This window comes from Onychomys torridus, chromosome 9, assembly GCF_903995425.1.
Source record: "Onychomys torridus chromosome 9, mOncTor1.1, whole genome shotgun sequence".
Classification (NCBI taxonomy): Eukaryota; Metazoa; Chordata; class Mammalia; order Rodentia; family Cricetidae; genus Onychomys; species Onychomys torridus.
In genome coordinates, this window is record NC_050451.1 from 39311084 (window position 1) to 39455262 (window position 144179).

At 39.0% G+C, this 144179-nt stretch overlaps 2 protein-coding genes and 1 pseudogene across 4 annotated transcripts; 1 reads left to right on the forward strand and 2 right to left on the reverse strand.

Moving 5' to 3' along the window:
• Window positions 1-3980: 3980 nt before the first annotated feature.
• On the reverse strand, window positions 3981-4105 carry LOC118591693 (annotated as a pseudogene).
• A 7464-nt stretch (window positions 4106-11569) lies between these two features.
• Exoc5 (exocyst complex component 5) lies at window positions 11570-66057 on the reverse strand. The gene is made up of 18 exons (XM_036199448.1): window positions 65515-66057; window positions 52006-52100; window positions 50806-50953; window positions 48099-48293; window positions 42698-42762; window positions 37588-37616; window positions 36205-36314; window positions 35520-35564; window positions 35277-35417; window positions 34492-34574; window positions 33414-33623; window positions 31592-31739; window positions 23789-23897; window positions 20179-20299; window positions 18419-18505; window positions 17067-17175; window positions 16674-16889; window positions 11570-15846 (listed from the first exon to the last, which is right to left on the reverse strand). Exons 1-18 carry the CDS (start codon window positions 65539-65541, stop codon window positions 15658-15660), a joined length of 2127 nt encoding a protein of 708 aa, XP_036055341.1. The 5' UTR covers window positions 65542-66057; the 3' UTR covers window positions 11570-15657.
• Ap5m1 (adaptor related protein complex 5 subunit mu 1) lies at window positions 65858-86794 on the forward strand. 3 transcript variants are annotated; one of them, XM_036199451.1, is made up of 8 exons: window positions 65858-66214; window positions 72196-72841; window positions 77297-77524; window positions 78615-78754; window positions 79451-79536; window positions 79630-79742; window positions 83251-83347; window positions 86014-86794. In XM_036199451.1, exons 1-8 carry the CDS (start codon window positions 66141-66143, stop codon window positions 86094-86096), a joined length of 1467 nt encoding a protein of 488 aa, XP_036055344.1. In that variant the 5' UTR covers window positions 65858-66140; the 3' UTR covers window positions 86097-86794. The 3 variants fall into 3 exon arrangements, with proteins under 3 accessions (XP_036055344.1, XP_036055345.1, XP_036055343.1); XM_036199450.1 differs by having other exon boundaries at window positions 65859-66214; window positions 79630-79748; XM_036199452.1 differs by lacking the exon at window positions 83251-83347 and having other exon boundaries at window positions 79630-79748; window positions 86014-86092.
• Window positions 86795-144179: the final 57385 nt, after the last annotated feature.

Consider the following 144179-nt stretch of genomic DNA (forward strand, 5'->3'; position numbering starts at 1 on the left):
GACATACCTCAACATAATAAAGGCAGTTTACAGTAAGCCCATAGTCAATATCAAGTTAAATGGAGAAAAACTAAAAGCAATTCCACTAAAATCAGGAACAGGACAATGTTGTCAACTCTCTCCATATCTATTCAACGTAATGTCTTAGCTAGAGCAATAAGACAACTGAAGGAAATGAAGGGGATACAAATTGGAAAGGAAGAAATCAAAATACCTTTATTTGCAGATGATATAATAGTTTACTTAAGTGGCCCTGAAATTTCCATTGGGAAACTTCTAAAGCTGATAAACAGTTTCAGCAAAGTAGCTGGATACAAAATTAACTCATAAAAACAATAGCCTCCCTATATAAAAATAACAGACAGACTGAGAAAAAAATCACGGGAATGACACTTGTCACAATAGCCTCAAATAATATAAAATATCTTGAGGTAACTCTAAGCAAGTGGAAGGCCTATATGATAAAAACTTTAAGACATTGAAGAAAGAAATTGAAGAAGATATCAGAAGATGGATCTCTCAGGCTTGTGGATAAATACAGTAAAAATAACCATCCTACCGAAAACAATCTATAGATTCAATGCAATCCTCACTAAAATGCTAACACAATTCTTCACAGATTTTGAAAGGACAATTCTCAGCTTCACATGGAAACACAAAACACCCTATGATAGGTAAAACAACCCTGAATATTAAAAGAACTGCTGGAGGTATCATCATCTCTGACCTCAAATTGTACTACAGAGCTATTGTAATAAAAACAGCATGGTATTGGCACAGAAAGATACATTGATCATTGTAAATGAATTGAAGACCTGTATATAAATCCCTACACTCATAGACATTTTTGATAAAGAAACCAGAAATACACACTGGAAAAAAAAACCAGCACCTTCAACAAATGGTGATGGCCTAACTGGATGTCTGTATGTAGAAAAATCCAAATAGATTCATACATATCACCCTGCACAAAATTCAACTCCAAATGGATCAAAGATCTCAATATAAATTCAGATACACTGAACCTCATAGAAGGGAAAATAGGGAATAGCCTTCAACTCATTGGCACAGGAGGAGACCTTCTGAATAGAACACTGTTAGTGCAGGCTCTGAGATCAACAACTAATAAATGGGATCTCACAAAATTGAAAAGCTGTAAGGTAAAGGACACCAGCATTCAGATGAAGTAGTAACTTACAGAATGGGAAAAGTGTGTGTATGTGTGTGTGTGTGTGTGTGTGTGTGTGTGTGTGTGTTAGACAGAAGGCTGATACTGAAAGTTTATAAAGAACTAAATGAAACTGGATACCAAGAAAACAAATAACCTAAGGTATATGTGAAGCTTTAGACTCACAAATATAGAATAGATAGAATGTTTTCTTTAATTTTACAAAATATAAAGAGACTAGATATTGTAAACTTTAATTCTTGTTTGTTATATGTAATTTTACTATGTTAAAGTTAATACCTTCCTTTTAAATTAAACAGAAAAAAGGGAAATGCTGTGGGATAATGCGTTTGTACATTAGTTCAATAAAAATGCTTATTGGCCAGTAGCCAGGCAGGAAGTATAGGCAGGACAAGCAGACAAGAAGAATTCTGAGAAGAGAAAGGCTGAGTTAGGAGATGCCAGCTGGCAGTCAAGGGAGCAGCATGTAATGGCACACAGGTAAAGCCACAGAAAAATTGGTGGTTTATAGATTAACAGAATGTACTGAGTGTAAGTGTAGGAGCTAGTCAATGGTAGGCCTGAGCTAATGGCTGAGCAGTTTTAATTTAAAAAAAAAGTGGGGTACAGATCTAAACAAAGAATTCTCAGAAGAGGAAACTCAAATGACTGAGAAACACATAAAGAATGGGAAATGCAAATCAAAACTCCTTTGAGATTTCATCTTATATTTGTCAAAATGGCTAAGATACACAAAACAAGTTGACAGCTCATGCTGGCAAGGATGTGGAGTAAAAGAACACTCGCTAATGTTGGGAGTGAAAATTTGTACAATCACTAAGACTGGGATAGGAATTGATCTACGTCAAGATGTAGCTATATCACCCTTGGGCACATAACCCAAGAATGCTTCATCCTACCATAGAATCACTTGCTTAACCAAGTTCATTGCTGCTCTACTCATAATTGCCAGAAATTAGAAAGAACCTAGACTCCTTCAACAGATGAATGGATAAAGAAAATGTGGGACATTTACACAATGGAGTATTACTCAGCCTTTAAAAAAAGAAAATCATGAAATTTGTGGGTAAATATGAATGGAACTAGAAAAAATCATCTTGAGTGACCCAGAGAGACAAATATGGTATGTATTCATTTATATGTGATATTAGCTGCTAAGTCTTTGATAATAAAGCTACAATCTGTAAAACCATAGAAGTCCTACTGGGGGTGGAGGCAGATAGGTCTTCCTAGGAAAGGGAAATGAATAGATAGCTATGAATTGACAAGGTGGCTGGGGACTAGAATGGGAGGATCAAGCAAGGAGGAGGAGGGAATATGGGGAGAGAGAGCTAAAATTAAGGGCCATTTGAGAGGTAGTATGAAAACCTAATATAGTAGAAGCTTCCTAAAGTACATTACATGTATGAAGATGATCTAAATAAAATTACCAAATAATGGGGGAGACAGAGCCCCAACTGGTCATATCTTGTCACCATATGTACCTTTTAGTGCTGGGTTTGGGTGACATCTAATTGAGTTATTGGCTCAAGGAGCCCCATAGGAATCCCCAAACAACTGAGGCTGTTGCCAAAACTATAGGTTGCTTTTCACAAATGAGGGTAAGGCACTATTCCTGAAGACAACACCTACACAACTCATGGAACATGGAGCAAACTGCTGTTTGACAAACTACAGCCTTCACCCCTATGGATTAGTGTTCTTGGTACTCAAAGATACTCTGCACAGTACCAAGGTAGAAATGTAAACACCAGCTCAGCTACAAATCTTCTGATCTACAAGGGTGTTCCACCGGCAAGACATGCTCGTGCAATAGTGGCACAACTTGCGGAGTAACCAACCACTAACTGATTTGACTAAAGGCCCACTCCATGAGATGGGACCCACACCTGATGCTTTTTGGGGTGACCAAAAACCTGAGACTACAAAGCCCTAGGACCTAGGGTAAAGCCAAATAATATGTTCTACTAAAGGAACTAGCAGTAAAATGACTCCTAATGACATTCTGCTATACTCACAGATCAGAGTTTGCTCAGCTATCATCAGAGAAGTTTCTCCTGCAGCAGATGAGAACAAATACAGAGACCCACAGCCAGACATTACATAAAAAAAAAAGTGAGAGACATTGGAACACTTGTCCTAAATGGGATGTCTCCATCAAATCCCTCCCCCCAGGGCTCAGAGAGCACTGAGGAAGAGGAGACAGAAAGAGTGTAAGAGCCATAGGGCCTTCTAAACACTACAGGATTGGCACACATATGAACTTACAGAGACTGAGGCAGCATGCACAGGGTCTGCAGGGACCTGCACCAATTGGGGTCCTGGAGCTGAAAGAAGTGGACACAAGCCTACATCTCTAACCCAGAAGCTACCTCCAATTGATAACCATTTGCAAATGAAAATTTAGTTTTTCCAAGGGAGTCTTACTGGGGAAACAAAGTACTCTTAAGTGTAGGCTGTATGCTCAGTAGTAGATAGCCAACAGAAAATGAACTCAACAACATTTTTGGAAGGTCCTTGTTTCATAATATCATGTCAGGGCCTCTTTTTTAAAGAATGTTTTTTTAAGTTTTAAAATGTCTCATTTTTTACCCTATAGGTCCTTTGAATATATATTATGGCTTCTAGTTTTGTGTTTTTAATGGGGATTCTTGAGTATGCAAATAAGTGGGTCTCAGAGTCCATATCTGTTTCTTGTGCTCTTTCTTGGGCTCTTTTTCTTCCATGTTTGTTTTGTCCTATTCCACTGTTTTTGGTTTTTTATCTTACTGTATTTTATTACTATTCCTTAGGTGCCTTTATTTTCTCTTGGGGTTTGGGGGTCACAGGGGTTAGCACATCCAGAGTGCAATGGATAAGCCTCACCTTGGGAAAACCACCTTCGTGATCGTGGTGTCCTCCTTGCCAGATAAGTATGCCTGTTTGTTTTCTAATGAGACAGAAAGGAGGTAGACTGAGATGGAAGGAGAGGTGGGAAAGAATGGGAGGATTAGAGGATGGGGAAACTGTTAGGCAGGATATATTGTATGAAAAAAAAAAAACCCTCTATTTCCAATAAAGTAAAAAAATTTCAAAAAAGAAATGCACTCATGTTAACTGTGCCCAGATGCCCCCTCACATTCTTCTTGAACATTAATTTGCCTCTTTAAAGGCAAGAATGGAATTTTCCTGTATGTATATGAAACTGAAAAAATAAAGTAACCCAAATCGTGATATGCCTACCCCATCAGAAAAGTGTGCTTTCCACTTGGTTCACATGGCTATATGATGGGAGTTGTCTGGTCTTCTTAATGCTAACTGTTCTGTGGTATGTGGATTCTCACAGGGTAAGTATCTGGTGAGCAGGAAGTTTGAACACTTCATGTTATTTCTATCAGTTGTTAAATGTGTGTGGCTATCTCAAATGGTTCTGTCTGTTTTCTATTTGAATCTTTCTTAAGGATATGTATATTTTGTAGATACAATTATATTAACTATTGCAGGTATTTTCCCCTATTCTTTGTCTGCACAGAAAATGAATGGATTTCGGATTTCTGAGTGGTGACTGGAGACTCTTGCTCTTAGAAGCCAGGTAGTTGGAGGACTGGATTTGGAGATATGGAGAGCACTGGAAAGCTCTTTTAGGATTTGAGATAATGAAAAAGCAAAATGAATTTGGAAATATTTCCTTCCTTCCAGATGAAAGGCTCTGTCCTACCTGCATAATGAACTAATTCCCACATTCCAGAAAGCGGAATTCCGGGATTCTATCACAGTAGAATGGATTTCTCAAAGCTCAAGTACCTCAGTTAAGATTCTGTTAAATGTAGAGACCACTTTATAACCTTGAGCCCTTTGACCCACGATGGCCTTGTATTCTACCTTTCCTCAAGAATGTTTTAAAGTCCTAGGCACAGCTTCTCTCACTTCTGTTACTCTTAGGTAGCTAGTGCTTGTGCAACTGGTATTGTCTCAAGATCTTTATCTTCAAATGGCTATTGCTAGTGTAAAGAAAAATCCATTTCTCATATATTGGTTTTGTGACCAATAATCTTGCTAGATTCTTACAGAGTTTCTACAAATACAATCACATTCCCAAACAATGCAATTTTATTTCTTGCCTTATTATGTTGGCAAGGAGCTCTAGTATATTAAACAGAAATGATAGTATATTTCCTTGTCTCACTGCTGATTTCAGAAATCAGAATTTTAACTCTTTAATAAGTCTTGCTACTTTTTGTACCTACTGTAAGAAATTCTTTTATTCCTAATTTGCTTTAAAAAACAATGAATACTGAACTTCATTAACAATTTTTTTGCACCTTAGTTCAATAAACATGCTAGATTTTGATTTTAAACAATCTATTGTTGAAATGAACCTTATTTGGATATAATGCAGTTTAGTTTTTAGCTATTGCTGGGATTAGGTTGTTAGTACTTGGGGATTTTTGCTCTACATGCCTGAGAGATTCTGTGATTTCCCTTTGTCCTGTTAGTTTTCAGCATGGAGGTTATACTGGCTATATGTTAGGTGTTCTACTCCTTGGGAAGTCTGTGCAAAACTGGTATCATTTCTCCTTTTAATAGTTGTAGGAACTTTTCAAGTATGTCACCAGAGCCTAAGTTTTGTTTTGTTTTGTTGTTTAGACATCTCACTCTTTAACCCAGGCTAGCTTTGAGATGTATAGACTTTGAATCTGGTTAATTTGAGTGAATGGCGGGTCTTATTTGCAAGGTTTTGTTTTTAATAATAAAGTTTATCAAATTACAAATTCATTTGTAGGTATGCATATGTGTGTATGGGGGTACACATGACATTGCACACATGTAGGTCAGAGGACAAGCTGCAGGAGTCAGATGTCTCTTTACAGCACATAGGATCTGAGGATCGAACTTAGGCTGTCAGGGTTGGTGGCAAGACTTCTTACCTGCTGAGCCATCTTATCAGTACATATCCCACATTTAGATAAGATGAATTTTTAACAGTTAGTTCTTTCATTGTAAGCTTTTTGACCCTTGGGTCATTTAAAACTACACTATTTTTTTAAAGCCTAAATTATTTTTGATAAACATTCTATTTAATTCTATTGTATTAACAAAGCACATTTTGAGTACTTTCATGTATTTGAAAACTTTGTGACATGGTTTAGCACATGTTGATTTTGTTAGTTTCCATGTGTACTTGAAATAGATGTGACTTTTTGGTTGTTATGTTTGACGTTTAGTACTTTACAATCTCCTTCATGGGAAAAAACTCAAAATTTAAATATCTTAAAGTCACTAGTGAAAATTATATATGCACTAAGTTACTTACTAAAAATAATTTCATAATGTTAATAAAAAGGTATTTATACTTTCCTGAATTATTTAAATATTGAATATTCTGCACACATGCTTTTGGTCCAAGCATTAGAAATCCAAATGAAACCTATTTCATTTCATTGTGTCAATAACGCTCTCACAGCAGATTAGAAAGTACCTGTACTCTGAGATAACTCATCCTTCGGTGAACTGGCAGTTACTCATCACATCAAACTTCCAAATGGTCACAAAACATGCTTTCAAAACACTGTCTGAAAAGCATCAAGGGCAATTAACTGTTTAATTACACTTCCACACACTATTGCCAAAGGGTCATTTTGGTAGCTTTACTCAGATAAACACGCAACTGTTTGGGATTATAGTTAAAATACAGTGGGTGAGATTTGTGTTACAAATCCGGAGTATTTTTCCAGATACCCTTGGAAAAGTGAAAGATTGAGGCTTAGCATTAGGAATCAGGATGTAAAACCTCCTAAGGATATGAGCAGTTACTTCAATACAGAGACAGCCAGAATTTCCAGTTTATACTCTCTATAGGTGGCAACTGTGTTACCCTCAGTCTCCTTGCTGCAGCTAGCACTGGGATATGGAGACACCAGGGCTCTTATTTTCCTTTTTAAGCAAAGGAAATTTTGAAGACATATACAGCTATCAAATGAAATTTCAAAATTTCATTCCCTTATCAAAGCCACAAAAGGAATACATTTCTTTTTCCAACCTTGTTTGTCTAAAGAGTGAAAATTTAAAAGTTTAAATTCTTCACAAAATCTAAGCCAAATTCTGGTGACAGGTGTGCTGAGCTTTCGGCACACAGGGACATTCCTCCTAAGTCTACTTTCCGAATATACATAAACAAGCCAACAGTTTGGTCCTGTAGTGCTAAGTTCAGGCCTTCCCCACCCCCACTAATGCAGGAGCCAGGCTCCTGCTCTCTCTTCTCTTTCACTGCATGTTTATACTGCATTGTCTAAAACAAACTCCATCTTAAATGATCTGTTGTTTCTCTAAGAAATCAACTGACCTATCACTGAAGACTTAATCGGCTAACCCAAACCATCCCAGCTTTGCCTTCAAACACACACTCACTCACACTGAACTCTACCCTCAAAGCCATCTTTCCCTCTGGTGACCACAGCAGTGGTGCAGATTCTACCCATCTGTAAGCAGTCATTCTGCCTTGTCTCCTGCCTCATTTTGTAAAGTGCTGCTTGCATAAGCCCAGATGAAACATGGCCACCTTTGTGAACTCTTTCTATGAATAACACAAACAAGTGCTTAAAACGCTGGTCTCAGAGCCAGAGGAAAGTCTGAATCCTGTTTGATCTTTTAGAAATATAACTTGGTTGATGTCTGTGTCCCAGTCTATCATTTCATGCCAAGTTGACCTCATTATGTATGAGATCTAGCGTTGATAGACTCCTGTCTCACATGAAGTCCATCTGAACACATATATTTTTTAAGGGCCTATAAAAACAACAATTCTATATTTATTTTTCCTTTGAAATTTATTAGCAAAATCATCTTATCCAGTATTTAACAGCTAAAATTTCATTCACAGTACCTATGATGTACTCTATCATTAAATAAGCAATTACAGCAGTAAAGAGATATAGAAAAACATGCTATGCATTTTAAATTTGCCTCCTAATTTTAACTTTTTAGTGTAACCTTTTATAAACAATTCAGCTTTACTATTTTTCTCACTACAGTATACCCCCCATATAGATGCTTGAGTGATAAAGTTATGAGTAATTTATTTAGAATTTAAAAATCTTTACATGATTTTTCTTTTTTCTTTTTGAGACAGGGTTTATTTGTTGTAGCCCTGACTATCCTAGAACTCATTTTATAGATCAGGCTGGCCTCCAACTCAGAGATCCCCCTGCCTCTGCCTCCTGAGTGCTGGGATTAAAGGTATGCACCACCAATACTTGACTTACATGATTTCTAACATGACTATTCTTGTTCTTGGTCCTAATGTCAATACTTCAGTAGCTGAGCAGGATGAGGATGCCCTCCCTCTTCTGCATGGAATTGGGGAACCCAGTATGGGGCACTGAATCTCATGGGGTTGTGTGTGATAAAGGGGGGAGAGGGCACAGGAGTGTATGCCCACAGATATTTGTTTTAAGAATGAGTATATGTATAATCACACAAAGCTCCCCAGCACTACACACTAGAAGCAGCAGCATCTCCATTTAATGAGTATAACCAGTGCACAAACCTTGGCTTTCAAGTACCAATTTCCACTAAAGAGTAGGGTGACTGATTTGAGAGCTGCAGCAAACCTCCAGCCACGCTACCCTGAAGGACCAATCTTACCTCATCCTGGAAGCGAAGCACAGTTGGGCCTGGTTAGTACTTGGATGGGAGGGCGAGGGTAGACAAGTACAAAATGAACTTAGAAAAGCCTGCTGTACTGAGTGCAAGCCAGTGCCTTCAAAGTGTTGGGAATGCCAAAGGAGCACAGAGCCAACCTGAAGAGGCTCCCACTGACTCAACTAGAGACAATCCTCGTGAGTCCCTTGAACAGAAAACTGGCAATAACTGGAATTGTGTTTAGTCTATGATACATACAAAGCAACCCCCCACATCATTTTCAAGGGGAAAGAGCACTCTACACAGTGCAGGCCTGATCCCTAAACATAGGTTAAAGAGCGCTGCACAAGTGGCTGAGGCAGCGCTGTGAAGACCCACGAGGGTGCAGAGAGTGCAGCAGAACAACTGTGACGGTCCCACAAGTATGACTGGGAGCCAACCATGAGCAAACAGGAACCCAACTCAGGGACACAGTAACTACCTATCATCCACTCAGTGGGGGTGGGGGTGAGGGGGTGCGGGGGGGGTGGTGAAAAGTCAGAAGCAACAGGTGTTCAAGCAAATGAACTGCAGGTCATCTGGAGCCTCACATGGTTTTCATCTGGATCCCAGAGTGAAACATTGAGACAAACCAGTAAAACTGAAGTGGGGTCTGAGGACTAGATGTCACTTACATGTCAAAGCAGATTCCTGACTCTGACAGTTGTATTATGGTCAGACAGAATTCTTCTGGAAAATGCTAAGGAATTGCAAGATAACATCACAGGAGTAATTTACCATCAAAGGGGAGTTTTGTACATCCTTAAAATTCTTTCTTTATACTTCAGTTTCATTTCAAAAGTTTCCCCATTAAAAAGTGAATGCAGACAATGAATATCCTTATTTTTAAAAAGCAGACAAAGAATTCAATGTAACATACAAAACTCTAAAAACACAATTTTAGTTGTGGTGAATTTGGTTCAAGTTGTCCATCTCTGTGTACAAACATGTTTTGGATTTTGTGCTCTTAATTTTCTTAGACTTTTCCTCATTGATGACTTTCTGAATTACACACACACACACACACACACACACACACACACACACACACCTGCAGTGTATGACAGTAGTGTTCATAGATGTTCAGTAAAGTTACATGAATTCTATTTTTTAAATAAAAGTAAGTTATCACTATAAAAATAACATCACCCCCTTGTGGTAAAAATTGAAAATACGTTCTACTGGTGAATCCTAATAGGCACTTAGGAAAATACTTATAAAGTATTGTCACATATTTTCATGTGTGTCCCCTATAGTATTTACAAACAATATATGCAGAGGTAGCCTCAGTCTAGGTTCATGCTGTGTCTGGATTTCTAGTTGGATAGCTCTGTAGGAAAAGCCACACATTCGACAAAGTGCTACAACCAAAGGCTAGAGTTTAAGGGAAACTGGAAACCGGGATCCCCACAGAACGAAGATAAAGATGACGGTCAGGCACAGGAGCAGCCTCACTGAAGGGCACTTGCCTATTTAGGATTACAGGAGTATCAAGGTTTCCCACTTCGTCAAGTTTAAACTACAATTTGGAAGTCTTCCTTAGGAGATCAGTTCTACAGAACAGGTTCTACCCAATCTTCACCTAGCTTACTAATATAAAGATACTATGGAAGGGGTCTTTTCTTCATTTAAGATTGCCGTAGTGATAAAAGTTATGATTATAAATGAGTCTTTGGCTTTCTCATTCTAGATTCCTACTTCCAATCTCAACCCTCTGTATTTCCTCTTCGTAAGTAAGTAGCAGGCATGGGAAGTCTGTTTTACTGATCGTTTGTTTATAAAGTAAGTTAAGCGCTTTCTGGAATGTAAACATAATTCTGGTCTCAATTTTTTTAATTAAAAGTGGCTCAATTGGATACTGCCTCTTAAACACAGTAATATAAATATTAGTATCCTAATGAATTATTGACACCTTTAACACGTTGCACAGTACATATTAATAGAAAAATACATGTCTGCAAAAATAATGTTGACCATATTCTAATCCATTCCATCTGCTCAAATATTAGTGCAAATAATTATACATTTGTAGTGCCTCACTGCTCTCCAACACAAAAATGCCTTCCTAATGCCTTTCTTCTGAGGTTGTTTGCTATTTGGAGTATGATACGATATATTCCTATTTAAATTGGCCTTGTACATTAAGACAGATGACAACCCTCTAAGCCATTGAGAAAATGAGCAACTGTGTTTAACTGCTGGTCCTTTTTGCTCCACATGTATATTTAGTCATAAGAGTGAACATTTATTGATACTACATCAAATAACATCACCAAATAGCAGTGATAAAATATGCAGTGCCTAGTTTAAAACTACGTACTTAGTTAAGTCCAGGGTTACTAGCTCCATTCACCAATGAAAATTCTAATGATTATAAATTATTAATAAATTACTTTTTGTCCTACATTTTCACTCTAGAATTAGCCATTTCAAGATGTATTAAACAGCTGACAGAATCAGCAAGCCCATGACATTCAAAGTAGTCTATTTTTGAATGTAAAAATACTGCTTTCTTTGTATCCCCTAAGGGGGAGTTATTATTTTCTGCTATGCTATAAGAAAACTGTATGAGCATATGCATGTATGTGTATATACATATTCCTAATACATAATTATAACCCACTCAGTCTATATAATGTTATTTGTTACGTGTGTTTTCTAGGCTGACTAGAGTTTGAAAAAGAGCAAGGAAGGGTAAATGGGAAAGTTTGGAGGAAAGGGAAGAAGGAAATTATGTAATTATTATAATCTCAGAAAATAAAAATTCAAAAACTTTTATGAAATAACCTAGACTCTTTCTATTGTTAAAATTATTAAGCAGAAAAAATATGAAATGATTGTATAATATATTCACTAAGGGAAACCTCTGTGATGGGTAGGTTTCCATTAAATACAAACTTAATATAGAATTAAAATTTCATGACTACTTATATAACTTTAAACACCAACTGAGATAGCATGATTGTACACTAAAACATTTTTAAAAATCCAACAGTAGCTTGATATAGATCCTGTATTCCAACCTCATTATCTAAACTTTGCAATGAGAATCAAATACTGGATCAAAAGAAAATTAAGTAAAACTAATGAGGCTATCAAAATAAGCAATATACATAATGTCACACAAATAAGAAAAATGCAATATAAATGATAAAAAAAGACATCATTCACTCCCATTATACGAGATTTGTCTGAGCCTGTTTCAGCCTATAGACCTTAAAGGTCTCCTTACCTGTTCTGTGCCTTAGGTTTTTCACCTGCCAAACAGAAATAATAGTACCCAAATGATAGTTACTCTGGAATCTACAATAAATGTAAAGGACTTAGCCCAGCACATGAGACTTAAGTCCAATAAATGTAGATATAATTACCTTTACTGTGTGTTAAAATTTTAAATTGCTATTTTTAACATCATGAAAAATTATTTTGGCATAATGATATGCACTGGTCTTCTTTCCCAAAATATGTAGTAAATTGTAGGATAAGCCTTCTCAAGTAGAGTAGTAAAGGAACTGAACATAATTCAATGAACTGGATAAATCAGAGTACTTTGTATACCAAAGTCTCTGTTAGAAATCAAGTAAGTCCACGGGGCTTCTGGAAAATATCTCACACTCCTGAAAAAGCAATGGACAGTGTGTGGGCAATGACAGAATATTTTTGTAAGAACACCATGTTAATCAGGAGATATAATCTTTTCTGGTCACAAGGCATAAATCTGAGTGCCCCTTACTCTTGCACCAACAATTCAAGCATGTCTTAGCTATCTATGACCATTCTGAGGTTCAGGGGCATTTTAGGAGCCAATATCTCTTCATCTGGATGTGTACTATGTAGGCAGAAACGTCTCAAGGAAGCAGTAAATTCTCTACTTTGAATCAATCCATTGGCTGATTACTTCACTGTGTGTAAGGAGCTAGTATTCAGAAAGTAAAATATTTAGGCATAAAAGGAAAGAAAAATGGAAAGAGCAAAGGAAATATACCACAAATTACCTGCTTTAAATTTTAACTTCACCTCCTTTAACCTATCTTAACAGCACTTTTTAAAACATGGAAAGCCCTAGAGATTCACAGCAATGACATTCCTAAAGGAGGCCAGTAACTGTCTTGGAATGGTTACATTGTCATATTTTAAAAATCGATCCACCCAACTATTATCTAATAATTCTTAATAAGGGCTCATAGTGTAGTCTATCATTTTCAATTAATTCAGGGGGTATTCTAAACCTATGTATAAGGGCTTGTGTGCTCTATCATTTCCAGTAATTCAGAAGCTAGCCTTCCTTCTTAAGTCTGTGTTCTGCATCCCAAATTAAGACACTTAAGTTTAGACAAACACTTTTTAGTGTTTTGGAGCACATTTTAAATGAAATATTTATACCTAAATGTTATGTGTAGTTCACACAGAGAACTGTGTGATATTATAAAGATTCTTATTTAAATTTTGGTAAAATTTATTAAGCTCCATTATGTCTAGCTAAAAATTTCCCATGTATGTATAAAAGTATTTTATCTATTGACAATCTTTTTTGAGTTATACATTTTGAACTAAATTTTATGATACCCATATATGTAAATACTTTAAGAGTGAAATGCAAAGAATGTATACTTGTTTATACAACACATATTTTTATTTCTTTAGAGAAACACCCTACTCTAGTTAGATTTTTAAATCTTGATTATGTAGTCATGTTCCTTTCTGCTAAAAAAGGGAGAAATCTAAACTATGAAAAATAAGGAATACTTTTAGTAAAAAAATCAAATATAGAATTCATTATAGATGTTCTTAAGATGTAAAAATTGGGTGAAATAAAAAAAACAATTGCAGGGAATTTGTTTATTGAGCATGAAAGTTAACACTTCTAAATAAGGTATTCACTTTGAATTTTCTTTGTCCTGTCAGTGGACATAATGGAAAATATTGCACAGAATTCAAGCATGGAAATGAAATAATAATTAACAAAATATCTAAACAAGTAACTGCTTTACAATTTTAAAAATTAATTCAAACAAAATAATTTGAAGTGCTTCTCTGATTTGGAAGTCTTAAAATGTTATCTCATGTTTTGATTTTTTTTCTTTTTTTTTCTTTCTTTCTTTTTTTTTTTTTTTACAAATTGACACTGTACAAAGAGTTCAAATGGCCAGTAAAACTACTGTCTGAAAACTGTTGGCTTGAAGTAACAGAGGTATAATTTGAATCCCATCAGTGCTTTCTGAAGTGGCAACAGTACAAGTATAGAGCTTTTCTAGTATCCACACCTGTTCTGGTTCTCCCTGGTCTGAGGATTGCTGTCTGGAAAGCCTCGAAAACTGCCACAATGTCTTATAAAAGTGACAAAAGTTGGCATGCTCATTGCCCTTGCTTACCTTTGTAACACTGGGCTAAACAGAAAATGGAAATACAGTCAACAGTAACTTGTACAGTAGCTAGCTCTGCATTAGACAGCTTGGTAATGTTGGAAACTATTCAGAGTGAGGTTCTCAGAAGAAATAAACAATTCACCCCAAATTAGGCCAAACCCTAAGAGAAAACAATGCTCTGAATGAGCTGAATATTACAGCTTACCTAGGTCCTAGAAGACCATGAACAATCTAATGGACTATATATATATATAACTTAGAATGTATTCTCACAGAGTAAGTTAATAGGGTTTACAGAGCAATGACCTTTCTAAATTTTTATGTGATGTTTAAACTTTTGTGAGTGCTTTATTATTGTACCATATTAAGCCAATTCAATCAATAATATCCAAGTAGGAATAACTTCAGAAATGCCTTGAAAATGGACAATGAAAGAATCTTCAGAACTGAAAAGCAGGCTTTTGCTGTGAGCTTGCCTCCAAACTTGGAATACGTAATATTTATTACCTGAAATTCTCAATTCCTCTTATAATAGAAGACTACTGCATGTTTAGCCATCCCATTTCATTCAAGGTTGGTCTTAAGGGACTGACTGCATTGTTGCTAAACATGTTGCTATTTCTCTTAAATATCATTTACACTATATGTCACTTTTTTACTCAGAGTATTAAAATAACAAACATGGTCCTTTAAAGTATTCCACCTTAAGCTAAATGTAAAATAAGGTAGTTTCATTAATTTCTTACTAATTAATTGGCTTAAATCTATTTATCAAATAAGAAATAGTAAACTTGACCTTTTACCCAGAAAGCAGATATATTCTGATTTGTTCCTACCATCTACTTAGAACAGTTCATCATTTTAGTTTAGTTCATAACATTTTCTCTGTACTAGTATTGCTGTACCTCAGGAAAAGCCCCCCATCCACCTATAGAAATGATGCTCAACTGTGGTCTTTTTGAGTTGTTACAAGTTCTTTCGGAAAACCTAATAACTTAATTAACAATCACCGGTACTAAAAAGTTAACTGAAGAACTGATAAATAAGAAGTATAGTTTTACTGCACTTCACCTACTTTAATCAAAACAGGAATGGTAGGGTTTCCAGAGAGAATGCATTAGAGATCAAGAACCCAAACACTGGTGAAACTCATTCATCTTCTCACACCAACGTTTTTCAGGATTATAACAGTCACATATAGGTTTATAGAATTTGAAATTTATAAATTAAAGTATGGAATTCAATGTAATAGGGAAAAGTAAAAAGCAAAATATAGCTAATGGTGTCCAACTTTCAATGAAATTCCTGGGTAAGTATGGCTGCTGCTTTCTTCCAATCATTTTTTCACATAAAACATTGGCTGTGTCATAAGGAATCTATCTTCTGTGCTTTCTATCACTCGAGGCCTTCTGAAATACAACACATTTCCTTTGTAACTTCAACTCAGCTGAAGTGTCGAGCTAGGCGGGCAGATCTATAGTCAGCACGAAGTTGTACGAAGGAGTGAAGGATGTTCTTGTCCAGACTGGCAAGTTGTTCTCCTGAGCAGACTTGCTTTAAGTTATCCGGAGCAACGACCAGGAGATTGCAAAGTGCATGCAGAGTGTCAAAAAGATGTAATACCATTGGAATCTGAATTGAGAAAGGAAAAGAAAAGCATTGAACCAGAACAACTTACTTCCTAGTAAGTTCTGTAAATTCTTCTCACATACTGGTTGTATGGGAGACGTTCTATATGTTAGAATTTTTAAAGCTTCTGAAGAGCTAAATCTCAAAGGTTTCCATAGTTAAAACTCTTAATAATCTTTGAAAAGATCCATATTATTCAATTTTCTCAATAATCTGTAATTTGATACACTAGAACTAATTATCATTAGTATAGCACCTTTAAAAATAACTTAAATATGAAGGAAAACTGATTTTAGAGAAACACACATGAAAAAACGAATATTTTCCTAATGTGTGACATAACCATAGTTTTTCATGAATGTTAAAAGGCACCTGGATGGAATGTACTGAAATATGACCTTAACTAAAATAAACCCCTAGGAGGAAATGCTAATATTGAAATATAATTGGAATAACTGCCTTTAGGTAAACTGTATTAGAGCTCTCCTTATGATGCCAATGAAATCATATACTTCTTTTTCTTTTTTAGAGAGAGAGAGAGAGAGAGAGAGAGAGAGAGAGAGAGAGAAGCATCTTTTTTTTAAAGTGTTCTTTTTTTTTTTTAAAGTTTTAGTTATTTATTATTCACACAGAAGAGGGCGCCAGATCTCATTACAGATGGTTGTGAGCCACCATGTGGTTGCTGGGAATTGAACTCAAGACCTCTGGAAGAGTAGTCGATGCTCTTAACCTCTGAGCCATCTCTCCAACTCCAAATCATACACTTCTTAACAAGTCAGTATAGGTTTTTAATGGTATGGCTTGCAAGCTCGATATTTGTTTAAACGTACCTTGAAGTCTTTGGCACATTTTCTATATTCAGCTACATCGCAAATTGCTAACATGCCACCCATACAACTATAGGAATATTGTTGAAGATGCTCATAAATGAGCCGATGAAAACGTACTCCAAGTTCCATCAGAACTGTGTCCACATTCTTCCCATCCATGGAATTTTTAATCTTCTCAACTTGTTTTCTTACATAAACACAGACTTTTGCACATGCCTGTAAAAGTTTTTCTACACTTATTATACAGATATGTGTACCAGCTTAGCCAAGAAAAATAGTTTTTCAATTTCTAAGTATAAGAAAAAAAACTTAGAGCATAATTATGCACACTAATGATTGTTCAAGCTTTAACAAAGGACATAATATATTAGCAAACTGAATAGTTCCACTCACATTAGTATACTGAATCAAAACATTGTTTTCATCTTCTGGCTTAAAATCTGTTTTCTTTTGTTCTGCAGCCAAGATATGCTTCATCTGTCCAATCATACAATTTAATGTCCTAAAGATTGAGAACACAAAATATATGACTCATTTAACTTACTAAATTTTACCTTTGTAGTATACTAAATAAAGTTAAATTATTTAATTTCTACCATTACAAAACACGTTGGTATTGGCAAACTAGAATTTAGAAAAAAAAAAAAAAAGTCATGTTATGACTTGGTATCAAAGAGCTCCTGGTTTTATCATCTTTCTCCCATGAAAAGATCTTTGAAATCTACCAACAGTTACTTCCTAACTAAGGCTCTTCTAAGGCAAAGCCATCCTAGAGAATCTTAAGGCTTCAAAAGAATGGCTATGGTAGTAGGCCCATTGAGTCCCATAGTCAAAGGCAATCAGGAAGAGAACAAGTGCACTAAATCCCAGCTGAGAAATACAGGCACTGATTAGAAGGCACCAATAATATCTAACCTGTGTGATATTCTCCAACAGTAAGCTTATGGGAATAAAACAGACTACACTAATTTAGAGTTTAGTGTCTGCAAGCAGACTGGTCAAAATTATAAGTTTTAGGTTAAATTTAAGAGACAGACCACATAATTAAGCACAACAATAATGAGGTCAAGTTCCAAAATGACAGTTGACCAACATAAGATGGTGAGATTAAAGGATACAGATCATGGTCCTTATACTGTGCCTGATATATGGCAAATACTTGATAACAGGGAGCTATACTAATTTTCAATCAATATAAGAAGACCATCATCTGAAAACAGAAACCTGGAAAGTAATAGTATTTATAGTCTTCAGGAAATATTATAAAAAGTTTTAAAATTCACTCAACAGAAGTTACATGTACAAAACCAGAACACACTAAATAGAAATATAACAATAAACACTGCATACCTTTGTTGTTTTAGCAGCACTAAGGATTGAATCAAGGACTTCTCACACACTAAAGTACTCTACCCCTGAACTACATCCCAGCCCCGCATCTCTCATTTTTCAAAGGAATTTGTAGCTTGTACAAGTGTGATACAGAGGAATGGGGTTTAAAAAGTATTTCTAACTGTTTTGATTTGAAAGTATATCTAAGCACACTGACTTTCAAAACAAAACAAAACAAAAAACACCATGGGGATTAATAAAAATAACATTTTCCTAAAAATAAAAACATTATGTTAAAGTATCAACTTTACAGCCAGAAGAGTAAAAATAAACAATGTTCATGTTGCAATGCAAATGCACTTCTACAATTTTTAAAATGCAGGGGAAAAAAGAGAGAAAAACAGTTAACTTGCCTATCAATGCCAGTATCCAATTTCATCTCCATCTGCTCAATTATCTCTTTTTTCTTCTGAAGGCATTCAGATAATTTAGGAGAAGAGCTATTGTTTATTAAAGAGGAAAACAAACTCCAGTTAATAGCCTACTTTCTAAGTTTCTAATCTGTACATCATGGATACATATTTGTAAATACATTCTAACACCTATTATTTTCATTTGTTCATACCCAATAATTACAAAATAAATCATTACATACAATTATGTACATTAGCCTACCCAATTCATTCACACTAGAAAAATTAACCCATTAAGAACAAAGCAAAGAGACTTGTTATTCTGATCTTTGAGGAGATAGCACTTAACATCACCATGTATAGCTTTGAAATTTTGAAACCAGTTTCCTCTGTATCTAAATATCTAGTATAATAGTAAGAAAAGCCACAGATATCACCAAACTCTTAAGAATATAATTAATCCTACCAATAAAAATGGACAGTAGTAAGTAAATCCAGTTTCATTTAGCTTTTTTAACTAAAAAGACACAAAACCTAATAATAATTGTCAGCTTCTCAATACTATTAAAATATTAAGGAATACACAACACTACAACACCTGTGAATTCTCTGCTATGTGACATATCAGCTCTTTGCAAAGCAATCAAGAAAATGTCCTAAGCTGGGCTTGGTGGCTCATGTCTGTAATACCTGCCTGGGTTACACAGCAAAAGAGTACATTTCCTTTCCAAGTATGATTCAGGAATCACAAATGATCTATCAGCTTGTTTCTAGTCTAGACATGTCATAGCACTGTTTAAGAAAAAAAAAAACAAACTATCAAACTCTATCATTTATCTGAATGTTTCCTGCAGATACTAGTGCTAATGAGACTTTAGCAACATGTAACATTATATATTGCTCCATTTAATTTTCAAGTGCTTTAGAAGTCCATATAAATTGATATGAAGATATGAATCAAATCTTGATGCTTTATTTAAATTTGTTCATTCACATTTCTTGTATGTCTTTATAACAAGAGTATTATGTCTATTGGTGTGTGTGTGTGTATGTGTGTGTGTATGTGTGTGTGTGTGTGTGTGTGTGTGTGTGTATGTGTGTGTGTTACTTGGGAGTGAGCCCAGGACCTTGCAGATACTAAAGCAAGATCTACCACTGAGCTACATCCTTAACTTTAAAAAAGAACTTTTTAATTTTCTTTTTGATAGTATAACATAATTACATAATTTCTCTATTCCCTTTATTCCCTGAAACACCCCTCCCCCCCATACCCCTTGTATCTTCATCCCTTAGGGAAAAAAGAGAAAAGAGAAAAAAGAAAAAAGAAAAAAAAAACAAAACCAAAACCAACCAACCAAACAAACAAACAAAAAAACATCTTTGAGAGTGGGTCTTGGTTGTCCAAGCTGACTTTGAAATCATTATGTAGACTAGACTGCCTCAAACTTGAGATCCTCCTGCCTCAGCCTCCTGAGTAGCTAAGATTACAGGTGTGCACACCATGCCTGGAACCTAGCTGCTCTAGGCTGGAAGGCCTTTTTCACGTTAAGATTTCCAATTTTGGTAATGATAGTTAAAAACTTTTCAAATATATCAAAATTAACAGCATAGTGGGAAGAGAAAACAAGAATTCAAGGAATTCAAGGAAAGAAAAGACTTATTTCAAACCTCCTGTCCTATTTGATGTTTTCATGAACATGTATTATTTAAAAATATAATACTTGTTGAAATACCAATGAAAATATGACAATGCAACTAACCTTATTAGTGGCATAAGGTGGTCATTAAACTGTTTGTCAAAAAGATGAAAAATAGTATTGGCCTGTTGTACAACATCCAAAAAATAGAGATTTGCATTCCTAGAATCTGATGATGGAATTCCTAAAATTGGAAGGCACAGATAAGTGAGAAGCAACCTTGAAAAACACTGGGCAAAAGAATGATTTTATATATACCACACAAATAAAAGTAACTGACATTTAATAAATCAGCAATGGTTCTACAGAGATTTTGTTAAACAGCTTAACAAAATTCATCCAAAGCTATTTTTACAACCCAAAGTTAATCATCCTCATGGTTCATTTAGATAAACGGAAAATGAATCTCTACCTTCTTCTTTCCCCAAACCTCCGACCATGTCTCATGAACACATGCACCCATCTTCCTTCTGACAGGCCTCCCTCCCTCCAACAGCTAAGTGTTTCCCTTGTGGTCTTCTACTTCAGTTTTTACCCTCTACTCTACATAGACTCCTGTCAATGACACACTGCCCTCATCATGGTCTCTACTCTGTCCTAAAATATACCCAACATCTCATCACCTCAAAGACGTGTTTCTTCAACCTCTCCTACTATTCTGTGTGGTCATCAACCACATTCTGACACCAAAAGGTGGAACTGAAACCCCTCTGGATCTGTCTCCTCCTTTCATAAAGAGTAACTCACAGACTCAAGGTTCCTTGTTCTTTTTAGCTCTAGATGCCTGTGTTTCTATCCACTTACGACTAGATTAAGAAAAACACCCACAGCTAATGATAATATATAACCTTATAAACTAGAGTTCTTTATATGATGATTCTTCAGCTTTACAATTAGAAAACAAAGGTGTTATTTTGTACAAAAGAAACAATCAGTTGGTAGGAAAATTAAAGGTATCAACACAAACATAATAAACTGAAGCGCATGTAGCAAACACTAATCACAATAAAACATGGAAATTAAGACAGTACTCATGAATGTTTTTAACCAATAAAATATGAAAAATTTGAAGAATATTTAGTAGCATATATAAAAACTGATATATACATATAAGCTAGAAGCAGCAGAAATTGTAGGGAACAAGCCTCTCAGGAAAAAACAGTAAATTAATTTAAAATAAATAATAAATAATTTAAAATAAGTTTTAAATTAAAGATTTAAGTAATGAAAATTATTTTAAAATATTATTTAATTTTTTTAAAATTTTATTTGTCTTGGGATTTTACCTAAAAAGAGTAATCTCTACAATGCTACTCCAGCATTATTTCTTATTACCTGGCTGAATTTTATGTAATCATTAAAAACAATGACCAAGAATATTAACTATATGAGGAATATTTCCCATCCAAATGCAATTTTCCTAAACATTTCCAAGTTCAGAATACTGCTATTAAAATGAATAGTAGGAAAGTTTCCATACTAGATAAACAATAAATCCTTCATACCAGATTTAAATTCACATTACTTTATCATCTTTTTTTAATGAACAATTTATTTGAGTGTGTGTGTGTGAGACGTGTGTATTAGTCAGAGGACGACACTCAGGAGTCAGTTATCTCCTTCCACCGTGTTACTGAACTCAGGTTGTCAGGCTTGGCAGCAAGCAATTTTACTGCTGGTCCTTACTCTTATTTAATGTCTTCTGTAGTCACCACATCTTTGAAGATTTAAATCATTTCAATACAAATGACCATACTAAGTCATTTACTGCCAGTATGGGTTAAAGATTTGATGTCAATAGTTTGCTATAATTAAGTTAAAATTCACTGTTACATTGTTGCTTATGAAGGTAATAAACTGGAGTTATGCCAAAGTGACTGATTTAAATTTGGTTCATTACTAAAGGTTTCTAGGATGGTGTTCTACACAGGCAAAAAGAGACCTTTTGAACTGTAAATGCTTTCCACATGCCAGAGTATAATGCTGGGGATAGGGATACTGAACAAATTGAGATTCCAACCTTTAAAAACTTATAAGCTGTTGTCTCTACTTACAATAGTTTTACTCCAAATATTTAGTTTACTCACCACTTTAATGAGCTCTCTGATTCATGTGTCTTCTCAGAGGCCTTCTCTGACTACCCTTTCATAAAAAGCTTTTGGGGGGGCTGGCGAGATGGCTCAGTGGGTAAAGGTACTTGCTGCCAAGCCTGACCACATGAGTTCGATCCCTGGAACAAATATGGTGGAAAGAGAGAACCAACTCCTGCAAGTTGTCCTCTGACTTCTACATGTGTGAACACACACAAAATAAATAATAAATAATGTAAAAGAAAAAGAATTTCTGCTTGTAAATCTTTCACTCTGCTTCCCCAATAGTATTCTCTACCTCTTATCCAGTTTTGATTTTTACCATACTTCCTAATAAGTTGTCTATCATTTTTACAAGAATATGAATCCATGATTAGGCACGTAAAAAATGTGCTAAATGAATGAATACTGACAGGAGACAGACATTAACAAATCGAAATGTCATTGTGGTATTATTATAGAAAGTAAAGTCAATAATGAATCATGGATAACTACACTGAAACAGGAGCAGTACTTCAAGTGAGGTGATCAGCACAAGTGTCTCTGAAAAGGTGACATCTTAGTTGAGGTCAGGTTAAAGACAAGTGTAAAGAGCCAAGGAAAATGAAGCTCAGTGGGGAACACATGAAAGCACACCACAGAACGCGTTGTTCTAAGCAGTTTGTTTTTATTCCCCTCAAGAGTAATAATCACTAAGGAGTCTTCAACAAGAAAATAAGAATTAAGCTGGCTATTATACAGTAACGTAGGAAGGCAAGAATGGACACAGGAACCAGTTCAGAGACGACAATGTTTAAGGTGGGATTACATCAGCAGATGAAACAAAGTAGATAAACAAGCTATATTTGGATGTATACTGACAGGATTTGCTGATGAACTAGCTATCAGCAAAGAAAACAGGAAGGTTAAGCACTTTCTGGGTTTGATAAATAACTACTTCCTTAAAATCTTGGGAGAACAGTGTTGGAGGAAGACAATTTGTTTGCTTTGTTATTTTAGGTTATTCAGAAATCATTATATAGTCTAGGCTGACCTCAAACTCAGTGACCTCTGCTTTGGCCTACTGCATGCTGGGATTGCAGGCGTGAACCACCATGCCTAGCTAAAGAGTTTCATTTCTGAAATGTTAAATCTGAGATACTCACCTAAAAGGTCACAGGGTCAGGTAGTAAACCCAAAAGAATGAGGCCAAAAAATTTAATATAAATTTATTCCTTTCCAGATTTATTTTTGAATATTTTCTCTCTAAATTTCATTACTTAATTCCTAAGCAGAATTATTCTTATCTCTGTGTATGCTTCTTGACATTTTATAGCATACAGCATTTTTATAAATTCTGCCAATATATGGTGCTGAGTTTTGTAGTCCATGGCCTTACTCCATTGGATGTAAACAATATGAGAGAATCATGCCTATGTTTAGTTTCCAGCACCTCATACAACCTAGTATTATATAAGCTCTAAATACATTGTATTGAACTGAATTTATCACATAGAAGTCATATACAAAACAGCATTAAGAGTACTAGTCAACCAAACAGGACCGAAGGCATTTAACAGAAAGTGTAGTATAAGTATACTTACCAGCAAGCCCCGTTTCTAAAGCATAATCAATATGCTCAATACATAAAAATTCCACAAGAATGGTAAAAATTCTAAAGGCATTCCTTGGTAAATCAGAAGGATCAGAAAGCTTTAAAAACAAGCAAAAACAGTATTACTCTTCAAATCTATATTTTTAAAAAGTCAACTCTTAATAAAGCAATCCTTTTTGCATAGAACACTATTTCAGGTAACAAAATGTCAGTGTTCCCCTTCTCACTGTCCACAAAACAGTTATAATGCTCTGGACTGGTATGTAACTCTCCTGATCTAGAGCAGTGTTTTTTCAAATCTAGATTGTAATCCATGAGTGAAATCCAATTATACTTTGAAGAGACACAGACAGACAGACAGACAGACAGACAGACAGACAGACACACACACACACACACACACACACACACAGCTTCCAGGTGAGGTGCATTTTTAACTATGGTGATCACAAAGAAGTTTGAGAGCCACTAACAAAGAGGGTTGTTCTAGTAAAACAAAACAAAACTGTAAGATTCTCATGGAATCAGGGTATGAAATCAATTAATATACATAGTAAATTATAACAAATCAAATTTTAACGCATCACATTCTGGTGGAGCAAGTCTTTTAGAATGTTACTGTGCTTCCCTAAGTCTCATTTTCTTCATTTATAAGATGGTCTAACATTGACAGTATTTCACTTTAGTCTTAAGGTTCGAATAAAATAGGAAAATTGCAAAGTGCCTGTAACACAGAACTTGATTTGCACTAAGCTCACAATTTTCACTTTGATGTTGCTGCTGCTAGACTAAAGAATTATTAGTAGTTACACCGAGAAAAATGAATTCTTCTTCTTCTTTTTTTTTTTTTTTTTTTTTTGGTTTTTCGAGACAGGGTTTCTCTGTGTATCTTTGCGCCTTTTTCTTCCTGGAACTCACTTGGTAGCCCAGGCTGGCCTCGAACTCACAGAGATCCGCCTGGCTCTGCCTCCCCAGTGTTGGGATTAAAGGCGTGCGCCACCACCGCCCGGCAATTGAATTCTTCTTAAAAGGAAATTATTCTCAACTTCTTTGAACTGCTTTCTATATTAATTATAAATTGCTCTCTGCCTCTGTCAAAGCTACTTACTGTATCTATTCACATGACTTTCAGGGTAATGCTACAGGTGAGAATTCCTTATGCAAAAGAGTTGGGCCTAGAACTGCTTCACATTTTGGACTTCCTGGATTTTGAAATATTTTGAAATAATGAGGTACCTTGAGAGACTCAAGTCTAATAATAAAATTCATTGTTTTATAAATACCTTATAAGAAAAAAATCAAAGAGAAATTAAAGAGTATTTTGAAATGAATTAAAACATACTAAAAAACTGAGTTTCAGCTAATGCAGTACTTGAGAGTAAGATAAGTAAATGCACACACTGGAAACGGTCAACAAACCCAGCTTTTACATAAAAAACAAAAAAACAAAGCAAGACAAAAAAAAAACAAAACAACTAGGAAAGGAGCATACAGCGCCTACGTTGAAGGAAGGAAACAATAAACAACAGAAATCAGAGCGGTGGTGGTACACACTTTTAATCCCAGCACTTGGGAGGCAGAGGCAGGTGATCTCTGAGTTTGAGGCCAGCCTGGTCTGCAGAGCGAGTTCTAGGACACGCAGGGCTACACAGAGAAGGTTTGTCTTGAAACAAACAAACAAACAAACAAACAAAACAAGAACAGAAATCAGAGATATTTAAGGAGAGAGATTAATGAAACCAAAAAGAGGTTCTTGGGGGAAAAAAAAATCAGTAAAATTAATTTACCTTTATCAAGATTTCTTTGGAAAAATTTTGTTTGGGAAACAAATTACTGACGTTGGGAATAAAATAAGCAATTATTGGGTTGGGGATTTAGCTCAGTGGTAGAGCGCTTGCCTAGCAAGTGCAAGGCCCTGGGTTTGAGCCTCAGTTCAAAAAAAAAGGCAATTATTACAACAGTTTCTACAAAAAGTTATAAGACAGTCAGAAAAAATGTCATGAATAACTTTATCCTAATAATACAATTTTGGTGATAAATGAAAGTCTTTAAAAGATACAAATAAGCTGATGTATTGATGTAGTACACCTTTAATCCCAGTAACTGAGAGGGAGAAGCAGATGGATGAATTTCTGTGAGTTGAGTTCGGCCTGGTCTACATAGTAAGACCCTGTCTTAAAAACAAACTGCCAAAACACACTTAAAATTACATTACCTGAGTATTTCTGCATACATTAAGTAGGCTGAATTTTGAGTTAAAAATCCTTACAAAGAAAACCACGGCCCAAAGTAACTTTCCTTGTGAGTTATGGCAAACGTTTAAGACAGAAAGACCATCATCTAAACCCACAAACAATTGGAAGGGGAGGCAGAAGTACTTAGCATATCATCCTATGGGTATAGCATTACCTTCATTATTAAAACAAGACAAAGACATTAAGGGCCAATATCCTTCATAAACACCGATGCAAAAATTCTTGACAAAATTTAGTGCATACGGGCCAGCAAGATGGCTCAGGGAGTACTTTGCTGCCAAGCCTGATAACATGAATTCAATTCCTGGGACCTACTTTGTAGACAGAGAACCCACTTCCTCAAGTTTTCCTCTGACCTCTGAAATGTGTGCCCTGACACAATAAACAAAGGCAGTTAAAAACAAACAAAAAAAGTTTTGTTTCTGTGTTGTTGTTTTTTAATTTAATTTAATCTGTGTGATACAGTCTCCGTGGCCAAGGCTGGCTTCAGTCAAACTCATCATGCAGCCAACGAGAACCCTGATCTCCTACCTCTACTTCCCAAGTACTAGGATCTAATAATACTTAAACTTAGTATGTCACTTTAATAAACTAGTATACATATCTTGTTGGAGAAATGGTTCAGCACTTAAGAATGTGGGCTGCTTTTCCAGAGGACTCAAGTTCAATTCATAGCCCCCAGACAGCAGCTTACAACTGTCTATAACTCTAGTTCCAGAGGATCTGACATCCTCACATAGATATACATGAAGGCAAACACCAATCAATGCTCATACAATAAAAATAAATACATGGGAAAAAAAAACTTTCCTCAAGTTAAAAGATAGTATTCATGAAAAACCTACAGTCACCATCACACTTAGTGGTCAAAGACTAAATGCTGTACTCCAATTGCCAGGTGTAGTAACAAGTGTTTGTTCTCTGCACTATTTCCATTCTACACTGTACTACAAGTCTAGCCAGAGCAACAAGGCACAAGAACAACAACAACAAAAGGCATCTACATGGAACGGATCAGTAAAGCTTTCTTAATGGTAAAATAACATAACAGTCTATGTAGAAGGTCTAACAAATTATACAAAAAAAGATTACAGAATAGTAAACTTAACATGTAAAGACCCAACTACACACGTCTACATACCAGGTTAAACTTGAAATTAAATAAATTTAAAAATTACATTTAATTTTTTGTTTTTTTTTTTGAGACAAGGTTTCACTTTGTAGTCCAAGGTAGCCTATAACTAACAATGTAGCCTGATTGGCCTTGAAGTCACAGAATCCTTCAGCCTCAGTCTCCCTTGTGCTGGATTATAGGCCTGCCAAATTGAAAATGCTTTTTATATTATAGTAATAAAAATATATCAATTCTTCCCAAATAGAATCAAAGATTCACTGTCATTCCAATCAAAACCAGACTTTTCCATGATAGAAACTAATAAGCTATTAGACATATATGAAATACAAAATGGTCTATATGGAAATGTCAAAGGACATACTCCCTGACTCAAGGCCTCCTGTGTTACTACAGTTAAAACAGCATGATATTGGCATGAAAAATATATGGTACAGAACAGAGATTAAAACAAACCATAAATAAGCAGTTAAATGATTTTAACCAAAGTAGAAAGTAATTTTTTCGGGAAAGAAGTCTTCAATAAATGTTGGCAAAAATAAATGGAAACCTAATTGTAAAAAATATAAACTTCAATCCATACATGATTATATGAGATTCCTAAATTAATTCAGAGCTGACTATAGGCTTGATAAGCAAAACTGCAGATTATAAAAATACTAGAAAATCTAAAAGGTAATTCCTGTAACTCTTAGTTCAACAAAGATGTACCTGCAACACAAAAAAGTACCATCCACAACAGATGTGTTAAAATGCATTTTATCTAAATTAAGAACTTCTATACTTTGAAATATTAAACTGTAAAATCATATATCTGATTAACAAACTATAGCCAGATTACAGAACTTAAGTGTTCAAAAGATAACCTGACATTAAAAATGCACTAAAGATATGAATAAAACACTTCATTAAAGAGGATGTCCAGGTGACAAACACATGAAAAGATGCCCAGTGTAAAGCTGATGCCGGGCAGTGGTGCACGCCTTTAATCCCAGCTCTCGGGAGGCAGAGCCAGTCAGGTCTCTGTGAGTTTGAGGCTAGCCTAGCCTGGGCTACAGAGTGAGATGCAGGACAGGCACCAAAACTACACAGAGAAACCCTGTCACAAAAAAAAAAAAAAAAAAAAAAAAGACAGAAAAAAAAGCCTAAGCTAGCACTGCACACTCTACTAGTCTAGTCGTTTTTAAGAAGAAATAGCCGATGACCACATCATTGCCAAGTATTTTTGAGATTAATTCATGCTGATTGCTGTAATTCTAGCTGATTTGTTTAAATTGGTATAGTTTTCTAGTGTGTGAACAATGCTATTAGTTCTCTCTTTTTCTTGTGTTTATTTCTAGTTTTTTTTTTTTTGTCAAAGTAAAGAATGCTGTAATTAGATTAACACATACAAATAAGAATTTTTAAAAACTTGACAAATTATTCTTCCAAGTAACTGCTGCAATTCCCCCAACCCTCGGCATTACTGAGGATTGAACCTAGAGTCTCACATGCTAGACTCTAAAACTGAGTTACAGTCCCAGTCCTCACTGTAACAATTTTCAAAGTCATTGGTAGTATATGAAAGGGTCTTTTACCTCACTCTGTGACCGACACATGACAACATCATAGTTCTTAATTTATGCCACCTTAATAAAAATTAAATGGCATTATTCCTATTTTATTTTCCTATTAATATATAATTTATACTTTGTTATATATGTATATTCTTTGAATATCCCTACCAATTTGCATATTAATTTATTGACATTCAAAATGCATAGATGATATATATGCATATAAGTAAAATACTAAGTTTCCCTCAGTTCTTAATTCCAGTATTTAAGAGCTATGGTTCTTCACTATAAAAGTGTAAGAATCATCTCAATGGGTCTTTATGATGATTAAATGAATTAAGATATAACACCTGAAGTGTTTAGATTAGTGACTAAAACATGTTATAGAATACAGTACCAGGCAAAGTATCAGTACAACTGCCCCAAGCCAGTGTCTATGGATGGAGCCTCTGGACTAGCCTCAGTGCTAAGCAGAAATGTGTAACGAGACAGACTTGTGCTAAGGCCACACCACTATCAGCTGCAGCTTGGGCCTTGAGTAAACCTCTAGGACAATCCCAGGTCCTCCAGCCACAAGTCTCAGGCACAGGCCAGCTTAGGATAAGTCATGGCAACCAAGGGATCGTTTTTACCATGCCACTCAAGACCTGAACAACACAATGTGTAAGACTTCATCTGCTAAAGGAAGGCAGGAAACTAAGCACACAGTTTTCCTCAGAACTGAATGCCAGGCCTTCCATGGTAAAAGTTAACACAAGATAGAACACAAGAGCCCCTCTCTTGAGCCTTGCCCACAGGTAGAACCTTTAAACCTGCCCTAGTACTAGGTGGAAACTACAGTCTGAGTGGGCCAGCCACAGCACCTCCAGACCTGTAGAGGTCTCAGGCCACAAACAGGCCATCGTTCTGGGCAGACCACAACAGTGTGGGCATTTGTCCTATCTCTGTGCTGCACTCTTTCTGATGGACTATGCTCTGGGTAAGACCAATTATTACGGTATCAGTGACAGCAAAGACAGAGTAACTTCATTTGGAAAAAGAAGACAGATGGATGGAAATCATTTCTCCGGAGGTATTAACCAGACTTCCCATAGCAAGGATGTGGAGTGCTGGGCAAGAACCCTGAAGTGCTGAACACAGGTCAACAACTGTAGAAAAAGCTTTTGGGCCTACCCTGGTTCTCAGAAGAAAGATTATCTACCTTTCTACAGAACTCCTAATGTCTATGTCTTTTCTGCTATCAAGTCAATGTCAGCTTTATAGGATGACTGTGGATTTGTGACAGACTCAGGCTGAAGACACTCTCTAGTGTTGAAATAATGACAGCAAGAAAACCACAGAGTTGGCAAAAACCTAGATTTAGGGTGCCATCTAGTGCTAAAACAAGAACAGTGACCAAAGTTTTGGTGAAAATAATAAACAGATTATTGTGGAACAATGAGTATAAAACAAAACAAGGGCAGGTTACTATGATGGTAATAAACATCTAAACATCCACTATGCAGACACTGCTGCAGGCCAACAAGCACCCAGAGGTTTCAGGGTCCCAACAATGAACAAAATAAGGCACCAGAACCACGCAAAGTGTGTGACCTCTCAAGACAAAAAACTCAAAGTAAATGTTTTTAAAGAAATTCTAGGAACCTCAAGAAAATATATGCAAATAATTCTGCAATTTGCCAAAGAAAATTGAAATAATTTATAAAGCCAAAACATCCTGGAGCTAAAAGCATGGTAGGTAGAATGAAAAATGTAACAGAAGCATCAATAGCAGAAATAAGAAGAATCAGCTATCTCCCAAACCAGACTATTTTAAGTATACATATAAGGAAAAGGAAAAAGGAGCAGGAATATCTAAAGATTGTAGGAACTACAGGAAAGCATTAAAGGAGAAAATTTTGGGGCTACTAGGATTCAAGAAGGACAGGAAAGCAAGAATGGGGAGTTTATACTTCAAGATCCATTATAACCAAGTCAAAGGTTAAAGATAAGATTCTGAAAGAAACAAGAAAAAAAGGGAACAAACAGCATGTACACCTGTCCTTAGAGTTGAAATTTGGCTTTTTTGTTGCCTTCCAGTAGTATATATGTAAGTCTGGTTTTGTTTTGTTTTGTTTTTTTAAATTCCACTCAGTCACTCATCACTCGACTGGAGAATTGCAGAACTTTAACATCAGAAGAGACTGAGATGAGATATTCACATATTGAAGAAGGAAGAAAGAAAATAAACAAAGCAAAACAAAAACCTAAAAACAAAAGCCTGCCAACAGGAATATTACACCCAGCAAAGCTAACCAACAGGAATACTATATCCAACAAAACTAGTCTGGAGACATGATAAGAGGTAAGAGACATTTCTAAACAAACACTAAGAATATTTACCACTACCAAATACTGCCTGATCTCACCCATAGGCCAAAATCAAACAAGGGGATTTCATAGACATTAAGAGTTGACTATGGTCACTAGCACCTACGGCGAGACTGGAAAGGGGCACGGAGTGATGAGAGAAGGCTGGTCAGTAGGGAAGAGAGATAATTGACAACAGATTAACAATGTACTCCATATTTTTAAATACTAGACTAGATTTTGAATGCCTTTCCACAAAGAAATGATGAATATTTGAGGATACACATGCTCATCCTGATTTGAATATTACTTAATGTATACTTTTATCAAAACTTCACATAGTACCTACAAGTACATGCAATTTGTATAAACTGTCAATTAAAAATTAATATTAAAAAATTAATTGGTCCTAATGAGGAAGTACATTTATATCTTTCTATAAATGAGGCAAAACTTGAAATACACAACTACAGCTTAAAAAATCAATTTATTATTCTTACCCTATGACATCTTTCAAAGGCTTGTTTGGTTTCTTGTAAAAGATTAACTACCACTTCTTGAGATAGGAAAGTTTCCCCATGCGTATCAATACTTGGCCCCAGTGGTAAGTTGGTACGTTGTCTAATCCTTTCTTTCAAATCTTGAATACTAGTACATCATAAAGACAAATGAAAAAAGAATTTTACTATATTTAGGTTTTAACCGCAAATACTCTCAACTTTAATGCATATCAGCAAAAAAGAAAAAACAAAACCCCAAATAAGCCAATAAACAAGAGATTGAAATGCTAATTACAAAAACTTGTTTTTAATCACTTTCATCAAAAAAGGATAACTTTGGAGTGTATGTGCACAAATGTGTCTGGGTGCATGCACCTGTTTGCTCACAAAGAAGCCAGATGAAGATGGCAGAAGTGCAACCTTGATCATTGTTCACCTTAATCCCTTAAGAAGGGGTCTCTTGTTGCATCTGGAGCTGGGCTAACAATCAGTAAACCCTAAGGATCCTCCTGCCTGCTTGCTCCACTCAGTGCTGACAATACAGCTGTGTATATGGCTACATCTGGCTTTTTATATAGGTGCTAAGGATTTGAACTCATGTCATTATGACTGAATAGCAAATACTCTGACTCACTGAGCCATGTCTCCAGTCTCTAAAGTTATGCTCTTTAAAGACATTTTGCAGCTTTGGAATTTCAACTCAAGAAGCTATTCTAAATAACAAATAACTAAAAAGTAGTCTTGCACACAAAGAAAACTTAAGAATTTTAGTGCTTCTTTTTAAAACACAACCATTTAAATACATGGCTCATGTCTTCACTATATTGAACTAGATCTATTAAGTACACTGAGCTTTTCTTAGTGACTAAGGATCACCTAGAGCATTTATTATGTTGACATCTCTAGTTTGCTACTAGAACATATAGCTTAGGCTACTATGAACTCATTTTTTGAAGTCTTATGATTACTCTTTAGATTTTTATTTTTTGAAATATAAAGATTTTGATTTAGCATGAAAACATCTCAAGACCTTTTCTTTTTAAAATTTATTAGGTATGTGTGTATGCATTTGTACAGGTGCACACAGGTCAGAAGGCAGTTTCCAGGAGCCAGTTTTCCTACCGTGGATTCTGAGGATGGAACTTGCCCCAGAAGCACTTTTACCAGCTGAGCCATGTTGCCAGGCCAAGATTTTCACTCCCTTACTAAAGCCATTCAGATACTATCTTTATTTATTATTAAACCTCCAATCATAACAAGAGCAGCCTTGGGTGTCCAAGTCTGCAAGATGCCAAATAGAGGTTAGACCTCCTTGCAGTATCTGCTAGGTCCCATCTGGGATGGTCTGAGCAACTAAATGTCATCAACTTTACAGCAAATTCTTCTCTTCCCATATGCAAATCATCTCAGACTTTAAACAAATCTAATAGTTTTATGTACAAATGATCAAAAAAGTTCATCAATTCAAGGCTGCCTGAAATGTAAAATATTTGCTCTGTTCTTTACAGCTTCAATAGTGAATGATATGATTCATAGTTAATAACCAGAATAATTAACTCTGGAAAGAAAGCTACAAAATTCGTTATATTACTAGTATTATCTTTATATTATTTTGATTGAGAAGTATTTGATTTACATTTCAATCATGTTAGTTTAGGTCATTTCAGTGTGTCATTCGAGAGCAGGATTAGGTCAATAGCACATACAGTATGAAGAGCTGTTCACAGAAAATCTTAATGACAGTTAATATTTACTAACTTAGCCTAAACTTAATGTTCTTAATGTTGTTAATGTTAGCTATATTTAATTTTTAGAAACCTACCCTCCTGTGCCAATGGATCTCTTTTGGTGGTTTTTTGAATCATAATAGCGCTGGAGGATCATAGCACTTCTGCTTTTCAGATATCCAATCTCTACTTCAATATAGTTTTCCAAGTAGGAAATGAAAATGGACTTGATAAGCTTAGACAAGAAAGTCTGTTTATCAGTACCTAAGTTAAACTCCATCAATTTGCTGGAAAGATTGGTGGTTCTTTGCATGCAAAAGAGAGAAAAAGATTAATATATATTTTAGATACAGCAGCAACATTAAAGATCCTATAAATTCATAATGGGACTTTAATGATTTATATCAAACAATCATTTCTTAAGTGTTGGGAGACTACTTAGGATATAGAGAGCAACTTATAAAGTTATATATGGAACAGTATAAAATATTACAAACAATATTATAATTTTGAAAATTGACATAAAGTGGTAGAGATAACCTAGAAAAAAGGTTGTGAAGCAATAACTAACATAGAAATAGTAAAAATGGAGAGCAGCCTGAGGTATGTTCTAAAGCTTTCCCACCATAAGGGACCCAGATGATTCTGAGAGTTTTACTGTCTGTTCACCAACTCTGCCTCTGTCCATGGGGACTGACCTCTAAGTTCTTATTTCACACTGTTGAAGAGTGTTGCTGCCATTATTAGGATGAATTTTCTCCCAAAACAAAAGGACTTCAGATAACTGTAACTGCACTGATTCTTAAGAACAACAAAACACAGAAACTGGCTCACAATTAACAAATAAAATTCTTAAGTCAGTTAAAACAAGGTCTTTTGCTAGTATAGTAAGAATTCTGCTCTTGTGTAACTCCAGTCTATACAGGCAAGAATTTAATGCAAAACAGGACATTGCTATCTGATAAAGAACCTGAATATATCCCATTTTCTATTAAAGAGAGAGAGAATATGAAATGTATTGTTTTTGTCTCGTAAGTGACAGCAGACCTCAGCAAGGCATGGCCACACATGCCATGAAAGCTAGCATTCACAAGGAGAGGCAGCTAGACCTTGGTGAACTTGAGGTCAGCCTGGTCTTCACAGTGAGTTGAGGCTAGCCCTGTCTCCACATACCTGGTATACAGATCATAGAGACTTTTGAGATACTGCTCAGCATCCGATTTCCTACATTCTTCTAACTGATCTTTCACAAAACTCTAAAAATTAAAGTAACATTCTGTTAAGGAAAAATTAAATTGTATAACTTCTCAAGATCATTATGTTAAATAAATAAGCAAAACATAAAAACATAAATACCACATTCTTTCTTGTCTTTGAAATCTAGATTTACAATTCTACAAGTATGTCGAGGTAAACCAGAAGGGGCTAGAGGGTAGGAAGAGGTCTTAAGGAAGCAGGAGGTGATAAGAGGGTGAGAGCAGAAGGGGACTTCCTCGAGGAAACAAAGGGACTTCCTGGAGGAGGAGGGGACAGGGCAGGAAAGCAGCAAAGAACAAAGAAGAACATGCAAAGTTACTATAATGACACCCATTTCTCGAAACGATAACCAAAAAATTAAATAAATAAATAATTTGAAAAAATCTTTCAAAGGTCCTGAGTTCAATTCCCAGCACCCACATCAGGTGGCTCATAACCACCAATAACTCCAGCTCTAAGGGGAATCTAACACCTCTAGCTTCTGTGGGTACCTGCACTCATATGCATGAATACACACACACACACACACACACACACACACACACACACATGTGCATGCACACGCACATACACTCACACATTCACACGTGCACACATAATTAAAATTAATAAAAATAAATTTAAAAAATCTTGTAGAAAAAAAAAACAACCAATAACACATTGCTCTAAGAACTATTTAATTCATTACTGTTTGAAGTTACCTGTAGTTTGATTTCAAACACATTCTGAATAAGTTTAGCCAGTACAGCTTCTGGATTACTAAAGATATCTCCAACTTGCTTGTTCACTCGCTGACAGAGTATTGCTGCATCTTCAAATATATCATTTCTCAAGTAAGCACCCTAAATGCCAGAGGTATTTTATATTGTTAATATATTACTTATAAATGGCTTCAAAATACAAATTAGTATAAAATAAAATTCAAAAGTATACTGTAAAGTTACCTCCTGGCACTGCTTTATATAAACATCAATACAATGGGAATAACCCTATAAAGAAGAAACAATGTTATTGTCTGGTTCTAATTATAGTAACAATCTCAACAAAAGTATTACATGTAATAAAACTATATCTTGAATCCCAGTGAATGATCAACAGTCATCAGACTTAAATAAAATTAGAGGTATCAAACCATCCAGTAACTTAACATGGCTATCTTATCCTATCTTTTTTGATTAAATTAATAGGATTTTTCAAATGAGGTTTTTCTCTCCAGCTCAGGTTCCAGGAAGATAGCTCCATAATCCACACATTCGTCTTCAGCACCTGAGATCTCTCAGGTCCCTATTTCTAGCTACAGTGAATCTACTTTTCGGTTCATATCTTCCACCAGATATTTACATTCAGGTTTTCCTACTTTTTACTTATTTACAAATATTTTTGATTGAAAATAATGTACTATAAGCAAGAAGGCTGATGACATGATTTTCTTTCTCTAACTATATAAATTGCTTGTTACAGCATTAATATTACCAGAAAAATCACTGAATATTAAGTAACAATTAACAAAAATAAATCCAAATTATTTTGTCATATAGTTATACAACAGTTAGGGGAAATCAAGAGAAATAAAATGTAAAATTTTCAGAAACTTGAAGACCGATCCTGAGTTAAAATCTTACCATTTACCTTAAAATGAAGTAAAACTGCTGCTACTTCCCTCATCCTGGAGATCTCCCCTCTTCTTTGGGCACTAGTAAACTCCTGAATCAGTTGGCATTCTAAATCATGGTATTTACCTGAAAACAGGAAATCATCCAACTGTATACAACTTACATACAGCCATCTCAATCTACAAATATTGCAAAATTTATAGTGGCTATGGGTCTGTCTTCTTGGGAGAATTACAAAAACATGAGATTACAAACAGTGACACTAACTAGCTCACACAATATACTGACATACACAAACCTGTATTTCAAGACACAAAAACTTACACACTGGTAAAAGAGTTGAGCTCTTCAGAGTAAAACAGCCATTTATAATTATTACTTAAACCAAAAGATGACTATATATTTAAGTGAAAGAAAAAGGAGGGGAAAAAGAAAGAACGAAAGCCCTTCAGATGTCAACTTTGATGGCAAAATATAGAAAATATCCTTAATCTTTAATCTAAAGCTAGGAAGTATGAGAACTAGAATGCCTTTACCAATGCTGATACTTCTACTGAGAATAAGTTGATTAAATATCAAATTTTATCCTAAGATAGTATGTGGTCCTTGATGTAATACCATATTCTCAAGGCTATTACTTACTTAATTACTACTAGGACCTTAGACTAGTTTATAGTGGTCAAAAATATTCCTAGGGAATCCAAATATCTATACATGTCCTTATTCTAAGACTTGGAAAAACAGGCTTTCTGAGAAATAGCTTACCAAACGGTGAACATAGGTAAAGCCTGCTAAAAAATACAAGGATTTTTTTTTCCTCCAGAAGCATGGGTATGGCTTAAAAGACAACCCAAAGACTGGCATAAGCAAGGTGTGGTGGTTCACACCTTTATTCCCACCAGCACTCAGGAGGCAGAAGCAGACATATAGATCTCTGTGAGTTCAAGGCCAACCTGTTCTATATAGTGAATTCCAGGATAGCCAGTGAGACCTTATCTCAAGAAAACAAAATAAAACACCCCCCAAAAAACAAACTATAATCATCTAAGGAACCAAACAGCTAAATAGGAATTGAAGTGCTCATGTCTTCCCAATACAATAGAAAAACCCCTATTCAGAGATATGTAAATGAACACAATTTCTAAACATACATAGTTAAGCTAAATATAGAAACTCTAAAGCTACATGCTCCCAATTATTTTAAAATATAGAAAGATACATCAAAGTACACACAGGTACTACTAGAATATCCCAGAAATATTTTGAGGAAAGAGGCCTCAAACTCTACAATGGGATAGATCAATGGTATCATTCCCACTTTCTCACCTGTTGCTATATTTTTTTAATGAGATTTTTTTTTCCCTTTTAAAGACATGCTAAATACATAGATTGCACTTACTTGCAATTTTGGATTTTACTTCTGAAAACCTGAAGAACAGAAAGTCAATGGTGAGGTTCACTAGTCATGACAAATCTGACATACTATAAGACAACACGAAGTGGGAGAGTGGGTACAGTAATGATGGGGACCCTCTACATTATCTAACTTTCTTAAATATAAAACTACAATAAAAGTAAAATGTCACTATAAAAAAGAAATAAAACTGTGGAAGAGAATACTGAAAGAAAACATGCCAGGCAACAAAAATAAACGTAGGCAATTCAGATGAGATTGCTATTTCTCATTTAGGAAATGTACGTGGACTCATCGATTCCTTTGTTAAAGGAAAAGTTCCACCTGAGGCACTAACAACCCTACCAATCTCAAAGTTAGGTTACTGTCCTTACTTGTTCAGTTGGCCACTGTGAAGAAGAACCACAATGTAAAGCTTTACTTTTTAAAAAATGATCACATATGATGATACAAAAACCACAAATGAATTATTCTAAAACAAGGAAAATGAAAGAGACCATAAAAGAATTTAAAGATGTATAGGGGTGGTTGTCTGTTCTTTATCCCTGCACCACCCCTAGTAGGCAGCAAGTAACTGCTAAGTACCTGCTGCTCCCCCCTCCTCACCGCCCTATGGCCAACGGCAGGGGGTGGGGTGGGAGGGTGGGGAGTGGGAACCACTTAAGACCTGGAATGCATAAGTGCTCACTCTCTTGGCTACCTTGTGGTCTTGGATGCTGGATGCTGGTACTATGGACCAAGGCAGAGTTCTCCAGAGAGTTGCGTTGGACCATGTCCCACCCCTCCTGGATTCTGTGACCTTATACATATTGTGAGTTAACTCAAAATAAATCCCTTTTGACTATCAGACAGACTCCGTGGAATTGCCACTTTATCTGGTGCCCAGTGTGGGGCACAAACCCATGACCCTGGATTAAGAGTCTCATGGTCTACCGAAAATTCAATTCAAACAGGAGAAACCCGTTAATGAAGAGAAATAAAGGCTCAACCACCGATGTGACATCTCTACAAGTTGTAAGAAAAATTTAACAAACAAGATTTGGGGCAGGGTTCTGTTTTCTGTAGATATACTCTACAGGGTAATATCTCACTGCCCAACATCAATATCTCCTTAACTCGAGGATAGTTTGTGGTCCCGATTCAATATAAATCAAGCTGACTTTGGAGTTGGAATTTGGCTCCCTCCTTCTCTAAACCCAAGCATATTACTAAAAGAAAAACTAGGAGAATCTGTCTCATATCAGAAGAGCCAACTGGTGTGAAACAGAAGAAAACCAATAATTTAGGGACCATTGTTATTTAGACTCCATTTCTTTCTAGGCTTTCCTTGCCTTTGAAAAATCCCTTCTCTATCCAATATAAATCCAAAATTTTCCATCTTGATATTGAAAATGTTCAAGTTTTTCCACAGTAAAAAAAATAAGTCTTTTCTAATAGCAATTTCTGAAGTCTCCAGAAGAAAGATGGGGCCCCACAACAACAACTCTACCCAGTCTAGAATGATGCCATAGTATCCATGAACAAAATACTCAGTGATCAACCTTGGACTGAAAACTCTCCAAATTAGTTCCATGATAAGAAGGTCCATGATATCACACTTTTAGCCAGAATCTCAGACAACCTTACCCATTACTCTGAGACTGGCTGCAGAATCTACAGTTAGTCCAACTGAGACCTGACTATCTGAGCTTTCTTCCAGGACCCCACAGAGATACCATTGCCAAAACAGCAGGAAGCAATTCTAAGAAAATGATGATCCTTTTCCCAAAAGTTTCATGTTTCTCTGGGTTATGGATAATGGTTATAGGGCTAGGGGTGGAAGAAAATATTGGACTCAGTATTCTCCTTAGGAAAAGAAAAAAGGGAATGGATAGGTATAGGATATTAAGGTATTGTATATACTAGTAAACTAATTTAGCAAAATATCAGCCTTAGATAAATTGCACTCTTATGGATACTTGTATATTGATACAAATGTAAGCTATTTTTATATTCCTATTTAAGATGATTTGTATTCTGATACAAATACAGAACTATATTTGTTGTAACATACATATATTTCTACTCATATCTGAAGTGTTTATATATTGATACAAATGTAAAATTATTTCATACTGTATGTATGTTCTACCTTTGTTTAGGATATTTACATATTGATGCATATTTAGAATTACTGTCATATTGCATACATTCTTACCTCTGCTTAAGCTGTTTTGTGTGTTGTCATAATTTTGAGGTGACTGTCTTTTTATTATACATTTGCTTACAGACTGTCTACCTTGTTCACAGAAAGCCGTAGCCCTTAGGTTATTTAGGTAGAAAAGACAGATTTATAGTCACCTATGCTTGTCATCTCTACAGTTATGTTAGTTAGGTTATCCAGATTTATAGATATATAGGTCAGATGGACAGGTAATCTTTAAACACTTTAATAGACCTAGAGAATATGGCACTTAAATAACTTAGAATTCTATTGACATGAGATATGATTGCTCCTGGCAGCACTGATTTGATCCTGAGAGAATGTTGGGCTTCTAAGACATTTCCGTTTGGAGGTTTGTCTTCTTTTTGGCACAAAATGGCCTACTGGGCAAAGAACTGCCCTTACCTCGACTGCTGACAGTACAAATGCTGTCCTTTCTGAATGAGCGAGACACAAGGAAAAGTGACTACTGAACGCTACCAAGACAGGGTAAGATGGTCTTTCAAAAATCCTGCTTCTGAAAATTGTCTGTCAGATATTCTAGACCTGTAGCCAATTTGAATGCACCAACAATGCTAAGAAACTTTAGGTGACTCTCCAGACTGCCAGCTGTCTCTGTCTACTCTCACAAGACTCCCAAAAGGTACTTGCATCCATCTCCCAGTTTCTCAGATATTATTATATTTCTTCTCAGGTCTCTGATGGAATTGAAGACTAATAGTTACAGTTACAATCTTCTTGTATCTTAGCTAGAACATATTAAATACTAGATTCAGGTTCTTCAGAACAGGACACCGTTTGGAATGATCTCTGTAACGTGCCATCTACCCATGCTCCAGACTTCTCTGGATGTTAGTATGTGTCTCTTCTTTGATGCTGCTCTTGTTGGTTGTAGATCCATTTGTCTATGTCAATACGCGTTATTTCTCCTTGATAATCATTCCTATTGTATATAGTTTTGTGTTAGGTTAGAACTTTCTTCCTTAGACAAAAGGGGGAGAGGAAAGGGTGGCTGTCTATGCTTTACCCCTGAAGCACTACCCTGAGTAAGGAGCAGGTAACTGCTAGGTACCTTCTCCCCCACCCCCCTTAAGACCTGGAATGTGTAAGTACTCACTCAATTGGCTACCTTGTGGTCTTGGATGCTGGTACTGCGGATCAAGGCAGAGTTCTCTAGAGAACTGTGTTGGACAGTGCCCCACCCATCCTGGATCCTGTGACCAACTCCCTTATACATATTGTGAGTTAGCTCAGAATAAATCACTTTTGACTATCAGAGAGACTCCATGAAATTGCCACTTTAGAGATGAGTCTAGGAGAATAACCATCAATTTTTACAAAATGAAAACCATAAAATACTGTTGTGGGATGTTCTGTATGCTAAGTATATTGCTCTGATTGCTTAATAAACAGAACACTGATTGACTAGTAGTCAGGCAGGAAGTATAGGTGGGACAAGGAGAGAGGAGAATTCTGGGAAGTGGAAAGCTGAGTCAGAGAGACACTGCCAGCCACCGCCATGAGCAGATGTTAAGATACCGGTAAACCACGAGCCATGTGGCAACTTATAGATTAATAGAAATGGGTTGACTTAAGTTATAAGAACAGTTAGCAAGAAGCCTGCCATGGCCATACAGTTTATAAGTAATATAAGTCTCTGTGTTTACTTGGTTGGGTTTGAGCAGCTGTGGGACTGGCAGGTGAGAGATTTGTCCTGACCATGGGCCAGGCAGGACCAGGAAAACTCATACACTAAAAACTTTTCAAGTACTAAGCATCAAGGGAAAAGGATTTTTAGAGATCCTACACAACTGATCATTTGAAGAAAGAAGATGCTAAAAGCAGGTGAGGAAAGATTAAACATTTAAAGCACTATATAAAAATAATGAAGTCCACAACAAAATGGCTATATTGATCTATGTGAATGCTTTAGATCTGATTAGGATATATATTCATCTCCAGGCCTCGCTAAAGGCATGTCAAATGTATAAGAGCTTGGGTTCACTCCCTAGCATTCTAAACCCTCAACCCCCACAAGTAATAGAAAAGATAAATATAGGCATGAACAGTAACAGTCTGGTGGAGAAAAATCAGAATGGAAAGCAGGATACAGAATGTAGCCAACTATTAACATCTACCTAATCTTGACCTAACATTTTATCCATTTAAGTAAGGGTCCAACTTTTGGGTGACTAAGAAAACTATTACTGGTCATCCTTTATGATGGTACAGGGTTGAGAGTGAAAACATTTATTAGGGGTGGTTAACTGTATGCTAGGAAAATAACAGTCAAGCTTTAAGTAACTATATAACTATATCCACATTCTATCTGCATCTTAAGATCTTCAAGTATCAACAGATGAAAACCATGTTCTGTATTATGTATTATGCAGAAAGTTGTATTTCTTTCAGATAGTTACCTGAAGGAACTGTTTCTTATGAGAGATCATAAAGAGCATTTCTTTCTCAGTGGACAGTTTATTTTAAAGTAGAAACTAGTTAATGAAGGCCCCAGGACCCTGCATTACATAGGTGCTCTTAACTTAAATTCTCTAGGATAGGTTCCATGGGTAGTATAAAATTCCATACAATTACATACAACAATCTGTATACATCTTAATTTTTTGAAGAAACTATATAGCTTTTACCAGCTTTTCAAAGGTGACCAGAATCCCCCAAATTTAATCCTGGTCTATTAATACAAAAAGAGTTGAATAGCCAAAAAACAATGAAGTTATTACTTCAAGGTATATCATTATATTAGACTGTATCTTATACAAATGAGGTGCTCAACAAATTCTTGCTGCCTTAATGAGCAAGAAAAATACAGGAAAAATGAAAATTTATCCCATAAATTATATTTACTAATAAGTTCTTGAGGTATAAACTTGCCTATCGAAAGGTAACTCCTGGGCAATCAGATGCAACTTCTGAATGACGTCTGCTGCTTCCTTTATCTATTAGAAATAAGCAAAGGCAACAATTAAAAAGAACTCTTAGATTACAAAAATTAATAGTATAGCTGAAAAGAGTAATACTGTCCTATACACAGCCATAACGCCTGTCCCAAACAATTTTCTTTAAAGCCTTAGGGGCAACACCATAACAACTCAAAACCAACCATGTATCTTTCTGGTGCTTAAAAGTGTGATTTTTTTTTTTTTTTTTTTTGATGCCACAATTCTTCCCCCAACAAAGTCTGCAATTCAATTGTACTCTCTGAGAAAATTAAAAATCCTTGTTTGTCAAAAGCAAAGTGGAAATTTCTTCTAAGTTTATGAGGTCAAACAAAACAGACAAAACTTAAGGAGATTTAGAGTACACAGCTGCACATATTAAGCTGATTTAATAACATGTACAAAAAAAAGGATACAATTTAATATAGTATCTTAAATGAAATATGTATATACTTTCAAGTATTTATTTTCAAGTTGAATAAAGGAATTTAGGCAAGGTTTCTAAAACCCTTTAAGTACAGACATTTATGCTTATTTATGAAAAGTGTAAGGAAGTCATACAGGGGCCACTTCTTCCTTTGAATTTCAATTCAGTCCTTTCATTTTCACACAGTTTTAGTAGTTGACTTCGTGATGATCCATACTGTTTTACAGAAAATGTAACCATGATGGGAGGACGAAGAACATTAGTATAGACACTTCTAAGAGCTTATATGATCCCTGGCAAGGGATAGGAGCAGGACTTGTTCTTGCTTGTTCCTCGCAATAGTCAACAGTAGGACTGCTGCTTTAGACCTCTCCCTGTCTGACTCAGCAAGCCACTCACTCTCGGCTGCCGTGTGCTCTCTCCACACTGACACATGTGAGTGTAAGTGTTACTGCAGCCTCTCTGCTGGCCATGCCACTCGCTAGCACAGCCCATCACTTCTCCTCATTAATATCCTCTTCAGATCACAGCTAACAGTCAGCCAGCTCTGCTTCCATCAGGATTTTGTTCTTATTCCTTTTAGGAAGCATGCTGTTTGTAAATTTTGCTTGATGCAGTAGAAGTACCACAGTTCTGTTTCTGAAAAGCTGTTTTTACTGAATCCTCAGGGCTAATTGGTTAGTAAGAATTGTTTACAATATTACTTAAAATATTCATCAATAAATACAAAAGGTATCAACACCACCTAATAAATTGCTTGCATTTGAACTGTTTAAAGCAGTCATCAGGTCTTACACACAAAAAGCACTGAACTACTACTCTAAGAAAAAGGTGTAGCTTAGTTTGTACAGTGCTTGCCTAGCACACACAAGCCCCGAGTTCCATTCCCATCATCCTATATTAACCAGTGTGGTGATATACAACTGTACACAGGACTTAGGAGATGAAGGAAGGTCAGAAATTCAAAATCATCTTTGGTGATGTACAGAGTTTGAGGACAGCCTGGTATACACAAGAACTCATCTTAAAAAACAGAAAGAAAGGAAAACAAACACATATGTAAGGACAGAAATAAATATAAAACAGATTTTTTTTTAAAGCAAAAAGGATAAGATCCCTAAAAGACTGCAAACTTTGTTTAATGTATGTAGTAAGAATAAGCAAGTAGAGTTTGCTTTTTTTGTTTGTTTGTTTGTTTGTTTTTCGAGACAGGGTTTCTCTGTATAGCTTTGCGCTTTCCTGGATCTTGCTCTGTAGCCCAGGCTGGCCTCGAACTCACAAAGATCCGCCTGCCTCTGCCTCCCGAGTGCTGGGATTAAAGGCATGTGTACCACTGCCCGGCCGAGTTTGCTTTTTAAAATACACATATATCACACTATCACACGAGAGAGAGAGAGAGAGAGAGAGAGAGAGAGAGAGAGAGAGGAAGGAGATGGGAAAAAGAAAAAGTAATATGATGTGTTTGGCATTTTATTTAATTCTAATTCCTCCTACAGTCACATTTCTTTAGAGCTAGCTATGTGGGTGATTTTCCTATTTTCTTTTTCTTTCCATTTGGAAAGTAAATGTCAAAAATTCAGAAACTAAGATAGCCAGAAGTTTATTTGATAATTGTCAATCTAATGACATATGAATTTAATTTTTTTATTTAAAATTATGTGTATGGCTTTTGCCTACATACATGTACGTGTACCACGCACATGCCTAGTGCCTACAAAGGTCAGAAGAGGGTGTTGGATCCCCTGCAACTGGAAATATGAATGGTTGTCAGCCACCCTTGTGGATGCTGAGAACTGAACCAGTGTCTTCTAGAACAAACAACTCTCAAGGCCCCATATTTGCAATTGTAACAATATGGCTAGCTGTTAAAGTGCCGGGCCAAAAACTGATGACTCCTAATTATTAAACAGTAACCAAGTGACAAGAACAAACAAACCAAGTGGGGAAAGCAGAATAAAGTATACAGAGCACAGGAGACAAAGGAAAACAGGGATACAAGTCAAAGTGAAGCAAAGGAGAGAAACTAACTTAAATACTGTGAGTCTCCAATTATGATGACTCAGTAACCAAGAAAGGTACTAACAATGTAAAGATGGTTTTCTTTCAATTAAAACCTAAAGGGGTTAAGAGTCAACAGTAACATCAAGAAATATGTGATTAGTCGAGGGTAACTTTAAAATTTTAAGGATTAATGAGTAAACATTCAAGTAAATATAAATCAAGCTTTAAAAAAATATCAGTCAGTCTAAATATACTTTTCACTCCTTCTATCCAGAGTTTCAAAAGGAATGTAGCAGTAAAATGACGTCTAATGACGTTCTGCTCTATCTATTGATCAGTGTCTCACTCAGTCATCAGCAGAGATGCTCCCTCCTGCACTAGAAGGGAAATAATAGACAAACCACAACTGGACACTGCAAAGAGTGAGACTTCAGAGCAATCAGTCCTAAATGGGATATCTCTAGCTTTTCTCTCCCCTTTTCAAGGCTCAGGGAAGCCTGCAGAAGAGGCGGAAAGACTGTAAGGGCTGGAGAAAACAGCAAGAAAACAAGACCTTCTAAACATGGCATTTCTGGCACATGCTTGAACTCACAAAAACTATGACAGCATGCACAGTGCCTACACAAGTCTGGGCCTGACGGGGTCCCAGTGCAGAGGGGGAGGGGACACAAGCCCACATCCCAAACCAGAAACTCTCTCCATTGATAACCACTCATAAGAATGAAAAGTCAGGTTTATCTGTGTCTCGCTTGGTATACAAACCACTCTTAAGGCCAGGCCCCATGTCCATCAGCAGATAGCCAACACAGAATGAACACAATGGCATTTTGGAGGCTCTTTGTCTTATAACACTTTGTAAGGTTTTTTTGTTTTGTTTTTAAACTTTGTCTCATAATGCTTTGTAAGGGCTTTTTGTTGTTTTAACTTTATAGGTCCTCTGTATATATTATGGTTCCCTGTTTTATATTTTTATGGGATTTCTGTATGTATGAATCTGAATCTGTATGTTCCTTGAACTTTTTCTTTGGCTTGTTTTTTCTCTCTTTTCTTTTTTGAGCTGAGGATCGAACCCAGGGCGCTCTACCACTGAGCTAAATCCCCAACCCCAAGATTTATTTATTTATTATGTATACAGAAGAGAGCGTCAGGTCTCATTGCAGATAGTTGTGAGCCACCATGTGGGTGCTGGGAATTGAACTCAGGACCTCTAGAAGAGCAGCCAGTGCTCTTAACCTCTGAGCCATCTCTCCAGCCCCTTGTTTTGTTTATTGTCTTATGCTGGTTTGCTTTTATTTTGTATAATAATAATAACTTTGATGATAACAATAATAATTTCTGAGCCTCCACTTCATGCTATCTAGGTGTGTTTACTCCTTCCAACTGGTCTCCAAGGTGACACACTTTGCTGGCTACATAGCTGATGTGCTCATCTAGTTAACAGAAATGGTGGAAGGCAACCTAGGACCATGAGCACACAGAATGTACAATCAGAATTGTTTATTAATAATTTTTGTATGATCACAATAATTATTTTAGATACCTGCTTGTAAGTGAGAAAAAAGGGAGTCGACTTGGGAAGGTGAGAAAGTGGGGAGGATCCAGGAGGAGTTGGGGGAGGAAAAACCATAATCATAATATATTATATTAAAAACAATCTATTTAAAAAAACAAACAAACCGGGTTGGGGTTTAGCTCAGTAGTAGGGCGCTTACCAAGCAAGCACAAGGCCCTGGTTTCGATCCTTAGCTCAAAAAAAAAAAAAAAAAAAAAAAACCAAAATGGGCTAACATATTGGGTAAGATAGTTGTATTTTGCTTAGAGCATACAATCTAACGGGTACAACTAAAAGTAATCTAAGGAATCAGTTACTATATCCAATTCATTCAATAGAAAACAGAATTTTCACATTTTAAATAGGTACTTTCATAATATATTTATTAAGATTTAGAAAAAAAAGCTTAAAAATTCCATAACCATCCTGAAATGCAATTTGCTGTTCAAGTCTCATATACATTCCTGTATATAAACCACATAAATATAAAATGATACTATGATATTTATCAGAACTACTTCATACTATAATTCTCGAAACTCAAACTTTAAAACGCTGTCTTTCTTTAGAGGGATTATCCACTGACATGTAACCATTTTTATATATAAATATTATAAATCTTTTAGCTTTACAGAGTTCTACTCATAAGAATATATTGCTTAATTCAAAACAAACGTCATTAATATTTCGTTTTTAACATCTTGAAATCTGATGTTCTACACAGTAAATTTGGAACAAATCACTAAAACTGTATTCAACAGATGAGTGGGTAACAATACAACAAGCATATGATTCATGAGACTATCGTTTTTCTCATAAATTGTTATTTTTCCCTAAGAGCGAGGAAAGCAAGCTAAATTGCTTCCTCTTAATTGGTAGAACAACCAATAACATACACCTTTAGATGAAGATTAAGTGACTATGTTATAAAAAAATAACAACACTAACTCAAGAGTTTTCAATGACCACGGTCTGATTTGCTTTTGAGTTTTCAATGACCCACAGTCTGATTTGCTTCAATCCTTTGTAAGGACCTTTACTCAAGTGAATGGAAACTAGGCCTGTGGATTCCTTTACAAAGAGTTCAACTCCTCAACACTCAGGTCAGGTCTACTACCCTATAGTACATAACTATTAAAGACTATGTAAATTTCATTAATGTTAAAAGTCAAAGGAGAAGGAAAGACTTAAAAATAGCTATCTCAGCATTTACAATGAATTATAATTCCATACATAAAAATGCAAGGCAACTGTGCACAGGTGTATGAAGTTCCCACACAAGCAAATAAATCTTTTTTAAAATACAATGCAAACCAATTAAAATTTGATTATTGCTTTTATTCTGACAATGCTTACCTTTTCAGAATTTGTAAAAACATCAGATTTCAATTCTCCATCTAGAAACTCATTAAAATATTTCATCAATTTCTGAGCCTCCACTGCACGCTGTCTAGGTGTGTTTACCCCTTCCAACTGGTCTCCAAGGTGACACACTTTGGTGGCTACATAGCTAATGTGCTCATCCAGTTCTTGGAAATGTTGGAAGGCAACCTAGGAATATGTGCACACAAAAAATATAATCAGAGAGTTAAGCTTATACGTTAATACTTCTCAAAACTAAACTACCAGCTCCGGGTATTAATGGTAGATCACTTGCCTATCATGAACAAGTCCCTGGGTTTGTCCCCTACCATAGTGAAAAACATATTTACTATACCAACCTCACTACTATTCTCTAACAATAACACAGAGCACATATATGAGGTCCACAAAACAATTCATACTCCTCAGCATGGCATGATCTGAAAACTCTTAACCAAGTTTCCAACTTTTACACCATAGGCACCCAAGATCCCTAAATAATGATTGTGAAAACAGTCGAGTATCACAGGGACTAGACCAGGGGAGGGGAGAGTACGCATGTGGGGAGGTATGCTTGCAATGCAGTTTAGAGATCAGAGGTCAACACCAGGTGCCTTCCTCTACTGCACTCCACTTTACTGTGTAAGACAGGGTCTCACTGAACTTGGAGCTTACTGTCATTGCAACCAGCAAGCTCAAGGGCTCCTCTGTCTCTATTTTCGCCATCCCTTCACCACCTCCCTGTGCTGGGGCTACAGATGAATGTCACCAAACTTCATGATTGCAGAGCAAGCATTTTACACACAGTCCCCTCCCCAGCTCCATGGGACTGGACCTTTGAAAAACACTTCTGCTACTAAACTGAAAAGATTAGGAAAAATGTATTAGAAATTGAATGGTATTGATTAAAAAGAAAATATTAACATTAACAATATTTAAAAAGCAATGCTAAGCTGGGTGTGGTGGTACATGCCTGTGATTTCAGCACATGAGACACTGAGATAGGAAGAAAACTGCACGTGAGTGGCCAATCTGCACCACATATCGAGACTTGGCCTTAACACTTCCACCCAAAACTCAAGGGACTCTAGTAAATCTGTGATAAATTAGTTCTTTGCAAGTTTTGAAAACAGGACACACTACAGAATTATTCTACTAAAGCAAAGATAATATGTTCTGCATTTTCTTTTCCTTGTCCTACAATACAAAAAAACTGAACGCAATCAATTCCTTAAATTTGCCAATAGCAGGACAATTGATAACTGCTGATAATTCAGTAGGATACTTTCGTTCTAATCTTTAGAGGGGGAAAAGCTGACACATTTATTGAAGACTTGCTTTGCATTAGATAGTATTCTAAATATATCACTTATCAATTATATATTACTATCAATATGTTTACTTAGTTATCATAACCCATTTTACACATAAAAGAATGAAGCTCAGAGATGTTTAATTGCTTGAGATTACACAATCAGCTTAGTGGTCAGGCTACAATATAAACTCTGACAGACTGGCTCCAGTTTGTTACATTAACTATTAATATTATTTTTATTAATCAAGACAAAACTCTGTTAGAAGTATATGGAAACTGTCACCATGATTATTCAAAAACATACTTAAATTATTGACTTCTTTAATAAATACTTTACCATAGCCATGTACGCTTAAATAAAAGGACGTGAATGAGCTTTTAGCAGAAATGAGCTTGCTCTCTGAGAGTGAGCAAAGTTCAACAATGTTCTTCAAACTATTCTTAGAAAAGACAAATTCCAAATGAAACCAAGCCAGGGAAAGAGATTTAGACATTCGGATCAATCCCAAGACCTAATAGGAGCTAAGAAGTCTGTGTAGCCCTCGCAGCCAGACTAGTGGTTTGGCTTTACTGAAAAAGGACTGAGGAAGAGCTCTACACCCGCTTTCCCAGTTACAGTAGACCTCTCATTGAGGCATATCCTAATGCCTTTTGTGAAACCACTCCAAACAAATTTCTTTAGGACAGCAGTTCTCAACCTGTGGGTCGTGACACCTCCCATACAGATATCTGAATATCAGGTATTTACATTATGATTCAGAACAGAAGCAAAATTATAGTTATGAAATAGCAACAAAAATATTTTTATCGGGGTTGGGGATTTAGCTCAGTGGTAGAGCGCTTGCCTAGCAAGCAGAAGGCCCTGGATTTGGTCCTCAGTTTTAGAAAAATAATAATAATAATAATAATAATAATAATAATTTTATGGTTGGGGTCACCATAGCATAAGGAACTGTATTAAAGGGTCACAACATTAGGAAGATTGAGAACCACTGAGAACCAGCGCTCTATGGGAACACTTGATCCAAATCTGGTCTTATTTATGATTAAACAGAATTAAACGACTTCTTAAACATCCATTCTAATAAGGAGTTTCTCAAAGTACAGGTCTGTGGACTAGTCAGTCAGTCTTGTGAAAGCTTACTCAAGAGCTGAAGCAAGGGTCAGGACCTGAAAAGAGGAGTGCTGTGCTCCCAAAGCCACCCAACGCACACCAATGCCAATAGTCGGCAATAATACATTATTTTATTACACACGACCAGAAAGTTACAAGTTATTATAATTTGACTTGACTCTTCAAATGCCTAAAGCTGAAAAGGCAAAATCACAACAATATTATAACCCAAGAAAAATGAAAATACGTTATAGTCTCAGCCAAATGTATACCTGATTGCTTTTCTGGAGCTCTTGGACCTTCTTAGCAAATTCCTTAGCTTCCTTCTGACACTGTTGTTCTAACTTCTCTACTTTCCTTTGAATCCTTTCGTCCATTATCTGGAGTTCCTGAATATGATTCACAAATTCTTCTAATAACCTGGTTGAGGACAGTAATAATACAATTAACTTGCCTATTATAAATCAAAAAGAGCTGACCAGGTCCCTTCAGGAAGGTCGAAATAGGGTTTGCTGAGATAGGGAAGAACATGTTCATTTTCCTTACAGTATCTTGTTGTAATTTCTTCAATGAAAAAAAAAACAAAAAACTTTTGGAAATGTCGTAATTTTCTTTTCACTTTTAACAGGTTGCATGGCTTTAAAAAAGACATAGCATTTGGAAATACACGCAATTGTTATTGACTTTGCAATGGATTATCTCTAAGGCAAAGGAAAACCTCAAAGAATTCCCATTAAATATCCAAACAAGCTTTAACATTTAAAAATCATGAAGGTAAATGCACAATAAAAAATACACATAACAGACTTCAATGACTTTGTTTCTCTGATTTAGCTGTTAGGTTTAAAAGAACATAGTCGCCGGGCGGTAGTGGTGCACGCCTTTAATCCCAGCACTTGGGAGGCAGAGCCAGGCAGATCTCTGGAGTTTGAGGCCAGCCTGGGCTACAGAGTGAGTTCCAGGAAAAGGCACAAAGCTACACAGAGAAACCCTGTCTCGAAAAACCAAAAAAAAAAAAAAAGAAAGAAAAGAAAGAAAAAAAAAAACATAGTCCACTTTTTATTATTATTATTTGTTTGTTCAGGCTCAGAGTTTTGCTATGGATTCCAGGCTAACTTCCAACTCCCAGCTCTGCCTCAGCCTCTACTGCTGAGATGATAGGTGTGCACTACCACGCCAAGCCATGGTTTAACCTCAGAAGTATATAACCAGACTTTTCCAAATTAATGCTAAGCAGAGAAATTAAATTCTTAATGTCAATAAAATCCCTTCATTCAATCAGCTAAAGTGCTTCAGGAAAAACACAATTTCAGACTTCTAATGCCGTGAGAAATTTTTTTGAGATAGGGACAAACTGTTAATTAAACTCGTTTTATATGAACACTGAAAGGAATCCCAATCCAGTCGTCTCTAATCTAAAAACAACTTGTAGTCCTACATTGGGACTATGGAAATTTTGCTTTTTAGTTTACCTTTTAGGATCAAAAGCTTCAGGTCCACCTCGAGAACCACCTCCTGGGGTCCTCCACACAAGACGTTCGATGTATTCATCGGCCACAAAAGGCTCCTGGTTCACAGAAGAAACATGTTTTAACAAGACCTTACAGAACAAATTATAGGTTTAAAACAGGCTTTACTACACAAGAACTTGAAAATTAATGTCTATTATTATTAAAAAGTTTTGTTGTTGTTTAAAAATCCTCGGTAAGTAAAGCTGTTTAAAGAAAAGTAGCATACTAAAGTATTAGAACAGCGTTACTGACCAGTTGAAGCAACCAGAAAGGAAATGAGAAGACAAACGCACAAAACACATGAAATGTATAGCTTTACTAGCAATCCAACAAAGCCAAATGATCTTTTTGGGTGGGCAGGCATGAGGGAAAACAGGGTCTTACTCTGTAGCCCTGGCTAGTCTTGCAATGAAGACCAGGTTGGCCTTAAACTCAGAGAGAGATCCTCCTGTCTCTGCCTTGCCAGGGCCGCTGGGACTGAAGGCCTGTGCCATATGACATGCAGGTTATTATTTTTTAACCTCAGAAGCAGAGAACTCTGTTAGTCACAGAGTGCGGTGTGGTGAGGGGATAATACTGAAATCGGCACATGCACTGCTGGCCACAACAGGTAGAACCGTTAGAAGACAGCAGCAACCTTTTAACAACATCAACAGGCTTACAAAGGCTCAACTCTAACCTCCTGGTTTTATTTCCCCCTGCTTGGAGACTGAGGCCAGATCACAACAAATTCTTGGCTGCCTAACAAGCCCATGTCCCAAAAACTTAAAAACAGAAATTAAAAATAAAAACTGCAAGGAAATGCATATACAAACAAAAAATTCTGGAGTAACTAAGCATTGTGTGTAATGCTGATAACTATATAAGTAGTCAATAAAACTGCATACAATTATATGAAAAGCTATATCCTACTAAAATCACATAAAACAATAGTCAATGAAATGAAGAAACATGAGTACACTATCTGACAACAAGCATATTAAATTTTCCCAGACAAAGCATTATTAGATTACTATTATTTAAGTTATTAATAAAAATAGTAAATATGCTGGGCAATATGATGCATGCTTGTAATCCTAGCACTTTCAAACTTTTGAAGGTAACATGAAAGAATGAGGTCACACACAGGGTCACCTACGATTATTAGCAGGGCTTGTTATCACATTGGTGGCCAGATGCCTAATAAGTTCAAAGTGCTAAGACAAGAAATTGTCAAAGAACCCTATACCCAGCAACACCAGCATTCAAAAGCAAGGGAGAAATTAAGATGTCCTAGATTAAAATAAATAAGTAAATAAAAGCTGAAAGTCTGTTACCACTAGACCTGCCCAGGATAAAAGGCAAAATAAATGGGCACTAGATAACAACCTAACAACATATGAAATAAAAATCCTAATAAAGATTGTTGAAAGGTCTTGCTGGCTGGTCAGAGATTGCAGTCTATCATGGCCTGGCAGTTTTTTCCAAAAGCTTGAGGACATGAAGACTCCCTCCCTCCCCTGTGAAATTTCCTGCTTTCTACCTGCCCTTATCTGGAGAATGTTTCTTGGCCCTGAGGACTGACCTATCTGGAAGCTGTCTCTAGGCCAGGGCCTGACTCATCTTTAGCCTGACCTTTGGCACAGATTCCTGCTAGAACACTTGTGCTAGAGCACTACCACAGGACCCACTGCCACAGACGAAACCTCGTGAGAGAGCATGCCACTTAATGGAAATTGGGGTTTGTCCCCAGGCTTCCCAGTCCTATATATTCCTTATTCTCTGGAATAAAGTTGAGCTGATTCACTGAAGTCTGTCTCCCAGAGGGCTGTCTCCATCATACCTGCAGCCATCCAAACCCTGTTCCCTACTTCTGCTCCCTCTACCCTCATGGACCAATCCCAAGGAAGAAGCAGAGCTGTAAAAGATAAGTAAACAGACAGGTAGTCTTAAACAATAATAACCCTGGCTACAACCTGATATTTTGTTTCATGCTTAATTTAAGAAATTAATATTTTAAAAATTATAAGCTTATGTTTGGGGCATACAATATATAAAGGTAATTTGACGATTCAATAATGAGATGCAAATAGAACATAGTTATTAATTTATTGAATTTAAGCTGATATAAATTCAAACTAGAGTGTGATAAGAATTCAAACACAAGCCTCATGTTAACAATAAACATAATTCTACAAAATACACAGAAAAATAAATGTATACAGAATTTAAGTGTTTCAGAACAAACTAGCAACTAAACTGAGAAGACAGGCCAGAAATGAAGGGCAAAAGCTGTGAGGTACAAAGAAAGTAAACAAATTATATTAGTCTTTCCTAATTAGCAGCTACTTGATGTGTAAGTATTAAGCTTTCCAGAGATTGGCAGAGGATCAAAAATAGGACCTAACTACATGCTGTTTGCAAGAGACTCAAAGTGAAAGGATGGGAAATGATATTCCATATTAATATGTTATGGAATAATCTTTTTGTACATTGTGAAGATGTGTCCTTGCCAAGGTACCTTCTGATTGGTTTAATAAAAGCTGAATGGCCAGTAGCTAGGCAGGAAGTATAGGCAGAACAGCAAGACACAGAGGGTGCTGGGAAGAAGAGAAGAAGAGGGCAGAGTCAGAGGAAACACCATGAAGCACAGAGCAAGCAACACGGGAAGTTCATATATGAGGTAAACGAGCCTGGCGCAGCACATAGATGAACAGAAATGGATTAATTTAAGTTATAAGAGCTAGCTAAAGACAAGCCTAAGCTATCAGCTGAGCATTTATAATTAATAATAAGTATCAGTCTGGTTATTTGGGAGTGGCTGCTGGAACAGAGAGAAACTCCGGCTATATAAATATAATATTAACCAAAAGGAGGACTTGAAATTTGAAAACAGGTTACAAAAGACAATACTACTACAAAGGCTTCAATTAACAATTAAAAACATTTAAGTACCTAATGAGAAACCACACTGAAAAGGGCAACGCTGAAAGTATAGTGATACATTTTTATAAAAATATCTCTAATTCAAAAAGTCTTAACTTTTGGCAGACCCAAGAGCAAAGTTAATAATGAACATTGAGATCATTTAAGACAATACTCAGCCTGTTTAAATTTAACCTGCCTTTAAGAGAACAGTGTAACCAATCTTACTATGTCTTGGATTTTCAGGGCAATCAACTTTTACAATCTAAGTTAAACATAGTTTGAATTTTAAATTATGAAGTCTTCTACCAAAGTAATGTATTTGTGTATGTGTGTTGTAATCATTTGCTAAAAGCAGCCAAGAGGCTGGAAGCATACCATAAAGCATACCATTTATGGAAGTCTATCATAAATGTTGGAAGTAATCTGGATACAGCCTGATGATGTCTGTCTGCAGTACTGTTTGCTATTCAAGAGTCAGTTTGGGCCAGTAAAGTAATTTTTCTTGTAAAATTCTGTTAAAGATTTCTGTGAAGTATCACTGACTCCATTCACATGCCATGTTTTCTGTGCTGTTTAGTAAATACAGAAATCATTTGTTAGGGACAGGCACAGATTCAGGGGCATAACCGACACAAGGCACAACTTACAGGCAACAGGGACAGACAAATTACAGATAGGTAGGTAAGCAACCAGACTACAGACCCAGGAAGAGGCAGAGAATTGAAATTTGGGCTCATTCTTAGTTAAATTAACCCAAAAAGAAGGTGCTGTTTTCCTTCCTTAATGAAACACTGGCAGGACTTCTGAGGTTATATCTTTAATGTGTTAACCTAGTATGTATTGGCATGACAGAACTAGATAGAAAGAGGGCTATATAAAATCACAGGAATTTCAATACCTTATTCTCAATAATGGCCAGAATTAGGAGAAGAAAAACAGGGGAACAGAGGACTCAGGTTTATCATAATAGACTAACTAGACCTACACTGAAGGTATAACAAAAGCACCAGTTCAAAGGTGGTACTCCCTCTATGGAGATGGAGTTCTGTCCTCTTAAGTTGCCAGATATACTCCAAATTAAAAAAACATTAGTTCTCTCACGAGGAATAACTATCAGGATTAGGAACAAGAAGTACAAACTGCCCTGCCCACCCTAGCTCCTAATCTGTTCATGTCTCATACCTACAGTAAGAGATCTTGATACCAACGGGGGAATGTGTTTGCCTAAGCAAAAGGAAGAAGTGCATTAAAGGGATAGAATCCAGTGACACGGGGTGTCCTACTGTAGACGGTGATGTCCCTCCAGCTCTCCCTGCAGAAAGGGACTCGCTTGAGCCAACAGTGGTGCTTCCACCTGGTGGTGTTTCAGGGATCCCCTTAGCTACTGAGTGCCATTCCCCTGAATACATATCCTTCTCAGTGTAACACGACTCCAGTGACTGAGACAGGAGCATAAAGGCCTGATGTGTATGGTCAAAACCAGACAAAGTGACAAGTCATTTTAGTTTCATAGCTCTTTACACAGGTGCTACCAGCACAGCACACTGCCATAGATGTTCTACTTCTCTATGTGTCCTATCTACTACCCCACCCTACCTCTTCACCCCAGGGGTACCTCCTATGTGCGGCATAATACACTCTCTCAGTATCTGCTTCTAAGAGGACCTAACCAACAACACTGTCAAGAGATAACAGTGGTTTAGATGAAAGTGGCAGGTTAGGGTGCTGAGATATGGGTTCATATGATTTTTAAGGGATTTATTTAAATACTGCTGAAGGGATGGAAGTGAAGAGAAAGGAGGAAAAGGCAACAGAAATTTCTTTATTTTAATTAATGAATTTACTCTTCTTTCATATATTACATCCTGACTACAGTTTCCCCCTCTCCCCCTCCTCCAAGTCCCTTCCTCTCCACTTCTGCTCTCCCCCAGATCCACTTCTCCATTTTCCTTCAGAAAAGAGCAGGCCTCCCAGTGATATCAACCAAACGTGGCATAACAAGTTATAATAAGACCAGGCACATACCCTCATATCATAGCTGGATGAGGCAACCCAGTAGGAAGAAAAGGGTCCCAGAAGCCAGCAAAAGACTCAGAGACAGACCCCACCCCCACTGTTTGGAGTCCCACAAGAACACCAAGCTACAAACCGTTACATATATGCAGAGGACCTAGGTCAGACCCATACAAGCTCCCTGACTGTCGCCCCAGTCTCTGTGAGCCCCTAGGAGCCCTGGTTAGTTGATTCTGTGGTTCTGTTCTTGTGGTGTCCTTGACTCCTCTGGTTCCTACGATCCTTCCTCCCCCTCTTCCTCGGGATTCCTCAAGCTCTACCTACTGTGTGGCTGTGGGTCTCTGTACCTGCTCCTATCAGTTGCTGAATGAAACCTCTCTGATAACAAGATGGTAGGCTTTGATCTACAAGTATAGCAGAACATCATCAGGAGTCATTTCATTGACTATTTGTTTATTTTGCCAGTCAGAAACAGAAATTTCTTAGAGAGGTTTATGGCCTGAACAACGACATGGTGGTACTTTTTACTGACATGGAGGAGACCAGGGAAGGAGATGGAAAGGGGATGAGGAAACAAGAGTTTTGTTCTGTATATATCATACTATAGATTAGGTGTCAGAGTGAAAATATCAAGCATGTAGCTAAGAAAATAGGTTGGTGTTATAACGGAAGAACAGAATATATAATTTTGGAGTTGACACCTAGACAGTTACTTAAAACCTCAGGATTGCAGGAAGAAGGAAGGCATGCCAATTTGGGGGGAAAAGAGCAGGAAAAACATCCTACAGAATAGACAAAACAGGAGACACCAATAAAGGAGGAGAAAAATTGAGAGAATATTCTAGAAGCAAAACAGAAGTTTTATTGCTGTGGGATGTCCTTCTGTATGCTATGAATATGTGTTGCTCTCATTGGTTGATAATAAAGCTGTTTGGCCAATAGCAAGGCAGAATAAGGTTAAGTGGTACATTCAAACTGAAGACAGAGATAAAGAAAGGCGGAGCTAGGGCAGATGCCAGCCAGCCATGGAGGAAGCAAGACATGTAGAAAATGAGGTAACAAGCCACGAACCATGTGGCAAAGCATAGAGAAGAAATATGGGTTAGTTTGAATGTAAGAGCTGGCTAGTAGTAAGCCTGAGCCATCGGGCAAGCATTTATAATTAATATAAGCCTCCAAGTGACAATTTGGGAAGTGACTGCCGGGTATAATGGGACATACAGGACAGAAAGCTCCTCCTCCAATTACATTTTATCTTCTGAAACAATCAAATTATTGCTAAGGTCTAAAACAAAGCAGTTACTGATCACTACAGGATGAAATTTTTTTAGGGAAAATTTCTGCTTATAAACCAAACAAATCTCAATCCTATTTTCTAATACATAACCTTGATGCAATGGCACTTACCTTAAGAAAAAGATAACTTAAAGTACCCTGGTTTTTAAATAGGCATGCCCTCCCAATAGGCTTCTCATTAAAAAAAAAATTAGAATTTTATAAGCCTAATAAAGATGTATCATTCCACCTTTTATTTTGCTGGAGTAATTATTTATTTTGTTTTTTTCAGGACAGGGTCTCACACTGTGTAGCCCTGACTGTCCTGGAACTCACTATGTGGACCAGGCTGGTCTTGAACTCACAGAGACTCACCTTCCTCTGCCTCCCAAGTGCTGGGATTAAAAGAATTTACCACCACCGCCTGGCTTAGAGTAATTTTTTTCAATCAACAAAGGTCAAAGAACTATGTACTAAGATACTATCACATTATATTTAATTCTACATCATAAGCCACTGTGCAAACTGGTTTCATATTCTCTGAATAATAGCAATTTGAAAATTTGAAAGACAAAGCATGGCATTTATGCTCATTCCTACTGGAAATCTCTTGCAAATTATTCCCTTTAGTCAAGAATATAAATCTCCATTGAAACAAAACAAATCAATTTTAATTTTCCTATACCACTACCCTCCAAATAAATCAATATAATGTGTCAGAACTACCCACAAACAAAGAAACTAGAATAATTCCCCCACAATCTAGGTAAAAGAATAGAGAATTTCAAAGTCAAATATTTCTGTATTCTCTTAGGCCAACAACTGTTACCTACAGTGTATTTTCCTTAGATTTATGATGTTTCTACCTGTCACAGAAATCATTAAAACACTGCTACCTTTTATTCAGAAACTTCCGGAAGCAACCCCAGTTGAGTTCACATTCTTGTGTCTCTGCTTTACAGTTCATCTTAAGCCACCCTACCCTGATTTCTGTTTCCCAAAATGAATAGCCACACTCCCATCAGCCTGTCCGCCTACTCTAAACTCAGGCTACTCCAGCTACCTAATCTGGGGTCATGCTACTTACTCTACAGAATGCCTTTTGTTCCCTATTAACACAACTTCTTATGGTTTGAATATGTTTTCCAAAAAAAGCATGTGTTGGTAACTTCATCTCCTATGAAGTAGTGTTGTGGGATAAGGTATAATGGGAGATGTTTAGATAATGAAGACTACCTGCATGAACAGATATAGTGCAGTTATAAAGAAGCTTGAGGCTGTGAGTTCATTAATCAAATAGTATGTGCTTACTCCAATCTTTCCTGTCCCCTACCCTTCTTTGCCCTCCACCAAGAATAAAGTAAAAGGCCTTCACCAGATGCAAACACCTTGATATTTCAATTCCAAGCACTGAGAAAAATGAATTCCTTTTAAAATTACTCAGTTTGTTGTTAAAACAGTAGCAACAACAAACCAAAAAAAAACAAGCCAAAGCAAGCAAACAGAAAAGAACACGACACAATAACTAAAGGTCAAATCTCTGAAGGTCTCCATTTCTTCCCCCCACATTAGCTCCACCATTTTTCCTCCTTAAACCCTACAAACCATAAAAGTTCAAATGCCAATGCAAAGCAATTTATTGCCATTTATTCCTTTTTGGGTTTTGTTCATTTACAAACACGTAAATACAGGGATCTAAACATGTTAGATAAGCACTCTCCACAGACCTGTACTACCAGCCCTCCGGCAACACCTTATTGCATTGCCCAGGCTGGCCCTGAACTCATTCTGTAGTGCAACCAGGCACCAAACTTCCAATCTTCCTGCCTCAGACTCCTAAGTAGCTGGGATTCCCTCTTGTGACACCAGGCCTAGTCTCACTTACTGTTTCCTAACCATTTTTTTTGTTTTACTCTCTCCTTATATTTTAACTAGCAAAGGCAAGCTCCATCACATGCTGTTCTTCCGTTCCATCTGTACTTAAGGGAACAATGCTGAACAAGCCAAAATACTAGCTATCTAGGGGTATGTGCAAATCCCCTTGAAAGGCTCTTGAAAATCCATATATAAACCCCAAACTACTAGCTCATGAATCAGAAATAAAAACTGGTATTACATGGTGCTGCCAACAAAAGATACATTAGAAATATGAGCCTAATACAACAATAACACTGGAAGTAAATGATTTTGCCCTCCTCTCTAGTTCTACTTGATTTGTTAATGATATTCTTTATATATTTCCTATAAATTAATAAACTCTATTTATTGATTTTTGGCTATTTGAAAAGCACTATAAAATCCTTTGTCTCATGCTACCATAATGGATCTCAAATTAATATGGAAAGGTAGAAAAATAAACAAACTTTAAAAAGTTTTTTTGGAAATTACCAATACAATCTTGAAGATATAAATACTTTAAAAGACTCAAGAGTAGTAGTTAGAACTGTATCAATTTTTTAGGTCATATCAAGTAAAATCTCTTTTCCATGAGAATATGCTTTATTTTTGAAAAAATATCTGATGCTTTAGGTTCCAAAGGAAAAGTAACAGAATTTAATAGTATCTTTTATATGATTTAACAGAATCACAGAATTAGACTTAAAAATTTGAAAGCGGGGATGGTCTTTAAGTATCACCCTAGCTCAACTCTTTTATCTCATTTCTCATTTTATTTCTAAGAAATGAGGACAACAGAGAAGATAGCTCGAAGTTTTGTTTTAATTTTTCAGTTGAATCCAGCGGAAATCACTGAGTTTTAAAACACTTTCATCTTGGAGGGGCTGTTTGGCCGAGTCCCACCTCTGCTTTCAGAACAGTCTTCTGTCTGGGTATCTGTTGCCGTGTGTGTGTCTCCTCACCCCCAGTAAATGCCTTTCTTTCAGTTTCCAGATTCACGGAAAAGCACAGACCTAAGAGGATGAGTGTAAGTCACACTGTAGGGTGACAGACCTTGTAGACATCACGAATAATATAACCTTCCACAGTCACTCTTTGTAATCCAGTGTAGTCTGCTAGCATTCTCTCTAGGATGACTATTTCTCAGTCTACTCTGAAAGGCTCTTCTCCCTGATGGGTGCTCCATTTTGTCTTTTGGGGGGGGAGGGCTTGCCATATAGGCCAAGATGACTTCAAACTCACACCCTCCCTGCTCTGTAACCCCAAGCCAGAATCACAAGGATGCACTTCCATGCCAGGTCCCTCCTGACCTACCAATCCACTTAAACTACTTAGAAGAATGGTAGCCGCTTTTTTTTTTTTAAATCAAATTTAAGGTAAATCTTCACTTTTTTCCCCTGAGAAAGAAACTTAAAGGCAATCTTCAAAATACTTTCTTCTACAGATAGGAAAATTGAGGTACAAAGAAAATAGGTAACCTGCTCAGACTATCTAACTAATGAGATGTACAGTTGAGAGATGTCATCCATCCCAGGTCTAAATTATCCATATGAAGCCATCATTTCTAAAGTGTTAAAACTAGTTGTAACTTCCAAGTTACTCATTCATGTTTACAGTTAATAGTGGCTGCCTTCTGATAGCTTCACAGGATACCTTGAGTAAACCCTTTTTGCTGGTTAGCTTTCTTTATTTCTGGCTTTCTGAAACAAGGTCTCACTCTATAGCCAAGTTTATCTTGAACTCCTCATTCTTCTGCCTAGCTCCCAACTGCTGGGATTACAGGTATGTGCTACAACATCCAGCTTTAATCTATACTGTTTTCTTCTCCCTTTTTTGCAATACTGGGATTGAACCCAAAGCCTTCTGTATGCTAATCAAGCACTCAGCATATCCTCAGTCCTCTGGTGCTTTTTATTTTGAGACAGGAATCTAAGTTGCCCCTAGCTGGTCTTGAACCAGCAATCCTCCTGCAGTGGTCTCTAGAATAGCTGAGGTTATAGACCAGTATGACTAGATCTAGCCTAACATTCTTAAAAATTCATTCCTCCTCTCCTTAATAGATAACTAAAGTTAATATATTATTTCTTCTCCCTGAAAGGGTCCTACCAATTTTCTTAATATATCATTAAACACCTACTTTCCCAACTTCACATACATGAATTAATTTCTTAGTAACCAAATTCTTTTTGTTCTTTTCCAAATGCCTCCCCAAATTCTCTTGATTTTTCTGACTCCATTAAACTAGTTTAAGATGTTTATCTCTTAGGTTCATCGATCAACAACAGACAGTTCTGGAAGCTAGTTTAAGATGTTTACCTCTTAGGTTCATCAATCAACAACAGACAGTTCTGGAAGGATTACCAAATGACAAGAAGGGATGTCAATGACAACGACAGACGGTCTATCTACAGTCCCCACTGAAGGCCATTCTTCACACTAACATTAGTCATATGATTCACTTGAACCTACTAGGGTAAAGTCATCAGTTTCTTTACACATGATCTACAAAAGCTTTCTCAAAACTTCCTCAAACTCCTATCATCTTCAAGACGGGTCATGAGCTACTACTCCCTAAACACACACACACACACACACACACACACACACACACACACACACACACACCCCTCCCTAGCCTCAGTATTTCCTAAACACCCTTCATTTTACAAACTGGAGTTACCTTCTGTCACTGGCTTGGAATTCCTTTCTCCTGCTCGAAGTATCTACTCATTTACCAACACCTAACTTCAGGTATGACATGAAACCTTTCCTAATTATCCCAGGAAAGGAGTCTGCCCTCCCTCTGCACCAGGCTTATTAGTTAACCTATCTGTCTACCCCATCTATAATTTTACTTCATGATCATTTAAGCCCAATGCCTGGACTGTCAGCTGCACCAATGCATAAATGAATTTTCTGTGGCATGTCTGATGAGACATGCAGTATTATTAATTTCAGCACTTTATCTTGAAGTTCATGGGTACTCAAAAATACTTCCTGAATTAATAACTAACTCTAGTTTTTAGCAAAGAACTCCCCTCTATCATGTAACCTGCACAGAGAAATGGGAAGAATCTGTGCATTCATCAAAGGAACAAGAAAGTATCTTTAGTAGTACAAATAAAAGAGCAATGTCTGCAGCAATAGAAAAGGATTTATCACTCAAGCCATTTTTTAAACATGCTGAATATGTCACTAATCCAAACCACTGAGGAATCTCAATTCAGATAGACCATGCTGAGTTTATTACTTAAAACACCACAGACACATTCTTTCAGAAAGACCTGTCAACAAGATATGAAACTAAGAAGGTATTCTGGGAAACTTCCAGGATATACATTATTGCAATCACTGAGTCACCTATTAATAAATCATTCTGTCAACTGATGAAAGATCCTACAGTTTGATTTTATTGTCAGATGCTGTCTGTTCAAAAAGATGAGTCACCAAACCAATAATAAGATTTTACAAGAAGTTGAGTTAACAATGAAATTTCATGGGTTCAAAACTCTTTGTTTCCATTTAATTTCTCTAATGTGGAAAATGAAATACAATTCTATTTAGTAGTACATGAAAACCAGGATGCATAAAAACCAAATATCCTTGACCACATCCTGCCCTGTTTCCTTCAGTTCTCCAGCTGTGACTTAGAATGGGAAGCAGGAGCTCTGCAGCCTCTATTCATGGTAGTAGCTGCAGGAAATGGCAGCAGAAACTGGGGGCCTTTATCCTTCTCCCCTCTCGAGAGTTAAGTCAATTTTTCACTAGGGGAATGAAAGCTTATTCCTTACAGGGTTAGACTCACAGCCATCCAGGAACAGACAAATAGACTTCTTAATTGTACATAACTGATAGTATTTAATTGTAACTATTATGTTTTTAATTTTGATGAAACAAGATATGAAAGGGGGGTCACTTCAGTAATGAGACCTATCGATATGCTTGTCTGTCCTAAGAATCTTCTGATTACTGTATCATCACTGGCTTCCTCATCAGCTACTAGAGAACTGGTCTCACTAAGTTAAACAATTTTAACAACTCTACTAAATGGCCAGACGTAGAGAACAAACACACATTTCTTCACCCATTTTCTTCATCCCTGGGAAAGAAAACACATTTTCAAGTAAGTTACTGGACTCATCTGGCCATATATTTAAAGAAGAAAATGGCATGTGAGCCAAGACAAAACTGTGAATGCCAAAGAGAACTCATTATTATAACAGTAGGAAAATGGAATGATTTTCTGTTAATAAGTGACTACTGAAATCCATTATTTAAATACTTCAAATCCTGTAAAGATGTAAAAAACTGAAACAAGGAATTACAGAATTACCTAGAATTTTGACCAAGGATACACAGTAAACGTTCAGAGGACTAAGACAGTTTTCCTGGCCTAGTGTAAATAAACAGATGACAGAGTTTTATGCTTAGAGACGCTAATATTAAGCATCTCCCAGACACTTATGTCTGAGAAAAAGCAACAAATTTTTCTCAAATGTAATTATAACCCTTCATTCAAATCATTTTCATTATAACTTACAATTTAAGAACGTGAAAAAAGTTCAATTCGTTATGGAAACTATGGCATTTAAAATTCAAGCCACAATCCACTCTGAAGCGCAAACCAAGAGGATACAATTTTCCCCCGCGGTGACATTCTTAACTGTGAACCGCAGTGTTCTTTACAACTTTCACTTCTGTTGATAGGAAGTAATCACGCCCCAACGGGGCAGATGCTGTATCCTTCGTTTTTCTTCGTATCTCTACTTCTATTTTTTTTTTTTTCCACATAAGAAAATACTGTCTCATTGTCTTGTAACCCCATTCCATTATCTCAAACACCACACAGCTTCTTACAGCGAGCGCCACCAAACCCAATTTTCAAGTTCAAATACCGAAACACTCCAGAACGACACCTGAACGCCCACAGCCTCTCGCAGCCGAAGGATTCTCCACCTCGCAGCTGGGTGGTTCCACGGCCACGAAACGCCCTAAGATGTGCCGCTTCCCTAAGCTGCGAAGGCTCAGTAGGCCTTCATTGTCCTAAAACAATCCTCTCCGTCTTCTGGACGGGAAGGCAAGCCGGCAGGGGCCCCGGGGCCACTTCCAGCCGGTCGGAACGTCCACAGCGAGAAGCCTCCAAGCGCCCCAGCATCCAGGTGGCTCCAGCAGCACCGATCGCCACGATCCGCGCGGCAGGCAAGACCGGGCTCGCCCAACCGGGGCTCCCGAGTCAGCCCAGCCCACTCCTCGTCGGGTCGCCAGCACGTCGGGACCCCCCGCCACCCGAGCCGGGGGTGAAGGGGGCGCAGCGTCCTGCCCGCCCCCGCTCCGTCCCTGCCCCTCCCCCGCCGCCGCCCGCCGAGCCCCGGGACCCACCTCGAAGAGCTCGGCCGTCGTGGCCATGCCGGCCGGCTGAGAGGCTCGCCCCGCGCTCGAGGCCGTCTCCGCTTCACATGCTGCGCCTCAGCGGCGCGGCTCCCACGTCCCAGCTCGGCCGGACGGCCTCCGGCCCCGGCTGCAGACCGCCGCGGGCTGCCCGGCTCCTCACACAGCGCAGGCTGCGCGGGAGAGCGGCCATGAAGCGGAGCCGCAGACGCCTGTCAGCTGCCTCCCGGCGCCGCCCGCGCCGCTCCCATTGTCACCGCCTCGCACGCCGGAAGTGGAGCTGCGCGCGCCCGGCGGACTCGGCGGGGCGGGCGAGAGGAGCGAGCGGCGGGCGGGCCGCGGAGACGCTGGGCTGGGAGCGAGCGGCGCGCCTTGAGCCTCGCGGGCCGCCATCCCGGAAGTGGAAGGTAGAGCCCTGCGGTCTTCCCAGATTCTGGGTGCCGGTTCTTAGGATCTGTCTGCGGGGTGTCTTGACCTCCTGGAGGGACCGGGAGACTTGAGTCGCCTCGCCGGGAAGAGCGAGCATCTCCCGTGAGCTCTTGCGGCGCAGGGCCGTCTGCTCTGGCTGGATGACGACCCTAGTTTCGGTGATGGTCTGATACTTGGGGGCGCTCACCATGGCCCAGCGGGCGCTGTGGCTCCTACGTCACGAACCGGGAACTCCACTCGGTGGCACCGTCAGATTCTCCAGGTAATTGCAAGTCTGGGTCCTCAGGCATGATGGGGCCCAGGTTGGATTATGTAGCAGTTTTTGTGGTGCATTGAATCCCAGATCTGCCAGGAACAGCTAGCTGAGTGCCACTGGGCAAGTTAAGCTTTGTATGCTAACCTTATCTCACCCTGTTGTAAGAAATGAGTTGCTTGACCCATGTTGCTGCATGCGTTCTAATATTACTATTATTGTATCTTTCGTCGTTGTTGTTGTTGTGAGGCAAAAATACCCCTAGCTATCCTGGAACTCGCTCTGTAGACCAGACTGGCCTCGAATTTACAAAGATCTGTCTGTCTCTGCATCTTGAGTGCTGGAATTAAAGGTGTGGGCCACCATACCCGACAGTATTATTGTATCTTAAAATTAATTTCATCTGTGTAAGATTGGTACAGAAATGATGAAGGAAAAAATACTGAGTACTAAACATGTTTCAGATTTTTCAACTTTCAGAAAATTATTTCAGAACATTTTAATTCATGCTTACAAAATCTCCTTGTTGAGCGATAGACTGTTGTTTTCGTCTTATCAGTATACGGGATCGTTAGAAATCATTATCATTTGCAGTTTTTGGTGGTTGAACAAAATGTAGAAGGAACTATGAAAAATTAAATTACAATCACTTTTTTTCCTAGGTGACATAAGTGATCCGGTCCCATTTTAAGACTTCGCCATATCTTACCAAAATAATTCTATGGAGAGGGCTATATAGTAACTTAAAATATGGCAGACAATCGTGCATTCTTCTAAATATATGTTTTAGCTATTTTTGTTTCTTCTTTTCAGAACTGATTATTCAGTTCATTTCACCATTTATTGATTGGAAGTGTGAGTGTGTGTGTGTGTGTGTGTGTGTGTGTGTGTGTGTGTGGTTAGTTTTTGCAGTTTTTTATCCTAGACATTAACCCCTTTATAAAGTATAGATGTCTAAGTGTTTTCCCCCAATCTGTAGGCGCTCTGTCCATTTTGCTTGTAGTTTTGTTTTGCAGAAACATTTTCATTTTGTGTGATCCCATTTGTCATTCTTTGACTTGTTTTCTGTTCTTGGCAGTATTTCTGAGAAGCCTCTGTCTGACTGAGTAGCTTTGTGTTCTTGGAAAGCAGCACCATACACTAGAACTTCCTGCATGATAGAAAGAGGATGGATTCTAAGTCTATGTTAATGTTAGAAACCAGTAAGCACGTGTGGGTGGTGTGACTGAGGAACTCAGTTATTAGGTTTTTTGTTGTTGTTTTGAGACAGAGTCTCACTGTAGCACTGGCTGACCTAGAACTCACTATGTAGATCAGGCTAGCCAGAAACTCATAGGTATCCTCCTGCCTCTGCTTCCTGAGTGCTGAGATTAAAGACATGCAACCACCATGACTGACCTCAGCTGTTAGTTTTGCTTGTGTTTAAATAGCACATGTACCTAGCATCTACCATAATTGGCACTGCAGATCTAGATATTTGATCTGTAGGAATATATGGATTCCTTCATTCACATCCCTTAGTGATAGATTCAAGCTGCCTCTCCCATTCAGACCAGTGCTATAGTAGACATCCTCAAACAGGGCATTAGGACATGTCTATACAGATTTTGACAAAATATTGACAAGCAGCTTCCCTGAATGCTAACACATTCATTAGGAATTAATGAATTTCTGTACTTAACCGACTCTTACTCGAATTTTTACCAACAAAGGAAGTCTAGTTTCTATTTGTATATTTTTCTGTAACAATATTTGTTAGTAGTCTCTTGAGTTTCCTTTTCTGTGAATTATGTTTAAATTTCCAGAGATACTATTTTATCCATTCTGTATAGTTTTATCTGTTACATTTAAGCCTTTAGTCCACTTGTACAGCTTTGGATATGGTGTTAAGTGGGAATTACACTTTTTCTTTATACTATTTGACAGTTTTCCTAACATCATCATGTAAGCCCTATATCTCTTCTTCCTTGACTCAATATTGATGTTTGCTATAGTCCTTCATATAAACATTGGTCTAACCTGTTCTATTACTTTGTCCTTTTTGTGCCAATGTTCTGATTTTATGTGTATACACTTGTATCTTAGCATTGTAATTGAAGTAAGACTTTTGTTAATTGAAAAAGTAAGTCCTTTGAAGAAGTCATGCAAGGCTGAAGAGATGCTTGATGTTTATGAACATGCACTGCTCTTCCAGAGGACCAGAGTTTACTTCCCAGAACCCATGTGGGGCAGCTCACCAGCCACCACTAACTCTATCCAAATGGATCCATCATCCTCTTCTGGACTCCAAAGCCATATGCACTCAAATGCACATAACCACCCTCCATATATATATATATATATATATATATATATATATATATATATTTTAAATGACAAAAATAAATATTTTAAAAGGTCATATCAGTTTTCAGAATGCTTTCCCAGTTGTGCGTATTATATAAAAGATACATTCAGATATGTTTAGGTGAGTTTCACTACATCTCTGTGGAGGTAGCAAATTTGGGGGAGTGGTCACAGGATTCATCTATGTGTCACTTTAATTCTGTACTATTGAATAAATTGCTAGTTTTCCATTTTCAGATTTCTGACCACTTGGAGCCGATGTTAAGGCTAATAGATATGAATTAACATATATTCCTTAACCTTTCCTGGGAAGATGTAAAGAAATGTGTAATAACCCTGTATTTAAAGGACAATAACAGACCAAAGGAATCTATTCAAATGAGCTTGGCAAACAAGTGTGTTTGTTGGGGTTACTTAAGGGAGCATGGATGACTCACAAGAACACCAGTCAGTTGTTTGCCTGTTGTGTGGCAGTAGATGGTGTTTGGGGCAGAGGGGGCCTTAAGAGGTTCCTGGGTCATCATAGCTACTCTACCTCAACCCAGAGGAAATACCCACACCACTGCATATTCTCTACATATATGCCAAAGAGTAGTGGCAATCATTTATGATACAAGAGGGCAGATGTTCTTAATACAACAATCTTGATTTATAGTATCAGCTTAAGTGCACCTCTGATTGGTATCACACCCATAGCTGTCTTGAAACTGATGTTTTTCTGTCCATTTAACGGCTGCACATGAATCTACTGATATTTTAATTATAATCCGCTGTACCATGGCCTGGCCAGGCTTGTGGTCCTGCGGCTCTGGCTTGCCATAGCTGTGATATGTAGGTTTAATTTAAGTCTCTGCCATTCTATTTATCAATAACACTTGGGAGTCAAAGACTGGGGTGAAAACCTGCTAGCTCAGAGATGCCAAGTAGCAACTAGCTGACCTTACTTTTAGGCCGGAGATACTGCAAGAGACATGTCTTGTCCCAGAACGAAGATGAGCTCAAACTCTAGTCCCTGCCCTTTCCTTCATGTGCATCTTCTCTATCCAAGTTGCTGGCTTCTCTATGGCCAATTCTGGTCAGCTAGTCACTGGCTCCACCCCCTGATTCAAGGTATAACCTTATTGGGCAATCTCAGGAGTGTCAGAGTGCAATCAAAATATCCCACTACATGAAACAAAACCTAGATTAGTTTGAAATGACAGATTAAGTCATCCTACAAAATTTTAAACATATTGAGACATTGTTTAAGGTCCCAGATTAGTTTGTTTTCTTTATTGTCAACTATGAGAGTATGGCAAGTCACTAATGGTATACTAGTTGATTTTTTTCCCCTTTTCAATCAGAAAAAAATATATAAGAATCTAAGTAAAGGTCCACTAAAAGTATTAGTAGTTCCTATCCATTTCCTAGGTTTTGTTTGTTTGGTTTTGGTGCTGGAGATTGAACCTAGTGTTCCATGCATGTGAAATATATTCTCTTCCTCTGACATATACCCCTTGACCTATCATTTATTTTATAAATAAGAAAATGGGCTTAGGAAAGTATATTAGTCAGGGTTCTCTAGAGGAACAGAACAGATAGAGTGAACATGTGTGTATGTGCGTGCATGCGTGCGTGTGTGTGTGTGTGTGTGTGTGTGTGTGTGTCCACATATGTTTATTGAAGTAGGTATCAGCCTGTGGTCCAGCTAGTCCAACAATGGCTGTTTACCAATAGAAAGTCCAGGAGTCCCGTAGTTGTTCAGTCCATAAGGTTGGATGCCTCAGCTGGTCTTCCATATACACTAGAATCCACAAGAAGTAGGCTTGAATGCCAGTGAAGGAATGGACTTCTCAGCAAGATTGAAAGGAAGCAGGCAAAGAGAGCAAGCTTCCTTCTTTCCATGACCTTTATATAGACTGCCAGCCAAAGATGTGGCCCAGATTAAAGGTGGATCTTCCCACGTCAAAGATCTAGGTTAGAAGTGGATCTTTCCACTTTAGATGATTTAATTAAGAAGAAAAAAAACCCTTACAGGTGTACCCAGACACATAGGTTTTTAATTAATGCCAGATATAGTCAAGTTAACAACCAAGAAGAACCATCACAGAGAGTTTGCTTATTTGCTCAAAAAATGAGTAGTTAATAGATAGCTTTATTCTGGAACTAAAAGTAGAAAGAAAAATAATAATAAAAATATATATTTGTTGAAAGTCAAAAATTGTGTTTAGGAGCTAGTAACTCAGTCCTTATCCCTGGAGGGAGGTGTAGATGTGGTTAATGGATTCTTATAAATGACCATAAGTGTCTAAGCATCTTCTATTTTGTGATGGGGGCAGATAGATTAGTAAATTTACATTCTACCCAGAGCACATAAACTGTAAAGGATTAATTTGATTTCCCTCTTTTTATTATCTCTAAATATCTTCTAGGGCCATAGAGATAAGCCATTATTACTAAAATTATCTTTCATATTTTTACAAGGGTTGGTAAGAACATTCAGGACATCTGTTATTCATTATGTAAATTAGTACCATCTCAATAAGTGAATCTAAAAGTTTATAGCATTAAATATAACTACTTCTTTGTAATTAATCTAAGGTGGAATTTAAAAAAAAAGAACTTACTATAGATACCTAAGAGAAAAAAGGATTTATTTTGGCTCAAAGTTTAAGGGTGTAGTCCGTCAGGTTGGAGAAGTCATGGTCCAGGAGCTGGAGGCAGCAGGTCACATTGCATCTGTAGTCAGGAAGCAGAGAGCAGTGAATGCTACTTCCCCACTAACTCTCTTTCTCTATTTCAGTCAGTTCAGGACCCCATGGAATGAGGTCACTTGTGTTTAGAGTGGGACTTCCAACACCAGCCTAATCTAGAACGTCCCACAGACATACCCGGAGATCTATTTCCATGCAGACTAAAGTGTTTTTCCGTTGGCTTAGTGGCTGTGCCTGAATCTAATATTTAACTACTGTCTGCATCCTGCCATGTGCAGTCAGCATCCTGCCACTCAGATGGCGGCATAGCAGGATTTCTAGCCCCGCAGTAGCCTCCAAGTGTAGGATTTCACTAAGTCTCTATTGTTCTAGTTACCAGTAAAGCCTCAGGAGTCAGATGTTGGGGTGAAAACCTGCTAGATCAGAAAAGCCAAGAAGCAACCAGCTGACCTTCCTTTTTGACTGGAGAACCCAGCAAGAGAAACATCTCTCCACTCTGAAACCCAAAAGACCCTGAAGCTCTAAGCCCCTCCCTACTCCTTCCTGTGTGTCTATCTGTATTTCAAATATTCCATAACACTAAATCCCACCAAGCTGACAGTCAGATTAACCACGACATCTACCAAGAGGAAATCTGAGTGGCTGAAAAACAAAAATTTTAAATTAGAAACATGTACTCTACATATTTAAAAACCTAATTAAATTGAGTCAGTCATTTTTAGTAGTATGTGGTACATTTTATCATTTGAGATAACAAACTAAATATGAAGCATTTGTTCCAGACATAAGTGAGCAGGTTTTAATGGTTTAGGGTTTTTTCTCTTGGTAGTGAAATTATTTATTTGTTGCTTTATAGTTATGACTGTTTGCCTTCTGTTTTAAAGCTTTTTAATTCTCTCATTGATTTTACTTAGAAGAATCATTTGTAATGTTTCTGTTTCCCTAATACAGACGATATCCTACTGTTGAAAAGAGAGCCAAAATCTTGAATGGACTGAGTTATGTTCCTGTACCTGAAGATGGTCCCTTTCTTAAGGCATTACTCTTTCAACTTAGATTATTGGATGATGATAAAGACTTCGTGGAAAGGCGTGATAGCTGTTCATACATCAATAAATCATCTATCTACGGACTTTTAGTAGGAGGTGAAGAACTCTGGCCAGTCATTGCTTTTCTGAGGAATGATATGATATATGCAAGTGTTCCACTAGTTGAACAAGCTCTGTCCCCTCGCCCATCTTTAATTAGTATTAGTGGAATTTCACAAGGCTTGGAACTGCTTTTTGGGATACAGGATTTTCTTTACTCAAGTCAGAAAAATGACACTGACCTAAACACAAAATTGAGTCAGTTGCCTGACTTGCTTCTGCAGGCTTGTCCATTGGGTACTTTATTGGATGCTAACTTGCAGAATTCATTGGCTAGTATTAATTGCTCATCTGTGACTCAGCCACAAAAACAGCCAGCATGGAGAGTTGGAACATACAAAGGAAAACCACAGATTTCTATTTCTATCAGTGAAAAAGTAAAATGCATGCAGTATGGTAAACGAGATATAGCAGACACGTGGCAAGTTGTTGGAACAGTCGCTTGCAAGGTGAGGTTTTCTCCAGGGTTTGTTTTGTCATAGCATTTAACACTGAAGAACAGTAAAATCTACAGTTGTATTTTACATTTTTTTAATGATATGCTTGTTATCCTTAGCAGCAGGCATGAAATTTTATGTTATCTTTCTGTATCTTTTACAAATTGTTTACTTAATGACTATTATATAATGGATTATCCCGTTGCTCTAAAATAGACATTATCTTCATGGTTTCTGTGGGTCAGAATTTAGAAGCAGCTTAGCTGGGAACCTCCAGTATAGAATCTCATGAGCCTATAGTCAAGATGTTGGTTGGAGCTATTATATCTGAAGACCTGAGTAGGGCTCGAATATCTGCCTGCAACATGACTGGCAAGTCAGGACTGGCTGATGGAAAGAGGCCTCTGTTCCACTCCACATGGCTGCTTAAGTATCCTTACAACTTGGTGACTGGCTTCTTTCAGATCAAATAGTGTATGTTTGTGTGTATGTGAAAGAGAAAGACTCAAAGCTATTATTTTTACTACTTATTCTGAAAAGCCACATGGCATCATTTCTACTACATTCTGTTTCTTACATGCAAAGACAGTCACTAAGCCTGGTCACACTGAAGAGATATGGAATCAGGTCCACCACTGGAAAAGAGTAGTTGGGAGAACTTTTGAATATACTTTAACAGCATCTCACTTCCATTTCTCTAATAGATGAAGTTGACATCAAATAACAAGAGGTCTTGTTTTATTTAAAAAAACTCAATAGTCGATTTATCTGTCTTAAAGTTAGAAAATGGGGAAAACAGTGGAAACATCAATAGAGATAACAATGATTAATGTCAGGATGAATAATGATCAAAAGCCTCCAATTAAACACTTCATGTATGTATTAATAGTATTCTCAAATACCTTTTTTAGTCCTTTATTTAATATACTTTGTAAATTTAATGTTTATATACTATATATAAATTCTATGAATATAGTAAATTTTAAGAACAGAATTAGACAGGGAAATTGACTCTTTTCTAATTAAAGTAACCTAAAAGTTTTGACTATGCTAAAAATTTCTGTTATGCTCAAAATTGCATTCAAATTATTCATCCTATTAGGACCTCTATTTTAAGATGCTTGACAATCCTGGACTGTGACATCCATCACTCTTAAAGTAGTCAATTCTTTTTCTCATGTTTTCATCCTGGGTATTATATATATATTGTGATTAACATGATGTGTACATTTCTCTGTTCATTGATAAGTTGGCCCCACTTTCTTGTTTGTATGAAGTGTGAGTTGATGCCTTAATGCTGGTTCAAATGACCACAGTGGAAATCTCTGTTAATTACAGGAGGAGGGGCTGGCTCAACCAGTAACGGCACGCATCTCCAAGGCAAACCATCTGAGTGCCATTCCACATGTGTGCTGTAGCGTACATGTTTATACACGTATATATACACACAGACGTGCTCATATACACTAAAATAAATCAATGTCATTTTCTAAAAACTGTTTTAAAGTGAGGCGGAATGGTGGAGTACACCTCAACCTGATATTAAATGTTTCTTTGAGGTTGTCCTTTACCTCTAAATGTCCTGTGTCCTTACAAAGTCACATAATTTTGTAAATTTTTTATCATTTTAAAGGAAGATAACCTTTTATGTGCCTTCTGCTTCTATATTTCCTAGTTCTGAGATCCAGATTTGTATATGCCAAACTGTTTTAAAAAAGAATATAGAGATTCCTTCTAGATTGGCAATCCACATCCTGTATTTACGGTATTTTCAGTGACTAGATAGTGGGTAACTTATTGAAAGTTTCCATAATGGTGCAGTGCCTTTGATCCTATTGTGAATGATACATTGCTAGGATGTTTTACACATAAAGGATGTTTTAAATTTTAATACTATTAAATATCTGTGTGTTTATTATTTCAATAAATAACAAAAACAAAACTTTCTATTCTTACTAATATACAAATTCAATATAGTACATGTTTTTAAATTCTCTATTAAGAAGAGTTGTCATATTAACTTTCAAATTAATTTGATTGATATTCTTGTAATTGTCACAGAGAAGGACAAAAAGACACTTCTAAGCTACTGATTGTACCCCAGCACAGTTCAGAATGCCTGCCTACTGTTGAAGTACTTAAATCTGAAGCAGATACACTAATGAATTCATGTGTGTTAGATAGTAGATCAAACATTACAAAGTGAGATAGATGGCCTAGTGGTTAAGAGCACTTACTGCTCTTGCAGAGGACATGCATTTGGTTCCTAGCACCTACATGGCAGCTCACAACTCTCTAATTCCAGTTCCTGGTGATCTGACACCTGTTCTCACCTCTGTGGGTTCCTGCTTACATGTGATGCACATATGTACACTCAGGCAAACACGCAAACCATAAAACTAAACAGACTCTTAAAACCTTCCAAAGTGAAAGATTTTACATTAATATTGAGGAAGAGATAAGGTTCAAAATTAGAAAAGGGGTATAAAATGGAAACGTTTTTAGGATCTCCTGTGACTAGCAATGGATATATGAAGAAGCACAGAACAGCTCTTGCTTTGAAAGAACTTGAGGTTGCAGGAGGGAAAAATAGAAGCACAAATTGCATGATGACAAGCAGTCACTGTGTGGTGCAGACTGTGTATAGCTTCTAGACCTAAGCATTTGCCTGCTAAGTCCTACCATTAAACGCCTTCTGTGTCTAATCAAACAACGCCACTGAACTCCTGTGGTTCATTTGGTTAATGGGATCCAGTACTTTACCAAGTAAAAGCTGGAAAGATGGCTCAGCAAATGAGAAATGGCTCATGCAGAAACCCTATGTTTGGTTCTCAGCACCCACACCAAGTAGCTCACAACTAACTGCTTGTAACTCCAGCTCCAGGGCATCCATTGTCTTCTGGTTCTGGCTTCCACAGACACTGTACTCATTACACATACCCACACACAGAATCACACACATGAACATACTTAAAAATAAAATAAGAAGTAAATGTCAAGTTAGAATGAAGGTACAGAGGAAGACCTTGAGTACACCCCTCTCCCTATGCCCACATTTACACACACACAGGTAAGGTTTGTTGGTGTAGATTTACGAAGTAAAGACATTAAGACTTCTCAAGTACCAGAGGAGCTGGGGAATAAATCTTTTCTTTTGATTACAGAAACAAAACCCTTAAGACTTTATTCTGGAGACCAGAATTGGTAGAGGAGTTCACAGCGAAGTCTGCAAACTGCTGTTTCAGTCTGTTGAACCTCAAAGCAAGAATTTACGGAGAGGGCTGTGAAAGTACACCATCTGGCCCTGCTAGCCATGACATAAGAGTTCATGGACAGACCTGTGGAGCTGTCTTATCTTCCTCCCAATGAAATCCCTCATGGTTACCCTACCATTGGCAAACTAACCCAGTCATATAGGGAAGAAGACCCTGTGTCTCCATGCAAAAGTAGACCCTTAGTCAGACTGTGCAGTGTTAGGCTTACACAATCACAAAATGAGCTAGGCATGAACAGTGCAGGGCTTTCTTTTAAACCTTTAGTTTTGTGTGTGTGGGTTATGAGTGTGGGTGCACATGCCACAGCGCCATGTGAAGGTCAGAGGACAACCTGGGGGAATTGGTTCTTTCCTATCAGGTAGGTCCTGGGGATTAAACTCAAGACTGTCAAGCTTCGCTGCAGATGTCTTTACCCAGACAGTGATCACACCAGAGGAAGTGAAATGCTATATCGGGAGAAAACACACCTGCAAGGACTAGCAGGTGTTAAGGTGCACATGGAAGTCAAGACAGTATGGTTTATTCAGAAAACAAAATGCAGAATTTCTATATATTTGCAACATAAATCAAGGGGTAGAAGATTAGAGGTAGATGGGAGCCAAACAATGAAAGGTTTAAAAGTATATGAAATGAAAGAAGAAACGTTGAAATGTCTGAATCTGGATTCAATGTAACAAAAGTTGAATTACCATTCATCAGTGTGACTGGTGCCATGGCCTTTTCATACAGTTGTGGTGGTGGTGACCACCCAACCGTAAAGTTATTTTTATTGCTACTTCATCACTGTAATTTTGCTGCTGTAATGAATGTAATGTAAATATCTGATATGCAGGATATCTGATATGCAACCCCTGTAAAACAGTTGTTCAATCCCCAAGGGGGGTTTTACCCACAGGTTGAAAACCAATAGAGGAAAGCAAGTCAGATAACAGCTGTAACATTGTGAGGGCCTGGTTGCAAAGGTGCCACAGAGAAACCAGTGGATTTGAACTAGCTTTTATAGGGCCTTAAAGGTATGCCAGGGGGTCTGTGAAGCCTAACTGTATCAAATTGTTAATCAGAAAACAGAACCAAAAGAATAATGCCTGGAGAGAAAAGGTAAATTGCAGAAGTGGTTTGAATTCAGAAAAGCCTCAGGCAAGCTGCACTGATGTAAGCGCCTGGTAATAACTCGTTTCTGCTTTCGTTACAGTGTGATTTGGAAGGAATCATGCCAAATGTTACCATCAGCTTGAACCTCCCCACCAATGGCTCTCCACTTCAAGATATTATCGTTCATCCTTGTGTGACTTCTCTTGATTCTGCCATTCTGACTTCCAGTAGCATTGATACAATGGATGATTCTGCGTTTAGTGGACCTTATAAATTCCCATTCACTCCACCTTTAGAGTCATTCAACTTATGCCACTATACTTCTCAGGTACTCATGGCTTTACATACAAACAGGAGTAACTCGAACCCCAGGAAATCTTAGCTAAATAAGCATGTCATATTAGCCGTAGGTATCTGTGCTCACGGCGTGAGTGTTGTGTGTTGGACACTGTCCTAGGCACTTGGTGTGTCTTTTTCTAGGAATTTCAACAAATCTTAAGGTTGATGTTATTATCTCCACTTAATAGATGGTGAAAGTCTTAGGAAGTTAAATGACTCGTACAAAGTCTTCTGGCCAATAAGTGGCACAGCCTGGGTATGAACCCAAGTCTTCCAAATTCCCAGAGCCTGACGTGTTTTCTACTATAACATGTCGTTTGTCTCTTGTCCTAATTATCAACCAGTTAGATTAGAAAATCCTGTTCAAGCCAGACTGACTAGAAGTAACTTATTTTGATCAGAATTCCTGTTGAATGCTTATTATTCAAGAGAAGAAATATATGTAGGCCACCTGAGACTTAGAACCAGTTAAAAATCATTCTACACTGACAGCCTCCATTGTCTCACATCTCCTCCCCAGTACTCCCTGTCTTTGGGTTTCTCGGTTTCCAGTGCTCTTACAGCTCTAGGACCTGCATGTGAGAACCTCCCTGTGTGCACCAATAAGATGATCAGCTCACATCAGTGTAAAATTTCCTCTTCAGTCAGCCGTTAATTGCCAGTTAAGCTATTGCTGAGCTAGGGCAGGAAAGGAGCAGCAGTACAGTCACGGGATAGGGAAGGAGCAGCAGTACAGTCACGGGATAGGAAAGGAGCATTTGGAACTGTGGGCGGGACAGTTAGCAGGATACGTAAAGGAGGACCTGGGCTGCAGGTGTGAGAACACAGAAGAGCAAGAGTAGGAACAGGTGTGGACTGTAAGGTACCTTTCGTCTCTGTTCAGAGAGGTAGAAGAATGCCCTCAGGATGAATGTAGATGCACCACTGCTGTTGTGAAAGCAATGGAGAATAGCCCTCCAGCTATTAAATCCATACCTGTATATAATAATTATAAAGTATAGCTCTTTTTTTCCCTGTCAGCATTTATATCTTAGACTCATCAACATGAGAATTATATTAAGAGATGTGTCTGGTTTCAGGTCCCTGTCCCACCAATATTGGGTTCTTATCACGTGAAAGAAGAAGATGTACAACTAAAAATAACAGTTAATTTAAAACTTCATGAAAGTGTAAAAAATAATTTTGAAATCTGTGAAGCTCATATACCTTTTTACAACAGGTAGGGTGAATAGTATGACATCATGGTTGCTGTCCTCTCTCCTTGTTCCTACTGCCCCACAATAAAGTGTCTTCTTTATTTACCATATTTTTAAAATCTAAATAATTTTATATTCAAATGAATACTGATTCTGAACTAAAATGTGGTTACGAAAAGAATCTATTTAACTTTAAATGGTGCCACATTTTTTTCCACTTAAGCTTGCAAATAAATTCAAGCTTAAGCCTGTAACTTCCTCAAGGACCATTGGCTTTATCACTACTGTTTCTCGGAAGTCTACATATATTTATATGTAGTCTTAGCCATCAGCAGTCTGGTGAATTAGTCAACTAGAGCATAGATCAATTCTACTCTGAAAATGTATTCTGCAGTGAAGCTTTTTACAAAGTGTACCTTTTTAATGCTGTTCCAATGCATGTGATATAATCTATGATTTTATAATTGTTTTACATATGATTTATAATTGTTTTTATAATATGATTTTATAATTCTAATGTAATATATATAGCTACTATAAATGTTTATGTGATGTCTGCTGTTTTCTAAAATCTGTATTCATTATTCATTCTCTTCTGCAGTAGGAATATAGATCTGCTTTTATAGAAAACAAACAAGATTTGGCTCATTGCTTTAAAACTTATATCTGAGATTTTTTTTCTATTTTCTTCTTTTTCCTTTTTTTTTTTTTTTTTAAAGAGGTCCAATTACCCATTTGGAATACAAAGTTAGTTTTGGCCAACTTGAGGTATTTCGAGAAAAAAGCTTATTGGTCTGGATTATTGGTGAGCAAGATTTTGTTTATTGATTTTTTTTTTTCCTCATTTGCTGTGAAATCTTCTGTTTTAGAATAATTGATTTGTACATTTGCATTTTAGGGCAGAAGTTCCCCAAATCAATGGAAATTAGTCTTTCTGGAACTCTAACTTTTGGAGTCAAGGGCCATAACAAGCAGCCATTTGATCATATTTGCATTGGAAATACAGCATATGTAAAGGTAAATATATGAAACATTGCATTAGAACCCCTTAACTTAATTTTAAACTGCATATATATTTGAGTTTTAGTATTTTCTAACAACTAAAAAAAATTCTGTGCTTTTTGTGTAGCTAAGTTCCTTTTTAAAAACATTTGTTGGGGGGTGCTCTGTGTTTCTTTTATTTTTTTTTAAGACAGGATCTGTGCCTTAGCCCAAACTGGTCTCCATATCCCTATGTAATACTAGCTGACTTCAAGCTATGAGCCTCCTGCCTCAGCCTTTCCTAGATGCTTGGCTTACAAGCATGAATCACCACACATGGCCAGTAGTAGTCATTTTTCTGTTTCAGTAAGTACTCAAATTGTAAGGGAAATAGTTAAGAATAACCTAAACACTCCAATTTAAACTACCCAACTCTTAGTTATCAAATTAGATTTGTGTTCAAAAATAAGATGCAGCCCTTGATCTCTAGAGTGTTTTCAGTAGTGTGGATTAGTGACTGGATCAGTACTAACTGTTGTGGAATATTATTTTAAGGTGTGTTATATTTGTTTATATTGTGGAACATTTGCTTAATGATGCAAAGATGTGTTGCATTCTTTTGTGTTGCATTTGTTTAACTCTGTGAAGCTGTGTTACTTTGCCTGACTAAAACACCTGATTGGTCTAATAAAGAGCTGAACAGCCAATAGCAAGACAGGAGAAAGGATAGGCAGGGCTGGCAGGCAGAGAGAATAAATAGGAGAAATCTAGGGAGGAAAGAAGGAGGAACAAGAAAAGGAGAAGTAGAGGAGGACGCCAGGGGCCAGCCACATGGTCAACCACAGAGTAAGAAGGAAAGAAAGATATATAGAATAAATAAAGGTAAAATCCCAGAGGCAAAACATAGTTAAAGAGAAACAGGATTATTTAAGTTAGAAAAGCTGGCTAGAAACAAGCCAAGGTTGGGCATTCATAAGTAAGAATAAGTCTCCATGTTTTTATTTGGGAGCTGGATGGCAGGCTCCCAAAGAGTTTAAAAAAAAAAAAAATTACAACTAACTGCTTTTGGTGTCTCAGAGAAAACATGAGTCCTTCTGGCCAAAGCAAATTCTGAGGACAAGATAAGCATGAAAGTTAATGTCTTCATCTGAAAAATGGGCTAAGGGCCAGCAAGATGGCCCCGTGGGTCAAAGCATTAGCCTCAGATCAATCCCTGGAACTCAGGGTGGAAAGAACCAGCTCTCAAACGTTGACCTCTGGCCTCTACATCCACACATGGCATGTATGTGCCTGTGCTTACACACAACTCAGCACACATAATGTACATGCTTGCATAAACATAATATGTATTAAAGTGACTTGGAGAGTAAAAAGAGGTAAACAGTTTCAGAAGCTGGTGCTTGGAATGTAAGTTCTACATAGGAAGGACAAGTTATTTAGGCTGGAATATAGAGGGCATGCATCTCCTATTCCTTTTGTAGCTGTTTTAGCTTTTCAAAATGGTTCACGAGTGTTAATCTGCAGTGGATTCAAGCAAGTGCATGATGGCAGAGACTGCATGGACTTATCCTTTTTTGTTTCATATTCAACATCTAGTCCAGCACCTAGTACTTAAATATTTGCTGAGTGTGTGTGTGTGTGTGTGTGTGTGTGTGTGTGTGTGTGTGTGTGTACCTGGTAATAGCATCATTTCTTAATATGAGTGTCCAACGGATAGATAAAGCCCTAAAATTTGATTCACCTGGGAGATCCACTATATATAAGGATTTAGGAGGACCTATTGAAAAGAAAAACTTGATGCAAGGAAATGAATAAGATCATATAAACAGCCAGGCGGTAGTGGCATACACCTTTAATCCCAGCACTCGAGAGTCAGAGTCAGGCGGATCGCTGTGAGTTCGAGACTAACCTAGTTTACAGAGCAAGATCTAGGACAGGCACCAAAGCTACACAGAGAAAAACCTGTCTCGAAAAAAAAAAATATATATATATATATATAAACAAAAGAAAATAAGGAAAGATTCAGAAGAATCAATAAAGAAAATTGAAGGAATAACCACAGAGTTTATAGGAAAAGAGAATGTTATTAGAGAAGTCAAAGATGAAAGATAAATATCTATGAAAGCAATAGTAGTGAGATTGGAGTTCACTGCTAAGAATTCATTTTTTCTAGGTGAGCTTTGACTTTGCCTACTATCTTGTTTGAAAGCTTATCATTTAAATTCCTGATTTTTTTTTTCAGAAAAAAATATGGAATGTTACTACATTGTGTGCTCACCTAGGGTAGTTTTTAGAATTTTCTACTTATTTCTTTCACTTAATCAGTTCTAGTCTGATCCAAAGCATATAATAAATATGGAAATGGACTTGTCTACATAACTTCCAGTACTGCAGATTATAATACTGATGCAAACTCTGTGAATTGCTGTAAGAAAGAGATTGTTACAATCTCAGAGTTATTATACACACATGCACAAAGACAGAATGGGAGAAATTTGCAGAGAAGAGAGGAGAAAAAAGTATACAGCTTGGGATGTGACCCAGAGATGGAGGGCTTGCCAGGAATGTGTAAGGTCCTTGGTTTAGTGTAGGGAGGGGTGTTGAAAGAGCGGGATCTTGCTAAATGAGGTGTTCACCAGCACAGATTAGAACCACAGCAAACGGAGACTAGAAAGATACTAGTGCCTCATCATTACAGCACAGTGCAGTCCTGGCGTTCACAGTGGTAACCCTACATCACTGATGGAATTCAAGAGCTGGAAGTTACATTTTAGAAAGGTTTTCCAGATGAAGGAAGGGATAACAGTTCTGTAAAAGTTAGATTTTGGTTATCAAAAAAATTAAGTAGAGCAGGCAGTTTCCCCAAGCATGAGATAAACTGACACTTCTTCCTGTCATGATTGCATTTATTGCTTTATTAAAAAGCATATACATTCCTACATATAAAAGAGTATGATTGGGGCTGGAGAGATGGCCCAGGGATTAGGAGCACTTGCTGCTGCTGCTCTTCCAGAGGACTCAGATTCAATTCCCAGCACCCATGTGGTAGCTCACCGGCTTCTGTAACTCCAGTTTCAGGGGATCCAGTGCCCTCTTCTGGCCTTCACCAGATACAGACATGCATGCAGGCAAAACACCTATACCCAGAAAAAGTAATTAATTAAATAAAGAATGTCATCTGAATTTATCACAGATAGCCTGCTAGGAGAAAAGACTGATCTGTCAGATAGTACAGCAGAAAAAGCAGGTCTGAGTTCAGATGCACACTCTGCCGCTGCATCCTGAGTACTAACTACTTCACTGTGTGCCCAGGCTTCACAGTAGTGCAGCAGTTGTACGAGTTAAGAACTCCCAAAGAAATGGAACTAGTACAAAGGGGTGTGTACATACTCATTGTGTGTTTTCACAACGGTACTTAAGTATTGGGTCTAAACTTTGTGAACTATCAGGTGATGCTCTAAAAATTGTGAAGGGGAAAATGTGATGAAGATTCTTAGCCAATAATCTCCTCCATTGACTCTTTCTGTCATTTCCCTAGCTTCATTTTAGGATCTCAGATTATACACTCACTGGATGTTATGCAGATCAGCATTCAGTTCAAGTTTTTGCATCAGGAAAACCAAAAATAAGTGCATGTAAGTTGTACAGGTTCAAACTAAACAGAATTAAAATGGTATTGTGTTGTCACTACCTAAGGCAAAATTAAATGTAATGAAACTTGGAGATTGGAAAATAATCCCATTTTATAAAAATGTCTGTGACTCGGTCTACTCTCACATAACTAACCCTTTGTGAACTTTATGTTGCCTTCTGATCTCTGTTCAAATACAGTTTGGTGTGGACTTTAGTATACAGTATATAAAGATTTGCTTTGCTCTGGTTATATTAAACTCTTCTCTCTTTCCAATGAATGTAACTTTGAAAAGGCTAGTGAACGTCTTAAAGTTTTAGTGTCCTCATTTATAAAGGAGAAGAAATAGGGGACTGTTTAGTGCTCTAAAGGCAGTGGGACATAGGAGGGAGCCTAAAAACGAGGTGGACTAAAGCCTCAGGCAATAGCCAACTTTATTCAGAGCATCAGACAATTTATACTCGGACATGAGTAAAGTGTACAATCACAAGGACGAGCCACATGTGGTAGACAGGCCACACACTGGCAAAGCATTTTTTCATAAAGTAGAAATGACAAATTATATACCTTATGATTTATATGAATAGATTATATTTATTGAGCACTTAGCTTAACATAAGATTTAACAAGTAATAAATTGCTTATTATTTTAAAATTTAAATTATTTTTAGTAAATGCCGTAGCCAGTAAACATTATTTAGCATCTTCTCTGTCCTGCCAATAGCAAGCAATAGAAAGATGATTTCCTGCCACATATGTTTTAGATGAATATATCAGGATGTGAAAAAAAACTTAAAATTATTTCATTCAAATCAAATACATACAGGTGGCATAGAAAAGTAGACAGAATGAAGTAAGTAGCTAGGTAAAAGTAGGGGGTAAGAAAAATGTCAGATTATGTATCTAGATTGGAATAATCCAGTTTATAAAAGTTCTCATCTTCAGGTACATGTGTTGGTTGGCTTAGGCAGAGTTTGAGCAGCTACAACTCAAGGCCTCATGTATGCCTGGCAAGTGTCCGATCACTGAGCTACACCTCGCCTCAGACTTATATTCCTAGAATTAGGGATTAAGGTCCCTAAGAATTGGAAGGATAGGACCAGACTGTACCTGAATGCTTCAGAAGAACTGGGAAACTCTGAACTACAGAATCTAGGCAATCTCAGATAAGCCAGTATTTTGACCTCTGTGTTGTCCCTGTGTTTTGTCCTCTCGCAGTCCTGCTGTTTTTAGATGACTTGATGAAGGCATGTTCATGGTGTATATGTTCTTTTATGAAAGTGTAATGTTAAACCATCATCACTGTGTCTAAATACAGATGAGTATTTTTAATCTGTGAGAAATGTTACCTTTTTAGATAATAACTAAAATATGTTTAAGTATTTTATTAATATTATCTAAATAAGCATATTTTAGAAAGCATAATAAAGAATAGAAAGTTTCTATAATATACCTGTTTTTTAATACATCAGTAACATACATAATTATTTATTTACTCATTTTTTGAGATAAGGTCTCAACTGTATAGCCCAGAATGGCCTCCAATCCACTGTCTTCTTGCCTCAGACTCCCATGTCCTGGGATTATAGATGCATGCTACCATGCACAGCTTCTGCTTGTCTTTTATATAAAGAATATTGAATGAAAGAGTCCATTTCAAATGAATCATTGTACCTATCCTTTTATGCCTTTACACTTTAATTTGCCTCATACTGAGTACACAACTTGATTCTGCAAATAGTTTAGTGAAAATATTCATTTTAATAGCAGCATTTTTCACCAACTGTGTGCCAGATATAATTTCTGTGTGTTTTATGCACATTAACTCATTAAGCTTCTCAGCATCTTCTGTGTTGGTATCCCTGTTTTATGGGTGGGGGCACTGATGGAACTGAGACAAGGTGAGGATCATGTAGCTAGCCAATGACATGCCTGAGATTCAACATGGGCAGCTGGCCACTAGAGCCTGTCCTTTCAACCGTGTGCTGTGCTGCCTCCCAATATTAATTACTATGCATTGTGTTCATTTTGAATACAATGAAGAAAGGTAGAAAAAGTTGAATTGTATAGTCAGTGATACATATAGTAATAAAAATGTGTATGTTTTCAAGTAGCATCATTTTATCAATTGAATAGCTTATGCAGCTTTGGTTCAAGAAGGTTACCATTTGTCCAGAGTGTCAAAGCTGTTAAAACCCAATGCTTAAATTAAAGCCAAACCTTAAGAAACCAGGAAAGCAGCCTCCTGAGAGTATTGTGGAAGAGTCAGGTGTCTCCATGACATGATTTGTGTCTCCATCTCTTTGATTGAAGTAATGAATACCTTGACTAGAATTTGGGACTTTGTAGAGATCATAAAAGGAAAACCAAGAAGAAAATAATGGTTTATTAGAAAGTCAACTTGAGATGTAGGGGAAATCAACATTTGGTATAAATAAGAGATTTATATAAGTTCCAGTATGGTTTACCCAAATATTTATGAGCTCATTTTAATGAGATATAAGTAGCAATAAAGCTTCAATAGAGTAAAATAAATATTAATATTTCAAAGTTATTACCATGACATGACTGTACTCCACAAATTCAAAACGGATAGCTTTGTTCTCTTACTGGATTTTTGCTAAAATTAAACATTTTTATCATTAATTTCTTTTCTTTTTCCTTTTGTAGACCGGAAATTAATTTCTTCTGACTATTACATCTGGAATTCTGAAGCACCTGCTCCAGTGACATATGCGTCATTGTTACCATGATTTTCTCATATTCAAATGGGATTTGGATGATGGTAACATTCTGTAGTATAACCATAGTATTTTTATTTCTTATGTATTCATATAACCTGTGACTGGAAAAATCACTGATTTCTTTATCCAAACATTGGTTTGGAAAAAAACTGTTGGTTTTAGTCTGATACAATGTGAAAGAATATTTTCAAGGCTAATGTCTCCATTTTTTTGTTACCCTCTGTCTTCATGCCAGTATGACTCAGAACACAGAAAAGTAGTGATTCATTATGAATTATGATCATTCTTGGGCCTCCATGCCATATGTTCTTTCCTGTCCCTATGGCAGGCCTCCAGACTCAGTCCCAGTCAGGACAGGGCCAATTGTGGCATCCTGTGGGGGCAGACCACACTAGTCGATCAGAACTCCTTCCTTCGGTAAGAGCTCAACCTTCTCCTGGTACAGTCTCAGGCAGCTGTCCTATGGTTTGCAGTTGATTTACAAGGAAATTATGTGCTTATCCAAACCTCAGTACAAACAGCATGCTTTTACAGAATACCCATGATCTAGTTAAAATAATCATAAATCCTTTCTTTCAAAGTAGCCACTCTTCACCACATCTCTCCTACTGGCCAATAAAAAGCCTGCATAATTCTGTTTGATGTTCTAGAGCTACTTTCTTTCTGAGACTGGGTCTCATGGAGCCCAGACTGCCTGGGACTCACTGTGTAGCTAAGGATGACCTTGAACTCCCTCTCAAGTGCTGGGATTATAGTGGTGTATCACCATGTCCAATTTATGCCCTTCTAGGGATCCAACTCAGCTTCATGCATGCCAGGCAAGCACCCTACCAACTGAGCAATGCTGCTAACCCGGCTCAGGCTCCTTTAACTGCCTTACTAATCTGCCAGAAGGACGTGTGCCTAAGATGCCAGTCGACCGACCTGAGAAGGCTGCAGCAACTTCAGAAGAGGAGTATGGTTGTCTGTGGTTGTTTAGTGTCCTTGGTCAGGGTTTTAAAACTCATTTTCCATACTTACTCTGTGTTTGTTTTTAATTAAAATCTGTTAATGAATGAACTCAAGTAAATACTCAAAAGCCTTTTCATGACTAAAAAGTATCATTTACACTTATTTAATGTAGCATTTTTTTCTTTATCTGTCCCTGTCATTTCTTTTTACCATCTTCTTGTTTCCATCCAAACAACCTAGCCATGCACCTTATCCTCTACCCATTTCTCCTGTTACACATATCCTGCTTCAGAGCAGTATGCGCTCCTCAAGTTGGACTTCAAGCGACCATTTAAAAAAAAAAAATCTAAAGATCCTGAGAACTGAACTGACGCCAGCTGAAGCCTGACAGAAAATAGGACTTGCAGATTGATCTCTAATTAGATTTATCCTGGCTTCTATTTCTTTTTTGTCTTTTTTAAAATGAGTCTTCTAAAAAATAAAGGCTTAGAAAAAGCTGCTGATTCTTTGAAGGACAGTTACAATCATTGAAGGGAAAGTGTGTGTACACTTAGGACTTGAAATCAATTTTCTAATTAGGGTCAGCCCTCATTATAAACCCTCTTTGCCTGCAAAGCATTATCATAGCACAAAGTTCTGTTTTCACAGTCATCCTAAGTAAGGAGAAGGCAGTAACTGCCTGACAAGGACAGTGACTTGCTGTCCCGACTGACCCAAAGGGAGTCAGCAGTAGAAATTCTTTTGTGAGAAGAGAACATTGTCCCATAATGGTTTTTTCTCACTTCTCAACTCAGAGCTTAACATTTTACTTTAATTTATGAGTGGAGCTATTTGGAAATTTTGATTGTTCAAATGCTTAGCAAATGATACTAAGGTAAACAAGACACATTCATCTAGTGAGTAGGGAAAGATTCAGTATATAATCCTTGAGGCAAACTCTCTTCATAAACAAATTAGAAAAACCAGTGACCTCTAATTTGACATTTCTAGAAACCTGGGGAAAATCTAGGGGTTCCTAGAAAAGCATGGCATGATGGGGAACCAAGGCCATCTGTTGCCATTCCGTTCTGACACAACACTAGGGAACTAAAAGCCAGCCCACATTTCATCCCATTGAGATCAGCTGGGCACACTGATGCTTTTGATTTTGTCTAGAAACCTGTCACTTCAGGATAATTTCTGAAGACAAAGCTTGTTCCCAGTTTGGTAGGTGACCTGTTTAATGTTTTCCCTGTGTCTGGGAACTCCTTAGTGTAATTAGCGACCTTTGAACTCCACAACTAATCCGGAGCTATTTTGTATTCCTTACTCATCTTTAAGGCTGGACCTTTCTTTTCTTCAGAGTCCACTGCCACAATTAAAGAAGAAACAGCTGCATTTCAAAGGGATTCCGATTCCAGAAGCTTAATCGTGATTGACATGTTCTTATTCTAAGCTATAAGACACTCTAAGAGTCCTTTCTTTGGTTAAAACTTCAATCATTTTCTAAAAAATTATCTCACTATGGATTTTATTCATTTTCTTTGATAGCTATTCTTTTCGTTTTTTAACTTGAAAGGTGCTTTGCATTTGCAGTGAGTATGAGCATCGACTTCCAGTGACAGATTCGGATGGTGTCAGACCTTCTCTAGATACAATATTGCTAAATTCCCTTTTAGTGCCAGAATGTGATTATGAAATCTGATATCTGTGCTGTAATTATTCTTACTCAACCCAAAGGGTTAAAGAAAGTTTTAAATATCTGAGAATGAACTCTAGAAAAGATGGGTCATGATTTGGGTGAACCCTGTTCTCCATGTTTTTACTAAGCAATATTGTAAAGCCCACAATGAAGTAGTTAAACAGTGGGGATGTTTTATACTGTTAAATAATTGTGCCTGTCAACTTAAAAGTAAATAGGCTCCTCGGGAATCTTAGGAATCTTTAAACTTTATTTAAACATTAGCCTATATCAAAATCTTTTTCTTTTCATGCCATCTTAGTATTTCTACTGTTACAATATTGTGGTCTTTGATTTCTTGTGCTATGTTTAGCAGCAGACAATTTGCACATAGTATCCATTCTGATTTTTTTTTTCTTTCTGTTTTTGTTGTTAACACTATTTAAAAAACTTTAACAGGCATTCATAGATTGCTCCACTGCCCCTGGGAGGTAGATAGGTGGACTTCCTCTGCAGGGATTGCTGCCCTAGTGGAGGAGTTGTTTCTAAGACAAAGGTCAAAAAAGGGATGTTAATAAACAGTCCTCAGGTTTAAGGTACTTTTTAGGATTACATCTTAAATTCCAACAAATCAGATTTGGGAGTTGCTGAAAGTGAAATTGATCCATCCCTCATCCAAACTTTGCAATACTTTCCTGTTCTGACATCATTTAGATAGTTAGCTGTATTATCAGATTAGAAACCATTGTACCCGGCTGCTGAAAGGAGAAGGAGGCAAAAAGCTAAACATGGGATGAATTCTGAACCTTTTAACCTGGCTGAAGTATGTTGGTTGCTGTTATGCAAATACCTTCAATCCTCTGCTAAGTTCCGTGGAAATAATTTTCTTGAATGACAGGTTGATTCAGCAAGGATTCAGTTGGTGATTAATCCTCCTTTGATCTGGGGTATTCACTTAACTACCAGTTACCTCGTTCTGACAAAGTGCAACTGAGATTAGGGAGATCACTAGAACACTACCAGCCCGTGCGTTTATTCTCTATAACCTTTTAAAGCAAGGGCCAAGAATGCAATTTATTCTCAGTTTTTGAAGATGCAAAGTCCTGCCTGCTAAGTTAGAAAGTCAATTGAATACCAAATGAAGTTTATTTCTTTCGTAAGAGAACAAACATTTCTTTTTTGCTGTGCCTATCAATGATATTAGGAATCATAGGCTTTGAAGAGAGAAAAAAACAAAGGCTACATTCCAAGTATAGCTTCTTGTTTTGTGTTGTGCGCTAGAGTGCATGCTTACTGCCCCCAGATAACCCAAGAATCAAAGGAATGGCTACAGTTATGCTGAAAAACACTGGTGTTTCATGTGTCTTCGAATCCAGCCACCCCCAGACCACTAGGAAAAACTCAGCATAGTACAGAAACCCAGCTAGGGAAACATGCAGCACACAATCTTGTTAGCTTTTATTTTCATGAGGAAGTAGACAGAGCATTATATTTTCGTTAAAATAATAACTGCATTCATTTCCCCATAACTTGTCATTGCCAAAATACGTAGAAAGTCATTCTCTTAAGTGTTTTCTGCCTTTTGCTTTATCTTTTCTTCCATATATTTAGACTTTGAAATATCTGTGCAGTTCTAAGAAAAAAAATTCAGATATATTTTATGCTGCTTTTCAAAGAATTCATTTTTAAAAACTATTATTAATGTTAGTATTTATTTTTCAAGATGTCAAACTAAAGATTTATTCCTTAAGTATACTTCATGGCCTATAAATACATAGATACATAATATACACACAATTATTTGTAACAAAGTTTGTTTTTAATTTTTTATCAATGATTAACTTTATAAATAAGACAAAACATTCTTATAAATGTTATGTAGTTGTTCATTTTCCTAGTAGCAATTTACAATAAAAGTTACTGTTTAAATCATTTCTTACACTTTTTTGACTCAAACTTTTTGTAATTAATTTATAAATCAAAACAACTCAAAGAAATGCATGCATGGGTTTATGACATACTGGCCTCCTGTAGTTCCAATTTAATCGTTAGTTTTCAAATACTTTGGAAGATCCAGAAAAAAATGTCAAAGGGCAGATTCCATAGTTATGTTGCTAAGAAACTCATGTTTTTAGTAGTTAACTGCTCCATGTAATAAATAGTGAGGTAATAAAGTATTCACTGTAATTTAAAATATGCCATTATGGAATATACATACGTACAACATAGGCATTTGTGTATTTCTGCAGTGTGTTCCATGCCTGTGTAGCTGAGTTTACCTGTGAGCCGTTTCAGCATTGTTTCGGGAAGAATATTGTGAGGTCGTCTGTTCATACAGCTCTGCAAACAGCGTTAGTTCACAGTATTGAAGGGATGCATTGAAATGAAACTTGCTAAGGGTCCTATGAGAAGTGTCTTAGAAAATAGTTAAAAACCTTAAAGAACTGGTAGCTTTCCTTTCTCTTCAACCCCATTTTATACGAGTAACACGGTGTAACAGGAAGCCCGCAGAAGCCCTGCAGCATAACTCCCACTCACTAGCTGCCCTGTAAGCATGATACCCTGAGGTCTGGGTTCTCCCTAAGCCCTGGATACTTCGTGTGATTGACACCAGTGGGCTTAGTGTTGGATGCTCCAACCCTAACAGATGATGGCCGAGATTGCAGAGATGCGTTTTCCTATAGGAGATAAAAATTGGCACACTGTGTGTTTCCTTTAAATGCCCTGTTTTAGATGATAGTTTCTGTTTAAAAAATTCATTTTTGATTAATACTAGTAATGATGATAATTTAAAAAAATTTAAAATGTTTACCTTTTCTTCAAGGCACTTGAGTGCCCTCTGCAGGTTACAAGCAGATGATTAATGACTATAATTTAAAACTGTGGTTTTCAAAAAATATCACCTGCTTACTTCAGATCTCAAAAAAATGTGATCCCATTTGTATTGTTCAGTGTTAATTGTCGGTGATCAAACTGGGAATTTCCTTTCTTTGCTGGTTTTATTGAGTGTGGTACAAGGAATGTCATACCAGTGAAATTTCCAGAATTTTGTCTAGGTCTCTTGAGATGTTGGACCTACAGTAGCACACATCCCCTCACTGAAAGAAAATATGGGGGGTATTTCAATGTATTTAAATTTATTCAAAACTTTGAGAATAGTTTTTTTTTTTACCATTTATCTTTCAAAAAAAACATACATTTGAAATAGCAAGCTCTGCTTTTTTTGTTTATATCAAGTAAAATGACATGAATTCTAAAATTTACACCTTTTAAATAATTAAATAATTACATGAATGAAAAAATAAAAGTTGCACAAGTAATCTGGTGATGTTGTGTTAGGGTTCAGTGTTTAAAGGGACCAGTAGACCTTGCTTTGGTATTGTTAGTCTGTAGGTTTCCCAAGGCAACGTTTTCCCCTCTGAGGTGTAGAATATGCACCGTGCAGACTACACGAGCCCCTCGACTTACACTTCCTTTCTTTTGGGCATAGCAGATTCGTCTCTAAGATATAGTTCATCTGTGACGCTGCAGAGTTTGGTGCTGCTGGCACTTCGGGTTCAATTACCTCAGCGAGGCTGCCGGGGAAGCTAAATATGAGAACAAGAGAAGTGACTTGATCAAATTCATAGAAACAGATTTCTTTGCAAGCAGTGTAATGATTCTGATCATCAACCTTGAAAAGCAAATTAGAACAGGCAGATGACTATTGAAAATTCTTCCAGCGCTCTGCTGTTGCTACTGTGCCAGTCATGGCTCAGCCGGAGGCAAAGGAAACACACACTGCTTGGGGCTGACAAAGGAAACATCATTAAAGTGAATGTTTACATTGTGTTTATTGAAGTGTTCAAAGTATATGTGTTGCCTCTTCAAGCAGCCTGCTGCTCTTCAGAGGATTAAAACCGCATAGCTGATAGTAAAAACCAGTTACTTAGACATTTTACAGACAGATGGCTTTTAAACAGAATAGTGCTTTTGCTTGTTTCATTTTGTTTTGTTTTTTTCCTATAAAAACTGTATCCCATTCAGGGTGAGGGACCTTCATTTACTCCTACACATTCTGCTTTTTTCCAAGTCCTTTATATGACTTTCCTCTCAGAAACTGTTATGCTTAAATAATGATTTTATTTTTTAATATACCCAAAATAACAACATGAAAATGATTATGAAATTCCTGGCATGACTGTCCAATTGAGTATTAGTGTGTATTGGACAGCTTCTTTCAGATTGGTGTGGGGACTTGGGAGTGACATTTATCTTGAGCTCCCTCACACAAATTAAATTGATAATGGCAGAGTAACAAACATGCCAACCTGACATTTGAGAGTTTAATAAATAGTATTTGTACCAGTAAAATGAGAACGTTGACAGAATATAGCAAGTTTAACTTTAATCTTTTTTGTTGTTGTTTTGATTTTTGAGACAGGGTTTCTCTGTATAGTCATGGCTGTCCTGGAACTCGCTCTGTAGACCAGGCTGGCCTCAAGCTCAGAAATCCACCTGCCTCTGACTCCCAAGTGCTGAGATTAAAGACGTACACCTTCACCACCCGCCATTACTGATCTTCCTAATATGAGCAATATAAATTACTTTTCAACTGTAAGACTAGTATAGCATTTAATAAGGATTAAAGGGGCTGGGTCTGAGATAGCTCAGTCAGCAAAAAGTACTTGCTTCATAAGCTTGACCTGAGTTGGATCTCCAGTACCCACATGACAATCCAAGGTGTAATGGTTTGTGCTTGTAATCCCAGCTCCAGAGAAGCAGAGACAGGCAGATTCTTGGGGCACATTAGCCAGCCTGAGCATCCAGTCCAACACCCCAGTGAAAGGCTGAGTCTCAAAAAACAAGGTAGATGGCTCCTGAGGAGCAACACCCAAAGTTGACCTTGGGCCTCCACGTGTGTGGCCACAGTCACTTGCATACAAGAATGTGCACATGTGCACACACACACAAAAGTTAAAGTACTGCGCTCTCCTACAGCCCTTAGGTGGTGTTGATTGAAAGTTCATTATAGAACCCCTTGCAAATTAGCTAAATTCTGAAGGACTGTTTTCTTAGACTCACTATCAAGACAAATTGCTAATCTCTCATTTCATTCACTATTTCTGCAACACATGGAGCATCCTACATTGATTATTTCGTAGTTCAGAACCAATAAAAATTATTTTTCTGTAATGAGAAAATTTTTATGAATCTAAAATAAAGCAGGTTCCAGTCCTCTGACATGGTTTTTGCAAATCAGTAACAGGAAGGGGTTCGTGATGCTTGTAACCTTTTAAACTAATGTCCTACCAAAAGGGCTTCGTGTGTGTGTGTGTGTGTGTGTGTGTGTGTGTGTGTGTGTTGTGTGTGCATGTGTATGTGTGCATATGTGTGTGGTGTGTGTGTGTGTGTGCATAGGTGTGTGTGGTATGTGCATATGTGTGTGTGGTATGTGTGCATATGTGGTGTGTGTGTGTGCATGTGTGTGGTGTGTGTGTGTGTGCATATGTGTGTGTTGTGTGTGTGTATATGTGTGCATGTGTGTGTGTGCAAATGTGTGTGTGCATATGTGTGTATGTGGTGTGTGTGTGTGTGTGTGTGGTGTTGTGTTGTGTCTTGAGAATTGACCCCCAGGACTAAGCATGCACTCTACCACTTAGCTATATTCTCAGCCCCAAGGAATCCAACTGATGTCACTGTCAATGGCCTTAAGCCCAAAATGCACCTTCCCTTACACATACATGCTAAAATAGCACATGCTGTTCATTGTATTTAATGTTGAGACCTACACATGAACTAGACACATCGGAATGAAAAGTTGTTGGGCAATCCAGAATCTAAACTGGAGTCCTTAAGTGTAGTTGATGCCTAGTTTTAAACTCTTAACGTGGCTGTCCTATTTTTATGGCACTCCAGATGTAGGCAGACAGAAAGCAGTACAGACTTGAATCGTGCATCATAACTTCTGCAGTGTATTGTTATTTTAACATGGAAAAATATTTAACATGGAAAAACTCTTCACCATTGTTCATACAGAAACTGTCCAAAAGGATGGTGGCTAAATCACCAGGAAGACAAGAGGAGCATCCCAAGGGCAACATACATCTCTGTAGGTCATCCAACAAGGCTGAAAAGATAAAAAGTAGATTACAAAGAGCCCATTTATGTAAGAAAATCCCTTTTGCTTCCAAGTGGTTTCAGTTTGGATGTGTAAAATACAGTAATTACATTTAATTCAGTGTGTTTAATATGCCAGGTTAAATCCAGATACAAACATGCCTTCATACTAAATATGTGTCTTCCCATTGCCCCATTTTATTGCTACATTGTCAGTGAAGAAACTATAATGTGTAGATAGTATTAAAGGGAAAACATACATGAGGAAATTCCATATGATCATATCGATACTGAAAGGCATATAATTTATAGTCACTGATTCACATCTAGGAAAATTTCTGCCTTGTAACATCACAAGCCATGTATTCATTGGAGGTGTGTGTGTGTGTGTGTGTGTGTGTGTGTGTGTCCTCAAATTGATTTATTTTACTATACAAATCCTTTCCCTAGCTCCTACCTAATTTTTTGGCAGTGATATTTATCTTCACATCTTTTTATTACCAAAGCCACTAGGAACAAATAAGAAGCTGAGGGATGGTGTAATGTGTAGCAGAATCTTAAGTGTGTGATAAAGACAGTTGTCTTCCCACCTAGACAAGTCAACAACTGTTCTTAGACAATGTGAGTGTGAAAAGCTCCCCGTGTAAGCTGTGCTTTGACTGCATTGCGCACAGGTAAGGTGTACTATGAGAAGCTGGTGGCATTAATGGCACCACTCACTGCAGAGTATTCAGTCTGTAAGACTTAACGTTAGTTAAGGTTGCGGTCCTGGGAGCCCCCTGGCTCTGCTTCAGTGAACCTCAGAAATTCCCTTCTGGAACTTACTCTACAACAAATAGCTTTGTAGGCTCCCTGCTGTATCCCAGTGCAAACCTGATTTGATTTGATACTATATGATCAGGGAGGCACCCCTTCCATAAAGCCACAGCTTTCTTTCCCGTATAGTGATGAAATGGACTTGCTAAAACTAAAACATGTATGTTCTCTCTCTCTCTCTCTCTCTCTCTCTCTCTCTCTCTCTCTCTCTCTCTCTCTCTGTGTGTGTGTGTGTGTGTGTGTGTGTGTGTGTGTGTGTGGTGATAAAGATGGAAGGAACACAGAGCCTTGCACACTTACTAAGCCAGTATTCTGTCACTATTCCCAGCCCCCAGTGATACTTTAAACATTTCTTTTAACCATACGACCAGAGAATAGTCCTTGACGTCACAAAGACCTGATTTCAAATCCTAATGCGCTGTTTACAAGCTGGGTGGTCCTGGGGAAGTTATTTAACCTTGGTGTTCTTTGGTTTCTTGTTTCTTGGGGTTACTGTGATCATTGAATGATACCAAGTTAGAAGTTCGTAAGCATTTAATGCCCATTCCTTCCTATATCAAAGGTTTGTAACAGCCTTTCCACGGACCTGTCTGTTTTTAAAAGCCTACAGTTTGGGGTGTTCGGCTGTGTGTTATGTTGTAGCAGCTAGTCTGTTGCCTCATTAGGGCCTGAGAGTCTGTAAAACAGTGGGTGTTCCGTCATGAATTCACAGAATGACATTCACTCAAAATTCACATAAGAAAATAGTCGTGTTTTATTAAAAGCAAAGTTCAGTGCAAGTAAAATTTGCCCTCAGAAACTGTGCACAAATTCAGTGATAAGCCACAAACTGTTGATGAAGTTCAGTTGACTTCTGGAGGTCTTTCCATTGTCTAAAGAAAGGTGTGTGTCATTTATAATAAATTCCTGTGAGTGGAAGTCACTGTGGTAAGATGAATCACTGATTAAATATGAACTGGCCATCTGGTAGAGATGACTATATTGTCAACATTCTATCATATTTATTATGCCATCCCTGCCCAGAAAAAAAATGTAAGATTTGACTAAGGGCTTGCTTTCCCAGAATTTGCAATTTACAATTTACAAAAGATCCAAAAGGGCTTGGATCTCTTTTTAAAAATTTAAATGTTTAAAAGTATTTAATTGACAAATATTTATCAGGTGGCCTGACTTATGATTTAATGAGACATTACTAAGTTATAAAATTTAGCTTCTAAAAAGCTGCTTTGTTTGTTTCAGAACAAGGTCATTTATGCTAAAGGGAAAAAAATAATTCCAGAAAAGAGATGTCGGGGCTGGAGAGATGGCTTGGTGCTTAAAAGACTGACTGCTCTTCCCAAGGACCCAGGTTCAATTCCCAGCACCCATGTAGCTCACAACCATGTGTAGCTCTAGTTCCAAGGGATCTGATACTCTTCTGGCCTTCAAAGGCACCAGGCATGCTGATGGTACACACATACAGGCAGTCAAAACACCCAGACAAATGAAAACAAATAAATGATATTTTTAAAAGAGACTTTAATTTGTTGGAAAGTGGATGGAACAGGCGATCACTGTACTTAGGAAAACAAGCCAGGCTCAGAAAGACAGTTTTATCTTCTGTGTGGAATCTGTATTTAGAAAGTACAAGACATGAAGAAGAAGGGGATCTTTGGGGGAAAAGGAAGGGGACCAGTGAGAGGAGGATGATGGAGAATAAGGATTTGAATATCAAGTGCATGGTCTATGTGCCTGAAAATGTCACAATAAAGCCCATCATTTTGTGAAATGAATACATTGTAGTGATTTTTAAAATGGCTGGACGGTGGTGGCGCATGCCTTTAATCCCAGCACTCAGGAGGCAGAGGCAGGCAGATCTTTGTGAGTTCGAGGCCAGCCTGGTCTACCAAGTGAGCTCCAGAAAAGGCGCAAAGCTACACAGAGAAACCCTGTCTTGAAAAACCAAAAAAAAATAAAATAAAATAAAATAAAATAATAATGGCACAGCGCCTAATAAAGGAGGTTTTCTTCCCTCTAATTCTATCAAACCTTTTGCCCAAATGAGCTCCATGCAGTACTGTGGAGCTACAGATTTCTGCTACCAGGAGACTCGATCCTGTGTGTAGAACAGCATCTCCATCATAGCACCAGGCTTACTGACATCTAAAGAAGTGAATGACTGGATGCCGAGGGTCAAAGGTGGCCCTTAGGAACTTCTGCTGCAGACCACCCTGTCCACTCAAGCTGCTTCCTAACACTCAATTCCTGTGCCCATCACCCCTCACACATACAGTTGTCAGTGCCCAAGTACTGAATATACATCTTAGTAGTTATTTCTCTTTGTATTTTCCTTTTACCTCTGCCAGAGATGTACTGGTTTTATATTGGCAATTCTAACAAAATTTCTGCTAATTTTTAAAAATAAATTCACATAAAGGAAACAGTTAAGCATTCACAGTTCAAGGTACGTATTTAATATAGAACTTGAAACTAAGGATGCACAAACGTGACCTAAGGCCTTCATAGAAATCAAAGCTAGATGCTTAGGGAATCTATAATAGAGGAAAGCATCGTACTGCCTAAGATTTACAGTGAAGCTGGAAGAGTTCCTGACCAGCATAGCGAAGGGTGTACTCTGATGGGTTAGGCCAAGCATGGTTCAAATACCATCTCTCTTCAAGCAGACCTTGAGCCCAGGTTCCTCACTTTCAAAATAGTACTATTACCTCGAACATGAGTGTGTGGATTACATGAAGTCGCACATACTTCTATCCATAGCCTCTGAGCATGAATACAGTTTTTTCTTATGTTTTAGTAAACTAGGAAAAGGCCAAGTGTTTACATATCACATATTTTTTTGATAATGTTTTAGTAAACCAGGGAAAGGTCAAGTGTTGAATCTATATTGCAGCACATAGAATTTATCTCACTGGCAAATAAGCTAACGAGAGCATGCACAGGCGCACAGAAACTGAGCACACACTGTTTGAAGTGATGCTGCCACAGTCCCAGCTCTCCGAAGGCTAAGAAAGGAGAAAAATGAGTTTAGGAATAGCTTGGGCTACATAACAGGTGCAAAGGTGGTAGTCTGGGCTACACAGCAAGATCCTACCTTACGAAAAGAAGGAGATGGAGGGAAGGAGAAAGAGGAGAGGACGCAAGTGAATGCATACACATATCCTTATAACTGATGAATTTCTCTATTTTGTTAACCAGGAAGCCGAGAGCTGAAATTCCCGCCTTCATTAAGGGAGTGAAGAGTCTCTTCTCCACATGTGGTTAGCAGCTTTTAAAAATGGTTTCAATTACACTATTCTGTCTTTCCTTCTGTCTGTGTCTCAATATATTTTGCCCCCTTACGTTCTTCTGTGCTGCCCTCTTGTCCTGGTCCTGGTTGATGCTCTACTATTCTGTGTTCATTGTAATTTCTGAAAAATTTGGAATAAGGCTAAAAGTAATTACTTTTGCAAATAATGGCATGAATCCACTGCTCACTAAGGATCTGGGTCCACTTTAAGGGGGGAAACAGAGAAACACAAATCTGATTTTTATCAGGCATTTTCCTGTCAAATGTTTGATTATGTTTCATTCTTGCCCAAACATAGATACATTATTTATCAATAAGACCGTCACTTCTAATACCATTAGAATCTGATGGACTATTAAAAGGGGGAGTGGCTGGGGATGCCTAAGTTCCATCTCCTGAACCCACATCCTTCACCCTTGTGAGCCCTGCAATTTCCTGGCCAGCCAGCCTTGCCTAGTCAGCCAGCCTCGGGTTCCAGTGAGAGATGATGTCTCAAAAGAGCAAGGCTACTGGATCCTGAGGAAGGACAACTGAGGCTGCCACAAACATACAACAACCCCATACCCACATGTACACACCAAGAAAGAAACTTTTAAAAAAGCACATCAAGCTGGCTGTGATGGCATACACCTTTAGTCCCAGCAGTTGGGAGGCAGAGGCAGGCAGATTTCTGAGTGTGAGGCCAGCCTGATCTATGAGTTCCAGGACAGTCAGAGCTACATAGTGAGACCCTGCCTCAATAGATAGATAGATAGATAGATAGATAGATAGATAGATAGATAGATAGAAGAATAAAATCACATCAATAACTGCATGGATGTATGTTTTCAAAGAAAGCTATAGTTCCAGTAATGTTCTCCACAAAAATACTTAGGGGACCCCCGCCCCCGCAAAATCCTTCGAAACGAAAAACAATCTACATTTATTTATTTTGTGAAGGCATGCACACGTGAGGCCAGAGTGCAACTTGCAGGGGTCAGTTCTCTCCTTCCACTACAGGGGTCCTGGGTATTGAACTCAGGCTGTCAGCCTTGGTGGCAGGCATCTCTACCCACTGAAACATCCTGCCAACCTTGGTTGGTAGTACAGACATCTGGAACATAATAAGCCCACATTTCTAGAAGCCAAAATATTTCAATATCAGAGTTGTTTGGGTTCCATTTATACAGGGCATAAAGATAAATTCTAAAAATAAAAATAGTAATTTGGGGATCTTTTGAAGAAAATACCTATTTTGACAGGAAAATTACAGCAATTGTACCTGGAGTGTGGTATAGTCGAGGGTTGAGATTGCTTAAAATGAAAAAGAAATAAAAGCATGTTTGTACACATGTTTTTGTATTCTGATTTGAATGCCCTATCAAGAGAAACTAAGAATTATGTTTTATGGATCATTCTTATGACAATCTTGTGGTTATTTGTATTTTGTGTTAAATATTTCCTTACATTTTTACTTCAATTATTTTTAACTGTTCACCCACAAACACTGTAAGCCTGACATAATTACTTCTCTTTAATTCACAATAGGTGTGTATTTACCTATTTGTTATATTGCTGTTCATGCTAGCATGCTGCTTCTGTGGCAAGACTATTTTGAACACACAGAAGGTAAAGAAATATGTTGCTGTGATGGCTATTCTTGACTACATCTAAAATTAACTAAAACCCCAGCAGCTGGGCATACCTGTGAGGGATTCTTTTCTTGATTAAATCATTTGAGGTGGGAAGACCCACCTTAAATCTGGGCCACACCCTCTGGTGGCAGCCTATACGAAGGACACAGAAGAAGGGAGCTGTTGTTTTTGCCTGCTTGCCCTCATCCTCATGGGCAAGTTCATCTCTCCTCCTGCTGAGGTATTCCTTTACTGGTACCAGAACCTATTTTTTTTATTCAGGATTTTACTGTTACTGAAGATCAGTTGAGACATCCAACCTCACAGACGGAAAGCTAATGGCTTCTTGGACATTTCATCAGGAGACAGTCATTATTATCTAGCTGGGCTATAGCCTGTAAACCACTCTAATGATCCTATTCATATACACTATCAGTTAGTATGTAATGTCCTTCATCATCTCTTTTGATTGATTTAGTTTGAAGTCTATTTTGCTGGATATTAGGATAGCTACACCAGCTTGCTTCTTAAGACCATTTGATTGGAATGTCTTTTCTCAGCCTTTTATTCTTAGGAGGTGTCTCTCTTTGAATTTGAGGTGTGTTTCTTGTATGCAGCAGAAAGATGGGTCTTGTTTTCATATCCATTCTGTTAGTCTGTGTCTTTTTATAGGTGAATTAAGCCCATTGATATTAAAGGATATTAATGACCAGTGATTGTTCATTCCTGTTGTTATTTTTATTTTTTGGTGGTAGTGTGTGTGTACTTCTCTTCTTTGGGGTTTACTGCTGTGGTGTTATCTATTGCCTGTGTTTTAATGGGTGTATCTGCCTTCCTTAGGTTGGAATTTTCCTTCTAGTGCCTTCTGTAGGGCTGGGTTTGTGGATAAGTATTGTTTAAATCTGGTTTTGTCTTGGAAGGTCTTGTTCACTCCATCTATGATGATTGAAAGTTTTGCTGGTTATATTAGTCTAGGCTGGCATCCATGGTCTCTTAGTGTCTGCATTATATCTGTCCAGGTCCTTCTGGCTTTCAAAGTCTCCATTGAGAAATCAGGTGTTATTCTGATGGGTTTGCCTTTATAAGTCACTTGGCCTTTTTCCTTTGCTGCCCTTAATATTCTTTCTTTATGCTGTACATTTAGTTGTTTAATTATTATGTGGTGAGGGGACTTTTTTGGGGGGTCTAGTCTGTTTGGTGTTCTATAGGCTTCTTGTATCTTCATAGGCATTTCCTTCTTTAAGTTGGGAAAGTTTTCTTCTATGATCTTGTTAAATATATTTTCTGTGCCTTTGAGTTGGTATTCTTCTCCTTCCTCTATTCCTATTATTCGTAGGTTTGGTCTTTTCATGGTGTCCCAAATTTCTTGGACATTTTGGGTCATGACTTTGTTGGTTTTAGTGTTTTCTTTGACTGATGAATGTATTTCTTCTACCGTATCTTCAACACCAGAGATCCTCTCTTCCATCTCTTGCATTCTGTTGGTCATACTTGTATCTGAAGTTCCTGTTTGTTTACTCAGATTTTCTATTTCCAACATTCCTTCTGCTAGTGTCTTCTTCATTTTTTCTATTTCCCTCTTCAGGTCTTGGATTGTCTCCCTTGCTTTTTATGATTTTCAATCAAGGATTTATTGTTTTCTTCTGCTTTAATTGTCCTTTCCTCTAGTTTTTTATAGCGTTCTTCCCATTTTGTGTTTGTCTGTTCCTCTACTTTATTTTTGATTTCTTCTATATAAGGCTCTAGCCTCTTCATGGTGTTACTTATAAGGTTGTTTTCTTCTTCTTCTTCTTCTTCTTCTTCTTCTTCTTCTTCTTCTTCTTCTTCTTCTTCTTCTTCTTCTTCCATTCCGTGATGTTCAGGTCTAGCTGTTGGAGAAGGGCTAGGTTCTGGTGATGCTGTATTGCTCTTTATTTTGTTGTATGTACTTCTGCCTTGACGTCTGCCCATCTCCTCTTGTGTTTGTTCTTGGTCTTATCAGTGTACTTGGTCCAGAGAGAGTTGACAGATTTAGGGAGCCTCTCTCTGGTCCATATGGAAGCTCTGGGCCAGATGGGAGCTCTGGTCCAGATGACAGTGCTGGCTGGATAGGAGCTGGAGGGCTGGACTCTGAGTCTCGGGAAGTCCCTGGGGTCTCCTTATTTTGTCCAGATGGGAGCTCCTCTTGTCCAGATGGGAGTTCCAGGACAGGATGGAAGCTTGGGGCTGGTCTCTGATTCTCAGGAAGTGGCTGGGGTCTCCAGCAGATGGGTGTGGGGGCAGGGTGAGGAGACTGCAGTGTCTGCCTGCAGTCTTGGAAAAGGGGAGCCTTCCCGCAGGGCCTGCCAATTGGCAGGAAACTGGGTCCAAGTTGGTCAGGTCCTCCCGGAGTGGCCTGTGTCCTGCGGTGGGACCCAGGCGCAGTTGCCTCTCTGACTATAACCCAGGCACTCACCTCTGGTCCAGCTGGGAGTTCCAGGGCAGAGCGGAAAAAGGTTTCTTAGTAGTTATGACAGAAGGGAGAAGAGTGAACATCAGAAAAGGAATGTGGAGAATGTTAAATATGTATCTATGGACGTGGCTACCAGCCAGGTATGCTGGCATGCCTGTCATCTCAGTACTCAGGGAGCTGAAGCAGGAGGATTGCCACAAACTCTAGGCTAGTCTCATGAGTTTCAAGATAGCCTGAGCTATAGAACAGTATCCTGCCACCAACCAAACCCAAACCATATGTATTGAAGAATAAGGAAGTATACTGGCCTTTAATTCACATAAACGTGTCTTAGAAACAGGAAGATTTATACCTAATATTGACCCATTACAATAGTATGTAAGATCCTAATAACCGGTTAAGAGGATTTTAATAAAGTCAAAACGTCTTACAAAACATCGGGGCCCTTTAAATAACCTCACAGTGGCAATGATTTGACGGTGTTCTCTTCAGCTCTGTTTTAGTTTAAAACAAATGGATACATTTGTGTGAAACACTCTTCAACTGCAGTGGAATACCTGATGTTTGGGAGGAACGCTCACCTCTCCAGCGTTACACCTCAGGTGTTGGGCTGCCTTACAGTTGTCCTAACAACTGTACACAGAGACCTAGCAGCACCTCAGTTCTGCTTCTTTACCTTTAAAACCATGTATGCTTTTCAAAAGTGAAATTATGCAGCGGCGTGAAGTTTGGAGGTGAAAAGTGTCTGGAAAACGAGCTTGAACATGGCTCAGAAGTTAGGTTCTTCCAAAAGGAGTGTCAGAGCAGAGTCTGTGTGGAGATTCATCTGGGAATTCTCTGCACTAACGTAGGTGCAGGCTACAGTGTTTACTACCGGAGAAATGATCAGAGTGCTGTCACCTTGATTGCTTGCACAAGAGGAGGTTTGGGAAGGATTGCATAGGGCAGTGGCAAAGGCAGTGGCAAAAAGCAGCCAACTAGTGCTTCCCTTTAGACCCAGCACTTGGGAGACAGAAGCAGGAAGATCTCTGTGAGTTCGACATCAGCCTGGTCTACACAGAAAGTGAGTTACAGGCTAGGCAGGGCTGTATAGTGAGACTGTTTTGAAATAGAAAAGAAAGGAGGTAGGGAGGGAAGGAAAGGTGGGAGGAGGGGAGGAGAGGAGTGGAGAGTGAAGGAGGGAGGGAAGGGGAGGGGAGGGCAGGGAAAGGGAGGGGAAGGAAGGGAAAGGGAGGGAAGGAAGAAAAAACAGCCATCTTTGGGTCAGTTTTATTGTTATTCTAACTTCCTGGCAGATGATGTGTCCCCTACATCAAGAGGGGATTACTCTGCGTCCACACATTACTGACTTTCATCTCTGTCACCCCACCCCCCCCCCCCCCCCCCCCCCGTCCCCATATGCCTTGTATTGTGTAGTTTGGTGCCAGGTACATCTGCTAGCAGAAGGCAGAGGTACGGACTCATCCCCACCCTCATGTGTGCAGCAGCATTCACCGGGTGAGAAGCAGATGTAAGGGTGCTCCCGTTGCTAACAATTGTCCAGTCAGTGTGCGTCATCCAGATGCTTCCCCGTGCCTTGATGCTGCTGCGTGATTAGCCATGTGTTGACCCTCACCGTGAAAACTACAAAGCCTTGTTTACTCATCTGATGCAGAGAACACTCAGCTGGCCTGCCTCACGTCTTAGCTGGCCCTCAGCACTGCCTTAGCATCCATGCTGCTCTTTCTCCAGGACTATCAGCACTTCCATACTCTGGGATGACATTGAAGTTTCTCTGCCCCCAGTAAGTATCAGGAACCTTTTGTGTTGCAGCGTTTGGAGGATTTGCTTTGCAATTAGGATCGTAGGATGGGTAAAGCTTACCACAAAGCCCAGCGGTAAAACTTTTGAGAATGGGAGTATTCCTTATTGGGGTCTAGGGTCTCTGCACTACTTCTCCATCACACTACATCTGTGGCCCCCTATCCGTCCTGCTCATCTGGCCCACCCTGATGAGGTAACCATGGAACTTATTTGTTTATGATTGCAGATGGAGCTTCATGAATTTAAGGGAGCTTCCTCCTTGATGAGCAGAGACTGGAAAATCTTTTTAATGACTGACAGATTCTCTAGAGCTGATACACAAAACTCAGATTCAAACAATGAGGGAAACTGTGCAATGACATCATCTATGTCATGTCCCACATCGGAAGCAAATAGGGATGGGAGAAATGACTAGGTTCTCCCCCACCCCCATTTGTGTGTGTGTGTGTGTGTGTGTGTGTGTGTGTGTGTGTGTGTGTGAAATGGCTAGGTTCTCCCCCGACTCCCATTCAGTGTGTGTGTATGAAATGGCTAGGTTCTCCTCCCCCACTCCCATTTATTGTGTGTGTGTGTGTGTGTGTGTGTGTGTGTGTGTGTGTGTGTATGAAATGGCTAGGTTCTCCCCCGACTCCCATTTAGTGTGTGTGTGTGTGTGTGTGTGTGTGTGTGTGTGTGTGTGTGTACATGCCACGCCACATATGTGGAGATGAGATGGTAACTTGTAGAAGCAGATCTTGCCATTCCCCATACAGGCAGGCACTGGGGATCAAACTCATGTCAGGCTTTTACCTGCAAAGTCACCTCCCCCGCTCCCCTCTCCCTCTCTCTCTTTTTAACATCATGTCAATGTAGGTATCAAATGTTATCACTTATAAACCACACAATTTTGAGAGAAGAGTCAAATTATTACTAATATAGGAGAAGTGGCGGTGGTGGTGATTACGGGCAGATCACAGAAGAAAGAAAAACGCAGTTACAAAAACCTTTCCCATACAGTGTCAGTCTCACACACACACAAAATGTTGGGGGCTGGAGAGATGGCTCAGTGGTTAAGAGCACCGACTACTCTTCCAGAGGTCCTGAGTTCAATTCCCAGCACCCACATGGCAGCTCACAACTGTCTGTAACTCCCATTCCAATGGATCTGGCACTCTCCCACAGACATACATGCAGGCAAAACACCAATGCACATAAAACAAAAATAAATAAATTATTTTAAAAATGTTTAACATATTGTATTTACAGACAACCTACCTTCTGAAACAGGAAACACTACAGGCCTGATGGAAAATCATGCAGGAAGCAGCGTGCCCTGGGTAAGAATGCTTCTCCATAGGCCAGAGTCTGCTGTTTGGCTCACCTTTCCATTTCCTTCGGCTTCCAGGAAGTATGGCTGGAAATCAGAAACTGGAAGTTTATAGAATGCCCAGGAGAAGGTGGTCAGGAACTGGTGAGTGTTTTAGATCTCCTGAGGTGCTGACGCTTGGACCAGACCTGATCTTGAGTGACTGAGGCCAGTTGTCACCCTGGAGGATAGGGGGGGGTGGGGCGGCAGTGGGGGGGAATGGAAAAAGGAATGCATTTGCATTTGGTGGGGGCAGCACCAGTCTACTTCTGAAGACAACAAACTACAGCCAGGCGGTGGTGGCGCACGCCTTTAATTCCAGCACTTGGGAGGCAGAGGCAGGCAGATCACTGTGAGTTCGAGGCCAGCCTGGTCTACAGAGCATTACCAGGACACCCAGGACTACACAGAGAAACCCTGTCACACACACACAAAAAAACAACCAAATAAAAAAACTACATTTATATTTATTGTATACATGTGTGTTTGCATGTGTGTTAGTATGTGTGTACATGTTTATAAGTGTGTGTTTGTGTACATATTTATATGTGTGCATGTGTGTGCATTTGTGTGTACATGTTTGTGTGTTAGTATGTGTGTACATGTTTATAAGTGTGTGTTTGTGTACATATTTATATGTGTGTATGTGTGTGTATTTGTGTGTACATGTTTGTGTGTGTGTATATTTGTATGTGTTTGTATGTATGTGTACGTTTGTATGTGTGTGTGCACACACAACAGTGTTCATAAGGAGGTCACAGACACTACCAGCAGGAGCTAGTTCTTACCATTTACCATGTGGTCCTGAGAATCAAACCCAGGTCCTCAGACTTGGCATCAGGTATCTTTACCCACTGAGCCATCTCACCAGCCCCAGTAGGCTATATCTAAGAACCACTTTGTCTGCCCAGAGAGGTAAACAGAACACCTACTTCCCCAAATTCAGTAAATTGGCCACTTAGCTCAGCCATGAACAGCAGCAGCAGGGATGAAGGAAACCGCCAGGATTCCGTGTATATGGGTGGAGAGGTCGAGTCAGACAGAAGCTTCTTGTGTCTCAGATAACAATGTCGGGAGTGTGTGTGCCCATTATTTACCCATATTTATCCTAATATTTATCAATACTCTGTACAGCAGTTCAGACACATGTCCAAATTGCACAAATATCCTTTACTGCTCTTTAAAGATTATTTTTATTGTTTTATCTATACAAGTATCTGCCTGCATGTGTGTATGTACACCTTGTGTGTGCCAGGTACCCTTGGAGGCCAGAAGAGGAGGTCAAAGAAACATGGTTGTGAGCAGCCATGTCAGTGCTGAGAACTGAACCCAGGTACTCAGCAAGAGCAACAAGTACTCTTCACCTCTGAGCCATCCATCTCCCCAGCCCTCATTTGCTGCTCTTAAATTAAGAGGAAACCAAGTAAAATTACTTACTTGATGCCAATGGAGGTTTTAAATCCTGGTCTCCAGAAGGACATTTTGGTAATAATTACTATTACACGGGTGTTTATTTATGCTATACACAGGCAGCGCTTTAGGCTCATTCTGAACCTGGGTAACTAAGATAGCTGGGTACCATGGATAACTCGGCTGTCCCTGGGACTAATCCCTGGGCATTGTCTCCTCAATCCTTAAATAACACATGCAAGTTGGCTCCTTCAGGACTTCCATTGTACAAAGGAGGAAAACTGGGGCTTCGGAAGGTTAAACGCTGAAGCGAGCCTCTGAGGCCAGGATCACCTCTTTGGGGAGCCTTCTCTCTTCTCCATCTTCCAGGAGACAAGCCACATTTGCAAAGCGAAGCCTCATATCTCCTCTTTCCCTCAGAGAAAGACACATAACACCGAAGTTACGGAACTACCATTCATCTGCGTCCATCTTCTCCCTAGTGAGGAAATGTGGCCATGTCTTCCCACCTTTCCTCCTTAACCCCGCCTTGCCCAGTGGTGGCATCTCTCATCCATGTGTGCTCCCCAGCAACCCTGACAATGACAACTCTTCATCACCTTGAGTCCCTCCATTTCCACAAGTAAATGATTCACAGGCAAGTGGCGAGCCCAGTGTAACCGTGGTTCCTTGAAATGTCTCCTTTGGAGACAGGGGCTGCGCATTGCAGAGGTTAATTGTCAGAAAGTTTAATTGTTACTCTGCAACTCCAGCTTCCTCGTGTGCTGGGGCACACCATAGGTGCTAATAGTGAGAAAACCTGCCTGCAACCCTGCTACTCTCTTCATTAAGCTAATGGAACACTTTCCTCTCATTTTCTCCCCAGGGTGGCCGTAGGAGTACAACCTGATAATTGTTGCTCTTACGGTAATTGGAGGTGGTGGGAGTACATATAATCTTATTGTCTTTTCTGTGTGGTTGTAGTTTATTTATGACCTATTGATAATTCCCAGCCAGCCACAGAAAACTCAGTGAGTTCTGCATTAGCGTTCCCTCCCAGGAGAGCGACTACTCAACAAAGACTATTATTAGCCAGAAAGAACACCTGCCAGGGATGGCCCACCATACCAAATATAAACTTCCTTCCTGCAGAGATTGACCCCTCTGGGTATCATGGGTGGGTTTTTGTTGTTGTTGTTGTTTTGTTTTTCTTCTCTAGAACATCTAAAGCCTTAATCTGTACCCTTATTTAGAGGCAAAGACTAAACTTCATGAACCATTTTGAGAGGCTCTCCAAGGCCACCACACACTTTCCTCAAAGTGATGGGAGTTGTATTTAGCCATTAAAGGTGTTGGAGTACTGTAACCCCGGGAGAAAAACATCCACCAGCCTCCACCCCCTTGTCTGGTGTGCTACACTGTGTTGAGTAGAGTTTGCCTGGTCTGCTATGCTGTGTTGAGTAGAGTTTGGAGCCAGCAAGCCTTTCCCCAAAAGGACACCCTTAGAGCCAAGCACAATGCAGGGTGGTGCACTGAAGTGGAAATACAAGTAGTTCAATGTTTCTCGAGGAAAGAACAGCTGTACCACCATCTACAATCTGCAGCATCTTTTCAGGGCATTGAATATTTTCTAAAAACTTTCCACAATCCACATCTTTTATATTTGGTCTACACTTACTGAAGACAACTCCTATGTTGATGACTTTTCTGATTAAAGTAGTTCCCATTTGTGCACTGCTTTTTAGTTTTGGACAAGAAAATGTCCTCTAAGCTACATACAGAAAGCTCACAGGTATAAAGCTTTCCTTGGCACCCATGAGACTGTACCTTTATGTTTCTGCCTCAACCTAGATGATGATGACGGACAGTATGTTTATTAGTTCTGTTGGGGGACCTTCCTGGAAAAAGCGTTCCAACACAGAAGAGAGTGAAGAGAAGAGGGGTCACCAGTGGACCAAAGCCAGGACAGCTCCTGAAAAGATGCCAGGTCGAGTTTGTATTCTCATTTTCCACTCTACCTCCACACGGTGGAAAGGACAAGCAAGCGCTTTCAGAAATTGTACATGGCAGTCAGCATGTTGTTCAGGCAATGACCTGTTGTTTCAGCAATTTCTCTAGGTCATTCTGTTCCGGGTAACAAGTGAAGTCATGCTCGGCAAATAGGCAGATGAAGCCATACTTTAAGTGAATCACTGAATGAATCAATAAACCAGTATCTAATGATTGGTCTTTTCAACCTTATTCTACTTCAGTTACTTTTGTGTCACTGGGACCAGATACCTACCAGGAATGACTTAGAAGAAGGAACGTCCGTTTGTCTCACAGTTTCAGTCTGTCATAGTGGGGAAGGCATGGCGGAGGGGCTTAGGCTGCGGTGGCTGCAGCTTGTGACATTGCCATCCACATGCCAGCCAGGAAGCAAAGAAGCAAGCTGGGGCCTGACGTGGTCTATTTTTGCTAGACAGGCTCCACCTCCTACAGGATTTCAAAGAAGTACAAGATGGGGACCTAGCATTTCAAACATGAGTTCATGGGGACATATCCAAACCCTAACAGTACACATAGTCAAGCATTTGAATTTTAAAAACTAATAAACTGTAAGTTAACACTTGTCAGGTATCTAAGAATGCAGAAATCACAGTGCTAAGAATCTTCATGGCTATTTCATTGTATATTCCTGTGGTGGGCAGGACAGTGAACTCCCGAAATCTCCATGTTCTTAGAGCCGCAACCTGTGAATACATTACCGTAGTTGGCAAGGACCTTATAGATGTTATTCAATTAGGGATCCTAATATGGAAAATCAACACCAGTGTCTGGTGAGGACCTATTTCCTAGTTTGTTGACCTGAACTGGCTGTTCATTGTAAGCTCCTGTATGACTTGGATCTGAAATATCTCGCAAAGGTTCATGTGTTTAATTCAGCCTCAGCCTCAGCGCAGCAGTGTTTATAGGTGGCACTTTTGGGGGAAGTCCTTGGATTTCTGAGGGCTCTGATCTCATCAATGGATTCATCCTCAGATGGATTCATAATTGCGTTGACTTCGGGGAGGGGGTGGAGACTGTAGAAAATGGGTCCTAGTTGGAAGAAGTAGATCAATGAGGTGTGTGCCCCTAGGGTTGTATCTTGTCTCAACATTGCCCCTGCTTCCAGGTTGCCTTGAGGTGAGAAACCTTTCTCTCTATGTGATTTCTGCCATGATGCTCTTCTCTTCCTGTGGCCCGGAAGCAATGGTGTCAGGTGACCATGGACAGCTAAGATAAGTGTTCCCTCCTAGACTTGGTTTTCTGCCATTTTGTAACAATAGTGAAGACAAACCTACCTCACATGTCTAGAGGGGAGAAGAGCTCTCTGGGGTCCCTTGTCTGAGGAAGAATTCTATTCATGGGGGCTGTGCCTTTATTGCCTCAGTCCCTCCTAAAGTCCCCACCTCTGAAAATTTCAACATGTGAGTCTGAGGAGGAACATCCACCTTCTTCCTACGGCAGATGCTAACACAGCTTCCAGCCATTTTGCAAAGCCAAGCCATCATCTTGGTATAGATGGGGAAAGGGACATTTAAAGGCGTCTACATGGCTTCTTCCTCTAGCCATGCAAAGGGACAGCTGTCTTTGAGTGTATCTGAATTATCTTCTGAAGTATACGGATTCTCTGTAGGCTCTAAAAAGACTACATGATGTGATGTTAGCTGTCCCTCTGAACATCCATCCTTCTGTCTTCAGGATGTTTCATCAGGGAAGATGACTTTTTGATAAATTTAGCTAAGTTTTTCATTTTTTAAGTGCTTGTCAAATTAGAGATAGCATATCATGTAGTGGAATAGCATTTGTCCGGCATGTGAGAGCCCTGGGCTCCATCCTAGCACCAGAAAAAAACAAACCAAAGCAGAAACTACAAGACTGTAAGGAACAGTTGATCATTTCTGAAGTCAGAGCTTCCTGTCTTCTACTTTCTTTAGGCATCAATCTTCCTTTGTCTCATCATTATAGTTGAGCCTTCAAACTATTTAAACCAAGAGGGAATAAACAGTGTTTTCAGAGAAAGGGTTGGATGGGCTTCTAGATCTATATAATACAACTTTTAGAGTTTTGGTTTAAAAAAAAAAAAGGATGTCATACTCTACTTTCAATTTCTAAGCCCAAATAAATAGACAGCACATTCTTAGATAGTGGATGATTATTTCTCATGTCTCTAAGATGTAGTGGGTAGCCAGCCATTCCAGCTTTGACCTGGAAGTTCCAACCCCCACTGAGGCTTCAGTAATGGCCACGCCTACAAGGCAGGGCTGAGGAAGGACGTTAAAGACCCAGCTCTCTTGGTTCCAGGACCCTGGATGCTGGAGGTAGACTGAGCAGAGTTCTGCAGAGAACACCGCCGGACTGCACCATACCTTTCCCAGACCCTGCAACTTACCTATACAGGTCAAAGCTGGAAGGGCTACCCACTACACTAACATCTTGCAGTTCACTGTGTTCTCAACAAGTCTAGATTTAAAGAAAAAGTTACAGGGATGTGGATAGTTCATTCAAATGAACCATTTTATATGCATTGTGTTTCTATAGTACATGTGGATGTTTGCTTAGCTTGAGAGACTACTTTTCCCCCTCCTACATGGTGAAGGTGTAAACAGCTGTAACATCTACATGGGAACTACGCCTCTCCCAGGTGGAGTATGCTTTCTCCTGACCACAGTTTGGTTCATGGGTCAAGGAGGTATTGTATATGACCCTAGATGGTATAAGGAATGGTCCTTCTTGAGACTTTATTGCCAAAGAATAAAAAAAGGTTTTTCTCTTCCTCTTTGGTGAGGCATATGAATAATATAAACCTATTGGATCTAACGGCCATTTCTCCAGAGCCTCAGAGGACAGCCATATGCTCCATGAAAGAATGTAGTCAAGAGCAGAGAATGGGTGACATTAATGAAAAGAGCACACAAAAGCCCAACTTCTTTAGCCATGTCTTACCCATCTGGTCCTGAGCCTGGACTCTGAGCACAAAACCAACAAAACACTCTTTCAAATCCAATTTAGTTTGATGTGGATTTGTTATTAAAATTGAATAATTTTTAATTTAACTTTTTTAATGGCTATCATAAGAAGAATGTATATAGTAAAAATGTCTTCTCCAGATTTTCCTCACCAAGTTCCCCACCACACACAGGTCATTTTTTGGGGGGTGGGGTTTGAGTTTTTAAGACAGAATTTCTCTGTGTAGCTCTGGTTATCCTGAAACTCACTCTGCAGATGCTGAAGAGGCAACAGAAATCCCAGTATAACAGTACTTAAAGGTAGTGCCACACTAGGACATGTCCAAACCCCAGCTCTGACATCTTGGAAGAGGCTGTATATATATATATATATATATATATATATATATATATATATATATATATATATATATATATTCCAGCAGAAAAATCCAAGAAGTGCATCAGAAGAAAATTTGACCAACCTTCTGAAATTACAGCACTGGGGAGCCCCAGTTAGCACACGCCTCTATATTTCTTGCACTTGGGAAAGTAGAGACTGAAGGGTTGAGAATTCAACAGTGTAGGCCAGTCACACAGCCAGATAATGTCACCAAGATCGAAAGAGGGGCTGGGAATAGTAATCACAAGACAGTATAGAGGAAAACAGATGCTCCAACCTCAGACTCACAGCATGACAGAGGAAATGGGAGGGGGTAGTAATCAACAGCAAAAACATTCAGGAGAGCTGGGTTTCGCAGCCCACTCCTATAATCCAGTACTTGGAAGACGGAGGCAGGAAAATCATGACTTCCCAGCCAACGTTGCCTTCAAAGTTGGTTCCAGGCATGCCTGGAACACATAAAATCCTCTTTTAAAAATCCATGGAGATTTCCCATAACTAAATGAAGAGTTTTTACATCCCAAAGGCTCTGGCTGTGTCTAGCACAAAAAATAAAAATATACTAGGCCCATAAACATGACATTTTAGAACTCAGAAAACAATGAAAAGATCTACAAAATTTTCAGAGGTAATAGGTTAGCTACAAACATCCAAGTCTCAAAACTGACTTTCTTAGGGGAAGACAGGGAGCCAGGGAAAAAAATGAGGGAAGATAATTGGGATTTCAGAGTTCTAACCTCAGTAGAAACACCATTTGAGTTACATATGTAGAGGTTTACGTTCCCCCAAATTTGTTCATGTGTCAATTTTTATGAAACCAGTACAGAAAGTCTTCCATCCACAGAAAGAGAAAAGGGGAGCTAATTAGGAAAACCTAGAATCCACTAGATGATATTGCAGAGGCTGAAGAGGCAACAGAAATCCCAGAACAACAGAACGTAAAGGTAGTGCCACACTGGGTCATGTCCAAACCTCAGTTTTGACCTCTTGGAAGAGGCTGCAGAAAGAACAAGAGTTAGGAGATGAGGAGGAGAATGAAATCCTGTTTCCCAACATGGCATGGCTGTTGTACTCACAGCAACTGTGGTTACCTGCATGCGATCAAGCCAGTCCGCGTTCCATCATGGACAGGGGAGGGGCTCATGAGGCCTCATTCCTAGCTGAGGAGCCATTGATTGGCCTTTGGTATCATTCTCTTTGTGGGTGTGGCTGCTAGAAGGTTGCTGATGGCTCCACACCTGTGCACACACGCATTAATTGAACTCAGTGGGTTATCAGAAAAAGAAGAGGTCATGAATGTGAGAGGGGGGAATGTGCCTGGGGGGGGCGTATGGTGGTGGTGAGATGTGGACATGATCTATATTGTATACATGTATGAAACTGTCAGAATAGGGGCTGGTAAGATGGCTCAGTAGCCTCGCTGCCGAGCCTAATGACCAGAGTTCCATCTCCAGATCCACATGGTAAATGGAGAAGACCGATTCCTACAAGTTGCTCTCTGACCTCTGTACAGATGAGGTCACACACACACACACACACACACACACACACACACACACACATACCGTCAGGGAATCTGTGAAAAATATACATTTATAACCACAGCTCTAACCTGTGCAGGTTTGAGTGAGAATGGGCCCCATACTTAGGCATTTGAATACTTGCTACCAGTCGGTGATGCTTTTAGAGGAGGATTAGGAAGTGTGACCTTATTGGAAAAACAGTGACACCAGGGATGGACTTTGAGGTTTCAAAGCCTGGTACTGTACCCAATGTGTTCGCTCTACTTCCTGCTTGTGGTTCAAGATGTAAACTCTCAGCTTCCAGCTCCAGCCGCCATGCCTCTTCTCTCCCATCATGGACTCATATCACTCTGGTGCCAGAAGCCCAAATAAATTCTTTCTTTTCTAAGTTGCCTTGGTCATGGTGTTTTATCAGAGCAGGAGAAAAGTAACAGATGCCCAGCTTACACTCACCAGCTTATGCACATCCTTCATATGAACATCAGCTTCAAACAAAAACTTGGGCTTCTTCCAACCCAATCAACTCCTGATCACCAATACCCATAAAGATGAAAAGATGCCTTGTGTGTGGCAGAGGAGTGTTTTTCACAATGATGCATGCACACCCCCTTACCGGTTTCCTGAAATCTATCAGAACTGTGAAACAGAACTGGTCTTAAATATCCTTTCTGCAAACTAAACTCCCATTTTTAGAATAATTGTAGAAAGAAAGAATATTGTAAAAACAAATTTAGAATTATATATATTTGTACCTAATACCCTTAGAAATAGTAACCAAAAATAATGATTTACAAGCCACCTAAAAATGCTAAACATGTATTCCAAGAGTCAGAGAAAGTGATATTAAACACCTTAGTACCTGAAGTCCCATTAGTACATCAGATAATTAACAGTTTTGGTCTGTTATTTAGAATATGGAACTTGTTTCATAAATACAATACCAAGTCTTTTAGCATAGGCACTGCCATTTTTTTAATCTTTTTAGGATATTTTTTATTATTATTATATTTGTGTTTTAATTTTACACATCAGCCATGGGTCCCCCTGTCCTCCCCCCTCCTGCCTCCACCCCCACCTTTTCCCCACTCCCTCCCTTCCCAGTTTTTGATCTTAAGCACCTTTATTATTAGCCAATAGTAGAACCCAGAAAGAAGTTAAACTTGTATGAAATCTGTGCTATATAACTGTGAATTCAAAGTTAATTCTATCTTTTTCCCAAAATGCTACATTTGATTTGCACTTCAAAATACAGGACTCAGCTCAACTCCTGTGCCTTAAATTTACGATGGGATGTAAAATTTTAGTGAGGGAGAAAAGTAATACATTCTTTTCTTTAAAATAAGTTTGCAATTCAAAGGATTCCCTCAGTTGGGCCTCCAAATTCTACTTTTAACCTGAGAAAGTCTTGAGCACAAACCTTGGCTTCAAAGGCTTTTACATTCAAATCTAACTTTACTCAGAAATGAACTAAAGGGAAACTGGGTGTACCGGGACCATACTTAATCCCCTAGGAGTCAGCACTGCATTTATTAAAATTAAGCCCTTCTCTTTGTTTCTCTCCTCTCCACCAGGCTGGCTTCAGTAGAACAGGCAATGTTTTTCTTTGCTAGTTCATTTGGAAAAGTTGCTCAGCTAATTGAGAAACAGTTAATGAATTTTACTTGTATTAAACTAAAGGTAATGCTTAGTGGCAACAATGTACACAGTTGAGAAAGTCATTACATTTATGTATTGTGTTTTCATGTAAATACTTTAAATACTAATACTTTTGCCAAAATGTATTAGCAAGGACTATAATATTATGGTTCATGGTTCATGTGGTATCTGAGAAGAATAATTGTATAAGTAATCAGGGAAAACAAAGTAAATGTTCCTCTTGGCCTTGCACAATAAAAATGGAATTAAAATTATTCAGGCTCAAAAATGCAAATAGAATGCCTCTCTCCCAGCTAAAAATAAAATAAAATAAAATTTGAAGGCAAAGTTTGTATATTCAATTTCTCCAAAAGTCCCAGCTTAATTCCAGGACCAACCTCATTAAAATTCACTTCATATTTTTTTCAAAGTCATCAAATATTTCCTTGTTTTAAAAACAATGAAATTAGAATTCATGCTCCTGAACAAGATCACTTCCTATTCAGAACACATTTTGGGGAAAGTTATGCTAATCGGTTCAGGAAAGCAACCATATAGCACTTCAGTGTATTAAACATGAGATTAAATTTATGGTGAACTTAAGAGCAAATAACCACTATCCATTTAAACAGATTAAATCTTGGGAAAGGGCAGAGTTGAGAATGATCGTAAGAAAGAACCAAATTGACAGTAGGTCTTGCATTAGACAACAGCGCCCCCTACTGGAATTTTGAGGCTGCCTAGACAGGCATCCTTGGAGCCTACAGAAAAGGAGGACCCGGGTGCATGCATAGAGGGAACAGATTTCCCTGCGAAGTACCAGTGGGAATTCAAGGTTACCAACGCTGGAAATATTTCTTTCCTCTATGTCACTATAAAGATCAGGCTCATTGCCTGCCATTTTTAATATTCTTCAACTGTAAGTGTGCGAGAAATTGATCCAGCTTTGATATGTTATTTTTACTAACTTTTTTGAGACTGAATTTCTTGTAATCGAGACTAACGGCAAACTTGCTAGGTACATGAGGATGGATGGCCTTGACCTTCTGATCCTCCTGCATCGGCATCCCAAGGGCTAGGATTACAGAAGTGCACTACCAGACCTGGTTGTGTGGTGCTGGGAATTGAACCCACCTCTACCAACTGAGCTACACCCCCTAGCCTCGATTCAGGTATATTTGGAGAGTCTCTTTAGTCAGTGTAAATACATGATGAATTCCTGACGTGAAAAAGAGATGCCTGGTAATGCAATGATCTCAGTTGGACTTCTGTTAACGATGTGTTTCACAGGGCGCTTTGATCTAATATTGTAACAGTCATACATGACAGTATTTGTCTTTAAATACACGTATTCCACATCTTACACACATGAGGATGGCATGCACGCTGTGGCTCAGAATGAAACCTTGTAGCCTCGAGGCTTAAATAAGATGAAAACTCCCCATCCCCAAGTTAACTTCCTCCCCACCAAGTGCAGGTTTATGACTTTGGCTATCATTATTCTCTAGGTGGGCAAGCACCCTTAACCATCACAAGACAAGACATTAACACTTGCAAGGTGATAAAAGGCAAATAATTGATCAACAGATTAGCCACCTATAAAACACTCCTAAAAAATCCATGTAAAATGCCAAATTGTATTTTAGATGCAATAACTCAAATAAGTCAAATATCCAATAAATCGGCTGATATCCATTACTAAAGCAAGCCTTGATGAAGCTAACTTGCTAAGTGTGTGTAAATATCTCTAAGCTGTAAGCCCAGAAATGAGAGGAAAACATTGAAAGAAAACTTTGGGAGTCAGTTTTACCGAGGGACAAAACACGGAGAGACATGGAAGCCTGACACAGAGTAGACCCGTATCAACACCTACTGAAGGACAAACACGGAGAGACATGGAAGCCTGACACAGAGTAGACCCATATCAACACCTACTGAAGGACAAAAGAAAGGATGGAGAAATTCGGAGCACGCACCTCACTGACTGGACTCCCGATGCTGTGGGCCTACTCCCATCGAGTATAATGATCATTTTATGGAGTGCTGTTAGATCCTACCGCATGCACACATGAAGTTCTCATAAAACCTGATTTACCATCAGAGATTCCTCTGAAAAACTGTCACAGGTCTTCCTTTTGAAAGATAAAGAAACTCAGGCACAGAGGTCAAATGTCATGCAGGCTCACACAGCTGAGATTTGATGTTGGGTCCGGCTGGGATGTGATTTTGGGCTCTGACATCCTGACTCGTCAGCCCAAAACCTCATAATGCTTTTGATCTGGTTTCTACAGGGAATGCCTGGTGTGCCTGAAGACACCTCCAAGTGAGTGTTTAGCCCTTGTGAAATAGCTCTTCTGTGTGTAAAACAGATTCTGACTTTCCCTGGCCTCTCTCCTTGCGTGTTTCAGAGTCTCAGGAAGACAAAGACTCGCTTCTTCCCTCTGCTTCCCAGAGAGTGAACGCAGCCTCTCAGGGATTCACTTGCTGGGGTCATGTTCCTTCCTTATGGGCTTTAACAAAAACCATTCACACGAACGACACAACACCTCATAGAAAAGAGAAAGCTGTGTGCTAAGTTCTCCTGTCAACTTTTTCAAGGCGAGCCTGGTTTTCATGCTGTCCTGTTCTAAATGAATGAATTTGCTGTAATTCACCCACCCTGTTGTGTTCAGGTATGTGAGCTAGCACCCCCAGATTCCGATTAAACAGGCAGATAATGTAGAGGCAGTGTATGTTTCCTGTGAGTCCCTGGTAGAAGGCTACTAGGCTCTTCAGCCATCTGCCTGAATCCCGTCTCTGTGTCCACGAACAACTAACACAATGGCCAAGTCAACAAATGGTTATTAACCTGGCTCACCAGAGTTTGCAGGATTGTGACAGACCAAGGTAGTTCCTTTGTGTTGGATAGCTACACTATATCAAGAATAGCTCTAGGTCCTTAAGGGAGTGTAACAAAATATCTAAGTTTTTTCCTCCTTAGAAATCACTGGAAACAGTGGCAAACTGAATCCAACTCCTCCTCTGGCATCCAATAAGCTGCCTCAGCAAAAGCACGTTGGTTTTTTTGTTTGTTTGTTTGTTTTTGTTTTTCGATACAGAGTTTCTCTGTGTAGCTTTGCGTCTTTCCTGAATCTCCATCTCGCTCTGTAGACCAGGCTGGCCTCGAACTCACAAAGATCCGTCTGGCTCTGCCTCCCGAGTGCTGGGATTAAAGGCGTGCGCCACCACCGCCTGGCTGTTGTTTTGTTTTTCTTTGTCTGTTTTTTCCTTTTATGGGAAACATGCACTTTGTAACTGCGAAGTTTTCATTCATTCACCATCAGTTCATGGGAAGACATTTCAAAACTGCTGTATGACTCTCTGGAGTCTTAGTTAGTTGATGCTCCAACGAGGAAGTCTTACAAAGGTGGGAATGAAATTTCAGCTGATGGTCTAAACCAGCGGTTCTCAACCTGTGGGTTGAGACCTCTGTGGAGTTCACATATCAGATAATGCTGCATTAGGATTCATCACAGTAGCGAACTTGAAGTAGCAATGGAATAGTTTTATGGCTGGGGCTCACCACCGCATGAGGAACTGCATTAAAGGATCACAGCGTTAGGAAGGTTGAGAACCACCAGTAAACAAACTGTCCCATGGGTCATGTAGATTCCTCTTGTCATCTGGCTTGCTCGTCTTTCGCCCCTCATCTAGAGCATACTCATAAAGCTCAGCCGGTCCAGTGTTGCTTCGTTACCATAGCGACACAATATTGACAGAAGCATACAGCTTCTCCGCTGAGCCACATGCACGCCCTTCACGGTTTCTTCTGCTCACCAGCCTGCATCTGTTTGTGTTTGTGTTTTAGTTCCTTTCTTGTAGGCTTGATCTCTACCCTCTCCAAGATGTAGCCACAAAAAGCATACATATAACTAAACAAAAACATTCTAAATTCTAAAGGACTGCTTGTTTTTCTGCTGCACACTTCTTAACCAACCCTATTGAGGGACACTCACACTTAAGAATTTGATACTTCTAGATATAAATAAATTTGGTTTGAATGAAGTAGAAGGGACTGAATAATTGGGAGGAGTAAATAGATTCGGGGTAAGTATTCCAATCCTTCTCTGGCCTCTCTCCCAGACACAGGGAACCCACATTGATTTTAGCAGCTGTAGGGAAGTAAGGCCCACCTAGACAATGTCACAGATGAACATTTACATCTGATGAAATCAGGGACCTGGACGATGGCTTTCTTCACAAAGGAAGTACACGTGGCCCCCCCGGCCTCTGCTGTGTCTTCCTCCTCCCTAAGAGTGATGATCTCCTTCAGCCTCTGTCCTATTTCTGGAAGCCATGTCCTTCAGAAAGAGGCTAGCCCAACTCCATAACATAACATAAACACAAGCTGTTTCCATGGCACCCTTCCTTCACTGCGGTTGGCTTAAGTATGGATGTGCAGTAATGTGTAAGAGGACATCCTCTTGCTGGCGGCTTCCGGGTGATTGAGAGGCACATGAATATGACATGACTACTTGTAGCTTGTCCACCAGATACACTCCATTTACGTATCAGCAGGCTGAAGTCACAAGGGCACAGTGACACCCAAAACACAGAGTACGTTTCTCAACCCACTTAGCCGGATATGTTCGAGCCCCTGCAATAAAAGCAGACACAGCATGTAAAGCTCCTCCTAGACAGCTGCCTCCTGTTCTCTGCCTCTTTCTTTTCTCATTTTGCTGTATACGATGTGGATGTGATAGCTAGGGGTACAGCAATCACCTTAGTGTGTGGATGACTTTGGGAATGGACACCATGTATCACAAAGTAGAAAAGAAAGCATACTCCAGCCACCGTTGTTTTTGTTTTTTTTCTGACATTTGCATCCAATCCTAACACTAAATAAATAATGCAAAGAAAGACATGGCGATTTGCAGACACTGGATGTTGAGGTGTCTGGAAGTTAAAGCTGGAACTACGGCAGCCATTTGCAAACATGACGAGCCTGAGCCCAAAGCCAAGCCTAAGGGTAGCAGGTGATGATATAAAGTCGGCTGGTCCTGTGGTGACTTTCCCGGGGCTTTTTATTATGTGAGAAAATATCCTTCATTATTCTTTGAGGTACTGCCTTGGTGATTTCCGTCTCTTGCAGCTGAAAGCAGCTCTGACCGGCTTTAATGGTTTCCAGTGGTTGTAAACGACATGCTCCTTCTGAAAGGGCTCAGTAGTCAGAGATTTGGAAGACGCTGAGGAAGGTGTGCTGCAAAACATTTCACAAATAGAAAACAGGGGGAAACAATAGTCCCACCAGTCCTCGGTAATCATGGTGATAATTTGGGTTTTACGGTCTTTTTTTTTTAAAGAACTATACCTAACTACATATATTTTTTGCATACAGGTAATCACACTGTATATCTAACTTTGGCTCCTACTTTGTACAAATATAATCTCTGTACATAATGCAAGACCCAGCTACCTGGGAATTCAAGACAGGAAAATTAAATAAGGCAGTTTGAAGAGGAAATTCAAAATGTGAAGCAAAATCACAATGGTGGTGACTTCCTGGACTGGCAGATGATAATTCTGGAATCTGAACTCATTCCTTTCTTGGGATGAGCGTCACAATGGTAGCGGTCATTTTTCTGCTTTTTTGTGGTTGAATTTTGACTTTTTTGGCTTTTTGCTTCTTGGTCTTCCAGATTTTATTGAAGGGTGAGCCAAGTTAGAGGATCACTCAGCAAACACAGAAAAGAGAGCCTTTTAGGCCAGGGGGCTGGAATAAAAAAAACCATTAAAATAGAAGAGTGTGGGAGAACCTTCTAGAACTCACTACATAGCCCCAACTGATCTCACACTCATAGCAATCCTCCTGTCTCGAGCCTCCTAAATTCTGGGATTGCTGGTAAGAGTCATCATGGCTGGCTTTTTCTCTCTCCTCCCCTCCACCCCTCCCTCCCTTCTCTCTTTTTCCCATCCATACTGGAAGCCAGTTGTTGATTAACATTGTCACTTCTGGCAGAGGGGCTCCAGCAGGAAGGAGAGGTCCTTTGTGGTGATTTCCTTCTGCTCAATTCTTCTTTCAGCCTTGGGAATGGAATCCAGAGCCTCTGGGATGCCAAGCACACTCACCTGCATCCCCAGATCTCTTTCTCGCTTTTTCCTTCACTCCTAGTCAGGGCTTCTCTAGTATCCAAGGCTGGACCTCTGTAAAAAGCCAGCAGAATCAGGTCTTTGGAAGCAGTAGAATATTGAGGGACTCTCAGACATAGAATTTCAGGGGGATAAATCTAATTTTGTGAGTGAATGGGCATAAAGTAGGGGATTATCTCCAAGTAACACATGAAGAAATCTATGAAGAGAAAGAGGGAAGAGGAGGAGGGGAAGAGGTGAGAACAGGCAGACTGAAGACTTTGAGAATGGAAGGAATATTGTCAATGTGGCCAAAGAGGGCCAGGCAAAGCTGTGCTCTGTGCCTGTACAGGATCTGTCTGCTGAAGTAAGAAAACCAACATGGGCCAGAGGATTCAGAGATCCAAACGAATAATATTTAATATTTCAAGATAAAATGAAAATGGGGACATATGAAGGACCTTGAAAAATCCAAGCAGTTCTCATAAAAAAATAAAAAGATAAACGAATGCCCCTCCTACAGTTAACCAGGTGTTGGAATTATAACCAAATGGCTTGCAGCACATATTACAGCCAATGTTCATTAAGATTCTTGTTGTGAATGAAGGGGCCAATGTTCTCAACAGAGAAATAGAGCTATTAAAAACAGCAACCAAGTGCAGTGGCCACCTCTATAATCCTAGCACTCTGGAAGTAGAGGTAGCAGGATCAGGCAGGGTACATGGCAAGTTTGGGGCCAGCCTGGGCTACATGAGACCCTGTTTCAAAACAAAACAAAGTAAATGGATCTGTAATTCCAACAGTAAGGGGATTAAGGCAGGAGGGTTAAATTTAAGGCTAGCTTGGATTACATAGCAAGCCATTATCTCAAACCGGAGGGAAAATGGAATATCTCAATAGCAAGGTTGAGACGGCAGAGAAGAGTTGACAGGCTTGAAGAACCACTGATAGAAATGATCCAGTGGTAGCGCACACCTTTAATCCCAGCACTCTAGAGGCAGAAGCAGGTGGATCTCTGTGAGTTTGAGGTCAGCCTGGTCTACAGAGTGAGTTCCAGGACAGTTTCACAGAGAAATCCTGTTTCAAACAAAACAAAACAAAACAAACAAACAAAAAATCCAGTTGGAAGAACAGAACCTCCAGAGCCTGCAGAACTTAACAAGCAGCCTGGGATGAGTTACCAGAATCCTGGGGTGGGGTGGGGGGAGAGAAAGTAATTGGTGATGAAAATTTACTTGGAATGTGTGAGAAATGCCCACATTGTGAGAAAGATGTGCACATAGTCAAGACACTCCATGAATGTTAAACAGAAGAAATCCGAAGACATCTTGGCCAGTCAGAAGGAAAATGGTGAAGCCCGAAGATGGCCAGAGGAGACCACTGCAACCTGGGCAGAGCTGCTGCAGTGTCTAACTGCTGCTGGCCCAACAGAGGTGGCAAAGAGGTGGTCCCAGGCTGCGGAAGGAATCCCCCAGCTCCAGTATGTCAGGCAAATGCTCTACCTCTGAGCTCTCCCTCTGAGCTACACTCTCCACTCCCATGGGCAGTTTCATGGTTTTACTTCAACCTTAGGCAGGGCAAGGCATGGCTGTTTTCTGTCCCGCTACTACTGACCTTGACCAGCTAGCGGATGTTCCTTCGCCTTGCTGGCCCACAGTCCTCAGCCACTCTAGAAAGAGTAAAGATGAGAAGTCGTGTGAGGACACCAAACTTTAGGAATAGGACTTGATAATTAAGCTCAGTGTTTAAATTCTGTCTCTGTCTCTGTATCCGTGTGTGTGTGTGTGTGTGTGTGTGTGTGTGTGTCTGTCGGTCTCTCTGTGTCTGTCTGTCTTTTCTGTGTCTGTCTGTCTGTCTTTCTCTCTCCTCCCTTCCTCTGTCTCTCCCTCCCTTCTCTCCTATTTTCTTTCTCTTTTTTTTTTTTTGGTGAAAAAACAAATAGCCCAGATAACTAGAAAACATGAAAATCTCTGAGGACACCTGGCAATGCAGCTCAACTGTAGAGTGCTTAGTACGCATGAGACCCTGGAGTCGATCCCAGCGCAGCATAAACAGGGCATGGTGCTTCATGTCTATGACCACAGCACTGGGGAGGCGAAGGCAGGATCAGACACTCAAGGCCAGCCGCAATATGTATGAAGTTCCAGGACATCATAGTGATGACGAGAGTTCCCCACTTGCCTTTTCTAGTTTACCTTATAATTGATTTCATTGCAAATATTAGACACCTCTTTGGGCCTCTTAAATCACATTCCTTGGGATAAGATATTTTTAAATCTGTTTTAAAAGAAGACACATAGTATCAAAGAAGTATTAACAGTTAACTTATTTGAAATCATTCATAGTATCAGTCTTTTTTTTTTTTTTTCCTGTGTTGGTAGGAACTATGTAGCAAAGATTGCCATTTTTCTTATACCCCACATCCACTGGTCTGACTTCACAGCAGGCAAAAAACTTCTTTTTTTTTTTAAACATTAATTTTTTTTCTTTATTATATGTTTTAAATTTTATACATCAGCCATGGGTTCCCCTGTCCTCCCCCCTCACGCCCCTACCCCCACCTTCTCTAGAGCCCCTCCCCTCCATTTCCATGTCCTCCAGGATCAAGGCACCCCTGGGGATTCATTTAAACCTGGTAGATTCAGTACAGGCAGGTCTTGTCACCTCCTTCCATACTGAGCAAAGTGGCCCTGTGTAAGCCCAAGGTTTCAAACAGCCAGCTCATGCACTAAGGACAGATCCTGGTCCCACAGACTGGGTGTCTCCCAAGTAGACCAAGCTATTCAATTGTCTCACTTATCCAGAGGGCCTGCTCCAGCTGGGGACTCCACAGCCTTTGGTTCATAATTCATGTGCTTCCATTCATTTGGCTATTTGTCCCTGTGCTTTTTGCAATCTTGGATTCAACAATTCACGCTCTTGCAGTCCCTCCTCTTTCTTGACAGTTGGACACCTGGAGCTCCACCTGGGGCCTGGCTGAGGATCTCTGCATCCACTTCCATCAGTTATTGGATGAGAGTTCCAAGACGACTGTTAGGGTGTTTAGTCATCTGATCACCAGACTAGGTCAGATCAGGCTTTCTCTTGACCATTGCCAGAAGACTACAGAGGATATATCATTGTGGATTTCTGGGGACCTCTTGAGCACTCTGCCTATTCCTGTTCTCATGTGGTCTTCATTTATCCTGGTCTGTTATTCCTCGTTCTCCCTTTCTGTTCTTGATCCAGCTGGGATCTCCTGCTCCCCTAAGCTTTCTTTCCCTCAAATCTTGCCCTTCATTACTCCCACTGTCGTCCAGTTTGTTCATGTAGATCTCATCCATTTCTCTGTCATTGGGTGATCCTTGGGTCTTTCCTAGGGTCCCGTTTTCTAGGTAGCCTCCCTGGAGTTGTGTAGCAGTCTAGTCATCTTTGTTTTACATCTAGTATCCTCCTATGAGTGAATACATACCATGTTTGTCCTTCTGAGTCTGGGTTACCTCACTCAGGATGATTTTTTCTAGATCCATCCATTTGCCTGCAAACCTCATGATGTCATTGTTTTTCTCTGCTGAGTAGTACTCCATTGTGTATATGTATCATATTTTCTTTATCCATTCTTCAGTTGAAGGGCATCTAGGTTGTTTCCAGGTTCTGGCTATTACAAACAATGCTGATACGAACATAGCTGAGCAAATGCCCTTGTGGTATTTGAGCATTCCTTGGGTATATGCCCAAGAGTGCTATAGCTGGGTCTTGGGGGAGATAGATTCCCAATTTTCTAAGGAAGTGCCATATTGATTTCCAAAGTGGCTGTACAAGCTTGCATTCCCACCAGCAGTGGAGAAGAGTTCCCCTTGCTCCACATCCTCTCCAGCATAAGCTGTCTTCTGTGCTTTTGATCTTAGCCATTCTGACAGGTGTAAGGTGGTATCTCAGAGTTGTTTTGATTTGCATTTCCCGGATAATTAGGGATGTTGAGCAATTCCTTAAATGTCTTTTAGCCATTTGAACTTCCTCTGTGGAGAATTCTCTGTTTAGTTCTATAGCCCATTTCTTAATTGGACTGTTGGGCATTTTGATGTCTAATTTCTTGAGTTCTTTATATATTCTGGATATCAGCCCTCTGTCAGATGTGGGGTTGGTGAAGACCTTTTCCCATTCTGTAGGCTGTTGCTTTATCTTGTTGACTGTGTCCTTTGCTCTACAAAAGCTTCTCAGTTTCAACAGGTCCCATTGATTGATTGTTTCTCTCAGTGTCTGTGCTACTGGTGTTATATTTAGAAAGTGATATATTTTTTTTCTGTGTTGGTAGGAACTATGTAGCAAAGATTGCCATTTTCCTTATACCCCACATCCACTGGTCTGACTTCACAGCAGGCAAAAAACTTCTAATCCCTGATTTTCTTTTACTAGAAGAACACAATTAGTTGTCGGATCCAAGAGGTGGACCTGGTAGATCTGGCAACCCCATCTGTCAATCTGAGGGCTCCTGAGACTAGATCCCAGGCCGTGACTCGAAGCTATCTAGGAGTCTCACTTCTGCTACAAATGGACAAAATCTGAAGACAAATATGATCAGAGACAGCATTTGCTAAGAGGGAAGACTCTGTGGTCCTCAAAATACTCATGGATCACAGAGAGGGCCCCCAGGATAGCAGGGGCCAGGCTGCTCCATTAGGGGGCTGTTTGCTTCCCGCAAAATGTCCTGATAATCACCATTCCGGGTCAACCTTTGGGTGCCATGATGTTTAATCTTGATTGTCAAATGACACACCTGGGAAGACAGGCCCTCAATTGACATATTGGTGTCATCAGACTGACCTGTGGGCATGTCTGTGGGGCGTTTTTCTTGATTGCTAATGGACATTGGAGGGCCTAGCTTCCTGCAGTACTATCCTTAGGCAGGTGGGCCTGGGCTGAATAAGAAAGGGAGCTGAACTCCAGCCAGAGTGCAAGCCAGGAAGAACTATTCCTCCATGGTCTCTGGATCAGTTTCTGTCTCCAGGTTCCTACCTTGAGTTCCTGTCCTGACTTCTCTTGATGACAGTCTGTACCCCAGAAGATGGGATAAACCCTTTCCTCCCCACATTGTTTCTGGTCATGCTGTTTACTGCAGCACCTGAACCCTGGCTAGAACGGGTGTTCCTCTGTAATGAGTTCTGTGCATGGCTGACTTTAACATCACAACCTAGATGTCAAATGGAATCAAATTATTTTACTATTTCATTGCATAACTGCGATTTTGTTTTGAGCCTCTGCTATCTATGTTATTTGAAAAAAAAGTCATTTTATCAATAATATGACAATTTAGAAAACTCTGTCCCTTAAATAATTCACATTCTTTTATATTTTATTGCTTGTAAAACATTGTCCCTAAAGGAACAGAACATTTTTGTAGCCACCAAGTACAATTTAAAATTTTTATGACATTTATTTATTGTGCATGCATGTGTGTGTATGTTTATGTGTGTGTGCAGATATGTGTGTATATGATTATGTGGAGGTCAGAGGACTTGTGGGAGTTAGTTTGCCTCAACTCATGGGTTCTGAGGACTAAACTCAGGTCAACAAGTTTTGCCTCAAGCATCCTTACCTACTGAGTCATCTCACCAGACCCCAGTTCAATTTATTTTTTTCAATTTATGAGACAGCGTCTCACTATATTGCCTAGGCCGGCCTAGAATCCACTATGGGGACCAAGCCAGCTTTGAACTCTCAGGGATCTTCCTGCTTCTGCCTTCCAGTGCTGGGATTAAAGTTGTGCACCACAATGCCCTACCCAAGTACAATCTTTTAAATACAGTCATCTCTGATGATATTTCCCTAAGCAGTTCTTCAGCTGGGCATCTACGGTATAGGAATGTCTATGTAGATATCTGAACTATTTATACATTTCACACAAAGTGAAGATTATCAAAGGGTTCATTGGTTTATTTGTTTTTAGATTACCTCTAGCCACATATGGTTTGCAAGCTCTGTGACTAGCTTAAACATTTCTCCCAGCTTTCAGGCAAGAATAAAAGATGAAAAAGAGTAGACATTGTTTAAAGACAAAAACCTTTGCAATGCATTCACGATGGTACAGTTTAACCAAGGTGTTGAAATGTTTGTTGTGATCAAGGAAATGTGGGCACATGAAAAGCCTGGTAAGTAAATAGAGCTTAGGTGTACTGTGAGGCAAGGTAATGGTGGAACCCTGGGTAACCTTGCTGCTTGTGGGGCAGAGGGGCTGGAAGCCCAGGGGAGGGTGCACTCGACCACAGAGTTTCCACCTTAGAGAAACATCCATCTCCCTTATTATCCCATGGTGCCTTTCTGCCACACATCAAACACCAGCTGGACAGCCAGCTGTCAGGGAGCATTGCCGGCTTGCCTCCTGGATAGGAGGACAGTGTGTGGATTGGATCGTTTTAGACTCTTGTACTTTCATGTGAGAAGTGCTTGTGAGGCCGCAGGAGCTCAGGGCAGGGGTTGCGTGCAGTGAAAATGTCAAGGAACATCAAACATTAGGCTTGCTATGGAAAGGTAGGCTCTGGCTTTAGAGCTGATTCCTTTGGCTCTAGCTGAGTCAAATAGTACACAAAGAATAGACAAAAGCCTGCACACAACTGGCAGTCACCACGGGGGACGCAAACCGATGCTGATTTGTTACAGACATTGTTCTTGCCCATGGCAAAGCCGCTGCACCTGCGGCCAGTTGAGGCTTGGTCTCATCAACTCCCCTAGACTTCTGGAAAACTCTCCGGGGCAAGAAGACTGAACTCTGCCCAGTGAAGGCCCTATGCACGACTGATGCTTATTGGCAGGGAGATTTTTATTCTTTGGTTGTTACTGATTTAATCTTGGGTCTTTTTACATTGAACATAAATTAAAGCATAGCAGCTGTAAACAGTGTCTCTCCTTCAGTGATCCAGCCTCTGGGCAGTTTCAGTTTTCTGGAGGTTTATGGGACTAGCTACACATCTGGATTGTTACCGGCCCAACCTTTGGACACCCCAAACCAGTCACTGTTTTCAAGTTTCTACTCTCTTGTGGTAACATAAGACTTCACCTCACTGACTATTCTTTTGTCTTTTACTAGTGGTCATGATACAAGATAACAACATATTAATGGGCACTAAGAGCTAGCAGCCCCCTGGGTTCATTTCAACGTGCATATAATGTCCTAACATTTAGCCAGATGTAGTGGCCCACAACTTTAATCACAGCACTGGGGAGGCAGAGGCAGGTGAAATTCTGAGTTTAAGGCCAGCCAGAGCTGTGAGACTGGGAGGGGCAGAGAGGGGGGGGGGAGTCCTGACACTTAAGAATCACCCAACTAGTTGGTACCTTTTCCATTTTATGGGAAATAAAGTTCAGACTGGCCATATGCTTTCTATAGAATTCCATCATGCAATCTAGGCTTGTGAGGTTTTAGAAATGTTGTGGAGCCAGGCAGCGGTGGCACACGCCTTTAATCCCAGCACTCAGGAGGCAGAGCCAGGTGGATCTCTGTGAGTTCAAGGCCAGCCTGGGTTACAGAGTGAGATCCAGGAAAGGCACCAAAACTACCCAGAGAAACCCTGTCTCAAGAACCAGAAAGAAAGAAAGAAAGAAAGAAAGAAAGAAAGAAAGAAAGAAAGAAAGAAAGAAAGGTAGAATAAAGTGGTTGAACCACTGTCAGCTGGGTTGTCATAGTGACCTGACCACTGTGAATCTTGTTGTCGGAGTGATTGAACCATTGTTCGTTCTGCTGTCTGCCATTCATCAGGTCAGGAATGCCACCAGAAAATCTTCATGTTTGTCTTCTATGAGAGGCAAAGCTGTGGGACGGACGGCATTCCTCTCCATATTTTTTCCCTTGGGATTTTTCTCCTCTGTCTCCTGCAGGGTAGGATTATTGGATGGTGGCTGCTGCCTCAGTGTGATCCTGGATGTTTCTAAGACAGTGCTTTCCTGAGCAGGAGAAGCCCAGGAGTGGCTGAAGCCCCAAGCACACTGTGAAAAACAAAACAAAACAAAACAAAAACTACTTACAGAGAAAACTGGCTCTTGTGTTAGACATTTTATTTGTGGTTACCTGGCTGGAGGGTCCCAGTTATGTCTTGCATCTGTCTGCATTCACACAAATACACAGCTATTTTATGTTCACAAAAAACACGCTTTTCAGAAGTCGACCTTCAAATATCCTTGAAAGCAGAAAGGCAAACAAGTGTGCCGTTGTTCACTTAGATGTCTCAGGGCACCTCCCAGTGTTGCCTGTAATCTGCTAATACCCCGTGGCAGGTGGAAACAGGACAAAGAATTCCCACAAGAACCGCTTTCTCAGTTGTGCAAGATGGAAATGGCACTGGATAAAATTCAAATGTCACCTGTGACTGAGGTACATAAAGACATCAAAAGAGTCCGTGACACCGTGGCAACTGCTCCTGAAACTATTGCTGTCCCTTAAAATCCACCCCTCCAGCCTGTTTCCACAACATAAGAAAGACAGCAGGATGTGGTAATCCACATATATCCTGGCAACTCATTTACAGAGTCCATTTTTATTTTTTAAGCAGGTAAAAGGGGGCACTCTTTGTTTAGTTCATAATCTATCACATAACCTCCCAGTGTGGACCTCTGCCGCCGTCATGAAGCACACGGGCTACCAGTACCCTCGCAGGAGACTAACGTTTCTAAAAGATCACTTGTCATAAATCATTTCTGTGGAAATTCGGTACTGGGGAAGGCCTACAGCAAGGACTTAACACAATGAAGATACCTCAAATGCTGCATGTAACAGAGAGCGCGCCAATCCTGAAGGAGAGTTGTAATGTTGGTAGGGTCACATGCTTTTGTACCTTGTGTGTAAAGGACAGACAGTTCACAAATTTATAAAACCAAACGTTTTGAAGCAACTATGATCCCTGTTTCCGTAACAGTATCACAAAAATAAGTAAGACCCTAACTTTGGCAAGAGGGAGGCATGAAAAAAATAATAAAACAAAAGAATTGGAAAATGAAAGACAGAATCTTGGTAAGTGGTTTCACACTTTCGTCCAGAACATGGAGGGTAAAGATAGTAGAGATGGTTCATTTTTATGGCAGTATAGAAGAGAATGTTTTTAGCCTAACTCTTTACTGGCTACAAACAGTTATTGATAACCCAAACAGGTATGATTGACAGCTTTTCAGTCAAGGAAGAGGCCCAGTAAACATCAGAAAGGGGAATTTGGGGCTAGGGAAAGTCAGAAGAAACAGGGATGCCTCTGTTATAAAGCCAACACAGTTAGCTTTAAATGCCCTCCCTTATTAAATCTGTTATGTTTTAAATGAAAGATACAAACTAGGGCTGAGGGTGTAGCGCAATGATAGAACACTTGCCTAGCTCACTAGCCCCTGAGTGCAACCCCCCAGCATCTAGAAGGAAAGGAAAGAAGGAAAAAAGGGAGGGAGGAACTGGGGGGTTAAACTAGCCTTAGTTCAATATGTCATGCAGCAAAACACTATGATCAGGGCTGCAACACTTGTGAAGAGCCAAGGACATTAAATAACTTTTATGATTCTAGGGTGTGTGTGTGTGTGTGCCATGATGTGCAGGTAGAGGTCAGAAAACAACTCTAGGGATTTGATTCTTGCCTTCCACCTTGTTGAGGCCTTTCATTGTTTCTGCTGCTGCACCACAAACTGCAGAAAATTCTTCCAAGTCCATCTCTCACCTCGTTCCAGGAGTGCTGGAATGCTCTGCATTGGGGAAACATCAAAGGAAAAAATCTACAATGGAACGTCGGGCATTGGTGTGTTTTAGAGGCATGAGGTACATACAGAGCCCCTGACTTTCAGGCTTCCCTCAGATTTGCCTGCCTTAGCTTTTGTCACATTTGAAAGTCTGTTTTGGATTGGACTTCATTGCTACTCAGAGGTTGTATGTGCCTATCTCTACTATGCACACAGGAAGACTGAGGATTCAAACGAATGTGACAAAAAGCTTCTCTCCCGATAGACTCTACCTTCCTGAACATTTCTTTTTCTCTCAGATTCCTGAGAATCTTGAAGCTTGCCCCAAACCAAGTTCTCTAATAGCCATAGCATCCTGTAAGGGTGATGATACTCATTATATTTACAGGAGGTAGACGTGGAAATTGTCAGGACAGTTAGTCCAAATGATCTATCAAATTCTCCATTGAGCTGTAATTAGACGTTCATTGCTAAGTCTTGATGGCTTTTGCTGGGGCTTGTTCGAATAAAAGCATAGTGATTTTAAGGCCATTACAACTGAGAAATAGTTCAGATTTCTGATCATTTTCTGAGCGATACTGATGCACTTCTCAGCAGAAAGTAAAAGTACACATAAAGATGTTGGAATTGTATAACTTGGTAGCATGCTTTCTATATTTTCATAGATTAAAAACATGTTTAATAGGAGATGAAAATAAATATATATTCACATTCAAGATACTTATTATGCAATAACAAGTTAAAGAAATGACAGAATCTTGAGGAGGGGGGCAACATCATGATATTAAAAATATAATTAAAAGAAAACAGAACCGGTCTCTCTCAGGTAATAAAGCAGTGCGAGTTATTTAACAGGTTAGCTGAATTTGTAAATACTGATTCTCCAAATCACCATGACCATTTACTTCCTTTGCTTCAGCTAGAGGCACATGGATATTTTATAGGAGATTATTACTCCTTATCCATTTGCCCATGATATGATAGATGTGGCATAATATGATATAATAGGAGATAAGAGATGATAGAATAAATTATACTGGATAGCTTTCCCTGAATTACATAAATGTTACCAAGATTGTGGTCCTGAAATTTTTTATGGAGCAGATAAAAATGGTTTTAAGAATATGAATAATTGAAACTAGATTTCGAAGGGAATCTGAAAGTCAATGTACAACAGAGAAAATGCAAAAAACATTATCTTATTCAAGTACTGTTTTTAGAACAATGTATTAGGGGCTAGAGAGATGCTTCAAAGGTTAAGAACACTGGCTGTTCTTGTAGGGGACCTGGGTTTGGTTCCTAGAACCCACATAGGGCAGCCCACAACTGTCTGTAACTCTAGCTCCAGGAGATCTAACACCCTCTTCTGGACTCCTTGGGCACCTAAATGTTTGTCTACACAGACAGACAATCAACCATACATGTATACATAAAATAAAACAAATCTATTTGAATTTTCATTACATCCATTGTGGGTTATGTACTGATATAAATAATACTAGACAGTGACCAGTAAATCTTCCTGATTTACATAATGTTATCTTAATATTTTTTGAAGACTGACTTATTAGGTGGTAGTGGAATGATATGATTGTATATGAAATATCCATTATTAATTAAAATATGGATGACAAAATATCAATTTAAATATTAGTTTTGATGCCATTTGGCATGCAATCATTTCTAAAAACAAAACCAGAAGTCCCTATGTTTAAACACTCAGATGATATCCAGAACTGTCTGTCATATCAGCATTTTCATATTTTTCCTTAGGTGACTTTGATAATGTGCACCCTACCCTGGGGTGTTCTCAATCGCTGATACTAAGAGTATCAATCCAGAAAAGGTGTTGACGGTAAAGGACTCAGCTTTACACAGCTATCAAGACAGGGACCTTTTATGGTTGGTGGTCACCACAAAATGAGGAATGGTATTAAAGGGTCACAACATTAGGAAAGTTGAGAGCCACTGACTGTAGGGACAGTAGTGAAATACTCATTTATTTATTTTTACAATAACACTATCATATAGATATCACTAGTCTATAATTTACAAATAAAATACTTGAGGCTGGGGGTGTAGCTCTGTCAGTAGAGTGCTTGACTAGTGTGCTTGAAGCCCTGGATAATCCACAGCACCACAAAAAACAGATGTGTAGCACATGCCTTTATTCCTAGCCCTTGGGTGGTGGAGTCAGAGAACCAGGGGTTCAAGGTCATTTTTAGCTATACAGTGAGTTTCAGGTTAGTCTAGGCTATGTGAGACCCTATCTCAAGGATAATAAAACAAAACAAAATAAAATAGTGCTATGTTAGTTAAATCTTTTAAAAGTCCACATAAAATATTAAAATGCAATGCTACTACTATATGTTTATGTAGTGGCATATACCTTTAATCCCAGTACTTGGGAAGCAGAGGCAATCAGATCTCTGAGTTTGAGGCCAATCTGGTCTACAAAGCAAGTTCCAGGACAAACAGAACTGTTACACAGGGAAACCTTGTCTTGAAAAAAGAAAAAGAAAAAAAAGCAGAAGTCTAGTGAGTATAACTTTTCTGAGCTATGAGAAAACTTGAATTTATTTCCTATGAAAATCTGACAATAGTTATTCTTTATAATATAGATTATTACACAATATCCTACTATTATATAGATCTGGATCTTGACAAATTCAGGAAGAAAAAGTCAATGATACAGGTAAAAAAAGAAGAAGTAGAAGCTGTCAAGGAGTTTGGTTAGAAACATCCTCAAAGAAGATAAATAAATGGCCAATACACCAATGAAAAGATGCTCGACATAGGTAATCACCAGACAGGTAAAAATGTCGCCACTATGACATGCTACTTGATGGATACTAGAATTTCTAAAATAAAAGTTAAGGGCAAATGTTGGTGAGGAAGCTGAGAACATGGAACTTCCGTGTACTGTTGTCCCCAAGGAAGGCAGCTTAGCTCCAAGGAAGTTAAATATGGAATAAATGAAAGACCCAGCAATTCCATTTGTAGGCATGTGCCCAAAAGAACTAAAAGCAGGCACTCGTATGTACAGGTAAAGGAATGTTCACAGAACTAAGTTCACAAAAGCCAAGAAGTGCTGGGAACAGGTGTCCAAAAGAGGACAGAACGATAAGCAGAAAAATGGTCTACCTGTCTGATAACTATGACTTCACTGTTAGGTCTCAAACCCAGGGCAGTCTCCCTCAGTACCTGTGGCTCTTTCCAGCAGTCCTCATCTTGTCCCCTACCCTAAACCTCTCCTCCCAGGGGCTGGGCTTTTGCTTTCCTCCTGAGCCTGATTCCTACGTCAATCAGCCATTTTGGCTATGCTAGTCTCCTGACCTCTTGGCCTCTTAGCCCAGGCTTCCTCTCTTGGTTGGTGGTTCCTCTCTTGCTCTCCCTCCCACTATTCCTGCTATGCCCTCTGGGACACCTACCACATAGGCATCTTTCTACTAAGGAACTTCCTATGCCCTCCAGTGCACCCACCATGTGGGCATAAGACTTAACCCTGTTCTCCTCTTCCCCTAGGAGCTGTCTGCTAAGTCCTGCCACTTCTCTAGGCCCTTATGGCCTCTACAATATTGGCACCCTCCGACGGGTGGAGTTCCTGCTTATCCCTCATGGCTACACTGTATACATTTCCTTTGGATGTCTTCTAAGTATAAACCTAAAAATGCTTCTCATTGTACCAAAAACATCTCTGTCCAACCTATGCACCCAGGCATCTGGGCAGAGAAAATTGTGTTCATGCTTTTAACCCTGAATCAATTTTTTGGGTTCCCAAACTTGTACTATGACTCAACGTTTGAGTCTGCTGCCTTCTCTACAATGTGGATTTCAGTACAGATTGCAAACAGTGGTAATTCTCATACAGCTAAAATTGTTTCTCCTTTCATAAACTTAAAAAATTCATGTTGGGCGGTTGTGGCACACACCTTTAATCCCAGCACTTGGGAGGCAGAGCCAGGAGGATCTCTGTGAGTTCGAGGCTAGCCTGGGCTACAGCGTGAGTTCCAGGAAAGGTGCAAAGCTACACAGAGAAACCCTGTCTCGACAAACCAAAAAAAAAAAAAAAAAAAAAATTCATGTAAGCGTCAAGGTGTCTCCCTGGAGCCACCTCTTGCAGGTCAGACAGACTCCAGATAAGTACGTCTAAGTTTCCCTACCTGCCAATTTCTGAGGGTGGGATCACCCTCTTTCCTGGCCGTGGGACTCCCCTCCCCCAGTTACCATGACCATGGGCCTGGAAGTTTCAAATGTTCACCCAAGATAAACATTTTCCCCTAAACTCTTTAACTTTACCTTCTATCTCTAGTCTGTAGCTGTCCCAGTAGATAAACTGAAGACTGAAAACCAGCCCTAAATGCTTCTGATGGGATTTCCAACCAGCCTGAGCTCCTGTATCCTAGACTGCTCCAAAGCAGTCAGCCCCTTGATGAGCCAACATCACAGGCTGCTTACAGCTGCCCGAATGTCACTAGCCCCTGGTGGTCTCTCAAAACCTGGGCACTGAGCAAAACAGATGTCCCTGCTCTTCTCTCCCTTCCTGTTTTTTGAGCATCATTCCAGCCTCTCTGGATCCCAACAACGATGCCCAGATTTCAGCAGGTAATAGTTAGAGAAGAGACTATGTGGTCCCTCTACCGTCAACAAAAGGCTGTAATGTCAGGTCTGAAATCCAGGTGTCACTCAGCACCTGAGGCTCCTCCCAGCACTTCTCACCCCACCCCTACCCTAAACCTCTCCCTCCCTGGGCTGGGTGTCCCTTCCCTTCCCCCAGCTTCTGATTGCTGTCTAACTCAGACCTTTTGGCTATGCCAGTCTTTGGTATCTTGGCCCAGGCCGGCTCTTTCGGTTGTTGGCCTCTCTTGCTCTTCCTTCCCCGCTCTCCTCTCACAGTCTGGTTTAGTCTGCCAGCCACGTTCAGCCTGGCCCGCTTTCTCCCTTGCGTCTACAATAAACATCTTCTCCATACTTTAGACGTAGTCAGTTCCTCCTTCTTTTATTTCATTTTTCATTCAACCATAAAGAGAAAACAAGCCCTCATTCTGTGACAGCAGGGATGAGTCTCCACAATGGCACACTTAGTAAAAGAAGCCAGCCACCAAAGGCCACATAGTATATATACATTTCTACTTATGGAATACGTTCAGAGTGAACGACCATACAGAAATAGAAAGCTGACCGATAGTTTTGAGTGGCCGGGAAGAAGGGGAAGTGACTGTTAATAGAATCTGGATTCCTTTTGGAAGTGGTGAAAACAATTTCAGTGTTGGGGACCCATTGTTGGGGCAAGCATTCTGTCATGGAGGCACACCACCAGCCCAAGGAAAATACTTTATATTGGGAGTTGTATAAGCCTGAATAAAATCTGTCGAATTACATTTTTATAAATCCCATAGTGTGTGAGTTATACATCACATTTTAGAAGAAGTAAAATTAGATAGTCATCTAGTAAGAACCTTAAAGAGAAACAGAATGTTTTTCTTCCCCCCCCCGCCCCTTTTATTAAAAATACTCTTTTTTTGATGACTAATGTTATAAGTTTAAATTACTGTACTGAAGAGAACTATAAAACAAGTAAACACCTCTCACCTATAAGCCCCACTTGCCCAAGGACAGACAACTTTCTGGAATGCTGGAGGCTGTTGTTCATGTAAGATAACAAGCTGAGTGTTTTCCCTTCTGTAAACACACTTGCCCCAACTGCACAGGACATGTGCTTGATCTCACATAAGGAGGAGGTATGTCAGGATGTATGCTTGCCTCTTACTGGACAAAGGCAGGAAGTACATAGCCTTGTGGGTTTTGTCTTTATAAGCCCCAAACTAATGTAATTTTGTGCCATATTCTGAACATGAGTCTCAGTTATGGACCTGGCCAGTATCCCTTGTCCTGGCCAGTATTTAATAAAGCCTTTTACTTATTTAAATATAGTCATGGTCAGCCTGGTGAGTCTCTGGAACCCAGACACTAGCATTTTCTCATAAATATATCCTGAGTATAGTTTCCCCTTCTCCTCCTCTCAGCTACGATCCACCTCCCTTCCCATCTGGCTCCACTGGTTTTGTTTTTCTTGATCCTAAACATTCCAAACATCCTTGGCCTGGGTGTGATAAGGGAGGGAAAAACTCTTGCAGGATACTGAGTTAGCTGGGTGGAGGAATTATTTCCCCAGTGAAGTTCAGAGTTTTCAAGGAAGAAGCTGTGAAATGCAGGGTGTGACTTATAGCATGAGCTCACTGGTTTCCTGGAAACAGCACACCAATTCCTAAAACACTTATGTGAAGTTAGCTTTTTAGAAAGCGGAACATTCTGGAAATGGGTAAAAATAGTAGCAGAGATAACTTTATACGTGCCAAGAGAGAAATATTTGCAATCCCTATTTTAGTTGAAAAATGCTGTACATATGAGTGCTACACACATGTGTAACAGAGAGGATGAGAACGTCTTAGGTCTCTGTGGGCATTTCAGTGAGTTTTCAACACTTAGGATGAGGGTCTTCCTTCTATGCTTTGTAGAGATGGAGTCTGGAAGGATCTAGGCCTTTGTGAAATGACCTTCAAAGGTGGAATTTTCATAGCTCTTTGTTACAGGTTTCAAAAGATGTTTAACTCACAAAAGGCTTTTTAGTCTCCAAGAGTGAGATTTAGTTTGGGAATTCACTCACAGACACAGTAATCAACCAGTCCTCCAAACCCAAAGCATCCTGGACAGCCCACAAACACCCTTGCTTCCGTGCTCGAGAGTTTCCTTCATTATTTGTCTCCTTATGTTTTGGATCAATTCAGGTGAGATTTCAGAAATCTCCAGGCAGCTCTTGTCCTTGTGCCTATATCCTCTTAGGAAGGCAGGCGTGGTAGAGCACACCTCTAATCCTAGCTACTCAAGAAGGATCATCCCTGCTGGAAGCAAGAGGTCAGTCATCAGATGAGTCAGGTAACAAAGTAACAAACCAATCAGGAGTGGAGAGCAGAAAGCGAGAGAGGGAAATAAGGAGAAGAGAGGAAACAGCAGAGGAGAGGCAAGAGAGGGGAGTCCATGCAAACTACATGAAGTGACACCAGGAGACATAAATGAGCCATAGGAATAGTTCTTTATAGCTCTGAACCCGCGGGAAGAGGTGGCAGCCTTTCTTTTCATTTATTAAAAACAAAAGGCAAGAAGAAAATCAATGCTTGGGTTTTTGCTGCATCCATTTTCCTCTTTAGGAACCCATGATCCTCTTTGAAGCTCAGTAGCTAGATGCTAAGTAAAACTCATAATACAAAAAGAACCCAGAGGGCTGCAGAGGACCAGAGTTTGGGTCTCAGCACCCACAAAGAGAGGCTAACCATAGCCTGTAACTCCAGCTCCATGAGACCTAACACTTTCTCCTGGCCTTATTGTGGGAGCCCACAGTGACTCCAGCTTGTGGCTTGATTCCATCCTGACTTAAGGTCAGAGAGTTCAAGCTTGTTTTGCTCCTCAAGGCTGAATAACAGGATGATTAGACAAAGGGGTGATTACCAGATGTCTTCAGAATTAAGGTATTTATGCTTGTTTGGTCCTTGAACCATGGTAAGGAAGTCTTTTGCCTGCCTTGCTTTGGGTATAAAAAGACTGTGAGAAATGAATTCAAGGTTGCTGCAGTATTCACTAACAGCCCTCCTGAATCTATCCTATGTCTCTGTCTTTTCTTTTATGTCTGTTTTTCCTTAATCCTCACTCCCCTATTCAGGTGCTGTTCGACAGGTCAACCAGTCCTGACACCTTATATGATACCCACAGACACAACACCCACATGCTTGCATGAGTAAACACACACATACACACACACACACACACACACACACACACACACACACACACATCAATCAATCACCAATCAATCAAGCAATCATTCTGTCTTTAAAAAAATTACCAAGAATATTGATCAATGGCATAATCTCTGGTCCTTTTCCTCCAGTAATGTCCCAAACCACTCAAAGACACTAAGCAATGTTGTGATACAAGTTACTATGCCCAGAACACAGTGGTGAATGTGTGGGGCTTTTGCTCACCCAGCGTAGGTAAGCTGTAACATTGTTGCTTGCTCCAAGGATGATGCTCGTCAGGATGCCCAAGGTCTAACAGATGATTTTACTGTAGCCCAGCTTTGTCTTCAGAATCCTTTTCATCATGGTATGACACAGGCAGCCCATTGCCACTGGATTTACCTCAAGCTAAGAAGCAGGTTCAACACAGTCTGTTCAGATATGAAGGGTACAAAGGGGTAGAGAAGAGGGAATTACTAAGGTGGAGCAAAGAGGGTCCCGTGAGATGACTCAGTAGGTCAAGGTGCTTGCTGCCAAGACTGGATACCTGGGTTTGATCCTTGGGGCCCACATGATGAAGGGAAACATGGTTCTTGCAAATTGTCCACATGCATCCTCCACATGTACATTCAAAATAAATAAATATGTAGTAAAAAATTTTAAAAAGAAGTAAGAATTTATCAAGTTTAAAAATGGTCTACTCTCTTTCATAGACACACAAACCAGTACCATATGTGGCTCTCTGAAGAACATGCGTGTTGAGAACTGGGACGATGCCTCAGTTAGTAAAGCATTTGCTTTGCAAACATGAGGACCAGAGTTCAGACCCCCAGCACCATAAGAAGTCTGCCATGGGGGCGTATACCTGTAATTCTAGCAGATCCAGGAAGATCCACAGAACTTGTTTGTCAGATAGTCTTGATGGAGGGGTGATCTCCAGGTCTGTTGTGAAGAACAATGTGAGGAGTGATAGAGGTAGAGGCCTGATGTCAACCTCAGGCCTCCACACACATGCAAACACCCCACATGCATTCCCCCACCACACACAAAAGAATACCAGTGTTGGGTTCTGAGACTGAGGCACAGTAGTGGGAAACATACCCATAAAGCCCTGTGTTCAGTCATCTGTGCATATTGTTATGACAAATATTTGATGCCATTTTTTTTTATACTACAACCAAACAAGGCTCTGGTTTGTCTAACACTTTCTTTAGGGGTTTTAAATTTTCAGTGTGTGTGTGTGTGTGTGTGTGTGTGTGTGTGTGTGTGTGTGTGTGTGTGTGTATGTATGTATGTATGTTTCTGCTAACAAAAAAAAAAATGGTTTAGATCTGGAGTATCTAGCCCCAGTGGACTCATCTATAACATAACTAAGGCTCGGGGAACATCATGGAAGATGGTGTACAAAGATTGTAAGTCAGAGTACCAGGAAATCTGCTGTGAGGCTTACTCTCCTAAAACTGACGGGAAACTTCACCATGATATCTTAATGATATGGTTGACTAAATAAGGTTGAACAAGGACAACACCAGTAGACAGGCTAACATGGAAAGCAGGAAACTCACAGGGCCCCAACCTTAGACAAAGGACTACAGGCAGCCAAAGGATGCTAAGGTTGGGAGAAATAGCCTTCCTCCGTAGAGGAGACCTCCAATGAGTTTGTTCATTACTGAGGGGTCAGCCCTGAAATCATGTACATGCAACACTGAATGGACTCGGCAAGTTGTATTTCAACATTTATAAGTGTGTGTGTGTGTGTGTGTGTGTGTGTGTGTGTGTAACAATAACAGTGAGGAAGGAGGAGGCCAGGAATTTGAGAGGAAGTAAGAGGAGTATGTGATGAGTTGGAGAAAGAAAGGGGAACAGAGGGAAATGATATAATTGTTATATTTTAATAATAAAAAAAAGAGCTAAAGCACAAAAGGAGCATTTGCTGGAATGCTTGAAAATTAACCCAAAAGAGCCTCTGCTGAGGGATCAAAGCTTCATCTGTCAGAGAGAGAGATCTAAATTTGTAGCTAGAAAACACACGGCACTATTTTAGACCTATGGCTTCGGAAGCCATAGTCAATAAGTAAAATGATGATCTATTTAAACCCAGAAAGTCAGTGTCAGTTTCCGAACGTTAAAGACCTATCTTTTACTACCTTGAGTCAACAGATGACAGGGCCAAGAGTGACAACTGGCTTGTCACATCCCCTTCCCCCTCTAATAAAATGGACTGGAGTTCAAAAGAGACAGTTTGTTCTTATTTTTTTCAAATTCAACCATTAATAAAACATATACTGGAAACACCAATTCCCGGCCTACATCACACCCATACTGGAGAGATAACTCATCTCTCAGTATCTATCTCATCATGGCTTTCTTCATGCATTTTATCTTAGTCTTCTTGACAACGGTATCGTATTTTGCTGTCTGGATGCCTCAGAGTTTATTGACCGGGGTTTAGAGTTGAAGATAGCACTGCCCTATCAGGAGCAGTGCTACAGTGATGATCCCAGCACACATGTCTCTGTGTATTTTTGTACACACACTCCTGGAGAAGACCTCACTAGAGGTGAGAAGGCAGGATTGAACATATATATGCACATGTAAAGTTGTAATAAAAATACAACTAAACTCTGAAGATGATGTATGAATTATGCTTCCACCAATAGTTATTAGACCACATGCTTATAGTTTGTTTTTTTGTTTTTGTTTTTTTTTTTGGGGGGGGAGACACAAAAACAGTGAGGAAAAAAGTTGTGAGATTGGCCTCATCTAGTCTTAGACCACAGGATTCAATAAAAGTATGTATTCAAAGGGAAAGATGTTCCAGCTGCCAATTGTAAGGCAGAATACCATAACGGACCTTCTTGTGCATTGTTTTGATTTCTGAGATTCCTCCATAATGCTAGGGTGGAAAGCTAGTGCAGTGTGCAGTTTCACAGAAGGAAGGGAAAGGAGGGCAAAGTGCAGGCACATTGTTTATTATTATTATTATTATTATTATTATTATTTCTGTTATTTGTTATTGCTACTTGTTCATCTACCACCTCAACATTTGGTCTCAAGATCAGGAAAGGGAATTACTGAGAACAACATAATATAGAAAATTAGATTCCCACAAGTGACAACCCATTTTTTTCCACCAAGTACTAGTGTTTGGCAAAGCCAATTAAATAACACATTTGAATAGAAACACACACACTTTTGAAATTCACTTCTTATTAGAGTGAATGCAGCCTGTGTTTATAGGTCTTTTGTATTAAATAGCGAGCCAGGGTAGCTTAGTAGGTAAGACATTAGTAGCTAGTGATAGGAATTCCAGCCATACCCCCATGATCATGCATGCCCCAGCAGGACACTTAGCCCATGTGCTGTGTGGTCATGTAAATCCTGCTTGGTGACCACATGATCTATGCACACATGGGCCTTGTGCGCATGCGCAGAGTTGTCCTTAAAAGGTGGGCCCCACGTGCTCCCCTCCCCTACCCCTTCCCTCACACATCCTTTTAGCAGGTCTGAACACATCTATCCCTTTTCCCTTTCTCAATAAAACTCTTGCTAGTGGGTTCTGTCGTGTTTCGTGACTTTTCCTCGCAGGGTAAGAGTGTGGTTAAAAACTACTATCAGCTACTATCCATGCTAATAACTATTAGCATCTTCAAACATTAACACAGGCACCATTAAGGTTGACAGTCATCATGTCACTGTAGGTGTTTTTCTGTGTCCCCCAAATAACCACTTAGAAACTTTATATTAATTATAAATATTCAGCTGATAGCTTAGGCTTGTCTCCAGCCAGCTCTTACAACTTAAAAAACCCATTTATATTATTCTACGTGATGCCCTGAGGCTCATTTACCTCATCTATGAGCTTCCCATGTTTCTTCTTCCGATTCTGGCTCAAGCCTCAGACTCCTCCCTTTTTCTTTCCAGCATTCTCTCTGCCCCGAAAATCCTGCCTAGTTGTATTGGCCAATCAACTTTTTATTAACAATGAGAACAACACATTTTCACAGTGTACAGAAAGATTATTTCACAGCATGTGACTACTATTCACTGAAATGTCAAAAAGTGTGTATTATTGTTATCCCCATTAGGAATCCAATATATAGCTTTTTCCTGCTGGAACTCTTTAAGCACAGTTGCAAATGCAGATGCTTTAGATGGCAGTTGAGGGAGCAGAGAAGAGCATAAGGCTCACCTTATTTCAAGTTCACCTGCTTCCTGTGCTTCAATTCCCCTTTGGAAGGGGGTCTCAACTGACTACACCTTACTTCTCTTGCATTGGATATTGTGAGGGTTCTCCATCAGTACATGAATAAGACTCATTGTGGATTTACTTGGTGAAGGGGAAGTTTTTAAACTTCATAGTGAGTATTTTTGTCTAGGTGAAACAGGGGTATGATTCAGCCTTGGACGCTGGAGTTTTGCTGGCAGGGAAGGCAGGCTTCACTGCCTTGCTAAAGCTCAGGTGGGCAGGACATGACTTACTCTTCAAAACACTTCCTAACACAGGAGAGCATCTCCAGCTGCCTCTAAGAAAACAGAAGGAATAGAAGGTTGGCACTGAAGCATCAACCATCACTGTCCTCATT

Bases quoted from the DNA above. Each gene is read 5' to 3' on its own strand.
- Exoc5 (XM_036199448.1), bottom strand. From the start codon at position 65,541: ATGGCCACGACGGCCGAGCTCTTCGAG. The intron at 35,565-36,204 runs GTAAATGGTAAG...TCTTCTTTATAG, and splicing joins CAGTTTTACTTCATTTTAAG to GGTTATTCCCATTGTATTGA. The intron at 23,898-31,591 runs GTAAGAATAATA...TTGTTTTTAAAG, and splicing joins CCTTTGAAAGATGTCATAGG to CTTTCTGATCCTTCTGATTT.
- Ap5m1 (XM_036199450.1), top strand. From the start codon at position 66,141: ATGGCCCAGCGGGCGCTGTGGCTCCTACGTCACGAACCGGGAACTCCA. The intron at 66,215-72,195 runs GTAATTGCAAGT...TCCCTAATACAG, and splicing joins GGCACCGTCAGATTCTCCAG to ACGATATCCTACTGTTGAAA. The intron at 79,537-79,629 runs GTGAGCAAGATT...TTTGCATTTTAG, and splicing joins CTTATTGGTCTGGATTATTG to GGCAGAAGTTCCCCAAATCA.